Raw genomic sequence first — 144,179 nt, forward strand, 5'->3', positions numbered from 1 at the left:
AGAAATTAGAGTTTTGAACTCATAACTCAGAACTTAGAATTCAGAACTCAAAACTCATACTCACAATTCAGAACTCAGAACTCAGAACTCGCAATACAGAACTCAGATTTCTGAATTTAGATCTTACAATTCAGTCCTCCTCAGAACTCAGAATTCACAACTCAGCACAACACAGAATTCAGGGCTCAGAACTCAAAACCCAGAATTCAGACTTAGAACTCACAGCTCAGAATTCAGAACTCAGAATTCAGAACTCAGAACTCAGAATTCCACTCGGATTTCAGACCTCACTACAAATAACTCAGAATTCAGGACTCAGAATTCAGGATTCAGAGCTAGCAATTCAGAATTCAGATCTTTAAATTCAGAACTAATAATGCAGAATTCCAATTCTGAGCACAGAACTCAGAATTCTGAACATGAAATCATAATTCAGAACTCAGAATTCAGAACCCAGAACTCAGAATTCTGAAATCAGAAATTACAATTCCGCTCCACACTGAATTCAGAACTCAGAACTTAAAACAAAGAAATTAAAATTCAAACTCACACCACAGAATTCAGAATTTAGTACTCAGAATTCAGAATTCTGAACTCAGAATTCAGCATTCAGAACTCAGTATTCAGAGATAAAACTCACAGCTCAGAACTCCAAATTCAGAACTCAGAATTCTGAGTTCAGAAATCAGGATTCAATATTAGAACTCAAAATTCAGTGTTCAGATATCAAAACTCTGAATTCAGATCTCATAACTAGGAATTTAGAATTCAGAATTCAGAACTCAGAACTTAGAGTTTCGAACTCAGAACTCAGAACTTAAAAATTCAGAACTCAAAACTCATACTCAGAATTCAGAACTCAGAACTTGCAATACACAACTCAGAATTCTGAATTCAGATCTCAGAACACAGACCTCCTCAGAATTCAAAATTCACAACTCAGCACAACACAGAATTCAGGGCTCAGAACTCAAAACCCAGAATTCAGACTTAGAACTCACAGCTCAGAATTCAGAACTCAGAACTCAGAATTCCACTCGGATTTCAGACCTCACTACAAATAACTCAGAATTCAGGACTCAGAATTCAGGATTCAGAGCTAGCAATTCAGAATTCAGATCTTTAAATTCAGAACTAATAATGCAGAATTCCAATTCTGAGCACAGAACTCAGAATTCTGAACATGAAATCATAATTCAGAACTCAGAATTCAGAACCCAGAACTCAGAATTCTGAAATCAGAAATTACAATTCCGCTCCACACTGAATTCAGAACTCAGAACTTAAAACAAAGAAATTAAAATTCAAACTCACACCACAGAATTCAGAATTTAGTACTCAGAATTCAGAATTCTGAACTCAGAATTCAGCATTCAGAACTCAGTATTCAGAGATAAAACTCATAGCTCAGAACTCCAAATTCAGAACTCAGAATTCTGAGTTCAGAAATCAGGATTCAATATTAGAACTCAAAATTCAGTGTTCAGATATCAAAACTCTGAATTCAGATCTCATAACTAGGAATTCAGAATTCAGAATTCAGAACTCAGAACTTAGAGTTTCGAACTCAGAACTCAGAACTTAAAAATTCAGAACTCAAAACTCATACTCAGAATTCAGAACTCAGAACTTGCAATACACAACTCAGAATTCTGAATTCAGATCTCAGAACACAGACCTCCTCAGAATTCAAAATTCACAACTCAGCACAACACAGAATTCAGGACTCAGAACTCAAAACTCAGAATTCAGACTTAGCACTCACAGCTCAGAATTCAGAACTCAGAACTCAGAATTCAGAACTCAGAATTCAGAATTCCACTCGGAATTCAGAGCTCAGAACTAATAACTCAGAATTCATGACTCAGAATTCACGATTCAGAATTCGGTATTCAGCATTCTGAATGCAGAACTCAGAACTCAGAATTCACATTTCCGAGATAAAACTCACAGCTCAGAATTCAGAACCCAGAACTCAGAATTCTGATCTCAGAAATCAGAATTCAAAATTAGAACTCAGAATTCAGAGTTCAGAATTCAGAACTTCGAATTCAGAATTCGGAATTCAGACCTCAGCACTTAGAATTTTGAACTCAGAACTCAGAATTCAGAACTCAAAACTCATACTCAGAATTCGGAACTCAGAACTCGTAATTCAGAACTCAGAATTTTGAATTCAGGTTCGGGCCTTGGGATTCGTGGGCAAGTGCCGCTCCTCACAGTGTGGCAGCTGTGGTGGGTGACCCTGCGGGGTCGGACCCAATGCTGGGATTCACGCCAAAGACACTGCTGCAAGGCAGTGAACGAGTCCTCGGCCTCCCCCAGGACCCAAGAGAGCTCTTCCCTCAGGGTAAGTACACCATGAGGGAACTTGGGAACTGGGTTAAAATTCCTAACTTCGCCCAGCTGCTAATATCTTGTGGCAGGGTGAGTTTGGGAGGGGTTCGGGCCTTGGGATTCGGGGGCAAGTGCCGCTCCTTACAGTGTGGCAGCTGTGGGGGGTGCCCCTGCGGTGTCGGACCCAATGCTGGGGGCTCACACCAAAGACACTGCCGCAAGGCAGTGAACGAGTCCTCAGCCTCCCTCAGGACCCAAGAGAGCTCTTCCCTCAGGGGAAGTACACCATGAGGGAACTTGGGAACTGGGTTAAAATTCCTAACTTCGCCCAGCTGCTAATATCTTGTGACAGGATGAGTTTGGGAGGGGTTCGGGCCTTGGGATTTGGGGGCAAGTGCCGCTCCTTACAGTGTGGCAGCTGTGGGGGGTGCCCCTGCGGTGTCGGACCCAATGCTGGGGGCTCACACCAAAGACACTGCCGCAAGGGAGTGAACGAGTCCTCGGCCTCCCCCAGGACCCAAGAGAGCTCTTCCCTCAGGGGAAGTACACCATGAGGGAACTTGGGAACTGGGTTAAAATTCCTAACTCTGCCCAGCTGCTAGTATCTTGTGGCAGGGTGAGTTTGGGAGGGGTTTGGGTCTTTTGATTCGGGGACAAGTGCCGCTCCTCACTGTGTGGCAGCTGTGGGGGTGCCCCTGCGGTGTCGGACCCAATGCTGGGGGCTCACGCCAAAGACACTGCCGCAAGGCAGTGAACGAGTCCTCGGCCTCCCCCAGGGCGGCCAGGGCATTATGTGCTGCCAGGCTCTGCCTGCTGGCCACCCGGCCAGGGAGCTCTGGGGTATTGGTTGTCTGAATCGCCGCTTAGGTAGCTAGTTGAATCAAGGACGCTAAGTCACACTAAGGCAGAGGCCAGAACAAGTGAGGGACTGAGATAAGCTGAGTCAGAGCAACCACTGGCAGGCGCCTAATCTACGGCTAGGAACAGACCCAGTTGGGGAGACATGGGGACACCTTAACTGGGTTGAGGTTCCCACCCCAGGGGTGCGTGTGCTGGAATGGGGGCTGCATTCTATCTAGGAAACAGTTGTAGTCACCTGAGGCATTAGTGTGTGCTGGGATTGGATGCACCAGGCCAGTTCAGATCCCTACACCATCTGGTATCATGAAGAACCAGAGGGTAGATGTGGGACTGATTAGGCTGGGTCCCAATCCCCTCTTGAGCCATGCGTGAGCTGTATGTGGGTATGGACGAGCCATGGCCGGGCTGAAACATCCAACAACAAGAACCAGAATGGGGTGAAAGCCAGCCAGGAAAAGCCACTGTTCCTGTTAGGACAGGAGGTGAACTGGGTAGGGTTGGCTCAAGGACCCCCCCTGGCATGCGCAAAATCTGCCATTGTGAGAGGTTCTGATGGAGGATCCTGGGCAACTCCTCTGGCAGGACACAGTCCCTGCAGGTTAGCACAAGAAGCATGATAGGAAACAGCCCAGAATAGGCCATGGAAAGTTTCCCACTGGCACACATTCAGCATGGGTCAGGAGCAGACCAGGCTGAATCAGTTCATGTCATCCACTGGCAAATCCGATCACCAGAACAGAGTGTGGGATGAGCCGGGTTTGGTCGCGACAAAACCAGTACACATTATGGAATGCAAGGGCGTGGTTGCCTGTACTGGATGTGAATGCAGCATCCAACCAGCACACGTGAGATCCAGGAAGGGAGGGGCAGAATCGGCAGGGGGATTAAGGGGCTGGTCCCCTCGCTGGACAGCTACTCCCACTGGAGAGCGTGGGCTGGGATAGAGACAGACCAGACTAAGCAAGGCTACATCACCTGTGCGCTGCATGTGGATTAGACCAGGGAAAAGCCAGGCTGGGCTGATTATTCCTGCTGGTGCAAGCATAAACTAGAGTGGGTGAGGGATGTATGGGCATAGCCGCAAAAGCTGGCACTGAGGACTAATTCTGTCAAGTCAAATCACAGAACCACATAAAGAGTGCATAAACGGGGACAGAGAGATCTGAGAGGGAAAAAGTGGGTTCCCCCTTCTTGGGTCACTATTCCCGTGGGAGGGCATGAAAACTAGGATGAGAGCTGGGATGGCTAGATAGAGAGGCACTCAACAGCACCCATGAGGGCTGGATGGTTGAGTTGGTTAGATAGAACTAAGCTTTAATACCCATTGACAAGTACAAGAGCCAAATGGGATGTGGGACAGACTGGTCTTCTGCTACACATACTGGCAAACCAGGGTAGGGGGCGGGCCTGATGGGGGTTATTGTGGGTCGCCCCAACTAGGCTGCAGCTCCCACTGGTTGATGTAAGGGCCGAACCAGACTGGACTGCAACACCCATTGGTTCCAGTGCAACTCGGGACCGAAAACAGAACCAACCCAGCAATTGCAACCACCAGCTGATCAGGGTGATGGACTGTGCCGGGCCCTGTGCTTGCTAGAACATACAAGAAACTAGTCTGGGAATACCTCAAAGTTTCTTTGGAGATCTCCCCAATCGAACTGCTGGACTCAGAACTCTAATCAAGAAAAGACAGAAGACAGAGCAGATCAATCATTCATCTCAGCTATATGTTGGCAGCGAAATATGGGGCAAACGGAGACTTTATAATGGACTAAGTCAATCAGTGGACGACCTCATCGAGCGAAACTGGCAGCGATTCATAACCGGAGAACTATTAACACCACTCGAGCACATATCTCAGAGCATGCCACACATCCGGGACTCGGGGTGGGCGGGAAACCAGGTGGGGCTTCTCCCTCAATATCCCCCTTTACCTCAGATACATGATGGAAACAATATGGACATAATAGTATTACCTACTTCCCTATCCCCCTGAACCTTTTTTTTCTTCTTTCTTTCTTTTTCTTTCTTTAGCTGTAATTAACTATGTAGAGATTGTCAACAACAATACAATAAAATAGAAAATACTCAAAAAAAAAAAAAAAAAAAAGAATGAGTTTGGAAGAGTTGCCTCCCCTTCTATTGTTTTGAAGAATTTACCTCTAATACTGCCTTGGTGGTATCCGACATATTTTAATATGTTGTGTGTGAGTCTTCATTGGCTTCAAGCAATTTTTTGACTTCTTCTTTATTTTCTTCTCTGACTCATTGTTCATGTAAATCATGTTGCTCTTCCTCCAAGAGTTTACCAATTTCCTAGGGTATTTGCATTTATTGATTTCCAGCTTCACTCTGATAGTGTGAGAAGATACATGGTGTGATTTCTATTCTTTTTGAAATTGGTAAGTTTTGATTTGTGCCCTATCATGTGGTCAGTCCTAGAGGTGGTACCATGTGCTGGTGAAAAGAATGCATTACTCTGTGGCCATGGGATGGAATGTTTTATATAAATATAAATATATATATATATAAAATCACATATATATTTATATATTTTATATACGTGTTATATATAATATATGTGTTATATATATATATATGTACATATATATATATATAAAAAATCAATTAGGTCCATTTGTTCTATTGTGTGAGTTTTATTGTTTTTTGCTTCATTTCTGTTTCCTTGATCTATTGCTGTTAATGTCTCCGTATTTATTGTATTGAAATCAATCTCTCCTGTTAAGTCAGTCAACGATTGATTAATATAGCTAGGTGCTCTTGTGATTGGCATGAAAACTTTTATTATTGCTATTTCCTTTTGGTTGATGGCTCCCTTTATCATTATATAATGTCCATTCTTATCTGTTTCAGTGTCTTCCATGGTGAAGTCTATAGCGTCTGAAATTAAGAAAAGCTACATTTGCTCTGTTTCCTTTCCAGTGGTGTGAGATGTTCTTCACCATCCTCTCACTTTCAGCTTCTTTGCATCTTTGTTCATTAGGTATGTCTCTTGTAGGCAGCAGATGGTTGGGTCCTGTTCATTGATCCATTCTGTTAATCTATGTCTTTTGCTTATAATTCTGACATTTGACTTTTTGATGGTATTGTTCCTTTCTTGTATAGATTTCTTGGGTTTGTTCAAATTTTCTTCCAGATATTTTATTAATTATGTGTATTCATTTTGGTTATCTTCTATGTCTGATATTCTTTGTTATGGAGCAATCATTCTGTTGATCAGGCTTTCTACATTGTGTTTCAGTCATAACATTTCATTTTGGACCAGCTTATTTTCTGTGATAATGCTCTTCTTGAATTCCGTGATTTCTTCCCAGTGTTTCTCATTGTCTCTGAAGAGATTGATGATGATTTTTTTAATTCCTTATCTGCTAGTTCCCCAATGTCTTCATCTTGCAACTCTGAGCTTCTGGGTGGGACCTCCCCTCTTGCCTTCCCCTCTACTCCAGACATAGGGGAAAAAATGTGGAAATGATAGTCTTGCCCACCTTCCCACAGCCCCCAAACCCTTGTGCCCTAATTAATTGTGTAAAAATTGTCAAAAATAAAATTTAAACAAATGGAAAGAAATTCAGTTCAGTAATCTATAACATTTGATTAATGAGTTTAACCATTTACATTCAGGGTTAATATGAATGGGTAGTAATTTGTCCTGTCATTTTAGCAATGGGTTGTTAATCAATTTAGTCTTCTGTTGTTATTTACTGGGATATTCTTCACATTTGCCTTTGGTTTTAGTTGGTGCTATTCCTTTTCTCCGTCAAAAGAACATTTTGAAGTACCATTTGTAGGGCAGGTTTGGAAGAGGCATATTCTTTTAACTTTACTGTGGAAGAATTTTATTTCATTTTCATAGACAAAAGAAAGCTTTGCTGGGTATGTTATCCTGGGCCAACAAATTTTTTCTTTTAGAATCTGGAATGTCACTCCATTCTCTTCTTGCTTGTAGAGTTTCCTGTGAGAAGTCTCCTGTGAGTGTAATTGGCAATCCTTCATATGTGAGTTGATTTTTTCATGTGCATATCTAAGAATTTTTTCCTTATATTCAATTGAAAAGAGTTTGATGATCATGTGTTGTGGTGAAGATCACTTCTGGTCAAGCCTATTGGGAGTTCTGTGCCCCTCCTCAAAATTATTTTCCAATTCTTTCTCTAGAGTAGGGAAATTATTCCTTACTATTTAATTAAATACACCCTTAATCCCAGTTTCTCTTTCTGAACCTGCTGGGACTCTGATAACTCTTACATTTGGCTTCTTAATAGTGTCTTTCAATTCTTGAATACTTTTTTTGGTCTGATCCAGCTCTGCTTCCAGCTTTTTGTTTGCTTCCCCCTGGTGATAGGAAATATCTTCTAATTTTGAGAGATTCTTTCTTCTGCTTGCTTCATTCTATTTTGGAGGCTACCCACTGTACTTTTAGTTTATTCCACTGTATTCTTCATTTCTGATATATCAGCTTTCATTTGCTTCACTGCTGTTATTTGCTGTGTAACACATTCCTTGAATTCCTTGAATGCCTGCTTCATGTGCTTCTCATTATTGATAAGAAACTTTATAACAAGTATTTTCAATTCTGAGTCTCCCATTTTCTCGATGCCTTCCTCAGTAAACACTGAGGTTGGCAAAGGGTTTTGCTGCTTTGCAGAGTAGTCTTCAGTAATATTCATTGTGCCACTGTCTCTTTTGCCCTTGGTCATTGTGCTTCTGGTTATCAGATTATTCCTTTGGGGTAGGTTTCTAAGCTATGTTACCACAGATCTACTGTTTAATTTTACTTATTGCGTTTGATACCTGGTACTTAATTTGTAGTCACTTGTGCCACTCCCCCCAGCGAGTTCCAGGTCTGGGTTTTTCTTATTATAGACTTTCACCAACTCCCCCCCCTCCCGCCCCAACTCCTAACTCACCTCCTGTGATACTGAGCTGAGGCTGCACCGTTGTCTGTACAACTTTTCTCCTACTTCCAGCTGGAGCATGTCCCAGGATTAGGGAGACACCATGTGTCCTATACAGCTAAGTTGTTGTTGCTATTGATCTTGCCAAAACCTGTTGACTGCTACTTCTGAGGGTCACATGGAAGTATTTTGACCTGTACAATGCCAAAGTCAGTATTATTTTTCTGTAGGACCACTGCAATGCACTGAGCTCAGCAAGTCTGTTCCAAGCTCAGCACATGTGTAGCTCACTGTTGTCCCTGCAGTCAGTTTTTCACACCGTACAAAATGGCACCCAATTTGGCTGTAGGCGATGGACTGTGTTGTTAAATTGACCCTGCTCTCTGTACTGCCTGTCTGGCACCTGCTGCTCTGTCTCTGCTCTTGGTCAAATCAAACAGACCTGCAGGGTGGGCAGTTCTTTGAATTGAACTCCTGAGCTCCCAGTAAATGTCCCTTCCCACTTGCTGCTGGTGGAGTTCTGGCTGCTGGTGGAGTATGGATCGTGGCTCGCTGAATGCTGCTGGGGTATCACTCACTGCAACATCACACGGTTGTGTATGCTGCTTTCTTGTGTCTATCAGTTAGTGAATGTGTTCAAAGATACAGGATCATAAGGATGTGGTTATGGTCATCCCAGGATGCTGCTCAAAGTTAACCAGGAGCTTCTGTGTGCCGAAAACACCAGACGCAATGTGGTATCTTAGGAGGTTTATTCCAATGGCTCAGGAAAGGGATGGAGGTGGTGGGAGATCAGCTGGCAAAAAGGAAAGGATGAGGCGGTGGGGATGCCAGAAAGAGAGACAAAGAGCCGCGCCTGGGGGCTTTTTGTCACTCCAGGTATGACTTCTTACAAAAGATGCCAAAAGCACAAGTAGGTAAGTTCATAACATCCTCTAGCAGATCTGAGAACCAGCACAGGGAGCAGCATCAGTGCTGTATCAGGCCACAATAATAGGCAACTACTTCAGGGCTGAAAAGGGGGCATGCTATACCTGGATAGGCTGCAGCACACAGCAGCACAAAGTGGCATTGGAGGAAGGTTAGACTGAGCCAGTCTGCAGCATGTGCTGGTGGAAAATGAGTTGACTCAAACCATGGCAATCAGGGGGATGTTGGTGCTTGACCCATGAACCCTGGGGCAGGAGATCCAGTGTGGCCCTGGTAGCCTTGTTTGGGCCCTTGGGCACAGTTGCGTAATGAAGACCATCGGGTATACCTGTGGTGGGGCTTGTGTTGCCTGGCCTGGGTCCTTGACTGGCCAGGGAGATGGATTCTGGGTCTGCAATTCCTGGGAGTAGAGCATGTGGCAGGCCTTAGGTCTCCTGGCTTGGGTACTTCACATCCCTGCATGGTGGTGCTAGCTCAGTGAGTGTTGAGAGTTTGGGTACAATGCGGCCGGATTGACTGCCTCAGCTCTGGCCCACTTGCAAGAATAGGTACTCCTCAGTTGAAAAGGAGTATTGCACAACTGGCCCAGATCTACTTGGAGATGGAAGCCCACCGAGGCCTAGAGAGCACATCTGGACCATCCAAGAGATAGGAGGAAAGAAGGGATTGGATAACTACCCTAGCCAAATGATAACAGCAAATATCTGGGTGAATGGAAAATCTAAGGTCAACCATGACAGCCAAGAAACTTTGAAAGTGGTCTCTCATCCTTGAATTGGTTAGATGGACGTCATTTCAAAACAATTGGGACCAACTGGACAGAAACCTTGGAGTGTCTGGCATATTGACACCCTGGTTTGGTATTGGGAGTCCAGTACCCATTCTTAAAGTACTGGGATAGTTGAGAAGCCGGGTACAGATTTTCTGTATATCATTTACTCCTGACCTAAAACAGGAAGGAAAAATGGAATATTTGGAAGAAATCACACCATCTACTTTATGATCTTATACACACACATACACATTGAGTGCAATTAAGTCACGCGCACACACACACACACAAACACACACACACAACACAAAAACCCAAAACAGTAAAAAAAAAATGATTAGGTTGCCCCCACCCGGTCCCAACCACCTCACGATGTTGGCAGCTGGTGGAGCCTAGGCCTGCCTTTTTCTCAAGGTATCCACTCCCAGTATACTCAGCAGGAAGGTTGAAGCCTCTTGAGCCCAGACAGGCCAAGGCCAAGTTCACCACATGGTCACAGTGGCTGAACCTAGGATTCCAAGCATTGAGCCCAACTGGGCTTGGATCGTCCCAGAAACCGCAAGTGTACATGAGGGCACAGAAAATATGGACTTTGGACTAAGTGCGAGTTGATCACATTCAGGAGGTAGTACAGAAACTGCATCTCAAAGTCATTTTTAATTTTTTTTTCAGACAGAGCAGTTTTATTTGCAAAGTGGCCATGTGAGCAGGGGAAGAAGTGGGAAGGGGAAAGCACTTTCTGAGAGAAAACTAGGTGGTGGTGGTGTCTCTTGAAATTTGAGATACCCAGTTAGTAACTCTTGACTGTTGATACAAAGCTTGGTTACTAAAGCAGGATGCATAACTGCAATAGAGGACCCACTCCTGTTTTTTCCGAATCGCTTTGCATTCCATCCTTCCACCCGATCCCACACTCCTATAATGCAATTACAAATATCAAAAGATGTTAGGATGCTGTCAGAGACTGGGACTGTTTTAAAAGAGGAACTGCAAAATATTCAATAAATCTCATTGTTACAGGAAGCTCTCTGAGGAGTATTCCTAGGGAGAACCTGAGCCAGGATCTGATCAGAAACAACAGCAGAGAGTCCACAGTTGGGGGCTCAAATGAGAATTCTGGTGGGAAGCAGGGAAGGGTGTTCATACACTCTGTAGTTTAAGTAAGGCACTGATTATACAGCAGATTTGAAAAAAAAAAAGTTGCCTCTCTTGCTCTCAGTGCCCATCCTATGTAGAAGTGGTCCAGGTTGTCGCATATGAGATGCATGTCAATGGGCTTCACAAAAAAATTTTATTTACCTCAACAACAGTCATGGTACCCACTCACAATTTTTTTATCATAATGGCAGAATTACAGTGAGAAAGACAGAAGCAGGGAGATAACTTCTGTCCACTGGTTCATATACCCCAATGGCTGAATTCCATTAGCTGAATTGCTATGAAACCAAAAGCCAAGAGCAAAACCATGGTGGATCGGCTAGGATCTCGGACAGTTGACCTACTATGTAACGATCCTGGTCCTGGTGCTCACTGTTACAGTTGAAAGACTTCAGGCACAGGCTGGTATCTAGTGCTATGTGCTAGCTCATGAAATGGCAAGAAAGTTATTGTGGGAACCACTGATGCATGAAATCAGTGTAAATCTGAGCAGTAGTGGTGGCATCTGACACATAAGCTCCACCTGAAAGAGGAAGTACAAGAGTCTTATGTCAAACGATTTTTTGTCTCTGAGATATGCCTCTTATAGTCTTGGGTGTTATTTGACCAGCATTCACTGAGAATCCTGAGGGCTGTGATGATGGTGCTGCTTGGCTGCAGAACCACCGGAGACAAACTTCTGAGGGATGTTCCTTTATTGGGAAGATCATACAAGCATATATACAATAGAAGGGAGAAGGCAGAAGGGTGGTCTCTAAAGTATTCCCACCCTACACTATTATTATAACTGACCAGTAGGCATTCCTGTCTCTCTGGACACTCTAACCAAGTCACTGGTTACATTCTGTGAGCAGGGTTGGGAGCTTAATGTTTTAGGCCATGTGCAGGTGGACCAAGATATGCTAGCACCTGGGCTGAAAACTATGGCATTGGGCATGAACATTACATGTGACTGGTAAACAAGATGAGAGTTGCATTTAACTTTTTTTAAAACCTTATAAATTAGGCACATACTTTTTTTTTTCATTTTTTATTATATTTTTGGCAATCGTTACATAGTTAAATAGAGTGAAAAGTGTAAAGAGCTACAGTAAAGTGGGCAACACTATTATTTCCACATTGCTTCCTTCATGTATCTTTGGTTAGAGGGGGGATATTAAGGGAGAAGCCCCACCCAGTCTCCCACCCAACTCAGGTCCCTGATGTGGGGCATGCTCCGAGGGATATTCTCAAGTGGTTTTGATGGCTCAACAGTTACGAATTGCTGCCAATCTTGCTGTTCTGATCGCGTTGTTTATCAGGGAAATTCAAGCACAGCTACACAGGGACACATTGGCATACAGCCTACTACAGCCTGGATGCATGCCTAGTGAATAGACCAAGATGGAGTCTCTGTTAAGCTGAGACCACTGCCAGGGGTTTGCCTCGGAGACACAGTGTGCCTTGTGCAAATGGCCTACCGCATGGGCTAAGCAAGCAGAGATCTGGGGGTGATCTCATACTTTGATTATTCAAGGAGAGACAGCGGTCAAACATGATCAACATTTGGCCTGATATCACAAGAGAATCTCCATCTGGACAAGATTCAACCTTCAAATGTGGGTCGTTATCATTACAGTTGCTACATGCATCACTTGATATCTGTGATTCCATATAAATCTGTACTAGGATGTGAAATTTAGAGATTCCAAAAAGGTCTATTAAATAAGTGTGTAAATGACAAAGATGCTATTTCAAACAAGTGTTACACACTGAATATTTACTATGAACATTTAAAATCTGAAAGCATAAATCATTCATATTTCCCACCTCACAACAAAGGGAGATCATGAACAACCTCATCTTAATTATTTTAGAAAAAAATAACCTCTCATCTGAAATGACACTCCTCATGTCTATTATTTTACACTTGCTGAGATTTTCAAAGTATGTTTTCACATCCATTGCCCTTTTTTAACATTATTGCTATCATTTTATGATACGGCTCCATATTCCCTTATCCCCTTCCCAATTTCCTCCCCCCCACGTAGTTCATCTATATCATTACTACATATAGCTCTTCATACTCAGTTATATGCCCATCATTGCAGGCATTGATAATGGCAGAGAGTCCAGAATCCTATTGTCAAGACATAGTACACAATTTCATTGTAAGTCCAACTTTGTTTGGAAGCAAAAATGCATACCACACTGCATCCTCACATCTGGATGTTAGTCTCCACTTCACAGCTACTGCACTTCCTCTTAAATAAAAAGTCATGATACAAAATCAACAATAGAACGAAAAATAGAAATTTACAATGTCTTAAAGTTAAATGACATGTTACTAGATATTACAGTCTCCATTACACACTAGTGTACATACCCTTAAATAAAAAGTCATGATACAAAATCAACAATAGAAAGAAAAATAGACATTTACAATGCCATGAAGTTAAATGATATATTATTAGATATGACAGACTCCATTACACAGCTACTATACATCTTCTTAAATGAAGAGCCACAAAACAAAATCAACATCAAGGAGAAAAAGAAATTAACAACACCAAGAAGTTAAATAACATGCTATTAAATGACTAATGTATAGCTGAGGAAATGAAAATCAAGAACTTTCTTGAAGAAAATGATGACACTGCATGATCTAGGAGTCATTGAATGATTTAATCAGAAGAAAATGTTTTGAAGAGATGAAGCCAATAGAAAACAACAAAATCCATGCTATATAGCTTCCGTTGATCTTTGTTGAAGTGTGTTTCCTCCAGACAATAAACAGATGGGTTTTGTTTTTTAATCCAACCTACTAATCTATGACGTTTGATTGAGCTTACGCCATTTACATTCAGAGTTCAATATACATGGATGTTACTTTGGTCCTGTCATTTTAGGAATGGGTTGTTCATTGGTTTAGTCTTCTGTTATCATTTTACTGGGATGTTCTTCCCTTTTGCTCTTGGTTTTGGTAGGTGCTATTCCTGTTCTCTGTCAAGAGAACATCTTGAAGTATCAATTGTAGGGCAGGTTTGGAAGAGACAAATTCTTTTAGCTTTTCTTTACTGTGGAAGAATTTTATTTCATTTTCAAAGACAAAAGAAAGCTTTGCTGGGTATGTTATCCTGGGCCAACAAATTTTGTCTTTTAGAATCTGGAATATGTCACTCCATTCTCTTCTTGACTGTAGAGTTTCCTGTGAGAGATCTCCTGTGAGTGTAATTGGCATTAGTTTATATGTCAATTGATTTTTTTTTTCACGTGCACATTTAAGAATCTTTTCCTTATGTTCAATTGAAGAGAGCTGGATTATCTTATGTCGTGGTGAAGATCGCTTCTGGTCAAGCCTATTGGGTGTTCTGTGCCCCTCCTGGATCTTGTTTCTCAATTCTTTCTCTAGAGTAGGGAAATTATTCCTTATTATTTAATTTAATACACCCTTAATCCCAGTTTCTCTTTCTGAACCTGCTGGGACTCTGGTAACTCTTATATTTGGCCTCTTAATAGTGTCTTTCAATTCTCTGATGTTGACTGAAAAGTGACTCATAAGTAAAGGCTTTTTTGCACAAACTACATCTGTACAGTTTCTCCCCTGTATGCACTCTCTGGTGTATCATTAGGCTTCCATAATGAGGAAAAGCTTTTCCACACTCACTACATTGATAAGGCTTTTCCCTGGTATGGATTTTATGATGCTGAAGGAAACCTGACTGATTGGTAAATGCTTTCTGCACTCACTGCATTCATAAGGTTTTTCCCCAGTGTGGATTCTCTGATGTGTAATAAGGTGTGACTTCTGAGGAAAAGCATTTCCACACTCTCTACATTCATAAGGTTTTTCCCCCGAGTGGAATCTCTGATGCTGAAGGAAACCTGACTGGTTTGTAAAAGCTTTTCCACACTTACTACATTCATAAGGTTTTTCCCCGTGTGGATTCTCTGATATCGAATGAGAGTTGACTGTTGAGTAAAGGCTTTAGGACACACACTATATTCATAAGGTTTCTCCCTTGTGTGGATTCTGTGATGTATCATTAAGGTTGACTTCAGAATAAAAGCTTTTCCACACTCACTACATTCATGAGATTTTTTTCCCTGTGTGGATTCTCTGGTGGGCTCTACAGTTTGCATTGCGAGAAAAAGCTTTTCCACACTCACTGCATTCATAAGGTTTTTCCCCAGTGTGGATTCTCTGATGTACGATTAGGCTATATGTATGAGTAAAGGCTTTTCCACAATCCTTACATTCATAAGGTATTTTTCCTCATGGTTACTCTGATGCCTAATGTGAGATAACTGCTGGTGAAAGGCCTTTCCATGCTCATTGTATTCATATGGATTCTCTGCACTTTGAAGGATCTGATCTCTAATGAGTTCTGATTTCTGGTTCATGTTTTCTTTACATTCACTGGACACACACAAATGTTCTCCTGTGTCAGTTCTCAGGTTGGTGGTAAGGTAAGATGTATATTAGCCAACATGAATGGCTTCTCCCACACTGACAGGTTCCTTATACATGGATCTTTGGTATAAACTTGCTCACACATAAAGGACTATCTTCTTGCCACTGAAAGTTTTCTCTTTCTCATTGTGTTCAAAGGACTGCTGACAAATGTGGATCTTGTCAAGCTGATTGAGATTTTTCCCACTCTTGAGGTTGTTCTCAGGGATATTAGAAGCATGCTTTTTTCAAATGGCATTTCATCAGGCTTCCTGTGTGGAAAAAGGGAGTTAAAATAAACTATGGTGTCATTTCATCTCTCCTTTCAAAAGGAATCAAATCTCTGATCCCCTCCTGGGAGTTGCTTCCCCCCTTCCCTCTTCCCAGTTCCACTGGTCACTTAACAAGTAAAAATTTCATCTACAACTGGTTTCCATTTTTTGTTTCTATACTAAGCTCAGTAAACAACCACTGACCTTTCCTGGTAATGTTTCATTTGGTGCACAATATGGGGCTTGAAAAAGACTTGGCTCTTATACCAGAGCTGTGTGGCTGGACTTAAAAAAAGAGAAGACTACACAATGTTCATACTGAACCTGTGGAAATGATCCTTGGCAGGATATGCCTCCAAAGAAACATGAAAATGCTCACCCACCCACTCAACCACCAACTACCACCTATCTCCAGGTAAACCTCCAGACTGATTTTGCTTTTAGGAGGTGGGGGGAGGTGGAAATAGCAAGTACAACAGGTTAGGAATTAAGAGGCTATAGTGACCAACTACCTATTTTCACTTTTCCTATCACATCGATTTCCATTTTGGAAGTAATGCTATGGGTGCTTGTAGTTGGAAAACTCCTGTTGGAGGATTGACAGTCCCTGGAAGAGGCCAATTTTCTGCATGACTTGAAATTCCTGAAGTGTATTCTGAATCCCAACCACTTGACATGGGACTAAAGTTCTTGGCTCCTTTTTCATGCTTCAGGTTGATTTATCCTCATTGCAGGAATAATGAGATTTCTGGCACCACCAAATATTCACTTTGGATTTAATTTTAATTTTAAGATGGCTTTATATTTATCGGGAATTCAGATATAGGTAGAGGATGAGAAACAGATAAAAAGATGTACCATGTGCTGATTCACTTCCCAAAAATCCAAAACTATCACAGCTGAACTGATTCAAAGCCAGGAGCCCGGAGCTTCTTCTGGGTCTCCCACACTGGTGTAGCATTACAAGGGTGTGGCTTTTCCTCAAAAGCTTTCCCAGGCCACAGGCAGAAAGCTGGATGTTACATGGGGCTGCCAGGGCACAGACCAGTGTCCATATATGATCCCAAAGCATGCAAGGTGAGGGCCAGCCACTATCCTAACATGCCATGCCCTCGGGTTTGATATTTAGAAATGACTTTTGTGGGCCTTTGGATGACCTCCTCTACACTTCATAGATCAGTTGAGAAAAAGTAGTTTTCTTCAATTTTGTCACTCATGTGGCCTCCTACCTCTGACAGCTGAACAGCCATAGAATGGCAGGTGTTTGAAGCTGTGTAGTAGCAGCTATTTCCTTGCTGATTGAGAGAAAACCAATGGGAAGTATCTTACCCACAGGTTCTTGTCCAGACAAGGAAGCTCAGGGCACACTTAAAAATCTGAGACACTTCTGAAAAATTTTGCTGTCTCCATTCAAGAGGCACACCTTCTCCTGGCTCTCCCCCAAGAAATGATATTTGATTCCCTCTGCTTTCTACATTTACCTGGTCACTTTGCAAATAAAACTTCTCTCAGCAAATGGAAAAAAAGGAGAAATAATGAAATCCTATTTCTCAAGTCTCATTTTTGTACAATTTCCCTTTCATATTGTGCTTCAATTATGGCCAGAGTTAATGCTAAGCACCTTTGTAGCAATGCAGCACTCTTGTCGGTTATTATATAATTTTGTAATTACAACTGGCCTGAAGATTATTTCTTCACCTTTCTGATTAGCTCCAAGCAGCTCATTCTTTCCATGGGGATCTGAAATGAGGAAAAGAGTAACCATATGTATGAATAACATCTAAATATTTCTTTTTAAGTTCTCAAGTGAAGCCAATGAGATTTGTTGCCATTCTAGATACAGCACATTTTCATATTAGCAAAATGTGGACATTTATGAGCATCTATTATTGCCTTAACATAATACCCTTTTTTTAAATAAAAATTTCAATTACTGGAGATTGTGTATTTAAGTTAAACAGGATATGACAGAAAATATAGCATAAAATTCAAAATAAGTCTTGGGTATCTTACATCGCATCTCAGCACTAGTTTGTCTTTTCCTGGCTACACTACTACAAACACAACTTCCTAATAATGTATCTTTGGAGGTGGCAGATGTGATTCAAGTATTTGGGATCAAGAAAAGACACATATATAGTTCTAGATTTATGGTGACAGGCTGATTCTTGCTCCAACTTGAGGATCACATCAGGCTTTGTCATGGAGTACCCTGTTAATGGAGAATGATGCAGATTTTCTGAAATTACCACTAGTCTCACCAACTACTACACTTTATAATCTCTTCTTTCAGTAGCAAACTATACAGAAGTGTTTTCCTTAGGCATGACACAACTTCACTCACCCAAGGACAGCAGATTGTTATAGGTCTCAAGCATCACCTCCCTGTACAGGTTCCTCTGAGTCTTTTCCATTGTCTGCCGTTCTTCCTGGGTAAAGTCCACAGCCACATCTTCAAAGGACACAGACACCTGTAACAGCACATGTCTCCTCAGTTCTGGATCATTAAATTGAAACACTGACAGTGCATTCTCTGTGTATTTAACTTGCAACTTCTATGAATGCAGTTTAACCTACAATTTATATACCATCATAGAGTAACTGTTAAATGAAAATACCTTGTGCTGTACTACTTTTGCAATTCCAATACTACAACAGAATATTCCTTATTCTTTTAAAGGTTGTTTTCTCTAACGATTCTCATTCTGATGTACTGTTGAAGGCATTTCTAGACTATCTCTTTAAGTGGAAGATATCACTCTGTCCATTATTGCCACTCTGCTTTTCAAATAAATTAACATAAATAATCATATTGGCACTGAGTCAAAATATTAACTCAGGACCTGTAATACTAAGCCGAGTTTAATTCTTCTGTGTATGTTTAATTTCAATCTTCTATGAATGTAGCTTAATTTACAATCTATATGGCAACATAGGGTAAAAACAAAACATCTTGTCCTGTAATATGTTTTTGAATTCTGAAGCTACAATACTCTTATTATTCTGTATCAGATGAGTTCATTGTGCAATCTTTTTTTTTTTCCTTTTTTTATTGGAAAACCAGATATACGGAGAGGAGGAGATACAGAAAGGAAGATCTTCCATCTGATGATTCACTCCCCAAGTCACCACAATGACTGGAACTGAGCCAATCATAAGCCAGGAACCAGGAGGTTCTTCTTGGTCTCCAATGTGGGTGCAGGGTCCAAAGGCTTTGGGCCATCCTCGACTGCTTTCTCAGCCCACAAGCAGGGAGTGGGATGGAAAGCAGGGCTGCAGGAACTGAAACTGACACCCATATGGGATCTTGGTGCATGAAAGGGAAGCACATTAACCGCAAGGGTATCATGCCAGGCCCTCATTGTGCAATATTTAGATACACATAAGCTAAATAACATGCTAGATTAGATAAGACAAATGCTTAATATTGCACAAGATAATGAGAAAAATTTTTGGTAGCTTACTAATTATATTCTCAAAAAGTGCTGTGATACTTAAAAATATTTTAAAGCAATAATAAAATTAAATTTTCTTATTTCAAAGTGAAATAATGGAACGCTTAAATATTTTAAAACTCTACTTGCATGAGGAAATATTTTCTACAGCTTACACTGTTATTAAATATGTATAACATATGATCATATCAATAATACATATTATATGTGCACATACTCAAAAGTTTAAACATTATGGTAATTCCAGTGTATATATATATAACAATTTGTATGTGTATACATATATTCCTGTTTTTTTCACTTTTCAGTATGCCCATATTAAAATTCTTTCAACTTTGTTTTTGCTTTACTTTTTATGGAATAACATCATTAAACTGAAATTCTAATTTCTACATAGTAACATACAAATGTTACTACTTAGGAGACACACAAATGATAGTCTCATACAGAACTATCTTCTTCTGATAATTAGTTGGTATCAGCCAGTCAAAGCCTGCCAGTTGAAGAGAAAATATACATGTAAGATAAATGTCATGCTGTAACAAACCTAGTTCTTTTTAAAAAAAAAAATTTAGAAGCCCTTTAGCCCAGATAACCCAGTTATCTGGGTTTTTCTTTTGTTCCAGTTATTTATTTAGTAATTTTAACATAAAAATAGAGCTAATGTAGCTGATATACATAATTTTAACAGTATGATACTTCTTTCAAATCTTCCTTTTTCCCCTGTTGCTCTCTTAAACATGGGAAATAACAATAAATTCATGTTGTATTCAAGATCTTAATTTTTCAGGAAATGATTAAAAGGAAAGTAAAATGACCAATTAAATAGGTAAGCAGTATAAATATAATTAAATGAAAAGATATGTTTAAATCATATAATTTGCAAACATAGATCATTAACTGTACTAGGATATCATCATTCACTATTTGACAAAGATTGCACCAATACTGACATATACCATTGTTTCTTCCCCCTTTTGTTGTTGCTTGTGATTCCTTAAGGTATTCTACATAACAGAATAACCTATTTGTACATCTGTATTTAGGATATTTCACTTAACATCTTGCCCTCTAGATACACTCATTTTGATATAATACACAGAATTTTATTTTCACAGGTGTATAACAGCCCGTTGTACACATATACTATGTTTTCCTTACTCAATTATCTAATGATGCACACCTCAATTCATTCCACATCTTGTTTATTATGAATAGTGCTGCTGTAAAACCAGATGCTATCTCTTTCATAACTTTCAGGAAATACAACTATAAGTGAGACTGCTAAAACTTACAGCAATCTTATTTAAATGTAATCTTTTATATTTTATTTAATCTTTTGATAAAGATTTATTATTGCAAAGTCATACAGAGACAAACAGCAACAAAAAGGAAAGTCATCCATCCGAAAATTGACTGCCCAAGTAACCTCAATGGCTGCTGCCATGCCAATTTTAAGCCAGCAGCCAGGAGCTCTTCCAGGTCTCCATTACAGATGCAGGATCCTAAGGCTTTGGGCCATCTTTAACTGCTTCCCAGGCCACAAGCAGGGAGCTGGACGGCAAGCAGCACTTCTGGGATTAGAACCGGCACCCATATGGGATCCAGGTGTGCACTCAAGGTGAAGACTTAGGCTGTGAGGCCACCACACTGGACCCAGCAATCTTATTTCTAATCCTTTAAAATTTTCATACTATTTTTCACGTGATGACTTAATTTATAACTCAATCAACATTGTAAAAAAGTTGCCATTTTTTACTTCCTCACCAGTATTTGTTACCCTTTCTTCCAGATAATAATAGCCATTCTGACAGGGTTGAGATTTTTTTTGTGATTTTGATTTACATTTCCCAAATGGCTGTTTTGAGAACTACGTACTGAGGTTCTTTGATTATTTCTTTACCAAACAGAGGATGTTTATGTTGTTAAGGTCACATGGAACTTGAAAAATAAAAGTTGCCAATTTGAACAACACATGGGACTTCCTATGTCATGATATTTGGCAAATTATTAGGAGTGATATAAAGGCCCAGCATGGTGGCCTAGCCACCATGTCTTGAACATACGGGAATCCCATATGGGGCCAGTTTTAATCCTGGCAGTTCCACTTTCTGTCCGGCTCCTTGCTTGCAGCCTGGGAAAGCAGGAGGGATGACCCAAAGCTTTGGGAACCTGCACCCGCTTTGGAGACCTGGAGGAAGTTCCTGGCTCCTGGCTTTGGATCAGGCAGCACCAGCTGTTGTGACTTGGGGAGTGAATCATCAGACGAAGATTTTCCTCACTGTCTCTCCTCCTCTCTGTATATCTGACTTTGCAATAAAAACTAAACAAAACCTTTTAACAAAAAGTGACATAGAAATTCTAACAATGCAAAAAGCTTACACTACAAGTATAATCTCTCTAGAACAAAAAAACAAACAAAAAGCTTAATATTTACGAATGAAGCATGACTTCCATTTAGATTTGGAATTTTTTTGTTTTCCTGTTCTAACCGGAGATACAGAAATTGGAAAAGGGGCCTGAAACAAGAGCCTAGAGGTGAAAGCCCTCACCTTGCATGCAACGGGATGCCATATAGGTGCCAGTGCGTGTCCCTCTCATCCAGCACCCTTCTTGTGCTGTGGGAATGTAGTGAAGGACAGTCAAAAGACTTGGGACCCAAAACCTCGGTGTTGAGTTCAGAAGAAACTCCAGGCTTCTGATCAGCCCTGCTCTTTCCATTACAACTCTTTGGGAGTGAGAGCAGATGAAGAATCTTTGTATCCCCTTCTTTCTGTATATCTGCATTGGTATATATATATATATATACCAATGTTATTGTGGATGATGTATACATAGATGATCATCGTGGGAATGTCCAAGGGTTAGAGAAAAGTTAATGTGATCATTGTTTCCAAGTTTTCTATTTCTCCTTCCTATGCAAATGGTTCATATCCTGGTTGTTCATTTCCCATCTAGCTCCCTGCTTGTGGCCTCAGAAAGCAGTAGAAGGAGGCCCAAAGCCTTGGGACCCTGCCCCTGAGTGGGAATCCTGGAAGAAGTTCCTGACTTCCGATCGGTTCAGCTCTGGCAGCTCCAGCCATGGCAGCCATTTTGGGATTATACCAGTGGATGGAAGATCTGTCTCTCCTTCTCTCTGTAAATCTGACTTTCCAATCAAAATAAATTAGAAAACACATTTAACAAACTGTGCCTTAACAATGGTATTATAGGATCATTTGCGGACATCAAGATTTCACTCCTCTTCACACATTATAGCACATTCAGTGTCAGCTGGGTTTAAGAATTGTTACACCAACATTAAACATAGTTGGTACATTAAAAAAGTTATTAAGGTCAACACAAGGTAGAATTACAAGACAATGTTCATTCAATTTGTGTATCAGTTGCAAATTAAATAATCACATATTACAATATGATTGTCAACTCAAATGCAACTTGGTGGGCATGACTACTGCCTATGACCTGACAAATGATTTAGAGCTGTGTGTGCAGTACTTGACCCATGATATGACTGGAAGGTCTAAAGGGAGAGACATGCCTTCTAGTCAATTACAGTGTCATTGTTGTGTGAGAGGGCCATCAGGAACTGCCCTTCTGCTCTCTCTTCTAGTGCGTATTAGCTGTGCCCACTTTAGAATAAGTGGACATGCTCCCTCAGACTATCCCCGATGGCTTTTGCAGCCCAAGAACACTGACACCTCATCCTTTTGGTGGTCTCGGGCATGTTCTCAGGAAAATCCCAAGACTCAAAAGCAATAAAAACAAATACCAATATGGATAAAGAAATAAATATATTTCTACAAAGAAGATAATCAAAAGGTTAATTAATTAGCATAACAATTTTCAGCATGATTGAATATTAAGTGAATGAAAATGGCAACCACAATGATATACCACTTTCTATCCATTTCAATGTCCTTCGTTAAAACAATCCAGGCAAGGATGGCTCAAACTGCCTTCAAGTAGCCAGGCCCTGTTCTGTCCCTCCAACCAGCCAAATGCGGCCAGTGGGATGAGAGTTCCATTCTTTTGTGAACATTCCAAGGCTAGGATGTCTCAAGCTGCCTTTAAGCAACCAGACTGTGTTGTCCCCCCCCCCCCAGCCAAAGTTGGCCAGTGTAGTTCAGGATCCAGTATGGCACCTAGCCCAGGCAAAAATGGCTCAAGCTGCCTTTAAGCAACCAGGGCTGGTCTGTGCTCCTCCTGCCACCAGCCAAGAGCTGACACTGGGTCTAACGTCACACTTATACTCTCAGCCCAGGCCAAGATGTCTGAAGCTGCATTCAAGCAGCTAGGCTGGGCTGCTTGACTCCCAGGAACAGGAAATGTGGATTGCTCAGGAAAAGGGGTAAGGGAATATGTGGGAGTCGGGATCACTGAATGATTATTTTGCAGGTGAGGAATGACTTCTGGAACACTTCTAATGACAAAAGCCACTTTACTTGCAGGTAAATGAGGAGGGTAACACTTAATGGTTTGGAAACTAGCACTGAGGAAATTTCTGGGTCCAACGAGTGCATCTACCCACATGGGAGAACTGAGCGGGATGGTTAACATGGACTACCAGCACCCACCAATGCACACTTAAGGTAGGGCTGGGGGCCTGTCTAGCAGGGAAAGATTACACTACTGCCAATGAGTTTCTTAGAAGGGGCAGATAATGTGAGGCTGGGACATGATACCAACAGGCATGCTTAAGAACCAGGTCTGGGGGCAGATCCTGTGGGGAATATGAGGGCTCAGCCTGTGGAACTGCAATTTCTGCAGGTTGTCCCAACAGCTGAGAGTTGTAAAGAGCTGAGCTGCACATGACCATAGAACCCTCTGACACTCATGAATACTGGGAATGGGAACAAGACATACTGGTCTAGGATGCAGCACAGAGCAGTCTGCTGTGCAAAACATGCAAAGGATCTATGGCGGAGACGCTCAGATGCACAGAGGGGATATGGCAGTCTATTGGAGCCTGCAGGTGAAAGAGGACAGAAAAGATTGAAAACTACCCCAAGCAAGTATTAACCGTGAAGATCTGCCTGAATAGAAACTCTAGTTGGAATATCAACAAATGGACCTTAGAACAATTTCTTATGGAAACCACTTGAACAGAACCCTCAGAGCATCCTCTATAGCAGGGACCCTGGAAAATCAGATGACCATTCCATATCCCATGGTTCTATTGTGATTGGTATTCTGGGAGTGGCTTCTCTCCTACACTCCACCATCCCACAGACACAAGAAGAACATTTGGAAGCAATGGTCTCATCCACTTCCCCCTAATTCTCCATCTTTCCTAGCTTAATCAGTATCCACATGTGCATGCATGGTCCTCCTCAACCGTGTAAACATCACGAATATAAAATGTACAAAAAGAACCATAAGAAATGAATTACTGTGATTCAAGAAACATATTTTGCATTATATTTTTATGACAACCAAAGCACACTCTTATTTTCAACTATGCTGCCTTTTGCCAATGAAAAATAACTGACCATGATCAAGGAAATCAAAGGTTATGCCTTTAGATGGCCAACAATAAACAACAACACAATGTCAAAAAACCATCCTAAGTACTGATTTCTAAGTCTCTGAAAAATAAGAAGCGAAGTCTAGGAGTAGAAAAAGGAAATTCAAAGTACAGATTAGTGTAGAAATGAATAAAAATAGTATTCTGCAATACTGGAGATAAAGAATCAATAAACCTTTCAGTAGATTAATCAAAAAGTAGGCTCAAGTACCTAACACCAAAAAAAGAGGAACATATAAAATTTGATATCACAGAAGTACAGCGGATCAGGGATGTCTGGACAAAGTGGGTGCAGCCATTGCTTGTGATATGAACATCCCATGCATACGCCACCTTACGTCATGGCTGCTTTATTTTTTTCTCTCTCTTTTTTAATAAAATTTACTTTTTTAAGGTCAGATATAAAGAAAAATTAAAAAGAGGAGAGACAGAGAAGATGATCTTCAATCTTCCACAATGGCTGGAGTTGAGCAGATTTAAAGCCAGAGGCCTAGAGCCTATGTACCTCATAGGTACATAGTTCTGGATCTCCCACACCGGTGCAGGGTCCAAAGGCTTTGGGCCATCCACCACTGTTTTCGCATGTCACAAGCAGGGAGCTAAATGGGAAGTGGGAATGCCAGTATTAGAACTGGCACCCATATGGAATCGCAGCATTTGCAAAGCAAGGACTTACCCATTAGGTTATCGTGACAGGCCCAGCTGCTTTATTTCTGCTCCATCTTCCTTCTTGTGCATGTGGGAATACATAGGATGTCTCAAGTGATTGATTCCCTGTATTGATATGGTAGAACTAGGAAGAAGCTTCAACCTGGACCTGCTTTAACCATTGCGGTTATTGGAGAGTGATAAAGCAGAAGGAAGACCTCTCTTTCTGACTCTCCCCCATTCTCTAGAGTTCTGTCTTGCATATCAATAAACTAATTTTATTTTTTTATTAATTATTTTGCATTATGTGACAGTTTCATAGGCTCTGGGATTCCCCCATCCCCTCCCAACTCCCCTCCCCCCCTGATGGATTCCTCCACCTTGATGCAGTATTACAGTTCAAATTCAATCAAGATTCTTTCATTGCAAATGTATACCAAGCATAGAGTCCAGCTACTTGTGGTCCAGATGGGTTGAACAGTTTCTTGGGGAGACCATTTGTGGTCCGAAGTTAGAGCTGGCAGAATATCATCCCAGTCAATTAAGAGTCCTAATATAACATCAACAGCAATTTGCAATATTATGGAATTGACATGGTTTTGAGTAACCAGTATGTTAAAAAAAAAAAAAAAAAAAGAAGCAAGTCCTAACCACAACCTATGATTAGCTCATTGACATTTCAATTTTAGTTTATATACAGGACCAGACCGGCTGCTATATACCTTAAAATGGCCATAAGGCACCATTCAGCTGTTTCGTGTCCATTTCATCTTAGTATTTAGCCAGTTGCTGTGTTGAAGTAAAATTTTGCTGATCTTGGCAGATTTTAGGATAATCTAGACTGGCTTGTAACTCTAACAAGATATTTGTTGACATTTAAGGTGCAGAACATTTTTTTTGGGGGGGGGGTTGTGCAGGGAATCCCCAACACCATGGTGAGGAGTGACTAATCTTTGTGTCCCACCCAGCGAGACATGAGCCAATCCACGCCAGCTCTTTCCTGTCAGATTCCAGGCTCTACTTTCTGTTGTTTGTCTATTTATTTTAGGTTTTTTTAGTTTGTATGATTGATTGTTTGCTGTGAGGGTTTTCGAAGCAATCCCGATGGTCATTGCGAGGGAGGGTGGGGGTCCAGAGGTGGAGCCAGGCTCGGACCAGAGAAAGATCTCCTCCCTGGTCCCGAAGGACATTTATTGTTCTTCTGTTTCTGCGGACCGCTCAGGGCTTCTGGTTGTCTTTCCGATGACGTTGGTTTCTGCACGGTAGTGTTTGGACTTCTTCTATCCCCAGCGGAAGCTCCGGTTGGGGGTGGGTGACCTCAGAGTGCTCGGCCTCTGAGGGCATCCAATTCCCTGTGGCCTTCTTGGCAGTTGGGATATAGTCCTTGTTGCTCGTATTAATAGTTTGTGGTGAAGGTCTGGGAGACTTCATGGTTGGGATCCAAGCTTCCTCCTTACCACCTGCTCTACTCTGGAGTGCTCCCCTGCTCCACGCACATGACCTCCTGTTAAGAGGTTGTCAGGATCGCACCCGATTCCCCCCTCATGTATTGGTATAGTAGTTTTACTGTTGTTTAGTGCCACTTTGAGTCTGTTGTCTATGAATTACCAGATTTGATCTTGATAGGCTATATTGTACTTTTTTCTCACTCTCTTTATGGTCCTGAAAGATTTCCCTGCACTCCCCTCATTACAGGTTAACATAGCGTATTGAGGGTATAGTAGGTTTTACAGTTTTTTGATGTAGATCTTAAGTATTCTGACATTAATTGTTGGTTTATAGATTATATCGCAGTATCTTATTGCATTGGATACAGGTTGTTAGAGATTGCACTAATATTACAATATACAGGTACTATCTTTCAAGTTGTCATCTTTTCATCTCAGATTAAGGCAAACATGTGGTATTTAACCTTTTGGGATTGGTTCATTTCTCTTAGCATGATGGATTCCAGTCGGGCCCATTTGTCCACAAAGAACTGCATTTCATTTTTTTTAATAGCTGAGTAGTATTCCATAGAGTAGATGAACCATAGCTTTCTTATCCAGTCTTCTATTGATGGGCATTTTGGCTGCTTCCAGGTTTTTGCGATTGTAGATAGTGCTGCTATGAACATAGGCGTGCATGTTGGTTTCTTGTGTAGGAGATGTTTTGGATATATCCCTAGGAGTGCTATTGCTGGATCATATGGTATGTTGATTTTCAGTTGTTTGAGTATTCGCCAAACTGATTCCCATAGAGGCTGTACAAGTGTGCAGTCCCACCAGCAGTGGAGAAGGGTTCCCTTTTCCCCACATCCTCGCCAGCAATTGTTGGTGGTATTATGTATGTGTGCCATCCTTACTGGAGTTAGGTGGTTAAGCTGCTATGCCAGGCCCAGGGATGGAAGATCTTTTTCTCTCTCTCTCCCTCTCTCTTTCTCTTCTCTCTGTAAGTCTGACTTTCCAATGAAAATAATATTTTTAAAAGAAAAATACAATGAAGAATATAAAAACACTGTAGGTGGAGGCTGTTTAATTTCTTTTAAATGTTCATTGTTAGTGTGAAGGGATGACTCTGATTTTTTAAAATTCTAGTGAATTTTGATCAGTATGCACTTTAATGGTAGTCTATGGTAGCAGTGCATTATTTCAATATATGCAGCGCAAACTGAGTAGCCAGATACCCAGGCTTTCTGTGTATCTCTGTTTTTGCAGCACACTAGGCCCTCCATTCCAGTTTATTCCATAAGTTTATCACACTGTGAACTATAGCCGCCACAGGCTGTGATGGAATGCTGGCTCTTGTTCCTTCTGTCTTACTTTCTTTTGCTACCTGTGCTACCTCCTTCCTATCCCAGGAAACACTCCTCTCAACTAGTAATAATCACCATTCTGTTTGTAGCCATTGTTTTTGACTTTTAGGTATATGATAACATGTTAGATTGATTGCTGCATTAGCTTTATTTCATTGTATTATATCCAATTTCATGTATTTTGCAGCAAATAACACTCTTTTTAAAGATTTATTTGTTTTTATTGTCTTAGCATTCATTAGGTTTCATTTAATAAATTAATGAGAAAAATTTAAAAACAAGTAGGATTGAGTGTCTTCATTCCTATTTCTGTGCGTTTTATATCCTTCCCTTGCCTTCTTCCTTTGGGAAAATATTAATTTGCACCATGGTGAAAAGTTGGCACTTTTATTTCACCTTACAGGAAATGCTTTTGATTTTTTGGCATTCAGTTGTGTCATGGCAATAGGTGTGTCATCTGTAGATATTATTTTATTGAGATATTGAGGCATATTAAGGTTATATCTATAAATATTTGTAGGTTTGTCCAACTTAAATATATAAGTTACGACAAAATAAACATTGAATTGTATTGAAAATTCCCTATCAGATGACTTCATAGTATTTATTCTTTATCCTGTTTATGTGAAATATTTGGTTTGCTGATTTGCATTAACAGTCTGATTTTCTACATTCTCAGATTAGATACACCTAGATTATTATATGGAGTTCATTTTACATGTATTATAAGAATTTTACTTATTTTATCAGGTATACTGGTCTATGATTTTTTTTGTAAGAAATGTATATCTCCATTGGAGAGTCAGATATACAGAGAGGAGGGGAGACAGAGAGGAAGATCTGCCCGATGATTCACTTCCCCAAGTGACCTCAGTGGCCGGAGCTAAGCTGATCAAAGCTAGGAGCCAGGAGCTCTTCCAGGTGTCCCATGTGGGTGCAGGGTCCCAAGGCACTGGGTCATCCTGGATTACTTTCCCAGGCTGCAAGCTGGGGGCTGGACAGGAAGTGGGGCATTTGGGATTAGAACTGGTGCTACTACGGGATCCCAGCATGTTCAAAAAGAGGACTTCAGCCGCTAGGCCACCGCACCAGGCCCTGGTCTATGATTTTTTTAAACTAGATTTTGAGATATGAAACTAGATTTTGAGATATTTCAGAAAAAGCATTAAGAAATAAATATACAGAAAACCAATTGTGAAGCAATGGAGAATGCATTGTTATTGCCTGAATCTGTCGTGCTTTTCAATTTAAAACATTATGTAGGATAAGATCTCCCAACTGTTGATTCAGTCTAGATGTGGCATGAAAGTGTTATTGGTCTCAGGATAAGTTTGAAACTGTTTTCTCCCTGTTCCGGTCAGCAGAGCCAGTAACGTGGACACGGAGAGTGTCTGGGGATGAAGCACCAACAGGAGCCCAGTGATGGTAGAAGTCTCTGGAAGTCTCTGTTTATTGCTCCTTCACCTCTCCTTATATACTCTTCCCCCACATCCTCATTTAGCAGGATATTGGATACAGATGAGTCCAATTAGTCTAGGTGTTTTTAGCCACAAGCCCAGTTCCTGTTAGTTCCAAGCTAACAAGCACTGATAACTCCTTAGCCCACAAATCTCCCTTTCAAATTTGCCTGATAATTAGAAACTCTGGGGTTAATGTGGTAGAATTTAGCAATGAAGTCGTTTGTCATTGACCTTTTCTTTGCAGTTTTTATTCTTGATTCAGTGTTGTTACTTATTATTGGTTTTGTCAGTTCTTTTTTGTTTAAAGGTTTGTTTGCTTTAGTTGGAAAGTCAGACTCAGAGAGAGGAGAGACAGAAAGATCTTCCATTCACTGATTCATTTCTCAAAGTGGCAGCAGCTGCTAGCGCTGAGATGATCCATAGCTAGGAGCCTGGAGCTTCTACCAGGTCTCCAACACAGGTGCAGCTTCCTGAACTCGTGCACATATGGGATCTTGATCCATGCAAAACAAGGATTTAGCCACTGGGCTTCTATGTCAGGCACTTGTCACATTTTTCATGTCTTTCTGATTCAGTTTGGTAGGCTAGCAAATATATGGAAATTAATCATTTCTAAGAACTTGTTTGTTTATAATTCTTGTTACTAGTCCCTAGTAATCCATTGCATTTCTTTTGTTTTTCATTAAATATTTTATCTATGCAAGGCAGAGTTACAGAGAAAGAGGGAGAGTTAGAAAGAGAGATCTTGCATCTGCTTTATCACTCTCCAAGTGACCAAGGTGGGTAAAGCAAGACCAGTTGGAATCCAGGATTCAGTGGAGTCTTCCAGTTCTCCCACATTAGTACAGAGACTCAAGCATTTGGGACATCCTCTACATTCCCACATGCTTTAGCAGGGAGCTGGATCAGAAGTGAAGCAGCCAGGGCTTGAAGTGACATCCACATGGGATGGTCACATCACAAGTAGTGGCAGAACCCATTCTATCACAGGCAGCTCTGGTCCACTGTTCTTCTGTGATAGCAATGTTAGCATGTGCTTTTTCTTACTTTATGTACTTGAGCCTACTCTTTTGTTAATTTAGCTAAAGGTTGATTAATTGTGTCTTTTAAAAAATCCATGTTTCTGGGTCCTGCATGGTGGCCTAGCAGCTAAAGTCCTCACCTCCCACATAATGGGATCCCATATGGGCAGCAGTTCTAGTTTTGGCTGCTGCGCTTTCCCATCTAGCTCCCTGCTTGTTGCCTGAGAAAGTAGTTGAAGACAACCCAAAGTTCGGGGACCCTGCACTCATGTGGGGGACCCGGAAGAGGCTTCTGGCTTCGGATCAACTCAGCTCCGGGCGTTGCAGTTACTTGGGGAGTAAATCATTGGGCAGAAGATCTTCCTTTCTGTCTCTCCTCCTCTATGTATATCTGATTGTCCAATAAAAATAAATATATTTTTTAAAAAAAAATTTGCTTTATTTTCAGTATTTCTTAATATAGATTTTATTCATTCCTTCACCTATCTTTATTTTTAATTTCCTCTTATTACTCCTAGATTTTGTATTTTTCTGAGACTTGGAAGTCAGTACTTTCAGTACTTAGGTTGCTTATTTGATATGTTGTGGTTGTTGTTAAGCATTGGCCATCTGAGTCATAACCTTTGACTTCCATATTTCTGTGATGATGATGGATTCTTTATCATTGGCTGTAGGAAGTTTAGTTACAAATAAGAGTGTTTTCTTGGTTGCCATAACAGGTATTTTTTTAAGATTTTATTTTTATTACAAAGTCAGATATACAGAGAGGAAGAGAGACAGAGAGGAAGATCTTCCGTCTGATGACTCACTCCCCAAGTGACTGCAATGGCTAGTCCTGTGCCAATCCGAAGCCAGGAACCAGGAACCAGGAACCTCTTTCAGGTCTCCCACGTGGGCGCATGGTCCCAAAGTCTTGGGCTGTCCTCAACTGCTTTTCCCAGACCACAAGCAGGGTGCTGGATGGGAGGTGGAACTGACAGAATTAGAACTGGTGCCCATATGGGTTCCTGGGGCGTTCAAAGTGAGGACTTTAGCTACTAGGCCGTGCCGCTGGGCCCCTGCCATAACAATTCTATAGAATATGTCTTAGATCACAATAATTCATTTCTTATTGTTCTAATGATTGATATTGGGCGTGGTCTCCCTTGACGTCTCTCTCCCTGGCCAACTCACAGCCTCCGTTTTCCTGTACCTTCACGTTGTGTTCCCTGTGTCCATGGGCATCCTTTTATAAAGGAACATAAGGCAATTTGAAATGGCTTCACAGTTATCATATTATTTTCTGGTAATTACCTTCTTTTAAAAGATATTCATTTTTATTGGAAAGTTACATTTACTGAGAGAGGGAGAGACAAACAAAAAGATCTTCCACTCAGTGGTTCACTCCCCAAGTGGTTGCAGTGGTCAGAGCTAAACCAATTTGAAGCCAGGAGCAGCTGCGGACTCTTATGTGGGTACAAGATGCCATGGTGGGAGACGAAAAAGATGGCGAACCTGGGAGGACGAGCATAGAAAGGGAAGCACTGAAAGAGAGACAGGGAGCTGCTGGAGAGAGATCTGCGGACCAAAGAACCACAGGAAGGAGTGCCAGAAGCTCCCTGGACATCGAGCATCCAAGAAGAAACACATAACTCGGAAGAAATCCAGAGAAGGAACGCAGGAAATACAAAGACCCAGTTAAAATGTGGTAAGTCATCCCGGGAAAGGGGCACATCAGCGGGAAGCCCAGAGGACCCAGGGCAGCCAGAGACATCGGGATGGGTTGCCTTTTGTGAAGGCCCCTACCAGCAGCAGCGACACCTCCCCTCCTGGCAGAACTTCCAGCAACCAAAGCTGTGAGACTGCTTGGCGCTCTGAGCTACATGGGCCCCTGGAGGCACCTGGCTTGGCGGCTTTGTGGCGCTGGCACCGGTGGCGCCGGGACGCATAGGAACCTAGAGATGTGGAGTGCATCAGGGGTGAAAAAACCCCTCGATTTTCTGGGTTTTCGCTCCCTGAGAGAACCATACTGAGACTGACTCTGCTCAGTGCTCCCTCTCCCCCAGAATTCTCCGAGTCTGAGGCTGTGCGAGAACTGAACACTCCAACTTTTGTGGGAGCTGGGGCGTAGAGCTCCTACGGGGCCCTCAGTGGTGCAGCGCAGGAGACTTGCGCAGCTTAACTTTCTCTACCAGACATCGCTGGGCAGACCACACAGCACAACAACTTCTGGGGTGCGCCAGCACAACTTCTCACTGCTGAACGCCCATGGCCTCACAGAGGCGTGTGCCAGCGGCGGGGAGTGCTGCTCCAGTTCCTCTGAGGGATCTCCCTAGGCAAACCCCCTCAGCACAACAACGCCTGGGGTGCGCAGCAGCACAGCTTCTCACTACTGAACGCCCGTGGCCCCACAGAGGCGGGCACCAGCGGTGGGCACCAGCAGCGGGCACCAGCGGTGGGGAGTGCTGCTTCAGTTCCTCTGAAGGATCTCCCTCAGCAAAACACCTCAATACAACAATGACTGGGGTGCACGGCAGCACAGCTTCTCACTGCTGAATGCCTGTGACCCCACAGAGGCGGTCACCAGTGGCGGGAAGTGCAGCTTCATTTCCTCTGAGGAATCCCTCTGGGCAAACCCCTCAGCACACCAGCATCTGAGTTTCACATCAGGACAGGGTTGGGCAGCTCCACAACTGCAGGCCCTGAAACAGTGGCTCAGATACACATAGCTAGAGCCCCCGACGGCCTGACACATACTCCCCCACAGGCCTGAGGGGAGCTAGAGGTCTTCCAAATCTGCCCCAAAACTAGAGACAAGGAGCCCTGAAGCTACAAAGTGCTGCTACTAAGCTCTACCCCTGAAGACGCACACAGGACGAAAGGTCTAACCAACAGACCTTAGAGAAACCAAGCTACAGAGGGTTATAGACATTCAGAGGTTGATAAAGCTATCCCCCCTCACCAAACGTCTCCAATAGAACTCAAAGAAATTCTCCTTCGAAGGTAAACCAAAAGAAAGCAGCAAACTCACACCTACTCCAAACTACTGCACAGAGACCAGAAGCTGTAGATAAACAAATCAGAGAATACATCCCCGAAATCAACAAGTAACAATAACGCAATGAGAAGAAACTTCAGAAAAAGAAATGATCCGGACGAGAGAACCAGTACCCCACCAAAAAAAGACCAAAAGCCAATATCTATGTCGGAGATGCGAGATGAAGACATGGAAGCTCTACCAGACAAGGAATTTAAAAAAATAATGTTAAAAGCTGTCAGAGACAATGAGAACAGCTGGGAAGACTTTAAGGAATTCAAGAACCACAAAATTATAGAAATACAGCAAGTCAAAAACAAAATCCTTGACTTAGAGCACAAAGTTGAGAGCCTAACTAACAGAATAAGTACAGCAGAAGAGAGGATCTCTGAACCTGAAGACACACAAAATGAAAGTACCCAGCTCATTAAACAGCTAGAAACAAGCCTGAACAAAGCCAATAAGACCATACAGGAGATGAAAGACCACCTAAGAAAATCTAATATCAGAATTATTGGCCTTCCCGAAAGGAGCAGAAAGAGAATCAGGAATGCAAATGGTGCTCAACGAAATTATACAGGAAAACTTCCAACACACTTGGAACATGAACCCAGCCCAAATCCAGGATGGACAGAGAACTCCCAATAGATATGATCCAAACAGATCCTCACCCAGACACATGGTGCTCAAGTTCCACTCCAATGAGGACAAGGAAAGAGTCCTGAGACAAGTACGAAGCAGAGAAAAGATCATATACTGGGGAAAACCAATCAGGATCACTGATGACTTCTCTGAAGAGAACCTACAAGCAAGGAGAGAATGGACAAGGATCTTCCAAATCCTGAAACAGAACAACTGTCAACCAAGATTAATGTACACAGCAAAGATCTCATTTATATTCGAGAATGAAATCAGATACTTCCATACCAAACAGAAACTCAAAGAATATGCCAGCACAAAACCAACTCTTCAAAATCTCCTTAGAAACGTGCTAAATCCAGAAAAACCAGGGGAAAACCACAAGCAAACATGGCAAACAGGAAGATCTTCCCACTAAAGTCCACACAAGGAGGGATAATTACACAGACACCAACACCCACAAAGACACATATGTATGGCAGGGCAAAATCGCAGCCTCTCAATATTGACTTTTTTTTTTTTTAAAGATTTATTTTATTTTTATTACAAAGTCAGATATACTGAGAGGAGGAGAAACAGAGAGGAAGTGGAGCTGCCGGGATTAGAACCAGCAGCCATATGGGATCAAGGCGAGGACCTTAGCCACTAGGCCACGCTGCCGAGCCCTCAATATTGACTCTTAACACAAATGGTCTAAACTCACCAATCAAAAGGCACAGATTAACGGAATGGATCATCAAACAAGACCCAACTATCCGTTGCTTACAAGAGACACATCTAACCAGAAAAGCCTCTAAGAAATTTAAAGTGAGGGGATGGAAAAAGACATTTCATGCCAATGGACGAGAAAAAAAGGCTGGGGTAGCTGTCCTAATCTCAGATGATATAGACTTCAAGCTGACAGACATCAAAAAGTACAGAGAAGGACATTATATATTAGTGAAAGGATTGATCCATCAGGAAGTAATTACAATCGTGAACATATATGCACCAAATCCCAACGTGCCTAGATACGTGAAGCAATTACTTACAGACTTAAGGAGAGACATAGATATACACAATAATAGTGGGTGATCTTAACACTCCGCTAACAACAATAGACAGATCAACAAAACAAAAACTCAACAAAGAAACAACAGAGCTCATACAAACAATAAAACAACTGGACTTGGTTGACATTTATACAACTTTTTATCCTAAGGCCACAAATTATACATTTTTTTCAGCAGTGCATGGCACCTTCTCCAGGATCGACCACATGTTAGGACACAAAGCAAATCTAAGTAACTTCCAAAAGATAGGAATCATACCATGTACCCTCTCAGACCACCACTGAATGAAACTGGAAATCAGCAATTCAAAATGCCCAAGGAAATACAGAAACTCTTGGAGGTTGAACAATATGCTATTGAACGAACAATGGGTCAGGGAAGAAATTAAAGATGAGATCAAAAAATTTATGGAAACCAATGAAAACTCTGATACAACATTCCAAAACTTGTGGGACACTGCCAAAGCAGTGCTACGGGGTAAACTCATCGCAATTGGAGCTCATGTCAAGGCCCAAGAGAGGCGCCAAATACAGGAACTAACCACACACCTCCAGAATTGGAAAAGCAGCAGCAGATGAGCCCCACACACAACAGGAAACAAGAAATCATCAAAACAAGGGAGGAAATCAACCAGATAGAAATTAAAAAACCATACACAAAATCAATGAATCAAAAAGCTGGTTTTTTGAAAAGATAAACAAAGTAGACACCCCACTGGCCTGACTGACAAAGAACAAACAAGAGAAAGCAAGAATTAACAGCATCAAAGATGAAAAAGGCAACATAACAACAGACACCGCATCCATTAAGAACATAATTAGAAATTACTACAAAGCACTGTACTCCAACAAATCAGAAGACCACCAAGAAATGGAAAAGTTCTTAGACTCACACAACTTGCCAAAACTTAGCCCAGAGGCAACAAATGACCTGAACAAACCCATAACTGAAGCAGAGATTGAATCAGTGATTAAAGACCTCCCAACAAAGAAAAGCCCAGGCCCAGACGGCTTCACTACAGAATTCTACAAAACATTCCGAACAGAACTAACCCCAATCCTCTACAAACTCTTCAAAACAATAGAAAAGGAAGCAACCCTTCCAAACTCATTCTATGAAGCCAACATTACCTTAATCCCAAAACCGGACAGAGAACCAACAGAGAAAGAAAACTACAGACCTATCTCTCTGATGAACATTGATGGTAAGATTCTCAACAAAATCCTAGCCAATAGAATTCAAGAAAACCTCAGACATTTCATTCATCCGGATCAAGTAGGATTCATCCCTGGAATGCAGGGATGGTTCAACATTCGCAAATCCATAAATGGGATACACCACATCCAAAAACTGAAAAATAAGAATCACATGATAATATCAATAGACGCAGAAAAAGCCTTCGACAAAATCCAACACAACTTTCTGCTAAAAACCCTAACCAAGGTAGGCATAGATGGAAAAATCCACAACATAATCAAAGCAATATATGAAAAAACCCAATGCCAGCATCATACTGAATGGAGAAAAACTGGAACCCTTCCCACTGAAATCTGGAACAAGACAGGGATGTCCACTTTCTCCACAGTTATTCAACATAGTCCTAGAGGCACTTGCTGAGGCCATAAGACAAGAGAAAGAAATCAAAGGAATCCAAATGGGAAACGAAGAAGTCAAGCTTTCACTATATGCAGATGACATGATTTTTTATATAGAAGAGCCAAGAGGCTCAATACAGAGACTACTAGAACTTATACGAGAGTTTGGTAGAGTGGCAGGGTACAAAATTAATGAACAAAAATCAACAGCCATAGTGTATGAGAACAGCCCCAAGATGGAAAAAGATCTAACCAGCAAGATACCATTCAAAATAACAGAGAAAAGTATGAAGTATCTGGGAATAAATCTAACCAAAAATCTAGGAGACCTATTTGAGGAAAACTACAAACTACTTAAAAAAGAAATTGAACAAGACCTAGAAAGATGGAGCAACATCCCATGCTCCTGGATAGGTAAAATCAATATCATTAAAATGTCTATATTGCCACTAAAATGAAATAGACACAAGACAGCTGAATGGTACCCTATAGCCATTTTAAGGTATATAGCAGCCGGTCTGGTCCTGTATATAAACTAAAATTGAAATGTCAATGAGCTAATCATAGGTTGTGCTTAAGAACTTGCTTTTTTTTTTTTTTAACATACTGGTTACTCAAAACCATGTCAATTCCATAATGTTGCAAATTGCTGTTGATGTTATATTGGGACTCTTAATTGACTGGGATAATATTCTACCAGCTCTAACTTCGGACCACAAATGGTCTCCCCAAGAAACTGTTCAACCCATCTGGACAGCAAGTAGCTGGGCTCTATGCTTGGTATACATTTGCAAGGAAAGAATCTTGATTGAATTTGAACTGTAATACTGCATCAAGGTGGAGGAATCCATCAGGGGGGGAGGGGAGTTGGGAGGGGATGGGGGAATCCCAGAGCCTATGAAACTGTCACATAATACAAAATAATTAATAAAAAAATATATATATATATAAATCCATTATGATGGATGATTTCTGAAAGGGTGGAAGAAGCAACAATCAACCCAATAACCACAGTTATTCAGAACCAGAGAATCAGAAGAAGATAAAAATCATGCTCACCACAGTGACTGCTCTTAGCATATTATTTTTCATCGCACAAGTTCTATGATGGGGTAGCACAGGGTAGGGAGTGGGGAGGAAAATGCCTTTATTTTGGAAACATTCTTCATGAACCTGGAAACAATGATTCAAAGGTTCATCTGGAAACACAAAAAACCACGAATAGCTAGAACCATCCTGAAGAACAGGAAGTTAGCAGGAGGAATCACAATTCCTAGCTGGACTGGAAGCAGAGGAGCCTCGCCACACACAGGCCCTGTGACAGGTGCCGTGAGACGCTGACACCACAAGCCTGTCCCCTGAAGAAAGGTGTGTTTCACCCACTGCCGGAGGGCCTCATTGCTGTTTCTAATTAGCTTTTTTTTTTTTTAATTTAATCCAAAATATGGTTGAGTCATTATTGAGTAAGATCAAGTTACAGTTTGTGACTTTTATAAAAATGAACATGTTGAAAATGAACTGTTAGAATCAAGTTGTAACACGTTTAAAACTCTATTTTTTTAATAATTTCGTGTTGCATATTGATAAAGTACTTACACATACAGGAAAGATGGTTGGAATATTGAAATACCCTGTGCACAGGATCTATGGTATACAAAATTCTCAGAAAGTGTTAGATCTTGGATGGTCTAATGGAATAATAAGACCTAAACATGTTTTGAAATCATTTACAAAATATGTAGAAATATGTACAATATGTGACATAAATTAAGAATTTATATTATATGAACATATATGTAACTGATATAAAAAATCTATAGTAGGCTCACCGGGTTCCTTCTGCTAGGAAATGTCTTTAGTATATGATGGGCCTTCGAAAGTTGTTGGAAAATGAAATTAAAAGATGAGTTTATCTTGGTAGAAGAAATTATTGAAATAAATGCAAACGTTTTCATAATGCTACATTTCTGATGAGCTTTCTCAGGTTCTTGGTGCATTGTTCTTATCCTGAAATGTTTCCTCTTCCTTGTAACCTGTCAGCACGCTTTGTTTCTTTTACCCTCTGTAGAGTAAGTACTTCAGTGATTACGTATGTTGAAAGTGCTCTTTATTGGTATACCTTTCTCTTAGTTGATCTTAAATCTTAAAAAATCGATTTATGTGAAAGATAGAGTTAGAGAGAGAGAGAAAGATCCACCATCTACTGGTTCATTCTCCAGATGTGCAGAGTGGCTGCAGGTGGGCTGGTGGGAAGCTGGGAGCTTCTCCCGTGTGGCTGCAGGGCCCTGGTGCTGGGCCATCCTTGGCTGCTTGCCCAGGCACGTGGGCACTCAACACCAGCCCTGAGGTTGTCTTGGTCTTTTTTACTCCAAAATGGCCTCAACAGCTAGGCTGGGACATTCTGAAGCCTGGAGCCTAGAACTCCATCCGGGTCTCCCAGGACAGTATAGAGGCACAGGCATCTGGGTTGTCTTCTAGTGCTTTCCCAAACACATTGGTAGAAAACTGGTTTAAAAGCAGAGCAGTCAAGATTCAAACCAGTTCCTGCAAGGGATGCTGGTGCCCCAGGTAGTGGCTTAACTTGCTGTGCCAAAATAGTGGTGTAAATTTTTACTTGTATAAATAATTGTAAAATGAAAAAAAAATGTACAATGAAATTATTTTTTAAATTTTTTTTTTTATTGGAAAGGCATATTATACAGAGAGGAAGAGCTTCCATCTACTGATTCACTCAAGTGGCCACAATGGCCAGAGCTGAGCTGATCCGAGTCAGGAAGCAGGAACTTCCTCCAGGTCTCCCATGTGGGTGCGGGGGTCTCAAGGCTTTGGGTTGTCCTCAACTGCTTTCCCAGGTCACAGCAGGGAGCTGGATGGGAAGTGGGGCCGCCAGGATTAGAACCAACACCCGTATGGGATCCTGGCACGTGCAAGGCAAGGTCTTTAGCCACTAGGCTACTGCACTGGGCCCTACAATGAAATTCTTATACCTAATTGAAAACAGAAGGTATACTTATATATCTTTTGTTTTTCTAGGATAATATTCATCAAAGTGGAATTCCTAAGATCAAAGGTGTGCATATTAATTAGTTTTGCTTGTATTGTCAGGGTGTACCCTGGAAAAGCTGCTTCAGTTTTTGTGTCCATGCCCTTATGACTAAGCAGGCGTTTGGCAGCCCTGTTGTAGGAGCTTTTTTCCATCTGTGTAAAACAGATAAACAGGAATATTATTTTATGATTTGAATTGGCAGTTCTCTGGTGAAGTATGTGTTTGCTGGGGCCAATTGTGTCTGTTAATTGCCTGTTAATCTATGCTTTGTGCCTTTTGTGACTGAATTGTTCGTTACTGATGAATCCTTGGATTCCCATGTACTGCAGACTTTTTTCCTTGATGTTTTCAACCTTGTTTTATCCTTGTGAAAAAAACTAGTAGTGATTCTAAAAGGTGCATTAAGCCTTTATCAGATACATACATCTCTCTGAAATTTGTAGAGCTCTTAGCATAGATCTGTGTATGGTTGAGTCTTGGAGTGTTTGGCTGTTGAGAGTATGCTTGTGGTTATTTAGTTGATGAATATTCAGAAGGCTTTGGTGTGTCCCAGCCCTTGCTTAGCCTTGGCTTTGCAGGAATTTGGCCAAGTATAACACTGGGTGGACACTGATTCTATGTCCCCCTCTACTCCACTTCCCAACACTAAGATCCCAACTTCTGTTAAGTTTTTATTTTCTTTGAGACTTTGTTTCTTTTTTAAAATCCAATAGCCTAGTTTCTTCCATCTGTCAAACTTCTCCTATCTGTCAAGAGAATCATCTTGATCTGAAAGATCTTGACCTGGCTTCATCTGGATTTTGTCTGATGCTTGGTTTCCTATATATAATGCTCTTCCAGGTCATTGTGTCTCATCAAGGATGGCGACTTATTTCATCTCTTCCTGGTGACAGTTCAGTAGGTAATAAATGATTTGGGTTTGAGTATCTCTTTCTCATTACGTGGATCATTTTATTCACCAGCCTAACAGAACTGATTGATGGACTGAATGATTTTAATGTTCCACAGTTTTACCAGAAGAGTGTAAATGAAGTTACAGAAGAGCATTGATAAAAAGAGGACAGACAAAATGAATTGTTTCTACATGATAACGTTTGCTGGCCTGTTAACTTTTTCACTTGAATGTAAAGGCAAAGCTCTCATGTTTTACAGCTATTGGAACAATTAGAAATGCATTCTAAAATTTGACCTTGGTTATTGATTAAGCTTAAAATACACCCACTGTGTGTGCTGTAAGCACCAGCCTCATCACCTTGAACGTGTTTGAGGACAGCCGGCATGGACAGGGACTGCAGAGGTGCTTGGAGGCCGTAGAAGCAACTGCATACTAAACGTGACTAGTCAGGCTTTGTGAAGTATCATCCCGATGCTGGGTGCTTATCTGTTATGGAACAGCTTGCAAATCCTAATTGTTTTAAACTGACTCTGAGGAAAAGGGATTTGAGAATTAATAAATTACGGCTCTCATCCATACAAATGTGCATGATTATAATGAAGAAAATCTGGTGGTTCTTTAGGTCAAATAACAAAAGAGATGGACTTGAGTTTGTAAGGCTTATTGCCAATCCTCTTACGACAGGCTCTGAATGCAGCTTTGCTCTCTCTGGTCCCACTGTTCAGGTTTGCATAAGAGCATTTGTTTCTGCGGGGAGGTCCTCAGTGGGAGTGAATTGATCAGAGTTCATTACTTTCTCTATTGACTGTGTGTCTTCTTTATAGGGTTCATTAAGGCAGAAGCAACAATATTTATATCTTTAACTACTGGTGTGTTGGGAGCAGCTAAATAAACAAGTCGAAGAATCGTGCCTCCTGCTCTTCAGACGCAGAGCTGTTCTGAGATTCGGAGGGCTTTCAGTCGAGGTCATCCCCGCATCCCTGTCCTTCCTAGGGTGTGGGAAAGAGCCACTGCACCACAAGTGCCCTCTTACCAGGAAGCAGCCTGGGCAGTGGGAGGAGCGGTGAGCTGTACGGGAGGGGTGACTGCTTTTTCTCTAGTTGAGAGAAAGAACTTTCTGACCTTCAACTTGAATTAAAGTTTCTTTAAGTTATTTTTCAGCAGTGTAGTCATTATTCATATTTAGATATTCTTTCATTTCTTTAATCAAGTGTCAAGGTATTTTTTTTTTACAAAGAAGAGAATGGATTTCTCATTTAGTTCAATTTTTTTCTTTTTAATTGATAAAAATAATGATGGAACATTTCCAATAACGTACATAGTTGTTATTCTATTGGACTTCATTCTTCTTTGGCTTTGATTTCTTTATTTTTATTGGAAAGGCAGATATGTAGAGAGGAGGAGAGACAGAGAGGAAGATTCCATTCTCTGGTTTACTCCCCAGCTGGCTGTAACTGAGCTGATTCGAAGCCAGGAGCCAGGAGCTCTTCCAGCTCTCCCATGTGGGTTCAGGGTCCCAAGGCTTTTGGGTTGTCCTTGACTACTTTACCAGGCCACAAGCAGGGAGCTGAATGGGAAGCAGGGTGGCCGGGACCCGAACTGGTGACCATATGGGATTCTGGCACGTGCATATCAAGGATTTTATCCACTAGGCTACTGCGCTGGGCCCCTGGACTTTGAATTGTGATATAGATGATGTCATCCCTCATGAACCGTTTTGAATTTATTTTCATACTACAGTTTGGTTGCATATGCCATGTAAGCATACATAAATACATTTTTACATAATATTTTTTAAAGATTTATTTCTTTGAAAAACAAAGTGATAAGGTTGGAGAGAGGAACAGCGGGAAGGAGGGGGAGAGGGAGGGCTGGCGGGGGAGGGAGAATGAGTGAGAGCTTGATCTTTCCTGTGTGGGGTCACTCCTCACGTGGCTGCTAAAGGTCAACAATTGGAACTGGTCCAGGCAAATTTGTAAGGCAGGAACTCCATCCTGGTCTCTTTCATGGGTTTCAGGGGTCTGGCCACCTGCAGCATCCTGTGCTGCATTCTCAGGCACGTTAGCCGGGAGCTGGAGCGGGAGCAGAGCAGCTGGGAGCTGGAGCTGGTGCAGAGCAGCCAGGAGCTGGGGCGGGAGCAGAGCAGCCAGGAGCTGGAGCAGAGCAGCTGGGAGCTGGAGCAGGGCTGGAGCAGCCCGGAGCTGGAGTGGGAGCAGAGCAGCTGGGAGCTGAGGCTGGGAGCAGAGCAGCCAGGAGCTGGAGCGGGAGCAGAGCAGCTGGGAGCTGGAGCGGGAGCAGAGCAGCCGGGATGCGAAATTGTGCTTCGAAATGGAGTGCTGATGTTGCAAGCGTAGGCTTAATGGCTGTGCCACACGCTGCCGGATGGTCCTTACCTAGTATTTTAATGTTTCAGTACATTCCCACATTTCTAGTGTTCTAATATGGCCTTCAGCAAAATGCCAGAGCATAAATCACAACAAAAAATTCTCCTTTAGCTTCAGCTGACAAGGAGTCCTGCAGTTTTGCCAGCTGGTATTCTTGATCATGAGTGCAAGCTACTGACTTTATGAACCCGCATCTTCAGCTCATTGGCCACATGGTTTCTATCTGAACGGATGTCGAGGGGATAGTGAGGAGGGCAGGTAGTGGCCAGAAAACACATGCCAAGAAGAAGGAAACTGAGTACAGAGCCTTCATTTAAACCGTTCTTCAGCTTGTCAGCCTGTTCACGTGCATTCACTCTCTTACCTTCTCTGAGCAGGCTCTGCATTTGCTGACCTTCCTGCCACGTGTGTATTGTATTGTTCTTATGTGCATAAATACGAACCTGTCAAGTCACTGTGAGTCTGGGGTGTCTGCAGAACTGCATTGGTTGCAGGAGTTTGAACATCCTTTATTGCGAGAAATAAGAAAAATGAATGACTGAAGACTGTGAGCCTCACACACGAAAGGATGATTTTATTAAAAGTGTGTAATGCTAGTGGAGGTGTGTTAGAGGTCATTTTTCACGCTGAGAGATGTGGTGTTTGGAGATCATTTTAATGTTGCACATAATTTATGTAATACTTCTAAGATTTTCTGATTTAAACTCAGGTACCAAGTATCTTTAGTTAATAGCACTTGTCGCTTGATTATCCTCTGTGCTCCATGAAAAGGGTTTTGAGGTGTGTACCTGTTGCAAAAGCACAAATACATGAACCAGAGAGTTAGACATGAAATCATGGGAAGATGGGGCAGCAATAGTTTTGGGAAGAGGTAGAGTAGAAAGGTATTAGAACTGTATTTACAAAGTTCTAAGTATTTTATTATAAAATATTAGACATACTAATGTTGGAATGGTAATCTCATTGGTAGATACACATGTGTGCTTATTAAATTCATCTTTTTATTGTGTTTTAAATATTTTTTCTAACTTACTGGAAAGAATGAGGACTGGTGGTGTGCACTGTGGATTAAGCTGCTGCTCGTAGTGTATGCCTGCCGGCTCCATCTAGCTCCCTGCTAATGTGCCTGGAAAAGCAGCTGAGGATGGTCTAAGTGTATGGGTCCCTGCATGCACGTGGGAGACCCAGATGTAGTTCTAGACTCCTGGACATCATTTAGGGAGGAGCCAGCTGATAAAAGATTTGTCTATCTCTGTGTCTGTCTGTAACTTTGTTTTTCAATTAAATAACAATAAACAATCTTAAAGAATACATTCAGTTACAAAGTTTTGTGGAACTCAAATTATTGGTTGGAAAAGTCTGATGTGTCATTCGTATCCAATAAAATTATCCTGGATAACAAATTATTACATTTTTATTCTTAGAAAAATTAAGTTATGCCAGAGAGTGTGTTCCGTGTTCTCCCGACAGCCATTGTAAACATTGTCATTTTCAGTATCACCCTTTCTTCTGCTTGGTGATTTCTTAGTTTCAGTGTGCTTCCCAGAGATACTGATTGTTAAATTATGATTTGAAATGTGGAACTATTATTTTCTCTTATACAAGAGATAAAAAGACCAAAGAAACAAAACCTCTTATCTTTCTTGGCTTCAATTTACTTTCCACAATTGCTAACTGCTAAATTATGAGTTAAAATATGAAATTATTATTCTCTTTTACATAAAAGATAAGAGATTTTTATGTCTATTCCTTTTATCTGGTTTGTTTCATTTCAGAGGACTTTTTTACCTATAGCATTTATGTCATTTGTTTTTTTTTTCCACCCCCACCGGTGCCTGATTAAAAGTTCATATTATTACTTTATCTTTTATTTTTCTATATATTTTAATGCTGACATGAATGAGAAGGAGACTAGACATATGTAGACCATGGCCTGCTACTGGTTTTAGCAATTTGTATTCACCATGAAGACTATGTTACCAGTACGGAGCAGGTGGTAGGACACAGTGAAGAGTGAAGGTGGAGGAGGCTGAGGGGAGCCCAGGTTGGCCACTCAGAGTTGGTTGTATTCTCGTAAATTAGGGGTTGGTGGTGTCACTTCAATATGCTGTTTTGAGAATTATATATGTTGTCTCTAGAAACATAAACTGCCTCACGTACCAGGTTCTCAGAAAATGTTGCTTTTTTTCCCCACCTTCTTCTAGTAATTGGAAAGTGCTGAAAAATATTTTAGCATGTGAATAATTTCCTTTAGAGGATGAACAGTGCATTCGAGATTTCTTCTTAACTTTAGGGTTTAAGCAGTTGGGAGCTAGGAGAAGTCTTGTGCACGTCTTTACTCCAGCACAGGGTCAGGATCCAGAAGAACCAGAGATGGATAACAGGTGTAGAGGAAAATCCAGAGCCATGGCCAGAGAGGTGGATATTCTCTGTCTCAAGTAGTGGGAAGAAGTTGAATACCCTATTGATTGCTTTTCTGAAATGGCAAGGATGGGTTGTATTTTGCTTTGAAAAACTTGAACTCACAATAATGATCATTGCTTCTGTAATTGTTAATTTAAAATTTTTTTAAAAAATATGATTACATTCTCTAAATGCTCCAGGGATTACACAAATAACAAATCCCCCTGTTTCTCTTTAGTTGCGTAGTGTGAACCTTCTCAGATGTAACCAGAATAAAGGTGTACGGAGTCTAGAATAGTGTGTCATTAAAGAAAAACTTCATCACACTGAAATTAAGGAGCTAGAAAACAGAATGCTCATAGAGATTTTAGGAAGCTGGTAACAGTGTGAAAGTTACTGCTACAAAAAGCAGACAAGTTGCTGGAATACTCAGTAAATGTTTACTGGTGATTAGCAATGTTCTCTCTGATGTATCTTTGTTCTTAGATGTTTCTATTTTTATAAAATTTTTCTGATGCTTTTGAGATTTTCTTGCATTAAGCAGTTTTCCTAGGCATTAATGAACAACTGTGGGGAGCGGCCTGACCCCAGCGTATGAGGGGTTGCAAGATGGCGGCTGGCCGAGGAGGCAGGATTTGTCCTGCCAGTAGGCAGGCAGTAGGTCACAAGGATAGGCTAATGCTCCCCCGCTACGCTTGCTGGCCTACCAGATAATGCCCAGTGGACCCACGGGGAGAAGTGATTGGTGGAGAACAGTATATAAGGAGCCTGCTTTTTTTTCCATTCGTTTTTCATGCTGGCGCAGGCTGAAAGTTTCCCTGTATGGGCCACTAGAATGTCGCCGCCCTGCAGCGACACTAAAATGATGAGGAATCTCGAGGGCCTGGAAAAAACAGGAACCACCACCGCAGCCGGCACACACACACCAAACGAACACACACACAAACGAACGAAAAGGGCAGACGAACAAGAAGGTTTATTGCCAAAAATGGGCCGCTTCTATACTCTTTTCCACCAATCACTTCTCCCCGTGGGTCCACGGGCGCTATCTGATAGGCCAGCAATCGCAGCGGGGGAGCATTAGCCCATCCTTGTGACTTGCTGCCTGCCTACTGGTGGGACAAATCCCACCTCCTGGTCCTGGGCCAGCCGCCATCTTGCCGCCCCTCACACGCTGGGGTCAGCTGCTCCCCACAAACCACCAAGGTAAAGATGAGATAAAAGGGCTTAGAGAATTTTCTACTGCTGAAATTACACCCAGGTGATTTGCCTGTCTATTTTGGTAACAATCTTAAAGCTGCTGCCTTCTCCCATGACAGTTATGATAGGATCTGTGCCTGTCTTAGAACATTCATTTAATTCTCTGCTTATTTGAAATAAGAGTGCATGAGATTTTTCATTGAAGAGAGGGCTCTCATTGTAGGTACTGCGCTGTATTTTTAAAGATTCACGTTCTTGGAGCTTATTCGAGAGGACCTCAGCCTAAAAGCAAGAGACCTGGGAATGCTAGCTTTAGTGTGTAACTGTATTTTCCTTATCCACTTTCCAGTTTTGTAGGCTTCAGTGAAATGCTCTATTTGAAAGTACATTTAAAATGAGACATTGGACAAGTCTAAGGAATGATTATTTGAGGCTCTACATATGACTAAAATTATATCTGAAGATTTGTTCTCTAGAAACAAACAAAAAAAACAAAAGAGGGAGAAGTACACAGGAAAGTAACTTTCTGTATTTCTAATGTATTTATGTAGAAATTACAGTAAGCTGAAGAATGAGCATAATAAATACTTAAAGAGATTGGACAGTTAAGAATGTCTTGTTTTCATGCTTTGTAATGAATGGCTGAGTTTGATCTGAATTTATTGTTGAGGGTTGGTGTACACCGATGGCAGAATCATCCAGTGATTCAAACCGCTTCTTCTGTTGTGACCGACTGAGTAGATGGGCTGCCAGGTCAACTCACAAGGAAGTTCGAGGTCATCCTGCGGTAGACGTCACTGAGAAGGTCTACAGCATAACAAGCACGTTACAGGTTAGTGACCCAGTGATGGCCTTCCATAGGCTGTCAGTAGCTTGTGCTTGCTCAGAGTTTCAGTTGGTGTGCTAGTTTTCCTGTTGGTATAGTGAGTTGCCACGCAAAACTGGGGTATTAAATAATGATGATGGTTACCTTATAGGTCTATGAGTCCAAAGTCTGTTGAGGGTCTGCTTGAACTGAAATCACAGGATTGGGAGGGCTGCCTTACTGTCCAGAAGCTTGAGGAGGAAATCTGGCCCGAATCCTGTGTTGTTTCTAGGCCGTCCATCTAATCTGTGTCCCCTTCTTTCTTCAAAGCCAGCAGGGCTAGGGTGAATCCTCACAGCGCATCACTCCACCAACCCTGCGTGCCCTTTCCTCTTCACTGTACTTGGGCTTCTTTGGATCTTTCAGTTAATCCAGCCCAAAGCATTCCAGCTGTAGGTTTAATCACATCTGTGAACCCACCTTTGCTCTGTAAAGTATTTCTACAGGTTCTGGGAGTTGGGGCTTAGAAATATTTAAGGATCATTATTTTGCTTCTGAAGTCAAAGAACAAAGATATTTGAAATATCTGATAGTTTGTGTGAGAATAGTTAGGAACAAAGTAGTATTTGCAAATAAAGTATTGTGGGAATAAAGCCAAGAAATGACCACAGTTGAGCTGCTGGTGGACATGGGCCTTTGGGGGAATTGTTGGTGTGTTAATGGAGTAGATTATTTATGGATGAGTAACACATAAAGGGCTGCCATTTTTATTTGTGCCTAACCATTGACAGTAGCTGGCTGTTTGTGTGGAGACAGTTGGTGGCTTCGTCGGGAAAGGAGTAGCAGAGTCAGACCGGAAAAACAAAATCCACAAACAGGATGCTCGCCTCTCACTGTTGCCTCAGCCGGGAGAAGCGTGGGTTTTCATTTGCTTGGTTACTTTGAGACTATGTGCTAGATAAGAAGAGGAGGATTTCTGGCAGAAAAGGCATATTTTGTTTTTAAAAATTGGGATGGGGTGGGCATTTGGCGTGAGATGCATCCCTTATGAGGTCCCTGGTGTGCGCTTGAACACCGCCTCTGATACCACCTTCCACTAATGCATCCCATGGGATGGGGTCTCCACCACTCCCATGGGAGATCCAAATTGAATTCCTGGCTCCTGGCTTTGACCTAAGTCTTCCCCTAACTGTGGCAGAAATTTAGGGGAAAAAAAAATCAGCGAATGGTAGATATATCTCTGCCTTACTGAAGACATATTCTTTTTGAACTATTCAAATTAATATAGCATTGGATGTTTGGATGATGAATCTTTACAATTTTAAATTGATTAGGCATATTAGTAAGTAGATAGGTTTGAAAGAAATGTTTCCATTAATTTCTGTAGGAAAATCCATCAAATTTGGGTGAGAACATTTTCAGTGAGATCAGAGCTCAATTTGTTGTTTATAGTTAAAAATTAAAGGACACTTCCTTGTTTCTCCATGAAGTTCTGAGCTGAAGTTGTGCTTGACATGGCTTTGCTCCAGAGGGCTTGGTCCTTCGCACACAGTTCCCTGGACTTGCTCTTCCAGGATCCATTTTGTATCAAATGGGTATGATAGTAGAGTCACACAAATTAGATCATGATGATTCTTTCCAATTTATGGTTCAGCTGCCAACTTATTATGGATCCTTGGATAAAGATGCAAAGTATGTGAGTTGGATTTACACACATAAATTGCAGATAAATTGCTCTTTCACTTGTGTTAAGGTTGACCTAATATTTTGGAAGTATGTTGACATTTAGGATAATTATGATAGAATTTGGATCTGTTGTGAATGTTTGACTTGGCTGTTTGCCATAGTGCCAGTATTGATTGGGGGAAGCGGTGTTTGACATAAGTAATAATTAGTGAATTATCTTCCTCAAGGATACCAGTTGGAACCTGCGACAAGTAGACCAGATGCTTGGACGATACCGAGAATATAGTAACGGACAGGCGAGTGCTATAGAACAAATGAGGCCATTTCTATACATTTTTCTTGCCTATCTTTTTTGGATTATAGATTTTTGGGAGTGTGCATGTGAAATAATGAGATAATCATTGCTTTTAAACTGTTTTACTGCATTGTAATTTAAAATTAGAGTAGTTTATCAGATAGATTGCTCACTAGTTTGTGTAGATTAGATTCTGTTGAATTTAAAGCCTGGGACCAAAGAATTCAGGTCATGAATTAGAGACTAATTAAATTTGGCAATGGATACCCTCCTGGGGAGATAAGGATTTCAAGGATGATTTACTTTGAAGTGATGTGTGCTCATGGTTTTTAAAAATAAAGTTTTTCTCACTTCCAGTCTGGAGATAGCGATTTTGGCAATTTCTTCCCTCTTGTAGACATGTTCTGTGCATATACAAACATATTAGTTTGGCTGCTTTAAAGATAGGTTATTATATAGTATAAGTTTGGCTACTTTTTTCCTTTAATTCTGTCATTTTCCATAGGACTCTGTGTGGCTCTACTGCATTCTTTTGAACAGTATGCATATTCTTTTGCATCTTTATATAATATTTCATAGGATGGATATATCTATTTTTTTCTTAGTACAAACAATGTAGCATTGTGAATTTTTGTGCATATATATAATCCTGAAAGATTATTGGAAGTAGAATTGCTGGTTTAAAAGATACATACAGTTTGTTATGTTTTTTTTTTCTTTTTTTTTTTTTTTATTCATTGATTACATTGTATTATGTGATACAGTTTCGTTGGAACTGGGAATCACCCCACCCCTCCCCCCGTTAGGTTTTTCAAAGCTAACCTTTCAAGGATTTGGCAGTTTTGTTTACTTTTCTTAGGGATGTCTGAAACTACAGAATTTGGAAGACAGTGATTAATTTTTGTATTACTGTGTAGATAATTCTATTTTTCCTTCCTTTGGAATTTACTCATCTTCAGTAAACTCTTGGAAAACCAGTTAAGTGTGTTCTTTCATGAGGAAGGCAATTGGCATAGTGGCTTAGGTCACTGTGTTTCATATTGCAGTTCCTGGTTCAAGTCCCAGCCCTGCTTTCAATACCACTGTGCAGCTGGGAGGCACCAGGTGGTGGCTTAGGTGATTGGATCCCTGTCATCCCTGTCACTCCTGTGGCAGAGCTGGATTGCATTCCTTCCTTTTTAAGATTTTTATTTGAAAGGCAGATTTGCAAAGAGAAGCACAGAGAGAAAGAGAGAGGAGAGAAAGCGAGAAAGAGAAGAGAGAGATATCTTCCATCCAGAGAGAGAGAGTGTGAGAAAGAGACCTTCCCACTGATTGACTCTCCCCAAATAGCTGCAATGGCCAGGTCAGATCTGAGCACATCGGAAGCCAGGAGCCCGGAACCTCCTCTGAGGCTCCTGTGTGAGTCCGAAGACCTAGACAATCCTCTGACCCTCCACTGCTTTCCCAGGCCCAAAGCAGGGAGCTGGATCGGAAGTGGAGCAGCCGGGACATGAACTGGTGCCCATAGGGGACGCTGGTGCCACAGGTAGAAACTAGCATGCTATGCCAGCCCCAGATCCGAATCTTAGCTTCTGTTTTCAGCTTGCGCCAATTTGGCGGTTGCTGCTATTTGAGAAGTTAAGCAGTCAGTGTAAACTCTACTTATCTTGTCTCTTTGTTTTTAAAAATTTACTTCGCTTGAAAGAGAAATAGAGGGAGACAGGGTCGTGGAGGAGGGGAAAAGGGAGAAGAGAAGGCTTAAGAGTGAAGGATGGTGGGAGGGAGAGACGGAAGAAGACAAAGATGAAAAGGTCTTCTGTTGGCTGGTTTACTCCTCAAACACCCAAGTGGGTGGCCGAGACCCAAGTGCTTCAGGCATCACCAGCTTGTTCCCAGGATGTGTGCTAGCAGGAAATCAGGTTGAACTGGAGTCAGGCCTTTAGCCAAGCCGTCTGGGAGGGGGTGTGGCATCTAAGACCTGCTGCACGAAGGCCTGCTCCTTTCTGTCCTTCAAATAAAAATAAACAAACTAGTTCCTTCATGATTCCAATGATGAGTGTATTCTGTAATAAGGTTAATATTGCATTTGCATTATGGAGAATATATATATTTTTTCCTGTACTGAATTGTCATGTAACTCTCAAGTCGAAATCAAACACTTGATATTTATGAAATGGAAGTATGGCTTTGATTATCGTTTGTAATTGGGAGCTAGTTGCTTGAACACAGGGAAACATTTTCTGTTTAGAAAATAACTTTTTGTATTTACAGGATTTTTATCATTTGTGATGTATTTGATAGCTGGCGCTGCAGGCTGTATTTTGGATAACTCATGGAGTGGTTCAGGCTCTTTATTAATAATGAGAGGTTTTTTTTTTTTTTTTTTTTTTTTTTGCTTTTGAGTGTATTAGTGAACTGCTGAAAGCATTTGTAAGTGACCGCAGAGAACAAGCCTACTTTTCACCAAGTTTGATATTAGCTCCTACTTTATGGCAGCAAACTTCCTTTAAGTCAGACATCTGGGGAGTGAACTTCCACAGTAACTCCTGCAGAGAAGTGTTTTACAACACAAGACATGTCTCCTTGTGGCATTGTATTTCCGTGCAACAGGTGTTGATGCTGTGTGTTGGCGAAGGAAGTCTGCATATATAGTTATTGTCCATTTCTCATTTTGCCTTCATTGTAACCTAATTTTATTAGATGATTTAGTTTTTTAGTTGTTCTTGATACTTTTTGTTAAATTATACCCTAGTTTCATACCTATTTACTATTGCTTGGAAACCTTACCTTCCTGGGAGCTGGTTTCTAAGGAACCGGTTCAGAGCTGGCCATTATGGACACTGGGAAGTCATTTAAAAAACTTATAAAACTTGGTATCTGTCAATTATATTTCAATGAAGTTGGAGGAAAAAAGAGTACTATTCTTAGGTAAGAGCTACTTAGCACACTGTTTCACTTTAAGGAGTTATGACACCTCTAGGGGAAGCACAGTGTAGCTACTGAGGACTTGGTAAATACTCTGCTTTTGTAAGGCTTTGCTATGCCTGAATTTCATTACCTTCATTTAGTTGAATAACACCTGTCCTTAAGCAATGCAGTTCAAACTTCAGCTTTCACAGTGTAAATTACTATAAGTAACTGCGTGGACCACAAACTTTGCTGCTAGCTCTTTAGGCCTTGCATGACTGTGTAAACCCCATCTCTACCTGTTTGGTCACAGTGAAATGGGTAGTTTCTAACTTCTTCTCTCAGTAATAAATACATGTAATATTTACAAAACAATGCCTTAATTTCAGCGTAACAGTATTGTTCATCACAAAACATTAAGGTTAAGGGGTTGATGCTGTGGTATAGTGGGTAAAACTGCCTCCTGCTATGCCAGCATCCCATGTTAGTGCCAGTTCTAGACCCAGCTACTCCACTTCTGATCTAGCTTCCTGCTGATGGCCTGGGAAAAGCAGCAGATGGCGACTCCGTGGTCACTCACATGGGAGACTCGGATAGAGCTCCTGACTGCTAGCTTGAACCCTGCCCTGCAGCTTGAACATTTTGGCCATTTGGGGAGTGAGTGAACCAGAGGATAGGGCTTCTCTCTGTTTCTCCTTCTCTCTGTAACTCTTTCAGATTAAATTAAAAAAATGTATGTGGTAGTGTGTATATGTGTGTCTGTATGTATATGCAAAAATCCATTTTATTTACCAGCTTTTAATTACAGTTTAGGACTTAGTAGTTAATAAGTCCACACAAAAAAGGGTGTTTGCAAGTTCTTCCTTTGGCGTTGGTGGATGAGATTAATCTGTATCAACTGTCCTGCAGAGAGGAACTAGAAAGGTGGAGAAATAAAAAGTAATGTTATGAACACATCAGGGGACTACTAAGACAGTGAGGCATTTTGTAGACAGGAGCTGTAAAGAAAAGGAAATCCAGAGGGGTAGCCCTGCTTTGGGTACTTTTTCCTTTGAGATGTTGAGATCCCAAGGGATGGCCGAGAAGCAGAGAGGATAGAGTCAGAGCTTATGCTTGAAGTCAAGAGTCCAGGATCTCTACAACGGAACTCCGGCTTCAGCTTGGCTTAGCTCCTGCTATTGTGGGCATTTGGGGAGTGAACCAGTGATGGAAGATCTTCTCTCTGTAAATCTTTTCAAATAAAAGCAGATCATTAAAAATAATAATAAAAACAGCAAATCTAAACAGGTGATAACGTTAGAAGAAAAGCAATTGAAAGAAATGAAAACTGACTTTGGTTACTGAAATTAGACTTGGTTTGAAAGATGTCAAACAAGAAAGTTATACTCTTGTTCTGCCAGTAATTCCTGTAGTCTGCATTCCTCACACTGGTAGTCCTTTCCGCATGTGTACAACCTGATTGAAGCCCATTAGTTTTCATGTTATTTAATTTTATTTTATTCTTGCCATTTTGTTATAAATATGTGCTGTGCTATTTTGTGTTTACTAGATACAACCTCTGGTATGTGTATGTTATTTCATTCATATGTAAATTGCCCTCAAGGATTTCCCTGCCTGATTCTCAGCTCTGTTTCACAGATTCACAGACTAGGTTCTAAAGCTAGCAAATAATTTGCATGGTTTTGCATGTATCTTGACATGGGGAAGCAAAGGACAGAAGGATATAGAAATATTAGACTGAATTTATTTTTTAACAAATATGGAAAACAGGTAGATTGCTGAAATTCTAGTTCCAGCTCTTAAACCAGATTGGTTTGGTTTGGTTCTGTAGAAGAGCTGCATCCAAGCAGCCACAGTGAAAAGACGTGCTGCGTTTGGGACTTGCATTGTTTCAGCTGTCCCTGCTTGTTAACAGGCTGCTTTATTTCTGCACTTTTCCCCTCCAACACCGGGTGTCGTGTTTATAAGTGGTGTTCTTCCTTTTAACCCTTGGAAGAATTTGGTCAAGCCTTCTGCATAAGTTGTTTGGTGTTGACATTGTATTTTAAGAGCTCCAGACAACTTGCCATGTGCTTCACTGCTTTACTTTCTTAGTAATTTCTTTTTGATTATTCCTGCATAAAATTCAGACCTGAAGCTCCTAGCTATTCAGACTGTATGGATTTTCCTCATATTTTCTCAGATTTTAGTTGAATCCTGATCTCTGATCTCTAACTTTACAACTCTATCATTCTCTGTACTTAATGTGTTTTTATTGAAGGCATCTCTTTAGGTCTAAAAGGTATTTTCTTGTATTTCCTGCTGTCTGACTTCCTAAAGTCTGAGGGCATGGTTTGGACAACTATATTCATGCTATCTCAGGTTGTGCTGTATCAGTTAGATCATCTGGCTGTTGGTGCTTGACAACCGGGTTTTCTGGGATTTGAAGTCTTTAAATCATCAACGGGATATTCTGATAACAGAGGCAGTGGACTCTGGGTTTTTAGTAGTGGCAAGGACAGCTGTTCTGTTTCCTGTTGCTATCGCTGGGATTTCTGAAGGAGAAAGGCTTTGTCTTCCTTTCTGATGTATTGGCTTGGTACCTCTGCATGGGCGCTGCTTGTATGAGATGTTTTGGACTGATTTTGTAAGGCCATAAAAAGTGGTGATCTTTACCAAATTCTGGCAATAGAAATATGGAGTAGGTAGTGACAGATGCTGTTAAGACCTGCTGTTAGCGTCGCTTCTTAACATATTTATGTTTACTATTTTGAGATTCCCTAGCGTAGTTGAAAATAATCTCTTTTATGAATTTTCTTTAGAATGCCAGATATTTCAGAAATAGCTTATCATCTGTATTCTATTTGTATTTGGGAGTTGTTTAAAAAGAGTAACTCTCCCTTCATTATATTCTCAAATCTAGCTAAAAGAAAGCTTGGAACATTCAATAGGTCAACTACGAAGTCAACGTTTATTGAGAAACTCAGGAGGGAGAAGTTTCTCTGTTCCGAGTCTGAGTGCCAGTGAGTCCGATGACAACGCTCTGACAGGTACACCCTTCAAATGTGGTACATGTTGAATACATTTACTCCCTGGAGACATACAGCCCTCCATCATGTCCTTTGGATTGGGAGTTACAATATACTTCCTTTAAGGATTTTACAGTGCATAGTTGAGATATATGAAAGGATCTTTTGAGTCTTTAGTTCTGCTTTTCTCATACTTTGTAGACTACCTACAAATAATTAATTATCTTTTTTTTATTGCTGTAGGTCATGATGATCATGACTGGAAATTGGACACTGCCATCTCTTCTTTCTATGTAACTTGCTTTTATTTTGGCACACTGACAAGATTTTTAGGTTAATTTTTATTTGAAACTTTGTTTTTTATTAGTATTTTTAAATTAGATAGTCATGAAACTTTAATAATTTATTATTTTTATATATGAGAAAATATTATAGTGTTTTTTTAAAAAGCATAGCAGATTTGAACTTTTGAATGCTCTATTTCCAGACTATTCCCTATTTTAAAATCTGCTTAAAGAAAATTTTTGCCCATTTTGTGGAACTTTATGGATGCAGCGAGATCCTTAGGAAATAGTCTGGGTTAAGGGCATGTGTTATAGTGCTGAGTGATGAAGTGATGAGTGCTATGTGTTTGTTTTAGAACATTTTAGATTGTTTTGTTCTCATGCGATTTTTTAAAAGGAATTTTTCTAATGCATTAGATTCTTGATGTTCATGTAATGTTTTAATCCTCTTCCTTTTCTTTCAATTGTGAAGAGAGCCATCACGTTCCACCTACCTCACCTCTCAAGGACTATGGGGACTCCCAGGGCATTAGACGAATTAGATCTCAAACCGGCGTCCGGTGTGTTCAGGAGCCTGGAAACATGGCCCAGGTACCTCGTGCCATTCTGTGATTTGTGCGCAGCATTTCCTCATGTTTCTGTGTAAATCACCGACACTGGACCTTAATGGCTATAGTTAGAGTTTGATCATTTGTAACTGGATTCTGGTCTCTCTCTCCCTTTCTCTCTTTTATTAAAAAAGCAATACTATTATTTAAGTGTACGCATTTCCATCATACTTTGATTTTTCAAATTTTGTGTGGGGGGGATTACATGTTGCAGAACAATTAACTGTGAGTTTGATTGGACATGATTGGTTTCCTTCCCTGTTGAAGTGATTCCCTCTCTCTAAGCCCCGTGACGTCAGCTGCTTTCTAGTTGCCGAAGTTTGGTTTGGTATGAAGCAAGCAGTCCCTGTGTAGTTGACCTGTTGGTTTTCCATCATTGATAGTTTTATGACTATTGAAATCATTGGATGGAACCGTTTCGTGCTAATGTGTTGAGTGAACATGCACCTTTGGCTTCTTTGAAATTTGCCACAGAGCTAAAGGTTTCACTTTGTTATCTTAGATAGCTAGGTTAGTTAGAAGAGGGCCAGGGAAAGTTTCTGACTCCACATTTTTGTTTTGATAATTTTAAGATTGGATCCCAAAGTTTATCTAAAACCCAGTGCATTAGAAAATGCCTTGTACATTTTTGATTGCCTGTGTTTTGTTTTGGTAAATGGAACTTGCCAGCATGGGCTGTATTATTAAATCGAGAGCAGAGAAGTTTACCCTCATTTACTTCTTTCCTTTTTCACTTGGTGCCTGTATTGTTGGATCAGTGCTTATGCTTATCTTTGCCTTTTCAGTAAGTTTATAATCTTAATGGGAGCTAGGTGGTAATCAAATAAGCACATGAATATTCAGCGGTGAACTGAGGTACGTGCTCTGACGGAAGGAAGCACGGGCACATGGAGTGTGTAGTTGAGGCACCTGCCCCACTTGCGAACAGCCTTTGAGTGAGGACTCAGCTGAGGTCTGAAAGTGGAGTGAGAGCTCAGGGGGAGCTGCAGGTGTGTGAGGAGGTGAGCTCAGGTGCCCATATGGGATCCCGGTGCATGCAAGGAGAGGACTTTAGCCTCTAGGCCACGCCGCTGGGTCCCCATTTTGTTTATTTTTGTCCGGTTTAAGCTTTATGTAGCTGAAGTGGTACTGATGTAATTATTATGATCATTAGATCCATTTATTGAATTTGAAAGAGTACAGGGAGAGACAGACTGAGAGACATTCCATTCACTAGTTCACTCCTGACATGGCCACAATAGCCAGAGTTGACTTTTATCTGAAGCCAGGAAGCAGGAGCTTCCTCAGGGTCGCCCACATGGCTGCAGAGGCTCAAGGACTTGAGCTGTCCTCTGCTGCTTTCCCAAGCCATGAGCAGGGAGCTTCAGGGAAGTGGAGCGGCCAGCTTGAACCGGCTCCTGTGTGGAATGCTGGCACTGTGTGTGGAGGATTAGCAATCTGCTGCCACCACTTCAGCTGCAAATGCTACGTTTTCAACCCCTGTCTTGGTTACTGTAAAGGTAGATTTAATTGCTTTATTTCCAGGGAGAAATCTATCACAACTCATTTATCTCTGTTGCATTCTGCGTGGGCTTCTGGCTTGTTTTTAGTGTTCTCACCATGGATAATGCAGCTTCATGCTTTCTAGTATGTGGTTCCTGGTAGCGGTGGGGAGGAACTTCTCAGAAGCAGTTGGCAAATGAGGGTATGTGGGCTGATAAAAATATAGTTGTGTTAGAATGTAGCTGTGTTCATTTGTGTATGGCCACCTTTGCACTGTGGATGCCACACTGGAGTAGCTGTGACAAAGAGGGTATCTGTTACTGTGACTTTTACAAAAAGTGTTTGCTCACCCTTTCTTGAGGGTATGTGCTGGGGTCAAAGAAAGACTTTTCTTTGAAAAAAGCAGATTTCTTTCTGAACAGATATTTTATTATTATTATTTTTACTAACGTTATAGAACTTGCTTATGTTGCAAAGGACAAAATCTTATTCTGAACTTGTGTGCCTTCTGGAAGAGCCTAATAGAATCTCGCCTGAGCAGCTGTTTTGTCTCCCGGCAGCTTCACGCTTTCCATCAGTCCCTCCGAGATCTCAGCAGTGAACAGGCTCGCCTTGGAGAAGATTTCAACAGGGAACTCTCCAGAAGAAGCCGGTAAAAGCAGAATGTGGTTGTCGTGGGAGACATGAATTATTACAAGAATTAGCTGCTGTAATCGAGATATCCATATAGATTTGAGAAACAGTGCTGTGTTTTCATGCAAGTGTGTTAAAATGTATTACTAGGGCAGTTTAAAACACTTTCGGTTTTAACTGTGTCATAATTTAAAAGACAAATTTTATTCTTTAAATACTTTCGTTGATATAATAGAATGCTGATGTTAATATGCTGATACGGAGATAATTTTGTAACAAAGAGGCTCTTCTTTTTTGGCAAATATCTTGGAGAGAGGCAGAGGGAGTTAGAAATTGACTCTTGCCATTGTAGGTGGAAAATATATATATATGCATAATGTGATGTCAGTGGACATGAGCCACTTTGGAATCAGATATACCGTAACTCTTAGTTATAATTATTGGAAACTGGGTGTTGAACATTTGTCCTCTCTTTAAAATTTTGTTGAACTTGAATAGTCCCCAACAACTATCACTTAATCTAAAACTTAGCCATTCATTTCATTTTCATCAGAGGCAGGTGGCTTTCTTTTAAGGACTCAGCTTTTTAAGAAGCAAATATTTTTGTACCTTCTTAAAAGGTATTGTCTTTATGTAGCAAAGATTAGGGAGCAACCAAAGTTACCTCTTCATGCAGCAAAGATTAGGAAAGTTCACGTGCCAAATCCCACTAAGGAAATCGGACTGTTACACCAGTATTCTCTAGGCTGAAACAAAAAAATGTCAAACTATACAAGTTAAGTCTGTGAGTCTGAAACATAATGTGCATAATTTACCTTCTGTTGAGTTGGAAGGCAGGAAATTCTGTAATAAAAGTAAAAGTTTCTACTAATATTATTTCTAATTCTATTAACTCATATTATTGAGTACCTATTTCGTGCCAGGTGGTTTTATTGATTTCTAGCATAACCCTATTGGGTATTCATTTGGATTTCCTTTTGTCTTAGGAATCAGGAGTGGTTACACAGAAGCAAAGTAACTTGACTTATTAGAAATTAAATGAGAGAGATGTAATAGATACAGAATTCACTCTTGGACCGTGAAACCCCAGAGTCTGATCAAGATCATGTTCACACATAGCTGATAGGAATAAAAACATTTAAATTCCTAAATCGTGAACCACATTATTTAGCTATGTTATTTATCTTTTAGACTGGCAAGGCTTAATATTTTAAATTAAAGAGAAAAATAAAGAGAAACTCTAGAAAAAAAGAAAAGCAAAACTGTGATCTACTTGTGAGCTGATGAAAATGTAAGCATGATAAAATATGAGGGAAAAATCATCCACTTCTAACTATGTAAAATTACAGAGACAAACAATGAAAATGCTAAAAATAGTAGTACATTATCCAGAACTGTGAAGGAATGTGAATAAGTGAAATATTTCAAACATTTCAATGATATGATTGAAAACAATGAAGAGAAGCAGCAAATGAAGAGACTTAATGTTCGGCCGAGGTTGCCTGTAGGTGCTTATCAGAGATAAGGAAGTCTCAGTGAGAAAGGCTGTTTCTTTCCTCTACAAGTCTTTCTGTGCTGTTTATCATGTGTTAATTTCCCACTAATTTTATAAGAAAAATTTGGATGATAAGTTAATGAGGACTGAGTTTATATGTCACACTTCGATATAAGTTGGTCATGACTGTGAGATTGAGAGTGGAATTAAGAGTTTTGTCGTTCCTCCCTACTCTCATTTTTTTCCCGTCTTCCCAATGGGAAATAGTGTGGCAAGTTTGCGGGTGAGGGTGAGGGTGAGTTCCAGTACAGTAGAGACTCTTGTGTGGGGATTTGTAGAGAGAGAGATTTTTGGGCTTTTTGCAGGTTTGGTCTTTCGGAAATTTGGGCAGTGGTTTCCAGCATTCTTTTTTTAAACAAGCGGTCTAGGTGTTTATATATTTGCTAATGTTGAGAGCCACAGCAGTGGATTATTCGATGGGAGTGTCATGCTGCAAATTTCAACAGTTCTGTGTGTTTCCTCAAATATCCAAGTTAAAACCATTTTCTTTGTTTGCTTAGATCAGATGCTGAAACAAAAAGAGTTTTGGAAGAATTGGCTGAAAAACTTAATGAAGCCCAGAAACAAGAAGTGGTAAGAATTGTGTTTCTAAAACAGCATTATTTAATGTTTTTGGAGATGCTGTTAGTGTGACTGGGCTGGTTATAATTATGGACAAAGACTTGTGGAGTTTAGTCTCTGGATGATGTATGCCCATTTAAAATATGTTTTGCACCTTCATGGATTTTTGGATATTAGAGTCTGAAATACTATAATGGTGGCATGAATATATTTCAAGAAGTTACAGAAAAATGAATTTTTTTAGACTTTTTTTATGGGAAAGTCAGATATACATAGAGGAGAAGAGACAGAGAAGAAGATTTTCCATCTGTTGATTCACTCCCCAAGTGGCCACAATGGCTGGAGCTGCACCGATCTGAGGCCAGGAGCCTGGAGCCTCTTCTGGTTCTCCTACACAGGTACAGGGTCCCAACGCTTTTTGGGCCATCCTCTCTTGCTTTCCCAGGCCACAAGCAGAGAGCTGGATGGGAAATGGGACTGCCAGGATTAGAACCGGTGCACATATGGGATCCTGGCACATGCAAGGCAAGGACGTTAGCCACTAGGCTCCTGTGCTGGGCCTGCAAAGTGTATTTAAAAGATCATATTTTGGAGGAGGGGTTGGAACAATTCTGAAATTCCTACTTTTTCATAATGTGCATTTTGCAGACCCTTGTGTGCATGGAGTTCAGATTTTTTTGTTATATCTGCCGTAAAGTTTGTATATAGTTACCTTGATGCTTACCTAAAACATTTACACTGTTTTAGGCTAATAGAAACTCTGTTGCGCATAAATTTACACGGCAAATTTGTTTTTGGTGTTACAGTTGAAATCTTTTTATATTGTGCAGCCCTTAAATAACTTACTATAGCTTAGTTATTGCTGACTATTTTGACTTTTGGCTTCATATTAGAGATATGTATGACTTACACATGGTTTGTACAGTATTAGAGTATTGTTCGCTTGACTGTAAAGTTACTTTTCCCGGGGAGCTTTGTGCTCTCATATATTTCTGAGAGTAATTATTGTCCTTTTGTTTGTGTTGGATGAACTTTCTTAAAGCATTCCTTGTAAGGCACACTAGTGGGAATGAATTCCCTCACTCTGTGTGTGTGTGTGTGTGCGAGACTATTCTGAGTGTAGTATTTTTGTATGGAATATAATCTTTTCTTTCTCTGGTCATTGGCTCTTGATGATTTGATTATAGTGTGCCGTGGAGAGGGAGGACCATTTGGGTTTTTGACTTCCAGTAATCCAGATATCTGTTTCTCCAGAGACTTAGGATTTTAGCAACTGTTTCAATGAATAAGGTTTTTGCTTCTATTTTCTGTGCTTTTATTTCTGGAACTCACATAACGGTAAGCATTTGCTGGGGCCAGCCTTGATGTGTAGATGTTGAAGCCACCGCCTGGCCGACTGATGTCTGTTTTGTAGTGTCAGTTGGAAACCTGGCTGCTCCTCTTTCAGTCTGACTCCCTGCTGCTGCTCCTGGGAAGGCGGTAGAAGATGAGCAGGGTGCTTGCACTTGTGCCAGCCCCGGGGAAGTCCCAGGTGGAACTGCTGGCTCCCCTTGGCCTTACCTGTTCTCCCTCACTGCCCTGTCTCCTTCCTGAATCATTTCTGTTCATCTTTCAGCTCCATAGATCCCTTCTTCTGCTTGACGCAGTGCACTATTGAAGTTCTCAGTTGTATTTTTAACTTCATTCGTTGAGTTTTTCTAGTCCTGTATTTACCTCTGGTTCTTTGTTATGTATGTTTCATTACTTATTCAGTGCAGAAATTGTTTTCTCAATTTCAATGAATTGTGCATATGCATTTTTCTGCATCTTGCTGAATTTTTAATTGTTATTCTTCAATGCCTTCTACGAAATCCCCCGATTTCTCTCTCACTGGGGCCGACTGCTGGAGAGTTGCTGTGTTCCCTTGACAGTGGCTTGTCTCTTTGCATTTTTGTGTTTCATGTTCCTGTGTTCAGGTCTGTGCTTTTCCAAGGACACTTTGACCTGCAGATGAACCTGAGCGTGCTGGGGAGGCTGGGTGCAGCGATATGGTCTTTGTGAGGCTTTTCTTGTGGCCAGCGTTAGCCCCGACTGCGTCCGCCTCGGCAGTTCCGGCTGCAGGAATTTCTACACTGATGGTGGCTGGCTGGGTCTTTAGGGAGAAGCCTCGCTCGTGATCCCCTTGTTGTCATCTTCGTCACAGTGAGGAGTGTGTTACTGGGGGACATCTGTCTTGGTCGGGGGTCTGATGTGCATCACAGCCAGCCACGGAAGCCTGGCTTGTGGCACAGATCTTGGAGTGGTTGTTGAGTCACATTCCTCGGCTCAGGAGCTTGCTAAGCTCATGTAGCACCAGGGATTTGAGGCACAAGTTCTGTCCCCAAACCAGCGTTGGCTAAACTTACCCTAGTACACTGAGATCTTCTCTGAAGCACACGGTAGCAGCTCCGACCCAGGGGCTGGGATGTAGCTGTGGTTCTGAGTGTGGGGAAGGAACTTGGATTCACCCAGCCTTGGAGAGGAAAGGGTGCTTCAGAGGCTGTGAGGGGGGAAGGCCAGGCACAGCTGCATTATTTTAAATAACGATGTATTTGAAAGGCAGAGTTATGTACACACACACATGTGTGTGTGCATACACACACACATTCTCCATCCATGGGTTCATTCCCTCAATGGCCAAAACAGCTGAGGTTAGTCCAGAATGAAATCAGGAGCCTAGATCAACCAGATCTTCGTGTGGGTGGCAGGGACCCAAGGCCTTGTGCTATTTTCAACTGCTTTCCCAGGACATTGACAGGGAACTAGATCAGAAGTGAATCAGCTAAGACTTGAACCAGTGTCCATAAGGAATGCTGATCTTGCAAGTGACAGTTTTACCCACTGCACCACAACTATAGCCCCATGCAGCCGCATTTTTATGACAAAAAGCTTGACAGGTTCATTGATAACTTGGACCACAGGGGGTGAGATGCCATGCTGGACCCTGGGTTGGTGGTATGTGAATGTGGCCCAGATCCTATAAGATCAGACGCTACAGCATCAGGGACCCAAGGACCCAGGGGTGGCAAGATGCTGCTCTAACTTGGGCCCTTGTTGGGGTGGGTAACTGTACAAAGATGATTTTAATTCCATGGAGAGTTGGGGTGCCTCAACTCAGACTGAAGAAATTCTAAAGTTTGAATGCGTTTTATCCCCAAGAGTTCAGTATGTTCAAAGCTTCTTTCGCAGTCTGACTGTGCTGAGAGATGAGAAGCCCTTTCAGAGTTGGAGCCTAATGGAGGGTTGGTAGGTCATTGGGAACAATGTGCTGGGGAGTGTTTAGGGTAGTTCTCATGGGACCCGGATGAATGCCATGAGAGGTTGTTATAAGAGCAAGGCTGGCCCTGCCCCACCCTCTGGCCTCACTCAGACCTTGCTGTGTGATCTTCTCCTGCCTGGGCTCCTGCCATTGTGATGCCATCACCGTGGGACCCTCATTACAGCAGAGACGTTGGCACCATGCTCTTGAACCTCCCAAATCGTGAGCTAAATAAACCTCTTTTCTTCATGTATTACCCAGATTTAGATATTGTGTGAAAGCTATGGAGATCAGATGAACACAGGGAGTATTGTCTAGTTGCAGTCACATGTGGGCCCGTGGCTGTTTGGGTAGGCAGCGTGGTATAGTTGAACCAAGTCTCTGATTCCGTGGGATTTGAGGTGCTGTGAGTGCCGTGCTCACAAGGGCTCAGTGGAGGCCCTGGGCTCCTCTGCATTGAGCGCTGTATCAGCTGTGCTCCTGGAAGGGGTTATGGCTGCTCTGGTAGAAGCCTAGGGTGTTACTGTGTTTGACAATCCATAGGAAAGTATGTCAAGAAGTTTGTGGAAAATGAAATTGGAAGTTATTTGTTTTAGTTTAAAAAAAATCCACTCATACCAGTGATCCATGGGAAGAAATTAGAAAATATGTATTATAAAAAGAATAGTATACTTATATTTCAAATTTTTCCTTTATCCCAAAGTTAAACCTATTTTTTAGATTGTATTTTTCAGAAACACTTCAATGTACTGCTGTGTATTTACTTTTTGCCACACACCAGGGCCAATAGCAATCTTGGATTATTGTATTATTTGTTGGTGTGTTAATTTAAGAGAGAAACTTTTGGAAGTATTTCCAGTTTCCCCTTAAGTAGTAGCCCTTTAGGTTTCTAGTCCAAAGTAGCTGGTGGGGAGGAAGGTCCTGTTTCTTGAAAGGCTTCAAACTTCAGGTTTTTTGCTTTTAGCTCATAATCTCTATCAGTTTTTCTCGCATTTCAGCTACCGTTTTTGAAGTGGACTAATAATTGACCCTGAGAGACAGGCTGATCTCTCAGAGTTTTTTTGTTCTTCTATACATTAGTCTCTTAGGACCATACTGCTTTTATTTATTTTAATTTTTAATTATGCTTTTTTTTAGCTTTCTAGTGTTTTAAAATATATTTTTATTTAAAATATTTGCCGAACTATCAGTGAATAAGTTCATCTGAATTATCTAGTGTGCAATTTTTGGAAGTGAAACTTCCTGAAATTTTTTTGTATATGCTAGATTTTTTTTTTAGATTTATATTTTATTTATTTGAAAGGCGGAGAGGGAGAAGTAGAGGGAGGAAGGAGGAGAGAGAGAGAGATGGATCTTCCATACTCAGGTTTGTTCCTTAAATGGCCACAGCAGCCAAGGCTGGCCCGGCTGCACCCCAGAGCCAGGAATGCCTTGTTAGTCTCCCACATTTGGTGGCAAGGACCCAAGTACTTGCATCTTTTCAGGCACATTAGCAGTAAGCTGGATTGGAAGTAGAATAGCTGGGACTCAAACCAACACTGTGATATATCAGTTTTAAAAGCAGCTGCTTAGTCCACTGTGCCACTGTGCTGGCCAGGTAACTATACTTTTCACTGTAAAAGCTTGATTTGCTTATTACATTGATGTACAGCTTGTGAACATGCATGTAAAATGGCTTTGATCCAGACTTGCTTGTATTTAGTAGATCCTTCTAGACCCTAATGAGCTATGGTCATATGCAGCTATACTGTCACACTGTTTTTGGAAATTTTTAGGTAGTCTGGATGATAATTGGAATTTGTGACATGATAATGCTAATATACACAGTACATATTACATTTTGCCAAGTTTCACCTTTGAACATGTGACAGGAAAATCAATAATGAAGTTATTGTTTCATTTGACATTTTTACATAGCAAATAAAACGAAGTAGTCTGAAATATTTTCTATAGTTTACCATATGTTTAAAGTGTAACTACTGGGCAAAAAGTGTTTAGTGGAATTCAAAGGAAGCCAGACTTTTCCATAGGATTATTGCTATACATCATCACATTAAGGGTTACTCTGATCCAACTAAAGCTTGATTGCCCGACTAGATGTCAGTTCATTGCCTTTCAGTTGATTGGTACAATTGCTGAATATGGTTTGTCTCCTAACCCTGCTGTGCAGTGTGCCCAGTCTGTTAAGGCAATGCCTTCTGTATTGTTTAAACTTGGAAGGTTGTCCACACCAAGTTGTGCACTTAATTGAACTGTTTTGCTGCCGCACTCAGCAGGTTGTTCTGAGGCAGCTTGTCTTGCGCCTTTGATCATTTGTTCAGTTAACCTCCCAGGAGTGAATTCCTGTGTAGTTCTGATAGAAGCAGTAGTCTAACACAAAACTGAAAAATAGTGTTGTTGACTTTTCCAAGGTCTTGGGAAGGCTATTTAATGTCTGTTTTGTGTTTTTGTAAGGCTTAATACAGATTTGTGACGCACTTGTTACAACTGACTTCAACATTTGCATTTTATAACTGTTTGACAGGTTGTGTTGCATTTCGGAATTCATGCTAGCAGGTTGTCAGAGGAGATGTAGCTTTGTTACTCGAGTGTTAAGTTTTTCTGAGGCTGCAGCTGTTTTCTCCCCCTTCAGATTTAAGTTAAAATAAAGTCATCAAAATTCAACTTAAAATAAATTCACAGAAGCCATGGAAAACTTAAAATATTGAACAAATGCATGAAGTGAAAATAAATGCCTGCTACTGTCTCCCACCGGTTTACCTTGAGTCGGTGACCACTGCCCTGAGCCAATGAGCGGGCATTGTCCCCAGGCTGCGGCTGTTTGTCAGCACATCCATCTTGAAAGTTGATGGAATACATTTTTCTTTGAGAAAAAGTATTGGTTGCTGTCACTCTTGCCAAAATTTGATTTATTAATTCACTGTGAATCATGATTTTTTGTTTGTTTTAACTTGCTCTTTGGAAGACAAAATTATTATGGCATGGTGTCATGAAACATTTGTAACACTTGTAACAGTCAATATTGTATAGGTTTCATACCACATGGAAAATTTCAGTTCATGTTACTTCTTACTAAGTTAGATTCTTTGTGGAGAAAATATGCAATTTCATTATTTTTTTAAAAAGATTTTAAATGAATTGTGCTGTTTTTAAATGTATTTATTATTACTAAGATTCTGAGTTTTCTCCATATCACGTTTAGAAGTACAGATTAAAGTAATCAGTTATATCAAGATACATTTAAATACGTTTTAAACCTCAAACACTCATATTGTCAAATATCTTGAGATATTTAGGAAATTAAGTCATTCATGATATCCTGTACAGAATGTTTTTGCTTATTTGTTTCATTAACTGTTATAATTCTGAAAGCCGTTTAATTTTTATTGATGTATAGTTTGATTGTTTTCTAATTTAGTATGGAGCCTAATCTTTTCATGTCGCCCCCTAGTACTCTACTTAACATTCAAGGCAGTGGGATTTCTCAGTGAGTTCCCTGCATTGGCCGATGTGACAGGCTCTGCACTTTCCTACTTGCCCCAACTGTGTTCTTCCTGGTAGCCATGTTGCTGTTAAATATTATCATCATATTGAATTATTTTCTTGCTTTGAAAACATCCTACCTGAGTTTCTGCAAATTCCTTGCCACGGCCAATGGCCATTTGCTCCCTGGCATTTCCTCTTTCTCTTAAATGTGCTGAATTGGCTTCCGTGTTAGGACCATCACATGGTTTTCTGAGGTTTTTGCAGGCTGATTCATCTTGTCTTTAGATCTCCAGTGAAACTCACTGCTCAGTTAAGTGTTTCCCGATTCTTCTTCAGTCATGCATTCTCTCTATCTTGTTTTTTTGAGGATACATTTGAGACAGTACACATTGAGAAGGAAAGTCAGAAAAAGAATAAGGGAGAGAGGTTTTTCCATTGCTTGCGCACTGTCCAAATGGCCACAGTGGCCAGGCCTGGGTCAGACCGGCGCCAGGAGCTTCTTCCAGGACTCCCCGTGTGGGCGTGGGACCCCATCATTTGGGCCGTCTGCTGCTGCTTTCTCAGGCACATTATTAGGGAGCCAGATTGGAAGTGGAGTAGCTGGGTCTTGAACTGGCACCCGTATGGTCCCAAGCAGTGGATTTACCCTCTATGCCACAGGGCTTACCCTTCACTCATATAGTTTATTCCACATACCATGCCTTTTAACATTAATATGTTGTCGTAACTATGGATATCTATCTATGACTTACCAGTCTTAGTCAATTAAGCTAATTTTTGATAGGTACTTTTGCTTTACCTTTGTGGTCTAATTGAACATGCTTCCACATTTCTCAAATAATCTAAGCTATACATTCCTAGAAAAATTATGGCAAAGTTAATTTTGTTTAAGTGTATAATTCATTATTTTTTGGCAAACTTATGAGTAAACTTGGTAGTAAATTTGTGCAGCTAACAACATAATCCAGTTTAAAGTATTTCCCGAGAAGGTCTCTCCTGGCCCAGGCTTTTCCTTAATGTTGAGCACAGAGGTGGTAGCAGGATTTTTTATGCAATAGAGCTGTGATTTGTGGCTTTCTAAAGCAAAGTATCAAATATTTTCTTTTCTCTGTGTGTTTCTGCTGCAAATACATACATTGTGGCGTAAGTGTAAATTTTATGTAGGGGGTCATTATAATATAGACAATATGTGCTTCAATTTGCCTAATTTATAGTAAGGAAAATCTTGCCAGAGAGCCCATCAGATCCAAATTAAGTTTGACCTTAGTTTTTTTTTTTTTGTTTTGTTTTACAACTTATTTTTAGCAGATCAAGGAGGAAAGATTGAAAAATTAATGAACACACTTCTAATTATTTGCTCAACGTAAACATACACATCAGCACCTTCCTAGGCAGGTCATGTTCATGGCCAATAAAAATGAAGAAGAAACTCAGTAGATAGTACAGGTTTTAAAGACTGATTTATCTATTTGAAAGGTAGTGTAGCAGAGAGAGGGGGGATCTTGTGTCCACTTATTTCTTCCCAAATGGTGTCATCAGCCCTGTCTAGGCCAGGTGGAAGCCAGAATCCAGGAACTTCATCCTGGATTGCAAATGGCAATCAGGAAGGTCAGAAAATCGGGCAAGCGCTTGGGCCGTCATAGGCTTGGCTGCTTAGGCACGTTAGCAGAGATTTTTAACTGGAAGCAGAGTAGCTGGGACTCACTCTGGTACTTTTAAATGGGATGCTGACCTCACAAGTAGTGGTGTTTTGTGCTGCAATGCTGGCCCCTCTGTTTACTTTTTTTTAGGTAGTAAGTCAACTTGTTGACACAATGGTCATTTTCTGGCTGTATCACCAGAAAGAATTCTTTTCTGGTGTATTTTGTTTAACTTGGAACTCTGCAATTGTCATATTGTCGTTTGAAACACTGGAGGGTGTCTTTGGGACTGGGAATGGATCATTTGGAGACGATTGATTACTTTCTTTTTAAATTTTTAATTAATTTTGTGCCAGTTCCCTTAAGTTTCTTAAGAAAGAATTATACAAATAATTTAGTCTTAAATGGTTCAGGCAGTGGCATATTTGGCTTAAAATAATCTCCTCAGTTTACTTGGTCTTTTTTCTCATTGGACAATGTCCTTGTTTTTTCTTCATTCATATTTAAGGTTTCCGATCGGGTGGAGCGAAGGCTTCAGGAAATTGAAAGAGAGATGCGTACAGAAAGAGAGCTGGTGGAAAGACGTCAAGATCAGCTGGGTCTTATGTCCTTGCAGCTACAGGAGGTTTGTAAAAAAACGCTTCTTTTGGGACGTAGCTATTTCATTTGGATAGTTATTTAGTCTCTGCCAAAATGGAAATATTTCCTCTGTTGTTGCATGTGATAATAATTCAACCCAGGCGAGAAGTATAGAAGTTATATTTGTTACAGTTCAGTCTATAGAATCAGACCTTCCTGGTTTCATACTTGTGTTGTCCGTCTAACCTTTGGCCAATTCTCTCATTTCTCTTGGTACTCCAGAACATGGAGAGGATGCTAGTATCTACCTCTTCAGATTGGTGTACGTCGTTGCCGCTAAAGCTCTTGCCATAGTGCTTGGCATGTACTCAGAGAATGTTAACTGTAGGTATAATTGCTCCGATTAATTTTTCTGAGCATGGATTAGATCGGGGTCATTGAACTATAGCTCACTGTCTGCTTTTTGTGACTATCTATTGGAACACAACCACCCCTCTTAATTTGTATATTGCCTGGAGGAGCTTTCGGTGACTGGAAGGCATAGCTGAGCAGTTGTCAAAGGAAATGTCTGGGCCCAGAAGGCCTAAACAATTGACAGCCTGGCCCTTTATAGGAAATGCTTGCCTGCCCTTGAAATTGGCTACTGTCAAACCTTTCGAAAATGGAGAATGATTTCCCTTATATCCACTTTTCATTTTGATGTTTCAGACTTAAGGTCCAGTTAAAAATAAAAGAAAGAATTCCTGTATACCTTTACTTTGATTCCCTCAATGTTCATATTTTCACAAAACTTGCCCTGTTTTTAGTGTATATTTATAATATATATGTTTATTTATTTTGTTCTGAAACACTTTTGAGTAAGTTGCAGACATAGATTTTTTTATTTGTTTCAAAGGGATAGTTACTGAGGAATACAGAGATGGATAAAGACAGACATCTCGTGTCCACTGTTTGCTTTCCAAATGATCCCAGTGGCCAATGATAGGTTGGTCTGAATACTGGATCCAAGAGCCTGGAGCCAGGAGCCAGAAGCTTCTGAATTTCCCACAGGGATGCAGGGATCCAATAATTTGGGCCATTTTCCCCTGTTTTCCTAGGCCATTAGTAGGGAAGTATAAGTGAAGTGGAGCCAACAGGACTTGAACCGGTGCCTACATAGGATGCTGATGTTGTAGCTGTTGGTTTTAACCTGACACCAACCCAGACTCGCATGCCTAAATAAATACTTTTAACAAATTTAGTATATATGTTTCTTTTTTTATTAAATTTATTCATTAATTACATTGTGTTGTAATTACATAGAATCTGGGATTCTCCCCCCACCCTCCCCCCATGGTGGGTTCCTCCACCTTGTTGCACAACCATAGTTCAAGTTCAGTTGAAATTCCCTCTTTGCAAGTATATGCCAAGCATAGAGCCCAACATCTTATAGTCCAGTCAAGTCCAACTACTTATTGGGTAGACCCTCTCTGGTCTGAGGGCAGAGAAAGCAGAGTATCATCCCGGTCAAATAAAAGCACTAACATACCATCTGCAACAATTAACATCATTATGGAATTAATTGACATGGTATTGAGCAGTCAACATGTTAAAAATAAATGCGATTTCTTAACCACTTTCTGTGATCCCCCATTCACAGTTCAATTTTAGTTTATACACGACATATGACATAACATCCATAACATAACATGTTATGCTTAGCATCATATCATCTTAAATTAAGGCGAACATGTGGTATCTAACCTTTTGGGATTGGTTCATTTCCCTTAGCATTATGGTTTTTCAGTTTGGCCCATTTGGCCACAAAGAACTGCATTTTGTTTTTTTTTAATAGATGAGTAGTATTCCATGGAGTAGATGAAGTATATATGTTTCTATAGTCACAGTGCAGTAATCAAAATCAAGAAATTGTCTCCAATTCAGTACTCTGATTTAATCTGTAAGTTTTAGGCAAATTTTCCAATCCAGGATAAAATACAGGCTCAAGTGAAACTTTCATCATGTCTCCTTAGTCTCCTTTGATTTGGAAAACTTTTCAGTTATTTTGTAGATTATCTTTCACTTTGGTTTGATGATGTTGATTTATGCCTCGATTTAAGTTGTGAACTTATGGCAGGAAGCTCAGGTAATTATTATGTCCCTCCCGTAGTATGTCATGGTTTCAATGTTCTCCAAAGGCCAGTGTATTGGGAACGTGGTCACCAAAGTCTTGTCTTAGTGGAGTAACATTAATGGGTGAAAACAAATTTAGAAGGAAGACCCAGTGGGAGGTTTTGAGGTCACTGGGTATCTTGCCCCTAGTTCAGTGGAAGTAAATCTTTTACCTTCCTCAGTGGCACTTTTCAGATATTTCAGTATTAGTGTAAAAAAAAATTGACAAATACAGTATCGTATCAGAAGTTGCATTGGTTACCTTACTGCAGAACACTGAACATTTTTTGTTTTGTTGCTTACCAGGTTTCTCCAATGTGAAGTTATTGCTATTCCATTTTATTTATTTATTTGATGGGGAGACTTTTTGAGACTTGAAAATTCCCTTTTTTTTTTGGTCATTCTTTCATACTCTGAATTCAATATTTATCACTGTCTCCTGTCTGAAACAATTAATACTGTTGTTGATGCCAAATTGTGATTTTTTTTTAAATAACCTCCGTCATTCCTTCTTCATTTATAGGATCCTATTATATAGAACTTTGTTTCTCTTGGTGTGGATTTGTAGATTTCATTTAAGTGCATCTATAAATGGTAACTGTCATTTTAGAAAATTTGTTGAAATTTCCTTCAAATGTTTTTTGATCTGTGCATAAATTGCAGTAATTAAAAACCAGAAAAAAATTAAGAAATTGAAACTGTTTTTTTCTGCCACATGCTTTTTCTAAAAATGTGTTTATGCACACACAGATCATTAACCTTTATTGATCTGCAGACTTTTTGTTTTAGCATAAGGACACACTACCAATTGAAATTTCTAACAAAAATTATAACCGTGAAAATATAATGTGAGCTGATAGAAAACTCCTTTTTGTTAAAAATTTCACTTTTCTCTTTCATAAAAGGAGGCATACTCAGCAGGTAATTACTTTAAAGAGGATACATTGTTGAATAATTAGACACAGCATGGGGGTTTCTTTTTTCTCTTAACCTTGATTTTTATATATTTGTTCTCAAAGCAAATTGCATCTGGTAAGCATAAGAATAGTACTGAAGAGATGATTGTTCTTTTTGCAAAAAAAAATTAGAGAAATTTTCCGTACTTATTTTCTTTACTGCCTGTGGAATGCACAAAAAAGAGAAGAAAAAGGAAGTTTGCTTCCCACCCTGATTCTTGAGCAACCAGAGCCTGAATATTTGCATTGTGGTTTGAGCAACCAGAGCCTGAATATTTGCATTGTGGTTGTCAGTTTGGCTAAAAGCTCATGCTGCGATTTGAAATCCCCTCTCTGACTACAAAGAAGATAACCAGTGATAAGCAATGGTTAATTTCAAATTTTGTCACTTTCAACATTGACCTAAATATTTTTAGAAGACTTAATTTAGGCTGGTACCCTTTCCTGCGGCCAGGTGAAACAGCGTAGACTCCTCTGGAATGGTCATGATTTTTGAGAGAAACAGCTTGATTTTTTTTTTTAATTTGAAAAGTAGCTTGAAAATTCCTGTGCTGTATGATAATAGTGATTTTTTTCTCTTGCTGTAGTGAGATACTGAATCAGTAGGTGAGAAAGTGGATTTTGAGTTTTAATCACTAGGCTCTTTTGACTCTGCAAAGTGAAAATCATGACTCTTAAAGCTGTTGAGAGATTAGGAAATCCATTAAAAATGGCAGGATGTCACTTACCTGGGAGACGAAGTGTGTGGGTTCAAGTCAGCTGCTCTGTAGTGACCTACTGATGCTCTCAGCTTCTTACTCCCATTTATGGAGTAAATCACTGGCCATTAATTGAGGGAAGGCTATGCTGGATATGTTAAATATCAGTCTAAAATCTCCCTTTAAGAGATTTTAATTCAAGTGTTAATGTAATTAAGTTTTAATCTAAGTTTCTCTCTACAATTTTAATTTTGCCTTATCTACTTTGTATTAGTGGTTTCTTGGATATATAATCTAATTGCTTCGTTGTCAGTTATTTTGGGAGTTATTGATTGCATGGTATCTAAATTTTAATCTTCATTTGAATTCTCCCTTTTAGTTTTTTCTGTATTTCTTGTGAACATGGCTAACCGTAAGAAGACCTCACCTGTTAATATGTTTGAGTGCCTGGGTGAATCAGTTTCTATTCACTATGATAACTGATGGTCTACGGCCATACCACCCTGAACGCGCCCGATCTCGTCTGATAACTGATGAATTTGAGGGTGTTTTCATCATCTGGTTTCTCTTTTTCTAACCCCGCCTCTGCATTGTTTTCCTGTTTCTTCTTTCTGTTGGGTTGAAATGAGAGATTTACTCTTTTTTTTTTAACTCTGCTTTCAAGTTTTAGATTACGTTTGCAGTATTTAATTGGTTATTCTAAACTTTTAAACATAGTATTATGCTTCAAACATATAAGTGAGTTCTGATACAATGTTTTGGAATTTATGCATTTTTTTAGAATGCATGTTTTTTTTATGAAATGTTTAAAGACCCCTCTCATGTAAAGAATTTGCTTATTTTTACACCTAAATAAATTTAGTTTTTGGTTCTATTTCAATGAGTTTTTAGGCACATTCATGCTTACATATTTACAAATTGTCCCAAGAAATCTGTGTTCTAGTCACAGAGGGCTCTTCTCAGGGTCTAACTGGAACTCGTTTTTTCCTATTCAGCATAATTTATCCCAATATTTCAGTTTTAGTTGCTGCTTTCTTTAAAGAGAACTTTCCTGCCACCTTATTTCTTGTTCACTTTCATATCATAGTAATTATTAAAAAATAACACATAACGCAGTATGATTTTTTTTCTGATTTCATTGTCTTCCACAAGAATGTGAACTCCACTGGAAGGATTCTCCTGTTTGTCTGTGTTTCTGGAATAAGTACATCAGCGCCCTGGACGCTGTCGGCGCCTACTGCTCAGTGAACCCTTGCTGACAGCATGCGTATTGTTACAAATAAATGAATAGTATGCCACATATAGAATTTTAGCTTTCTACCTAAGATTTTTACATGTTTTTATCCTACTGCTCTCAGTGAAGGTTAACCAATCTTAACTTCCCTGACATTTAACATGTAGTTGTCTTGACGATGTAGCCAAAATACAAAAGAATTCATTAAAAATTAAACAGAAAAAAAGTTAAACAGAGATGTATTCTATTAAAATACTTTTAATAGTAGGCCACTGTTTTTCAAATTACACTAAAGAGTAAAAACTGTTGGATTTCAGATTTTTGGTGCGCAACAAAGGTCTAGAATAGGAGTTGCCCTGAAACCTTAATCTACAAATAAGTTTCCTTTGAAATACTGAGCTATGTGAATGACACTTGATGGAGTTGGTTCCTTACAGGTCAACAGTCAATGCTGATTTTTGTTTTCCTATATATTTTAATGAGCTGAAAAGACATTTAAAAGGATTTTGAAGGTATAGTTTTTTCCTTTGTGTTTTTCTAGATGTTTGAGGATAACATCTTTTCTTTTTTTTAAATTTTCTACTAAGTTTGCATTAAATATTTCAAATTTGGTTGAAGTACTTGATACTTAATTGTGTTATATATTTTGACCACTAGTCATCAGTATTGAACTATCAATGGCAAACTGGTAGGCCTTCTTTATTAAAGTTGTCAAAACTTTGAGAAATGATTCTTTACAAAATATATACTCTCAGCTCTGAGAGCTTCCTAAAAACATACTTGGTACAGGTGTTGCAGCTGAAAAATATCTAATTATTCTAGCTGTTTGTAAATTTAGGCTTTAAATTATATTGCTTCATACTACTGAAAAATATGACACACTGAGTATTATATATTAAAACATTTGCTGTATTTGAAATCAAAACACTCATTTCTGTGTTTATTTGGTAGCTTTATTTTTAATAGTCCCTTCTGTTTTTCTTTCCTTCCTTTCTCTCAATCTTCCTTTGTATTCCCTCCCTCACACTTTCAATGGAAGAAATGTCACACACACATACACACACACACACACACTATAAAATGGAAACTATAATTTAATATTAGAGTTCATTTTATTTTACTGGAATCATTTGTTCTCATACCTTTTCCTACTATTCATGTTTGTATGTAAGTGTGCCGAAGCTGCTTTTTCTCTAAATTTTGGTCTCAGTAACCTTCTCCTAATTATCACTTTCTTTATAATAACCACTACCCTTTTTATTACAATTTTTATTTTATTAATTTTATTATGTATTTTTGTGATTTTCCATGTCATAGTTTTGTGGGTATAAGGATTTCCCTCCTTCCTCCTCTCAACCCAATCTTGCCCCTGCCCTGCCAGTATTTCCTCTCATATCCTTTAGCAACAGTGACAAATCCAACACTCTGCTATGTAAGTGTGGGTATAGATAGAGGTAGGAAATCTAGTACCCTATTATCAAGGGATATTAGCAGTTTCATTGGGAGTCCTCCTGTTTTTCAGGAGCAGAGATACATACTGCAATGTGTCTTTATTTCCTGGTATACTAATCTCCATTATATTGTTCTGTAGATGAATATATATACTATTTTTATGTATTTTGCCTGAATGTTGCTGTGTATCAGAGTTTTTGTCCTTTGGAATCTGACTTATGTCACTGAGCATAATAGTCTCCAGTTGTGACCCGTTTGTTGCAAATGGTAGACTTTCACTCTTGTTAGTGGCTGTGTAGTATTCTATGAAGTAAATGTACCAAGATTACTTTATTCATGCCTGTCTTTATAGGATCTGAATTTCCATGTCTTTGCTGTTGCATAACCACTATCTTTTGCACACCATTGTCCCCTCACCCCGATTACAGTCAGTTTCTCTTTGTGTGCAATTGCTGTTTATTTTTCTTTTACTGATCTTGTATTTATTTTTCAATTTATTTGGTAGCAAATAATTTTTGTAGTTATTTTAGGATTCATTGCAATTCTGGTTAATTTATATTTCTATCTAGTACCCTGAACCTTGAGATTCAAGCCACAAAGCCTGAACTAACTTGGGGATTTTGGAGCTCCAGTTTCCTCTTCTTTCCCCTTTTGTACCTGTCAACTTGTTTGAAAGGTGCTTAATCTTACCCTTTTGTGTGGTTCTTCCAAACAAGTAGCTCACATTTATTCTTTTTTTTATTTTTATTATTATTGGAAAGCCAGATATACAGAGAAGAGGAGAGACAGAGAGGAAGATCTTCCATCCGATGATTCACTCCCCAAGTGAGCCGCACCAGGCCGGTGCGCGCCGATCCGATGCCGGGAACCTGGAACCTCTTCCGGGTCTCCCACGCGGGTGCAGGGTCCCAAAGCTTTGGGCCATCCTCAACTGTTTTCCCAGGCCACAAGCAGGGAGCTGGATGGGAAGTGGAGCTGCCGGGATTAGAACTGGCGCCCATATGGGATCCCGAGGTTTTCAAGGCAAGGACTTTAGCCGCTAGGCCACGCCGCCGGGCCAGCTCACATTTATTCTTAAGCAGATTATTTAGCTCCTACTTCTCTTCTTTAGCCTGTACTCTGGTTTCTTGCATTTTATTTTGGTTGATGCTAAAATGGCTTCTAGCAAAAAACAAAAATCCTGCAGAAGAGAAGTTGACAGGCATTTTGGAGCATCTCTCTCTCAGCTTGATATGAATTTCCATTCACATCGCTAATTTCTGGCTAGTTCGCTGATGCTACAGAAATAGTCTTTACAAGCCATATTATCTTTCTGATATTAAGAAGTGTCTCATTAGATTACAGAATATTTTATTTTAGTACTATGAAGGTATTTCAAAAAGATCTCAGAAAGATGGAGTTACATTTATTTTTGTACAAAAAGTTGAAATCATTCATTGTTTTTTCATAACATACATTTATTTTTTTATTTTTTTTTATTTTTTTTTAATTAATATTTAGCATTATATGACAGTTTCATAGGCTTTGGGAATCCCCCTCCCCTCCCTCTCCCCTCCCCCCTGGTGGATTCCTCCACCTTGATGCAGCATTACAGTTCAAATTCAATCAAGATTCTTTCCTTACAAACATATATTAAGCATGGAGTCCAGCTACTTGTTGTCCAGATGGGTTGAACAGTTTCTTGGGGAGACCATTTCTGGTCCGAGTCAGAGCTGGTATAATATCAACACAGTCAATTAAGAGTCCCAATATAACATCAACAGCAATTTGCAATATTATGGAATTGACATAGTTTTGAGTAACCAGTATGTTAAAGAAAAAAAAAAAAAAAAAAAAAACAAAGAACAAAATAACAAAAAAAAACAAGTCCTAACCACAACCTATGATTAGCTCATTGACATCTCAATTTTAGTTTATATACAGGACCGGACCGGCTGCTATATACCCCGAAAAGGCCACAGGGTACCATTCAGCTGTCTCATGTCTATTTCATTTTAGTATTTAGCCATTTGTTGTGTTGAAGTATAATTTTGTTGATCTTGGCAGATTTTGGGATAATCCAGACTGGCTTGTAACTCTAACAAGATATTTGTCAACATTTAAGGTGCAGAACATTTTTTTTGGGGGGGGGTGTGCAGGGAAATCCTCAACACCATGGTGAGGAGTGACCAATCTTTGTGTCCCACCCAGCAAGGCATGAGCCAATCCATGCCAGCTCTTTCCTGTCAGATTTCAAGCTCTACTATCTGTTGTTTGTCTATTTATTTTAGAGGTTTTTTTTGTTTTTGTTTTTGTTTTTTTTTTTAGTTTGTATGATTGTTTGTTTGCTGTGAGGGGTTTTTGAAGCGATCCCGATGGTCACTGCGAGGGAGGGCGGGGGTCCAGAGGTGGAGCCAGGCTCGGAGCAGAGAAAGCTCTCCTCCCTGGTCCTGAAGGACATTAATTGTTCTTCTGTTTCTGCTGACCACTCAGGGCTTCTGGCTGTCTTTCTGATGACGTTGGTTTCTGCACGGTAGTGTTTGGACTTCTTCCATCCCCTGCGGGAGCTCCAGTTGGGGGTGGGTGACCTCAGAGTACTCGGCCTCCGAGGGCATCCAATTCCCTGTGGCCTCCTTGGCAGTTGGGGTATAGTCCTTGTTGCTCGTATTAGTAGTTTGTGTTGAAGATCTGGGAGTCTTCATGGTTGGGATCCAAGCTTCCTCCTTACCACCTGCTCCACTCTGGAGTGCTCCCCTGCTCCACGCACATGACCTCCTGTTAAGAGGTTGTCAGGATCGCACCCGATTCCCCCCTCATGCATTGGTATAGTAGTTTTATTGTTGTTTAGTGCCGCATTGAGTCTGCTGTCTATGAAATACCAGATTTGACCTTGATAAGCTATATTGTACTTTTTTTTCTCTCACTCTTTTTATGGTCTTGAAAGATTTCCCTGCACTCCCTCCCCATTACCGGTTAACATAGCGTATTGAGGGTATAGTAGGTTTTACACTTTTTTGATGTAGATCTTAAGTATTCTGACATTAATTGTTGGTTTATAGATTATATCGCATTATCTTATTGCATTGGATACAGGTTGTTAGAGATTGCACTAATATTACAATATACAGGTACTATCTTTCAAGTTGTCATCTTTTCATCTCAGATTAAGGCGAACATGTGGTATTTAACCTTTTGGGATTGGTTCATTTCTCTTAGCATGATGGATTCCAGTCGGGCCCATTTGTCCACAAAGAACTGCATTTCGTTTTTTTTAATAGCTGAGTAGTATTCCATAGAGTAGATGAACCATAGCTTTCTTATCCAGTCTTCTATTGATGGGCATTTTGGCTGCTTCCAGGTTTTTGCGAATGTAGATAGTGCTGCTATGAACATAGGCGTGCATGTTGGTTTCTTGTGTAGGAGATCTTTTGGATATATTCCTAGGAGTGCTATTGCTGGATCATATGGTATGCTGATTTTCAGTTGTTTGAGTATTCGCCAAACTGATTCCCATAGAGGCTGTACAAGTCTGCAGTCCCACCAGCAGTGGAGAAGGGTTCCCTTTTCCCCACAGCCTCGCCAGCAAGTGTTGGTGGTATTATGTATGTGTGCCATCCTTACTGGAGTTAGGTGGTACCTCATTGTTGTCTTCATTTGGATTTCCCTTATTGCCAAGGAGCTTGAGCATTTTTTCATATGCTTGTTTGCCATTTGGGTTTGTTCTTTTGTGAAGTGTTTGCCCATTTCCCGTCCCATTTCTTGAGCAGTTTGTTTGTTCTGGTGTTTTGGTTTCTCTGGAGATCTTTGTATATTCTGGAGATCAGCCCTCTATCTCCTATGTAGTGTGCGAAGATCTTCTCCCATTCTGTAGGTTGCCTTTTTACTTTGTTGATTGTTTCTCTAGCTGTACAGAAGCTTCTTAGTTTGATGAGGTCCCAATTGTTTATTTTGGTCTCGATTTCTACTGCATTTGGAGTCTTTTTTAGGAAGTGAGGGCCTACCCCTAAGTGTTCCAGGGTGTTTCCAACATTTTCTTCCAAAAGTTTGAAGGTTTCTGGATGTAGGTTTAGGTCTTTTATCCATTTAGATTCGATCTTGGTGTATGGTGAGAGATGTGGGTCTATCTTTTTGTTTCTGCAGGCTATCAACCAGTTGTCCCAACAGCATTTATTGAACAGACCTTTCCATTTGCTTGGGTTGTTGTCTGTCTTTTTGTAGAAGATTAATTGACTGTATCTGTGTGGGTTTCCATCTGTTGTTTCTATTCTGCTCCACTGATCTTCCTCTCTATCTTTGTGCCAGTACCAGGCTGTTTTGATGACCACTGCCCTATAGTATGTCCATAGATCCGGTACTGTGATTCCCCCTGTTAAGTGCCTGTTCTTCAGAGTGGTTCTGGCTATCCGTGGTTTTTTGTGTTTCCAGATGAATCTGTGTATCATTTTTTCCAGTTCGATGAAGAATGCTGTGGGTAATTTGATTGGGATTGCATTGAATGTATATATTGCTTTTGGTAGTAAAGACATTTTGATGATATTAATTTTGCCTATCCAGGAGCATGGGATGTTGTTCCATCTTTCGAGGTCTTGTTCTATTTGATTTTTGAGTGTTTTGTAGTTTTCTTCATAAAGGTCATCTACGCTTTTGGTTAAATTTATTCCCAGATGCTTCATGCTTTTCTCTGTTATTTTGAATGGTAGCTTGTTGGTTAGATCTTCTTCCATCTTGCGGCCATTTGCATACACCATGGCTATTGATTTTTGTTCATTAATTTTGTATCCTGCCACTCTGCCAAATTCTCGTATGAGTTCTAGGAGTCTTTGTATTGAGTTTTTTGGTTCTTCTATGTAGAGAATCATGTCGTCTGAGAATAGTGAGAGCTTGACTTCTTCATTTCCAATTTGGATTCCTTTGATTTCTTTGTCTTGTCTTATGGCTTCTGCAAGTACCTCTAGGACTATATTGAATAGCAGTGGTGGTAGTGGGCAGCCTTGTCTTGTTCCAGATCTCAGTGGGAAGGGATCCAGTTTTTCTCCATTTAGTATGATGCTGGCATTGGGTTTTTCATATATTGCTTTGATTATGTTGTGGATTGTTCCTTCTATCCCCACCCTGGTTAGGGTTTTTAACATGAAGGGGTGTTGAATTTTGTCGAAGGCTTTTTCTGCATCTATTGATACTATTATATGGTTTTTGTTTTTCAGTTTTTGGATGTGATGTATCACATTTATGGATTTTCTTATGTTGAACCATCCCTGCATTCCCTGGATGAAACCTACTTGGTCTGGATGGATGATCTGTCTGATGTTTTTTTGTATTCTATTGGCTAGGATTTTGTTGAGAATCTTAGCGTCAACGTTCATCAGGGAGATCGGTCTGTAGTTTTCCTTCTCTGTTAATTCTCTGTTCGGTTTGGGGATTAAGGTGACATTGGCTTCATAGAATGAGTTTGGAAGAACTGCTTCCTTTTCTATTGTTTTGAAGAGCTTGTAAAGGATTGGGGTTAGCTCTGGTTGGAATGTTTTGTAGAATTCTGTGGTAAAACCATCTGGGCCTGGGCTTTTCTTTGTTGGGAGCTCTTTAATCACTGATTCTATTTCTGATTCGGTAATGGGTTTATTCAGGTCTTCTGTTGCTTCTGGGGTGAGTTTTGGTAAGTGGTGGGATTCTAAGAATCTTTCCATTTCCAAGTGGTTATCGGATTTGTTGGTGTATAGTTCTTTGTAATAATTTCTAATTATTTCCTTAATGGTAGTAGTGTCTGTTGTTATGTTGCCTTTTTCATCTTTGATGCTGCTAATTCTTGCTTTGTCTTGTTTTTTCTTTGTCAGTCAGACCAGTGGGGTATCTATTTTGTTTATCCTCTCAAAGAACCAGCTTTTTGATTCATTTATTTTCTGAATGGTTTTTTTAATTTCTTTCTGATTTAGTTCTTGCCTTGTTTTGATAATTTCTTGTTTCCTCTTGTTTGTGGGGTCCTTCTGCTGTTGCTTTTCCAGTTCCTGGAGGTGTGTCCTTAATTCCTGCATTTGTTGCCTTTCTTGAGCTTTGACGTGCGCGCTAATTGCAATAAACTTACCATGTAACACTGCTTTGGCAGTGTCCCATAAGTTTTGGACATTTGTATCTGGGTTTTCGTTGGTTTCCATAAATTTTTTGATCTCGTCTTTAATTTCTTCTCTAACCCATTGTTCGTTTAGTAGCATATTGTTCAGCCTCCAGGAGTTTACATGTTTCCTGGGACATTTTGAGTTGTTGATTTCCAGTTTCACTCCGTGATGGTCTGAGAAGGTACATGGTATGATTCTGATATTTTTGTAGTTAGTTAAACTTGCTTTGTGTCCTATTATGTGGTCTATCCTGGAGAAGGTGCCATGCACTGCTGAGAAGAAGGTGTAGTCTGTGGCCTTAGGATGAAATATTCTATAGACGTCTACTAGGTCCAGTTGTTCTATTGTTTGTGTGAGTTCTGTGGCTTCTCTGTTGAGCTTTTGCTGCGTTGATCTATCTATTGGTGTTAGTGGGGTGTTCAGATCTCCCAGAATTATCGTATGTTCATCTATGTCTCCCTTTAAGTCCAAAAGTAGTTGTTTCACATAGCTGGGTGCATCCGGGCTAGGAGCATATATGTTAAGAATTGCGATTGGTTCTTGTTGGATCCTCCCTTTCAAGAGGATGTAGCGCCCTTCCCTATCCTTTTTGACGTTTGTTACTTTGAAGTCCGTATCATCTGAGAATAGGACTGCCACGCCAGCCTTTTTTTCTCGTCCATTGGCATGGAATATTTGTTTCCATCCTTTCACTTTGAGTTTCCTGAAGTTTCTTCTGGTTAGATGCGTTTCTTGCAAGCAGCATATAGTTGGGTCCTGATTTTTAACCCAGTCTGCTAATCGGTGCCTTTTCAGTGATGAATTTAAGCCATTTGTGTTGAGGATTAATATTGAGAAATTATAATAATGCCGTGACATATACCTGTGTTTTTGAGGTTGTTGGTAATTGATTGTCGTTTCTGTGGATGGACTTTATTGGGATCTCCCTGATTGCCATCCTTGCTTATGGCTTGCTTCCTTTTTCTCTGGGAGTAGCGCATTTCTAAGGAGATTTTGTAGAGTTGGTTTTGTGTTGGCATATTCTTCTAATTTCTCTTTGCTGTGGAAGTATCTAGTTTCATTCTCGTATACAAATGAAATCTTTGCTGGGTAGAGTATTCTTGGTTGACAGTTGTTCTCTTTCAGTACTTGAAAGATTTTGTTCCACTCCCTTCTTGCCTGGAGCATCTGTTCTGAGAAGTCGGCAGTGATTCTGATGGTCCTGCCCCTAAATGTAAGCTTCTCTTTGGATCGTGCTAACCTTAGGATTCTTTCTTTGTATTCATTGGAGGGTAGCTTGATTATCACGTGTCTTGGGGAGGATCGTTTTGGGTCCACCCTGTGGGGAGTCCTCTGGCCTTCCTGAATTTGGATTGGACTCATGTTCCAGGTATTTTGGAAGTTCTCCTGCATAATTTCCTCAAGTACTGGTTGTATGCCTGTTTCTCTTTCCACTCCTTCTGGGAGCCCCATGATTCTGATATTTGACTTCTTGATGTTGTCATTCATCTCCTGGATCGTCTTGGTCGCCTTGTGTAGTTGTGACTCTAGTTGGTTAATAATCTGCCTGTTTTCATTCTGGGAATCTTCTAAGTCGGATATCCTGTCTTCTGCTGCTGTAATTCTGTTGGCTAAGCTCTCAACTTTATTCTTCATGTCCAGGATCTTGTTTTTGAGTGATTTTGTTTCTGTGATTATGTGGTTTTTAAAATCTTTGAGCTCGTCCCATCGTTTTTCATTGTCTCTGAAGAGTTTTATAACTATTTTTCTGAACTCCTTATCAGAGACGTCTTCAATTTCTTCATCTGTAATCTCTGCGATCGACCAGGCTTTATGGTGGCTTTTTGGGATGGCATTAGCTGCATCTACCTCACTGGCTCTCCTATTGTGCCTCATGCTTGTGGCCCCAGGTGTTGCTGAATTCTCACCCTTGACCTCTGTTGCCACCTAGTGGGTGGCCTGAGGTCTTGCTAGCCTAGGTTTTTGTTTTCCTTCGGCCCAGGGAGTTGTTTTTGTTTCCCTTCTGGGTTTCAGGTTTCAGCGCCTTAGGTTTCAGCCTTAGGTTTCAGCGCCTAGGATTTTTTTTGTTGTTGTTGTTTTACTTTGGTTTTTTGTCTGAGGCACGGCCGCTTTCCTTCGGCCTGGGTTGGCCCAGAATTTAGTTTAGCTGTGGTCCCAGGGTAGCTGCCGACTACTGCACTTCAGGATCCTAGCGCCCTTCCGGTACCGTAGCGTTCGTTATGTGGGAATGTGTGTTACTTAGCCGTCCCTGTCTTTGCCTGGGTCCCACCAAGGTCACTAATATCGCCACCAGTGCTAGAGGTTTCAGCACTCCTGCAGTTTCCAGCTGCCACTGGCGGGGCCTTGTGCAAGGATCTCCCAAAGTTGGCTGTTCAAAACTCCTGCCGGCCTTTCCCCCCCGCTGGGTTCCCAACTCACCCGTTTTCGAGCTGCGGTGTGACTGAGCCGGCCGCTGAGCGCTTCCTTGGTTTATTTGTTGTTATTTTTGGTTGATTCTCCAAATTGCGTGGATCTTGTTGATTCCGCAGTGTCCTGTGGGATTCGCACACCTGTGTATACTATTTTTAACTAGACTTGCTCCTTCTTCTGGCACTTTTTGGCCCTCTCTCTCTGCCTTCCCCTTTACATCAACCCTCCGTGGTCAGCCATTTTCTCGAGCTCCCGAACATACATTTATTTTTAACCTTTTGAGATGTTTCTGTATATTTCAGGGAGCTGGTATTTAATAATGATGAAACATAATTGAATGTTTAAAAATGTATTCTGCGTCATGTGGGAAGCAGCTCCCCGGCTTGTCAGTGTTTGCACTCCCCAGAAGGGTGCAGTCTTACGAGATGATGCATAGAAATAAATTGTCCTGAAATTCTTACTATCTTATTTCTATATAATTAACACTTATGTCATGTCTTCTGAGGCTTTTTATTTTATTAGGAATATATTACAGCTATTAATAAAATACTGGTAATACACTTTGTGGCCATTTATTTTGCTTCAGAATTCTTATCATTGAAGTATCTTTGGCAATATATATGTCTTTTGCAGTGTGTTTTCCTGCGTTAACCAGTTTGCTTTTCGTTTTTTGATCATAATTAGAGTTATCGTTGAAGTATCTTTGACAATATTTATGTCTTTTGCAGTGTGTTTTCCTAGGTTAACCAGTTTACTTTTCATTTTCTGATCATAATTAGAGTTAATCCCTATTCCTCCCACCCACTTTGTTACTCCTACTGCATTTGCTTTCTAGGTTCTTGAAGTGTCTTTACTTTCCCCGTTACATTCTCTCACTTCTTTATCTTGTCCATTTTTAAAGCATATGTAGAAGTATTATCAATAAAATTATGTTTGGAAATAGAGGAGGTTTGCATTGCAAACGAATTCTCTTTTCTAAAAAGGTGAGTTATTTATTAGCGAGAGAAAGAGGAAAGGGAGAGAAGTTAGCAATATCACCGTCGTCCCCTATCCATTCCTCAAGTGCATGCAACAGCCAGGGCTGGGCCAGGCCAGCTGCTAGTGGGACACGACACTGGTCTCCACTTGGGGAGCCAGAACTGAATAATTTATTAGGGTGTTAACAGGGAGCTGGAGTCAGGAGCTCCGAGGTGGGATGCACATGTCCTAACCAGCATCTGGCCTGCCACATAAAAAAAAATACTCTTAATGATACAGTAAATTGTGTTTAAGTTAGCTTCTTATTTTATGGTCATTTGATGTGTTATTTAACCTGAAATAATTGCTTGCTTGTATTCATTTTGCTATGTGTGCTTACTCTTGTCAGTATTGTCATTGTAAATTACAACAAGTAGGGCTAGCGTCAATCTGTGAGTCCATTTGCAACATATGCAAATGGGCATTTAATGTTGTTAATGCCATGATGATGATGGAAGATGCCCACTGTTCTTGTTGACTGAACAGCTGCCTCACAATAGCCTGAGGTTTTCTGTGTCCTAGAGCTGTTTAATTTCTGTGTTATGCTTTTCTTGAAGAGCAGAATGCTTCTGTCTACATTTTCAGTGAATTTATGCTAGGCTGTCTGTTTATAAAAGTCCTTTCCCATCATTATCAATTAATATTTATTGGGCTACTACTGAGTGCATAGTAATGTTGTGTAAACAAAGACCACTCAGCTACAGATAGATTTATTCATCGACTTAGTACTGTTTTATTTGTATTAGAAAATAGGGAAAAAAGCAAACTACCCAACTCAACGGCATGAAGTAACATCGTCTAACTCTCAACAATGGAAGATGTGTATATACAGGGCTTTTTGTTCAAAGACCTATAAAACTAGAGAACTTATAAACTAAAGTTTCATAATTGTCTGATGTTCCGTTTGTTAACAGTTCTAACTCAGTGGTCCTGCATTTAGGAAGTCAAAGTATCATATTCCTCTGGATTTCTAATAAAGCTTTGCAACTCATTTTTGAGAGGGAACTGCTTAGATAAAAACAGACCTTCCAGTAAGAGCATTTGCTTTGTGATATTGAGGAAATCCTGGAAAGTACATTTATCCGACTCATTTAACTTTGGTTGCAAGATTTTTTATTAAGTAAAAAAAAAAAAATTGCAAAGAAGCGTAATGTGATCCAGTAGCAACAGGGACTTTTGGGGAAATAATATTGTTGCTTTTGAATTAAAGAAGTTAAAAAAAAAAAACTTGTGTTTTTGGCATACCAATGTTTGGATGCAGTAATTAAGATTTTGTTCTGTGTATTGGGCAGACTTGTTAACATTAGAAAAATGAAATCCTGACACTAGCCTGTTGAGATTTACTTTTCAACTCTTTGTAGTCATGGTGGCAGTTTCTGCTGAGACATCTAGGGTGTCTGCTCTGGAAGGGCTCCCCTGTGGCTTCTGGTTGACATGTAGTGTGAACATTCTGGCCCTGGAACAGAGTAGAGGGAGCTGGATCTCAGCATGGTTGAACTCAATACCTTGTTGGCTCCATTGGCACCAGGTGCCCCAAATATTCACACACTCCATAAACACAGGCATAGTGGAACCAAAGATCTGCTCATTCATAGAGGAAAATGGCTCAGTAACAATTTTCTTCCATCATAGCCTCAATAATTCCTCTAGGAGCCGCTTTGGATTCCTGAAGTGATAAACATGTTATCATAAGGTGAGGCAAAAGAAAAAAAAGACATCTAGGCTATCTTTAAAGAACATTTTATTGAGGATTAGAATTGATGTAATGATACTGCTACTGCTATACCCTACTGAACTACACAAGTCTGAGACTGGATTTTGAAAAGTAGGAATAGATTTATTTTGGGTTTTTTTTTTTTTTTTTTTTTTTTTTTTACGTAGGTGCTTTCCACTTCTATCTGAAAAACACACTATCGAGGACTCGCAAGATGGCCGACATAGGAAGATGGATGTGAGGGAGCTCACAGACAGAGAGGGATAGAACGCGACAAAAGCGTAAGTGGAGCAGCATAGACCTGCAGGGAGAGGAGCGTGAAGTTACCAGGACAGTGTGGAGCCCAAAAAATCCACAAAATTCGGAAGAGCAACCAGGAAAACAAACGAGACAAGGCAGGGAAGACGGTGTTCCGCTCCAGACCTGTTGAGTCACAGCCGCTGGGAGCCGCGCCTGGAGCCGCGCCGGGAGCCGCGCTGGGAACTGCCCCTGCAGCCGCACGAGACACAGCAGCCACAGAAACCTCCAGCAGCCGCCATACCCGCCACAGACCCTGACCCGCCGCAGCCGCCAGGAGCAGCACCCACGGCGAAAGTTCTCACCAGAGGCAGAGGCAGACTGCAAGAACTTGAGGTTTGAGGGAGCTGGGTAGGGGCAGCAGTGGGTCGGAGGCTCCGGGAGTTAACTCTCCAGCGGCAGGCACAGACCCTGAACATCCTTGGTACTCATCTCCCCACCCCCCCCCCGGGCGACTCCAGCCTCTGGGGACACAAGGCAAGTGCTTAAAACTGCCAAAACTGTCTTGGAGTTGACGCACAGCGGTCCTGTGCACTGAGGAGAAAGGCAGAAGGCACACTGAATACTCCCCCATGCCTTGCAGACTGGCACACAGCTAGGCAGTACTGACCCACAGGAACCCACACCTCTGGACTGTGCGGACCCGGGTGTGCCTCTGGGCTGGGCGGTCCTGTGCAAGCGCTGGGGCGGGCGGTCCCCTGCACTTGGGTGGGCAGTCCCGTGCTGCTGGGGTGGGCGGACCTGCACAGGAGGCGCTTCTAGAGAGCATCTGGAACAACCCACGCCCTACAGTCCTGTGCTTGGAAAACACACCAGGAGGGCACTGCAGACCCGCGTGCAGGAGGTGTTCCCAGAGAGCGCCTGGAACCTCCACACCCTGCAGTCCCTGACACTGGGGACACACTGAGAAAGCACCTAGAATCCTCTGTGCCCTGTGTTCCTGCGCAAAGGGGGCGCACACAGAGTGCCTTCATTCCCCCACGTCCTGTGGTCTCATACGTGTAGGGGACAAGCTGAGAGTGCGCTTTGAATCTGCTGGGCCTTGGAAGTGGCGCCCTGTGTCCAGTGTACTGGAGACGCACCAAAAGTGCCTTGAAAATTCCCGCACCCTGCTACTCCACACCTGCACGCTCAGATCTCTACAGGATAGCGCTTGGAGACCCCTCAGCAAGCTGGTGCCTGGGTCTCTCAAAAACAAACACTAGACTAGGGTGAGAATCCAGCAACATCTTGGGCCACAAATATGGGAAGAAATAAGAGAGTTAGTAACGTAGACACAGCTTGCTCCGCCCCAAAAAGCCACCATAAAGCCTGGTCAATCGCAGAGATTACAGATGAAGAAATTGAAGACGTCTCTGATAAGGAGTTCAGAAAAATAATTATAAAACTCTTCAGAGACAATGAAAAACGATGGGACGAGCTCAAAGATTTTAAAAACCACATAAGCACAGAAACAAAATCACTCAAAAACGAGATCCTAGACTTGAAGAACAAAGTTGAGAGCTTAGCCAACAGAATTACAGCAGCAGAAGACAGGATATCCGACTTGGAAGATTCCCAGAATGAAAACAGGCAGATTATTAACCAACTAGAGTCACAACTACACAAGGCAACCAAGACGATCCAAGAGATGAATGACAACATCAAGAAGTCAAATATCAGAATAATGAGGCTCCCAGAAGGAGTGGAGAGACAGGCATACAACCAGTACTTGAGGAAATTATGCAGGAGAACTTCCAAAATACCTGGAACATGAACCCAATCCAAATTCAGGAAGGCCAGAGGACTCCCCACAGGGTGGACCCAAAACGATCCTCCCCAAGACACGTGGTAATCAAGCTACCCTCCAATGAATACAAAGAAAAAATCCTAAGGTTAGCACGATCCAAAGAGAAGCTTACATTTAGGGGCAGGACCAACAGAATCACTGCCGACTTCTCAGAACAGACGCTCCAGGCAAGAAGAGAGTGGAATAAAATCTTTCAAGTACTGAAAGAGAACAACTGTCAACCAAGAATACTCTACCCAGCAAAGATTTCATTTGTATACGAGAACGAAACTAGACACTTCCACAGCAAAGAGAAATTAGAAGAATATGCCAACACAAAACCAACTCTACAAAATCTCCTTAGAAATGCGCTACTCCCAGAGAAAAAGGAAGCAAGCCATAAGCAAGGATAGCAATCAGGGAGATCTCAATAAAGTCCATCCACAGAAATGACAATCAATTACCAACAACCTCAAAAACACAGGTGTATGTCACGGCATTATTATAATTTCTCAATATTAACCCTCAACACAAATGGCTTAAATTCATCACTGAAAAGGCACCGATTAGCAGACTGGGTTAAAAATCAGGACCCAACTATATGCTGCTTGCAAGAAACACATCTAACCAGAAGGAACTTCAGGAAACTTAAAGTGAAAGGGTGGAAACAAATATTCCATGCCAATGGACGAGAAAAAAAGGCTGGTGTGGCAGTCCTATTCTCAGATGATACGGACTTCAAAGTAACAAATGTCAAAAAGGATAGGGAAGGGCGCTACATCTTCTTGAAAGGGAGGATCCAACAAGAACCAATCGCCATTCTTAACATTTATGCTCCTAGCCCGGATGCACCCAGCTACGTGAAACAACTACTTTTGGACTTAAAGGGAGACATAGATGAACATACGATAATTCTGGGAGACCTGAACAACCCACTAACATCAATAGATAGATCAACGCAGCAAAAGCTCAACAGAGAAGCCACAGATCTCACACACACAATAGAACAACTGGACCTAGTAGACGTCTATAGAATATTTCATCCTAAGGCCACAGACTACACCTTCTTCTCAGCAGTGCATGGCACCTTCTCCAGGATAGACCACATAATAGGACACAAAGCAAGTTTAACTAATTACAAATATATCAGAATCATACCATGTACCTTCTCAGACCATCACGGAGTGAAACTGGAAATCAACAACTCAAAATGTCCCAGGAAACATGTAAACTCCTGGAGGCTGAACAATATGCTACTAAACGAACAATGGGTTAGAGAAGAAATTAAAGACGAGATCAAAAAATTTATGGAAATCAACGAAAACCCAGATACAAAAGTCCAAAACTTATGGGACACCGCCAAAGCAGTGTTGCGTGGTAAGTTTATTGCAATAAGCACGCACGTCAAAGCCCAAGAAAGGCAACAAATGCAAGAATTAAGCACACACCTCCAGGAACTGGAAAAGCAACAGCAGAAAGACCCCACAAACAAGAGGAAACAAGAAATTATCAAAACAAGACAAGAACTAAATCAGAAAGAAATTAAAAAAACCATTCAGAAAATAAATGAATCAAAAAGCAGGTTCTTTGAGAGGATAAACAAAATAGATACCCACCTGGCCCGATTGACAAAGAAAAAACAAGACAAAGCAATAATTAGCAGTATCAAAGATGAAAAAGGCAACATAACAACAGACGCTACTACCATTAAGGAAATAATTAGAAATTATTACAAAGAACTATATGCCAACAAATTCGATAACCACTTGGAAATGGAAAGATTCCTAGACTCCCACCACTTACCAAAACTCACCCCAGAAGCAACAGAAGACCTGAATAAACCCATTACCGAATCAGAAATAGAATCAGTGATTAAAGAGCTCCCAAAAAAGAAAAGCCCAGGCCCAGATGGTTTTACCACAGAATTCTACAAAACATTCCAACCAGAGCTAACCCCAATCCTTTACAAGCTCTTCAAAACAATAGAAAAGGAAGCAATTCTTCCAAACTCATTCTATGAAGCCAATATCACCTTAATCCCCAAACCGAATAGAGAATTAACAGAGAAGGAAAACTACAGACCGATCTCCCTGATGAACGTTGACGCTAAGATTCTCAACAAAATCCTAGCCAATAGAATACAAAAAAACATCAGACAGATCATCCACCCAGACCAAGTAGGTTTCATCCAGGGAATGCAGGGATGGTTCAACATAAGAAAATCCATAAATGTGATACATCACATCCAAAAACTGAAAAACAAAAACCATATAATAGTATCAATAGATGCAGAAAAAGCCTTCGACAAAATTCAACACCCCTTCATGTTAAAAACCCTAACCAGGGTGGGGATAGAAGGAACAATCCACAACATAATCAAAGCAATATATGAAAAACCCAATGCCAGCATCATACTAAATGGAGAAAAACTGGATCCCTTCCCACTGAGATCTGGAACAAGACAAGGCTGCCCACTATCACCACTGCTATTCAATATAGTCCTAGAGGTACTTGCAGAAGCCATAAGACAAGACAAAGAAATCAAAGGAATCCAAATTGGAAATGAAGAAGTCAAGCTCTCACTATTCGCAGACGACATGATTCTCTACATAGAAGAACCAAAAAACTCAATACAAAGACTCCTAGAACTCATACGAGAATTTGGCAGAGTGGCAGGATACAAGATAAATGAACAAAAATCAATAGCCATGGTGTATGCAAATGGCCGCAAGATGGAAGAAGATCTAACCAACAAGCTACCATTCAAAATAACAGAGAAAAGCATGAAGCATCTGGGAATAAATTTAACCAAAAGCGTAGATGACCTTTATGAAGAAAACTACAAAACACTCAAAAATCAAATAGAACAAGACCTCGAAAGATGGAACAACATCCCATGCTCCTGGATAGGCAAAATTAATATCATCAAAATGTCTATACTACCAAAAGCAATATATACATTCAATGCAATCCCAATCAAATTACCCACAGCATTCTTCATCGAACTGGAAAAAATGATACACAGATTCATCTGGAAACACAAAAAACCACGAATAGCCAGAACCACTCTGAAGAACAGGCACTTAACAGGGGGAATCACAGTACCGGATCTATGGACATACTATAGGGCAGTGGTCATCAAAACAGCCTGGTACTGGCACAAAGATAGAGAGGAAGATCAGTGGAGCAGAATAGAAACAACAGATGGAAACCCACACAGATACAGTCAATTAATCTTCGACAAAAAGACAGACAACAACCCAAGCAAATGGAAAGGTCTGTTCAATAAATGCTGTTGGGACAACTGGTTGATAGCCTGCAGAAACAAAAAGATAGACCCACATCTCTCACCATACACCAAGATCGAATCTAAATGGATAAAAGACCTAAACCTACATCCAGAAACCTTTAAACTTTTGGAAGAAAATGTTGGAAACACCCTGGAACACTTAGGGGTAGGCCCTCACTTCCTAAAAAAGACTCCAAATGCAGTAGAAATCGAGACCAAAATAAACAATTGGGACCTCATCAAACTAAAAAGCTTCTGTACAGCTAGAGAAACAATCAACAAAGTAAAAAGGCAACCTACAGAACGGGAGAAGATCTTCGCACACGACATAGGTGATAGAGGGCTAATCTCCAGAATATACAAAGATCTCCAGAGAAACCAAAACACCAGAACAAACAAACTGCTCAAGAAATGGGACAGGAAATGGGCAAACACTTCACAAAAGAACAAACCCAAATGGCAAACAAGCATATGAAAAAATGCTCAAGTTCCCTGGCAATAAGGGAAATCCAAATGAAGACAACAATGAGGTACCACCTAACTCCAGTAAGGATGGCACACACACATAATACCACCAACACTTGCTGGCGAGGCTGTGGGGAAAAGGGAACCCTTCTCCACTGCTGGTGGGAGTGCAGACTTGTACAGCCTCTATGGGAATCAGTTTGGCGAATACTCAAACAACTGAAAATCAACATACCATATGATCCAGCAATAGCACTCCTTGGGATATATGCAAAACATCTTCTACTCAAGAAACCAACATGCACACCTATGTTCATAGCAGCACAATCTACGATCGCAAAAACCTGGAAGCAGCCAAAATGCCCATCAGTGGAAGACTGGCTAAGAAAGCTATGGTTCATCTACTCTATGGAATACTACTCAGCTATTAAAAAAAACGAAATGCAGTTCTTTGTGGACAAATGGGCCCGACTGGAATCCATCATGCTAAGAGAAATGAACCAATCCCAAAAGGTTAAATACCACATGTTTGCCTTAATCTGAGATGAAAAGAGAACAACTTGGAAAATAGTACCTGTATATTGTAATATTAGTGCAATCTCTAACAACCTGTATCCAATGCAATAAGATAAGGCGATATAATCTATAAACCAACAATTAATGTCAGAATACTTAAGATCTACATCGAAAATCTGTAAAACCTACTATACCCTCAATACGCTATGTTAACCTGTAATGGGGGGGAGTGCAGGGAAATCTTTCAGGACCATAAAAAGAGTGGGAAAAAAGTACAATATAGCCTATCAAGATCAAATCTGGTAATTCATAGATAACAGACTCAAAGCGGCACTAAACAACAATAAAACTACTATACCAATGCATGAGGGGGGAATCGGGTGCGATCCTGACAACCTCTTAACAGGAGGTCATGTGCGTGGAGCAGGGGAGCACTCCAGAGTGGAGCAGGTGGTAAGGAGGAAGCTTGGATCCCAACCATGAAGACTCCCAGACCTTCACCACAAACTATTAATACGAGCAACAAGGACTATATCCCAACTGCCAAGGAGGCCACAGGGAATTGGATGCCCTCGGAGGCCGAGTACTCTGAGGTCACCCACCCCCAACTGGAGCTCCCACAGGGGATGGAAGAAGTCCAAACACTACCGTGCAGAAACCAACGTCATCGGAAAGACAACCAGAAGCCCTGAGTGGTCTGCAGAAACAGAAGAACAATAAACGTCCTTCGGGACCAGGGAGGAGAGCTTTCTCTGCTCCGAGCCTGGCTCCACCTCTGGACCCCCCCTCCCTCGCAATGACCATCGGGATCGCTTCAAAAACCCCTCACAGCAAACAAACAATCATACAAACTAAAAAAAAAAAAAAAAAAACCTAAAATAAATAAACAACAGAAAGTAGAACTTGAAATCTGACAGGAAAGAGCTGGCATGGATTGGCTCATGCCTCGCTGGGTGGGTCACAAAGATTAGTTTTACTCCTCACCATGGTGTTGAGGATTTTCCTGCACACCCCCCCGCCAAAAAAAATGTTCTGCACCTAAAATGTTGACATATATCTTGTTAGAGTTACAAGCCAGTCTGGATTATCCTAAAATCTGCCAAGATCAGCAAAATTTTACTTCAACACAACAACTGGCTAAATACTAAGATGAAATGGACACGAAACAGCTGAATGGTGCCTTATGGCCATTTTAAGGTATAGAGGAGCCGGTCCTGTATATGAACTAAATTGAAATGTCAATGAGCTAATCATAGGTTGTGGCTAGGACTTGTTTTCCTTTTTTTAATTTTTTTTTATATATTTTTTTTCTTTTTAATACACTGGTTACTCAAAACCATGTCAATTCCATAACATTGCAAATTGCTGTTGATGTTATATTGGGACTCTTAATTGACTGTGATGATATTCTGCCAGCTCAAACTTCAGACCAGAAAAGGTCTCCCCAAGAAACTGTTCAACCAATCTGGACAATAAGTAGCTGGACTCTATGCTTGGTATATGTTTGCAATGAAAGAATCTTGATTGAATTTGAACTGTAATACTGCATCAAGGTGGAGGAATCCACCGGGGGGAGGGGAGAGGAAGGGAGGAGGGGATTCCCAGAGCCTATGAAACTGTCACATAATGCAAAATAATTAACAATAAAAAAAAATTTATAGGATACAGCAAAAGCAATAAAAAATACATAAAAAAGAAAAACACACTATCCATGTATCTGAAAAAATGTATTGTGAACACTCAAAACAATATATAAATTAAAAAGAGACCAGTAAGTAAAATGACAAAATAAAACAATTTTTAAAAATTTCATTGCCTTGATATCCCAAAGTTTCATATGTATTAAAATGGTATCAACATTGGATTACATTTGGGCTTGCATCATAGAATTCTATGTGACTTACTAAAGTGGTTTTCTTTTTGTTTTAGTTGTGGCTGTTGGTATAAAATTTTCTTTCCTTGGTCATGGCTGAAAAATAAATTTCCTTGAACAATTTAAGTAAACTCTGCCTATCTGTTTTTGAATTGAATATTGGCTCAGGGATTTAGAATATGAATGCATTGTTTTTGTTTTTGTTTTTGTTGGCGCATATAATCCCTAACTGTATGAATTTAAAGGCTAACATTTTCCATGACTGTAGCTGGGTTTTATGGGGGAGGAATTTTTAACATTACTTAGGAAAAAGAATTTGCAAATTCACAGGACTGGATGAACATAAAGTCTGTTAATTTAAATGAGTATTACTAAATCTAACCGATAAAAGCCCACTATATTATGCATATATATATATAGTTATATATTCCTTTTCAAAATGTACTGATCTTCATGATTTTAGAGCTGTGATTAGTTTTCCAAAGAAGTTTAGAGATAATTCCATCAATAAAACTCCTGTTACATTGTTTATTCATACTAAAACAGCAGGATTTTTGCTTGATTTGAAATAGAACAAATGTTCTGGAAAGCACTTAATACCTTGTACAAAAATATAAGCAATTTATAATGTGATACCTTATGCATGTGATCTGATTTGAACTAGTCTCTTTCTGAGGCTTGAAATAGTTGTTCATTGAGTTTTATCCATAGAAAGATCTAATGAGAATATAATCAGAACTGCTACTTTTAAATGGTCAGTGTTATAAGTTCTTGATTATTATGGGGCAAAAATATCTAGCTTAATCATTTCTTTCTTGAAGTGTGATGCCATAGTCCCAGTGTTTGTTAGGAACATGGACTTGTTTTTCTGTGGTCTTGTAAATTTACCAGTGAATCACGTCCATATCCAAGTCCTTGTGACCAAAGGCATACAACTGTAGCACCGCTGGGTGATTAGGATCTGTCGGGATAGTTTATGGTCATAATTTTTTCCCTGGAAATTTCAGTGGCTTATTTGGGAGTTAACATGTGATTTTTCTTTGATTCCAGGGCCTTCATTATTAACCAAGTTTGCTGGTTCATTTAAAGCAAACAAAAGGCCTTTAATTCCCTATTTGTTCTACATCTCTGTGTGTATTATTTCTTAGAACCTCTTGGTAAACAAGCCTATCATCACAGTTGCAGGACATTTTTCGGGTTAGATGAGTGATCTATAAACATTTTTAAATTTTCCCTCCTTCCCTAATCCGAAAGGAAGGCTGCCTCTTCTGTATTATGTAGAACCATCTCCCTCTAAGGCTCCAGAGTAACAACACACTCAGTAAACTAGTCTTTTTAATGGAAATAGGCACATGTAAGTAAAATAGGAAAAACTGCTGTTATTAAGGATTTAAATGTGCTCTCAGGGACGCTCTGGTAAGGCTCAGTGTTGTTGCTGTGATCTTAAAAGTGTAAAGACAATCTGAATCCTGGAGCAGAGTGCATAACAGCTTTATATAGTTAAGCTGCTCCAAGAAAAAAAAAGCTTTAAAGGGCAAAATAACATAGAAATAGAAATTCGTTGGCATGCTTTTTTTCCTTTTTCTTTTTAGTGGGTCAGTTGTAATAGAATTCTGAGCTGCTTGATCTCAGTCATGTGGGAAAGAAACCCAGGGCAGCATATATCCTTAAAAATGTTAGTAAGTGGCTAGAAGTGTACAATAAAGGCATGGCTTGTAATTCTGATTTGGTTCAGGTATAAACTGTTTCTCTTTGAGTATTACCTGTGTTTCCAGAAGTTTCAAGTCTGTCAGTATATGTTTACCAGACCTTATGAGTTAGATTTTTTCCTTCTTTGTCTTTCATTCTAAACTAGATAATGTAGAAAAATTGGTGCAATATTCTCAACTAGAATATTACATCTCAGTTTCCTGTTTACTCACTTGTGCAAAGAAAGCAGAGCTGGTGTTCAAACATAATGATGTTTTTGGATGATATGATGGGAGTGAAGTAATTTGCTTGGCATACTCCTTGCAATTTTGCTCTTTTACTGAAATATAATAGAATTGAATTCTTCATTGACTGCATTTTCTGAGAACTGCATATCTTTGGAGTAAAAAACTGACATGAAAAAAGGAGTATTAAAGTTTTAAGCAGCAGGTAGAACTGAAATAGAAAATATTATTTGGAAAGGCAATAGTGTTTAAAACTGATCAGATATTTAAGGTAGAAAGTGAGGAAGAAATGGAGTGATATAAGAATATTTTTGTAAATTCCTAGTGTGTGAGAGAATGAAAGGTTCTGTTGTTCATTCAGCCTGTATGTAAATTTGAACTATTAAATGTAAGTCTACATTAAAAATGTAAACTTGACTTTCAGAAGAATTACATTTTTATCAACTGGAATTTCATGTACTAAACAGCACTATTTGGCTGAGTTCATCTGACTGATTTTCCTTTAACATCAAGCAAAATTATTAATACTTACAGTATGAGGATAATTATTTCCTGTGAGTGCATTTTTTAAATTTTATTTTAAATTCATTAATTACATTGCATTATGTGACACAGTTTCATAGATACTTGGATTCTCCCCAGCCCTCCCCAAACCCTCCCACCATGGTGGATTCCTCCACCTTGTTGCATAACCACAGTTCAAGTTCAGTTGAGATTCCCCCATTGCAAGCATATACTAAACATAGAGTCCAGCATCTTATTGTCTAGTCCAGTTCAACGGCTTCTTAGGTATACCCTGTCTGGTCTGAAGACAGAGCCAGCAGAGTATCATCCCGATCAATTGAAAGCTCCAACATACCATCACCAAAAATTTACATCATTATGGAATTAATTGACATAGTAATGAGTAACCAATATGGTAAAAGTAAATGCAAGTTCTTAACCACCTTCTGTGACCACCTCATTGACATTTCCATTTTAGTTTATACACAACATATAACATTCATAACATAACTTGTTATACATAACATCGTGTCCTCTTAAATTAAGGCAAACATGTGGTATTTAACCTTTTGGGATTGGCTCATTTCCCTTAGCATTATGGTTTCCAGTTTGGCCCATTTGGCCACAAAGAACTGCATTTTGTTTTTTTTTAATAGCTGAGTAGTATTCCATGGAGTAGATGAACCATAGCTTTTTTATCCAATCCTCTGTTGATGGGCATTTTGGCTGCTTCCATGTTTTTGCAATTACTGATTGTGCTGCTATGAACATAGGAGTGCATGTTGGTTTCTCATAGAACAAGTGTTCTGGATATATTCCTAGGAGTGCTATTGCTGGATCATATGGTATGTTGAATTTGAGTTGTTTGAATGTTCTCCATACTGATTTCCATAGAGGCTGTACCAGCCTGCAGCCCCACCAGCAGTGGAGTAGGGTTCCCTTTTCCCCGCAACCTCGCCAACAAGTGTTGTTGGTGCTTTTATTCATGTGGGCCAGTCTTACTGGCGTTAGGTGGTACCTCATTGATGTTTTAATTTGGATTTCCCTTATTGCCAGGGAACTTGAGCATTTTTTCATATGTTTATTTGCCATTTGGGTTTGTTCCTTTGTGAAGTGTTTGCCCATTTCCTGTGCCCATTTCTTGAGTGGCTTGTTTGTTTTGACATTTTGGTTGGTTTGTAGCTCTTTGTATATTCTGGAGATTAGCCCTCTATCACCTATGTCGTGTGCGAAGATCTTCTCCCATTCTGTGGGTTGCCTTTTTACTTTGTTGATTGTTTCTCTAGCTGTACAGAAGCTCCTTAGTTTGATGAGATCCCAATTGTTTATTTTGGTGTTTTATTTATTTTGGTGTTGCAGTGTGTTTCCAACATTTTCTTCCAAAAGTTTGAAGGATTCTGGATGTAGGTTTAAATCTTTTCCCATTTGGATTTGATCTTAGTATATGGTGAGAGATGTGGGTCTATCTTTTTGTTTCTGCAGGCTATCAACCAGTTGTTCCAACAGCATTTATTGAACAGACCTTCCCATTTGCCTGGGTTATCGTTTGTCTTTTTGTCAAAGATTATTTGGCTGTATTTGTGTGGGTTCCCATCTGGTGTTTCTATTCTGCTCCATTGATCTTCTTCTCTATTTTTTTTGCCAGTACCACGCTGTTTTGATAACCACTGCCCTATAGTATGTCCAGAGGTCTGGGACTGTGATTCCCCCTGTTAAGTGCCTGTTCTTCAGAATGGTTCTAGCTATTCGTGGTTTTTTGTGTTTCCAGATGAACCTTTGAATCATTGTTTCCAGATCTGTGAAGAATGTTTTGGGCAATTTGATTGGGATTGCGTTGAATGTATATATTGCTTTTGGCAATATAGACATTTTAATGATATTGATTTTACCTATCCAGGAGCATGGGATGTTACTCCATCTTTCTAGATCTTGTTCAATTTCTTTTTTAAGTAGTTTGTAGTTTTCTTCAAATAGGTCTCCTACATTTTTGGTTAGGTTAATTCCCAGATACTTCATGCTTCCCTTTGTTACTTTGAATGGTATCTTGCTGGTTAGATCTTTTTCCATCTTGGGGCTGTTCTCATACACTATGGCTGTTGATTTTTGTTCATTAATTTTGTACCCTGCCACTCTACCAAACTCTCGTATAAGTTCTAGTAGTCTCTGCATTGAGCCTCTTGGCTGTTCCATATAAAGAATCATGTCATCTGCATATAGTGAAAGCTTGACTTCTTCGTTTCCCATTTGGATTCCTTTGATTTCTTTCTCTTGTCTTATGGCCTCAGCAAGTACCTCTAGAACTATGTTGAATAGCAGTGGAGAAAGTGGACATCCCTGTCTTGTTCCAGATCTCAGTGGGAAGGGTTCCAGTTTTTCTCCATTCAGTATGATGCTGGCATTGGGTTTTTCATATATTGCTTTGATTATGTTGTGGATTTTTCCATCTATGCCTACCTTGGTTAGGGTCTTTAACAGGAAGTTGTGCTGGATTTTGTCGAAAGCTTTTTCTGCGTCTATTGATACTATCATGTGATTCTTGTTTTTCAGTTTTTGGATGTGGTGTATCACATTTATGGATTTCCGAATGTTGAACCACCCCTGCATTCCAGGGATGAATCCTACTTGATCTGGATGAATGATCTGTCGGATGATGTTTTGAATTCTATTGGCTAGGATTTTGTTGAGTATCTTAGCATCAATGTTCATCAGAGAGATAGGTCTGTAGTTTTCTTTCTCTGTAGGATCTCTGCCCGGTTTTGGGATTAAGGTAATGTTGGCTTCATAGAATGAGTTTGGAAGGGTTGCTTCATTTTCTATTGTTTTGAAGAGTTTGTAGAGGATTGGGGTTAGTTCTGTTCGGAATGTTTTGTAGAATTCTGTAGTGAAGCCGTCTGGGCCTGGGCTTTTCTTTGTTGGGAGGTCTTTAATCACTGATTCAATCTCTGCTTCAGTTATGGGTTTGTTCAGGTTGATTGTTGCCTCTGAGCTAAGTTTTGGCAGGTTGTATAAGTCTAAGAACTTTTCCATTTCCTGGTGGTCTTCTGATTTGTTGGAGTACAGTGCTTTGTAGTAGTTTCTGATTATGTTCTTAATGGATGCGGTGTCTGTTGTTATGTTGCCTTTTTCATCTTTGATGCTGTTAATTCTTGCTTTCTCTTGTTTGTTCTTTGTCAGATGGGCCAGCGGGGTGTCTCTTTTGTTTATCTTTTCTAAAAACCAGCTTTTTGATTCATTGATTTTGTGTATGGTTTTTTTTATTTCTATCTTGTTGATTTCCTCCCTTGTTTTGATGATTTCTTGTTTCCTGTTGTGTGTGGGGCTCATCTGCTTCTGCTTTTCCAATTCCTGGAGGTGTGTGGTTAGTTCCTGTATTTGGCGCCTCTCTTGGGCCTTGACATGAGCTCCAATTGCAATGAGTTTACCCCGTAGCACTGCTTTGGCCGTGTCCCACAAGTTTTGGAATGTTGTGTCAGAGTTTTCATTGGTTTCCATAAATTTTTTGATCTCATCTTTAATTTCTTCCCTGACCCATTGTTGGTTTAATAGCATATTGTTCAACCTCCAAGAGTTTTTGTATTTCCTTGGGCATTTTGAATTGCTGATTTCCAGTTTCATTCCGTGGTGGTCTGAGAGGGTACATGGTATGATTCCTATCTTTTTCAAGTTACTTAGATTTTCTTTGTGTCCTAACATGTGGTCGATCCTGGAGAAGGTGCCATGCACTGCTTAAAAAATATGTATAATTTGTCGTCTTAGGATAAAAAATTCTATAAACGTCTACCAAGTCCAGTTGTTCTAATGTTTGTATGAGCTCTGTTGTTTCTTTGTTGAGTTTTTGCTTTCTTGATCTGTCTATAGTTGTTAGCAGAGTGTTAAGATCGCCCACTATTATTGTGTGTACATCTATGTCTCCCCTTAAGTCTGTAAGTAGTTGCTTCACGAAGCTAGGCGCATTGGAATTAGGTGCATATATGTTCACGATTGTAATTACTTCTTGATGGATCAGTCCCTTCACCAATATATAATGTCCTTCTCTGTCCTTTTTGATGTCTGTCAGCTTGAAGTCTAGGTCATCTGAGATTAGAACAGCTACGCCAGCCTTTTTTTCTCGTCCATTGGCATGAAATGTCTTTTTCCATCCCTTCAGTTTAAATTTCTTAGAGGCTTTTCTGGTTAGATGTGTCTCTTGTAGGCAACATATAGTTGGGTGCTGTTTGATGATCCATTCCGTTAATCTATGCCTTTTGATTGGTGAGTTTAAGCCATTTGTGTTTAGAGATAATATTGAGAGAAATTGATTTTGGGCTGCCATGAGTGTAAGTGTGCAAGCGTGTATTTGCGACTATTAGAGTTTCTGATTGGTTGACTTTTCTTGTATGGATTTCAGTGGGGAGGTCTTCCCATTTGCCATCTTTGATTTTGGTTTGTAGTTTTTCTTTCTGGGTTTAGCACCTTCCTGAGGAGATTTTCCAGAGCTGGTTTTGTGTTGATGTATTCTTCGAGTTTCTGTTTACTGTTGAAGTATTTGATTTCATTCTCAAATACAAATGAGAGCTTTGCTGGGTACATTATTCTTGGTTGACAGTTGTTTTGTTTCAGGATTTGATAGGTTTTACCCCATTCTCTCCTTGCTTGGAGCGTTTCTTCTGATAGGTCGGCTGTGATCCTGATTTTCCTTCCCCTGAAAGTAATCTTATCCTTTTTTCTTACTTGTCTTAAAATGGTTTCCTTGTATTCACTTGAAGGTATCTTGAGGACCACATGTCTGGGTGACGATTTGTTTGGGTCATATCTACTGGGGGTTCTTTGTCCTTCCTGGATTTGTGCTGGATTTATATTTCCAGTGTTCTGGAAGTTCTCCTGTATTATCTCATTGAGCACCCATTGCAAGCCTGTCTCCTTTTCCACTCCTTCGGGAAGGCCTATTATTCTAATATTTGATTTTTTGAGGTTGTCTTTCATTTCCTGTATGGACCTATTGCCTTTCTCTAGATTTGTCTCCAACTGTTTGATGAGCTGCTGCCTTTCATTCTGATTGTCTTCCAATTCTGATATTCTGTCCTCTGCTGTGTTCATTCTGTTGGTTAGGCTTTCAATTTTGTGCTCTATATCGAGGATTCCCTTTTTGACTTGATTTATTTCTGCAGTGATATGGTTTTCGAATACCTTAGACTCTTCCCAGCGCTTTTCACTCTCTCTGATGAATTTCATCACTACTTTCTTAAAGTTCTTATCTGGTATTTCCCCTATGTCTTCATCTTGCAACTCAGATATTGGGATTAGTTTTTGGTTGTATTGGGAGGGAGTGCTTGATCTTTCCTCTGGGTCATTGCTTTTTCTGATACTTCTCATTGTGTTTTTGCTTCTTGTTGTTTTGTGATTTTAGCGTTGATTCAGCTGAGCCGGCTCTGGTTTGGGGTCTCCGGGTGAGCCCAGCAGGGCTTACTGCCTGAGTCACAAGCTACTTTCAGGGTCTGTAGATCACAGCCCCGAGCTGGGTCAGGAGGCCTTGAGGGCCAGCCCTAGTGCCAGGCCCCTTCCCCTGTGGCTCCCTCTCAAAGGCGGTGCCCTACAGATTCACTCTGCCAAGCTGCGCCTGGGCTTTGGGTCACAAGGCTAATACAGCGGGGGTCTCTGCCTCAGTGCTGAGCCGAGACTCTCCTTCAGGGCTTGAGGTTAGCACAGCAGAAGCCTGAAATCCCCAACCCCGGGCTGGGCTGGGCTGGAAATCTCCGCGGCCCCAGTGCCAACTTGGAAGCACTGCTCCACTGAGGGCTGCAACACCGCAGGCAGGTCTTTCCAAGCGGGCTCCTGCTGGGAAAACCTGTCTGGCCAATTCAGCTGAGCCCACTCTGGTCTGGCCTCTCTAGCTGAGCCCAGCTGGGGACTCTGCCCTAAAGAAGCCACTTCCTCAGCTGCACTCTCTCAAGGGTGGAAGCGGATCTCTGAGAGGCACTGAGCCCTTGAGGGGCACACAGACGTGCCCCCACTAGTCTGCTCCTCTGCCCAGGATGTGAGGCCCTGTCGAGCGTTGCCCAGCCTCTGGGGCTCAGGGCGAGTCCAGCAACAGGATCCACAGACTCTCCCACAGCCAGTCCACAGCTCGGAGCCGATAAGGGGTTCTCTGAGCCCCAGTCCCACAGCGCCGCTCCTGTTCCCTCTGCACTCTCCCAGAGCTGCTGAGCAGCAGGTAGGCAAGCCTCTGGGAAATCTCCCCTGCTTGTCCTCCACTTCTGCAGGGATGATGCCCCCAATGATCAGTCCAGTAGCCACTTCTCTGGGGGCTCCTGCCTTCCAGGGGGCTGGTGCCCCTGTCGGTGTGGGCCCCTATCCTTCCAGCTGCTTCTGTTTTCCCTGGGGCTGTTGAGCCTCTGCCTCCCTCTGCCTGGGATCGTGACTCACCAGGTTTCTCGCAGCGTGCTGTATTTTCTTTCCTACTTTTTGCGGCTGTTCCTTCACGCTGTGTAGATCTTCTTGCTTTAGTGATCTCCAGTGACCTTCTCGCTCTTCTCCCTACAATTTCGCGCCTCCTGGCCTGTTTCTCTGCTGGATCGGCTCCCCTCCTTCCCTACTCCACCCTACATCAGCTCTCTGCAGTCGGCCATCTTTAAGCACTCTCCCTGTGAGTGCCTTTTAAAGGGGTGGATCCTCATAGCTGATGAGTTCTTTACAGAGGTGGGGGAAGATGAAGTGTTAGTCTGGTTGGTTAGGAGTTGAGGTATTGAACATTGAAGACTGTCACAGAGGAAAACTGCTCTGCAGAACCCAAGGGAAATTTATAGGTTTGTGGAAATACCCCCAGAAGCTACAAAATATACCCACCCCACAGCCAGTATTTTGGGGAACAGAACGAGGGAGAATTTCGGGTTGGTGGAGTGGTGCAGGAGAATGAAGCGAGCACACTGGAGCTCGGCTGAGCGTATTCCACCTACCTGCGTCATGTCAATTCCAGGTTCCTCAGAAATGTGTCTGCTATGAGCAGAGCAGATTATTTGGGGATGAATAAAAACGTCAATATTCTACTTATTGGTAGAATAAGCACCATTCTGTGAATAAGCCTTTTTTCCCCCTCCTCCTATCTCCCTTCCCGCTTCCTCGAAAACACTTGCACACACTGGGGTCATTGACTGGCAGGGGATCCAGACAGCCTGGAAGATATCATGTGAGCAGTGATTTTCAGGTTTCTAGAATCATTTTGCTCAAAGTATTTTATAGACATACTGACCTGCCAAATTAGATTCTGCAAAGAGTTAAATGTATCAAACACTGAAGTCATTGACAGTTATCTGAATGGCATTATGATTTTTACTACTTTTATCAGTGTCAGTAGTAGTCCAAATAGTAGCTGTCTGTTACTGTACATTTGTTACTTTTCGGGTATTGCCCTTTAAACTTTACAAGCATCAAACTGTTTAGTCTTTCCCATTGCTCGTATCGTTACATTGGTTCAACATGGAGAACCTGTGCTCCCTAGTGCTTCAGAGGCAGGCAGTGTGAATTTATATGCTGTCTCTGTCACTAACTGACTCACCTGGACAAGTTACCCAGCTCTCGCATCCCTCCAGTATTCCCTGCAGGAGTAACTCCTAGAGTTACCATGAGGGTCAGATGGATGTAGTTAGTATATGAAAGAATGCCTGGACAGAGTAAACATTGTAGATTTTTTTTTTCTATTTTGATGATTATTCCTGGTCTTCTTACTCAATTGTTTTTCCTGGTGAGCCTGGAAGCCATGCCAGAGGCTGGCTGTATGCATGTCATCTCCTTAGTCGTCTCTCACGTCATGCCTGACACAAAGTAAACAGATTCAAGAGATTTTTGTGGAATACGTAAGCTAATGACTTGATTATGATTGAATATCCTGGCATCAGAGTAGGTTTTTAAATGTATTTTATTATTTGTCTAAAAATTATGTTCCTATTGATCTTGTTGAAAAAAAAAAAACTTGCAGCAGTTTGTCTTTCCTGCATTTGTTTGGCCTTTTCAGTTGCATTTTGGCAAATCTAATTGCTAAAATCATCAAACAATTTAAACACATGCGATGCCTTTTAGATGTTATGAAATATTGCTCCAAGTATAATTTTCCTCCCCTGAGTATAATTTTAACATAGATACAAACCCAAACAAACACTTTTGTGGTTAGGTTTTGAAATTTTTGTTTCCTTAAACTATTTTATTTTCCCTTATTAAACAGAGGAGTTTGTAGAAAAGAATGCTTTGCTTTGCTTGTATGTGCCATATTTTTTTGATGAACCGATATACTTGGTGATAAAATGTCTTATATGGAATAATGGTGCAGGAAGTACATTCCTGTCTTGCAAACAGTATTTTTTAGAATGGGTGAAGCGAACGGGCTAGTTTTTTGGTAAGTCGTCTGAACAGGTCACGTGACACAATTATTTAGCTGGAAGCAGACTTTTTTTCCCCCTAGAGGGTTGTTAGCCTTTGAGCTCACCAAGTGTGTAACAAGATTCCAAACATGTGGAAGACGATTTGTTAGACTCAGAAAGCTCCTCGTAGTTGCCCTCACTGACATGTTCTCAGGGCTAGAGTGAATCAGCAAATTGTAACTTACTCACTGATTTTGTGTAATTTTATTAATAAATTCTAGTGGTACTTTTCAGATTAATATATATTTTTGGATAATGTGTTATTTTTTTCTACCTATCTTAGGCACTGAAGAAGCAAGACGTTAAAGCAGATAAGAATGAAGACATAATCAAAAATAAGCTAAGACAAACTGAAAATGAGAAGAATCAAGTAAGATTTTGAAAGTTTTCTGCCAAAGGACAGTGTGGGGCAAGTGATATTTGTTGAGTGGCTTGAAAACTGTGAGACTTGTCCAACAAGGCAGATCTTTGGGTTTTGATTTGGAGGCACTCGCCAGGATGGCGGTGATACCTGCTTGCTGTTGGAAACATGCGTGCTAACACAGGTTCCTTGGTGCCTTGTCACCTGTGGCCACTTGGATTTTTCAAAAGACAAACTTCAGCTTTCTTTGCGGTGAACATTTCAACAACTTGACTTTGTTGCACGCTCCAGAAAGATCTGTTGCTAGGTTTATTGGATATATTAATTTTCATTATAGAAGAAAGGCAATCTTGTTATAAAAGCATTGTCTGTTCTCATCAAGTGTTGAAGACTTTTGAAGTGTCATTTTTCTGCACTGGGCTTAGTACATCATAGCTGGGAAAGAATTCAGAGACCACACAATTCGTCGCAATTTACAAATGAATTGATTTAGGGATAATCCCAAGTAATGTATGTTGGAATAAAAATTTGCCCCAGCTTTTACCTACATAGTGCTTTTTTTTTTTTCCTACCCACATGACCTCCTTTGGTTTCTTTTACCATCCTCTGTGAAATGAAGTAGTGTTTCCATCCTACCTTTATGGTAACAAGCTATTCAGCTTATCACATTTACTCTTTGCAAATTTCAACTGCTAAATATTACACAGCATTTATGAATACTTTGGGGCCTTACTGATTTTAAAATCATTTTGACCAAAATATGATTTTTGTCCCCCGTTATTTCTTTACAAAAATGGGACAACAGATTGGACAATATTTTGTGTGGATTCTCTGTAATGGGCCATTTATCTGGAAAACTTCATATGTAATTTTAAAAATAATTGTGACACTAACTTAAAAACGTGTTTTTAAGTAGTCACAGATCAGTTGGATGTTGTCCGCAAAGCATCCCGGGAGGTGTCCACGTGCCCTGCCTCCCCTCTGCGGTAGCAATGCACGCAATCGCTATACATGATCAGAGTGCTCATCCTGGGGCAATGCACGGAGTTTATGCTGATTCCAGGCGTCTGTGTGCACTCCTTCATATGTTGCTTTGTCTTTTTGGTTTTGAATTTTTGGGGGGCGGGGTGGATATAGATTCCCAACCAGCTTCAGAACGATTCCGTTCCCACAGAGCTTTGTCATGCTCCTCGACGGGCACACCTAACACATGCACGCAATTTAAAAAACTGCTATGTAGCAATTTATTTCTGTGAAATGGTAACCGGGATAGCTATAAATATAAGCATTTTAAATAGGATATATACATTTTTATTTTACAAAAATTGCTATAAAGTGAAAATAAGTAGCATAGGTAAGCTGTAAATTTTTAACTTAGGCCTCATTACATTTGTCAACTTGAAATAAACTACACATAGTCGCACTTTGTAGTCAGCCAGCTGTCCACATCATCCATGACTGTTTGTCCAATGAAGTATTGTTTTGCGAAAACTTAAACATCTTACTAGGAATTTGGACATTTAAAAATTTTAGAATTATGAATTAAGAATATTTGAATTACAAATTTTAGAATTATGAATATTTGAATATGACAAATTACCAGTTAGATGAAATATACTGTTTTAATTCTAATTTAGTTCATTTGACACTATACATTATAATTTTAAAGAACAAATTCCTTTATAATTGAGATTAATATGACTTAGAATGGAAGGGATTTGAGGCATAGATAAAATTCTTTATTTAGATGTGAGAGAATGCAGGCCTATGGGCAAAAAATACTCAAGCAGGATCACATTCGAGTGTAATTGACTAGATCTGAGCACTTGAGGGCTTGATCTGGCTCACTTTATATTATGGACTCAATATATAACATGTTGATACAGTTATTAACGTTTTTGTGATTAAAGTTTTGATATTTGAAACTTCAAAAATTCATAAAAAATCATTTTTTGCTACATTAGGGCTCTCCCTAGATGACCTTCATGTTGGTCACTGAGTATTCATGTAATATCATTACTATCAAATTGTTAACTTTATGTACCCCCCAAAAAAAACCCAAAAATCCTTGCCATTAAAGTTCTGTGTTCCATAACTCCTTGAAGTGCTCCCCTTCTCCGTTTATCCATTTATTCTTTCATACTCGCTGTCAGCATTTTCTGAAAACTTTTCTTTTTCTCCTCCTCGACTGTGTCCATAATAATTTTGTCTTTTTTCTGCCCCACCTGACGTACTTCTTTATCCTTTGTTGCAATTCCAGCTTGAACAGGACTTGGAGCTGACTCAGTCAGAAGGCAGCAGGGAGACTCTGCTGCAACAGGTAAGCCTGTGCAAGCTGCGAGAATGTGCTTCTGCCTCCAGCCAAGGCTGAGGCTCCGCTAGTAAATGCTTCTGTGAAAGGAAAAGAGAAAGTAGGTCTAGGCAAGTCTTTTCTTAGGATTGTATGTTAGCATACGTAAGCATAACTGAAATCCTTTCAGGAAGATCCTGAGAAAGCACGAAACACCAGCGGAAGTTCCCACTGTGCCAGTGCGTCTCGCTGATTGCGGCTCTGACCTAATACCTATCTCTGTTAGCATGAGCGCTGTGAAAGTAAGACTAGTTGCATACGATAACATTTTCCCAGCAGCTTCATTTTATTCGAAGAGGCACTGGAGGAGACAGGAGGAAGTGCAATGCATCAAACAGGCCTTTGCATCTACGACTTATTCCGAGTATGTTTTTATCTTTCATTCAAAATTTCGTGATAAAACCTGGCCCTTTTTAAGCAGATAAGGCTTAAATTTGAAGCATACCGGTTTTTGTCCTTCAGCCTATAATGAGAGTTGAGTGCTTTTGGTATTTAAAGGTCAGTGTCAGTGTGTGTGTGTGTGTGTTTTTGGGATGGAGCAGATGAATTTCTAAGTGCTTCACTAACTGTATTTGATAAAAGCCATTGATTGCACCATGCTGTGTTTTGAGGTATTACAGAATTTACCTTCCTAATATGCCAGGTAGACACAGCTGTCAGGCTTCATAGCAGTATTCCATTTTTACAGTTGGTGCTGAGCCTAGAGTGCAGCGTGTGTTTCATTAAACTTTTAAAAATGCTCCTGACTTTGTCCTGTAGCCAGCGATCATGTGGCAGTAATGCTGGCAACGTTCAGACTTCCTTTTATTGAAAGTTTGTATTTGTTTCCATTCTGGTTATTTTTTGGAGCTCTGATTTGTAATCTCTAATTTCAATTTTTGATGCAAGAAGAAATTTCTTTGTTCAGATTGTCATTGTGGCTTTAGCTGATGATTCTGCACTAATTGTGAGATGGTTAGCAAAGAAGCAGTACTTTGTGTTAGGAGGCAATTTGCTAGTCTTTACAAGCATCAAGAGAAAGAAAATAGTTCCTGACTTCAGGAGTTGATGGTTTATGCAAAAGCATTACTTCTTGTTTGTTTTGAGCACTATTTTGGTATAGAGTTGAGCTAAATCATGATCATTTTACGTGAGTTTAACAACCAGTGGTTCGGATTTCCATGAAAGAAAATAGAGAAAGTAGACAAAAAAACATAGTACTTAATTGGAGTGGTTTAGATTAGTAGAAGTAGAGTGACTTGAGTCAAAATAAAGAATTTCAAAAAATGTAGTCTAATGATTTGTCACAGGGGACAAGACATTTTTTGACAACTGAAACAATGAAGAATTGGTCCAGGAGACTGTTTTCCTGTGCTTGGTATATAGCAAGGAGATTAATTTAGCTTCAACTTGTATTTATAGTAACCCACTAGAAGTAAAATTCATCCCTAGGCAAGTATTGGTAACAATTTTTAAACTGAACTATTTTTTTCCAGTTCTATTTCTTTGATAACTGATCAAAGTTTGATTTTTTTTTTTTTGACTAATTGTCCCTAGGTCCAGGAGCTGCGCACACAGTTAACGAAGGCAGAAGGCGACCGGAAAGGCTTGCAGCATCCAGCGTCTCAGGTTGCCAGGCAGTCAAGCCATCAGGATGAGCAAGGAGATGACTGGAAGTTTAGGAGAGGTATAATTCTGATTCATAAGTGTGTGCTTTTCCCATTCTCTGAGTCGTGCTCCTTATTTTATGTTTATGTCATCTTGTTTGTTGATTTACTACTGAGTGTTCCCGGATGTTGATTTGAATTTAGCATCCAGGCTTAATGCCATGTCTGTCTGATTTTTAAAGTCATTTCAGTTATTAGACTTGCTCGTCTCTTGGGGCTTTCAGAGCCTGCAAAGCAGTGCTGGAGATTTTTTCAGTTTACTGTGCCTTCAGTGTGAATATACTTGTAGAAACTTGTCCTCATATTTAAATTGTAAGCATAGTTCCTTTTTTTCATTTTGTTTTGTCCTAGTTTTCAATATGTGAGCAATTGAATTAAGATCCTGTTTTTTTTAAAAGAGTTATTTATGTTTTATTTGGAAAATAGTTGCAGAAAAAGAAGCAGAGATACAATGGGAGGTCGTTCATCTGCTGGCCCACTCCCCAAATGGCCATAGGAACCTGGAGGTTTCCCAGTCACATTGACAGGGAGCTAATCAGAAATGGAACAGCCGGAAGTTGAATCAGTGCCCATATAGGATGCGCTTGCTACAGGCAGAAGTTTAATCTATGCCATGGCACTAGTCCCAGGATTCCTTTTTTGTTTGTTTGTTTGCTTTTAAATTGTTTATTTGAAAGGAATAGTTAAACTGGGGGGAAGGGAAGAGAAGAGAAAGTGTTACTTCCCTTCTGTTGGTTCACTCCTCAACTGGCCAAAGTAGCAAAGTAGCAGTGGCTGGGTTTGGGTCAAACTAAAGCCACCTACAACGAACACTATGCAGTTCTCTCACGTGGGTGGCATGAACCTGAGCACTGAATCCAATACTTGCCACCTCAAGAAACTTGGCTGGAAACGTGTAATGGACAGGGCTTCAATTGACAATCTGATCTGGGATGTGGCAGTTCCAAGAGTGACTTAGTGTGCTGTGCTGCAACACTTGTGTAATACAGCATTTGATTAATTTTAATTAACTATTATAGTTTAAATATCCCTTTTACAGCAAATATCAGTTATTTATACAGAAAACTTTGAGCTCTTAGATTGTTCATCAAATTTCCATAGGGCTACACATTGGAATTATCGTTTTGTTGGATAGTGCTAGCACATTTGTTATATGTATTGATACTTCATAAAATACAGTTACTTTGGATACGTAAGTTTCTCAGGACTAGAAAAATCTAGCCTTTCTTAATTGGTAAACTAATAAGGCTCTTGGAAAGCTCTGTGATTAATATAATAATGAACTCTTTTTTGCCCTCTTTTATCTGTTCTAGAATTTTTCAGTTTTAGCTGATACTTTCATTAATTAAAGACAATTGTGTATTTGATAACTATAAAGGGAGTTCTTTGCTGTAGTGGTAGTTTCCTGGTCAGATTCAAAGCAGCTTCTTTCCCCTTGCTCTGTGTCCCCTGTTCATTTTGCTCCTTGACTTCCATGTCTGTCCCTTTCTGCTTCTTCTGCCGTAGTTGTTTTCATTCCTTTTGTTTGAACCTCTTTTCTTTGTTGACAGTTTAAAATGTTGATTTTACCAAGTTCCTGTTCACAGATTTCTTGCTTAGCATTTCTCCTGAGTGTTTGGTTTTTGGATTGTGTGCTGTCATGATCACCTGCCAGTGACGATGTTTTACTGTGCCCGTGTTCGGCCTTTTGCTGCAACTGCTCATTGAGTGCCTCACAAAATACTCAGCACAGTTCATCCCCTCTTCAAAATGTTCTTCTTTTCCAATATCAATTGACAAAATCTTCCTCTGTCTATATATTCTGGGCTAAAATTTGTGAAACTTCTCAGTCGTTATTTTTCCTCTCCATCTCCTTAGCCCTTCCGTGCTATCTACTTGTGCCATCCTGTAACTATCTCTTGTTTTTCGCTTCTTACCTTACTGTCCCAATGTAGACATGCCTCGTTCCACCCATGTTATCCTTTGTCTTGCCATGTTTTTCCTCCTCTGCTTTGTATCCAGCGCTTCTAACATACAGACTGATTGTATTACTCTTGATTAAAATCCTTCACTACAAAACTTGTTTCCTGTGATACTCTACAGGTAGTTAGAAATGATTAGATGCACAGTTTTAACACAGATTACCTATAATCAAACCTTAGCTTTAATACCTCTTATTTGTGTGACCTGAAACCAGTTACATAATGTTTGTGTGTTCATTTTTGCCTCTTACAAATATGGACAGGGCCTGGCGTGATAGCGTAGTTGTTATGGTCATTGCCTTGAACGCACCAGGATCCCATATGGGCACTGGTTCTAATCCTGGCGGCCCTGCTTTCCCATCCAGCTCCCTGCTTGTGGCCTGGGAAAGCAGTCGAGGATGGCCCAAAGCCTTGGGACCCTGCACCCACGTGGGAGACCAGGAAGAGCTCCTGGCTCCTGGCTTTGGATGGGCTCAGTGTCAGCCGTTGTGGCCACTTGGGGAGTGAACAATCGGACAGAAGATCATCCTCTCTGTCTTTCCTCCTCTGTATATCTGCCTTTAAAAACAAAAGAAGAAATGAGAATTAATACGGACAATAGGAATAATCACCGCTGTGTTGTTTTGGGGAGAGAATAATATAATGTGGGAAGCACCAAGCCCAGTGCCTACCTCATAGTAAACACTCCTTGTATGTTGGCTGATAGATGCTGTCATATCCTGAAATATCAGTTTCATGAACACTGAAGCCTTGTTGTTTTGTGTGTAAGAATAGTTTCAACATGAACTTTGGAAGTCTGTTCAGACTGTGGACAGACACCAGTCTTTCCTACTCCAACCTTGAGCTTTCAGTTGCCGTACTGACTCAAGCATTCTGAGGTAGGAGACAATCCTTTGGATGTGGGAAGAGAGCATTTGCAATTTTATTTTATTTTATTTTGAAAGATACATATTTTTATTGCAAAGTCAGATATATATAGAGAGGAGGAGGGAGAGAGAGGGGAAGATTTTCCTTCCTATGATTCGCTCCCCAAGTGACTGCAATGGCCGGAGCTGAACCTATCCGAAGCCAGGAGCTTCTTCTGGGTCTCCTATGTGGGTGCAGGGTCCCAAGGCTTTGGGCCATCCTCGACTGCTTTCCCAGGCCACAAGGAGGGAGCTGGATGGGAAACAAGACGGCCAGGATTAGAATTGGCACCCATATGGGATCCCAGCGTATTCAAGGAGAGGACTTTTGCTGCTAGGCTGCCGCGCTAGGCCTTGCAATTTTATTTCCATTTTAATCTTTATATTGAAAAAGTTTCATTATATATGATATATGTTTATATAGATGTAAAATATATTTATACTAGTATTTCATCTGTGTGTATATTGTAAAACATACCAAAATATTTTGTTTCGTTGTGCCAAATATATATTAAGTGAACATATGTATGCGTGCACATTTGTGCTTCTATGGATCATGTAATATTTATATATATTTTGCTATTTTTTGAGATTTATTTATTGGAAAAACAGAGTTAGAGACATAAAGTGAAATACAGAGAGCGATATTCATCCCCTGCTTCACTCTCCAAGTATCCACAATGGCCAGTGCTCAACCAACCCAAAGCCAGGAGCCAGTAACTTCCTCTAGGCTTCACACATAGGTGTAAGCCACCCAAGCACTTGATCCGTCTTCTGCTGCTTTCCCAGGAATGTTATCATGGAGTTAGATTGGAAATGGAGCAGCTGGGATTAGAACCAGCACTCGCAATTGCCAGTAACCTGCACAATGATAATACTGGCCCTTATGTATATTGTATATAAATATCCACATATATTTATAAAATATATATTACATACAATATAGTGTATACAATATATATAAAAGTTTATGCATATATTGTGAGGCATTTGTATTTGCCATTGAGACATACATTATAAACATGCATATAAAATATATATATTTATAAATACTAATGTTTATTAAATTACTAAATACATATTTATAAACTGGATAGTTTTATGTGTGAACAACTAAATATATCTTTAATTGGGAGATCTAGTGTGAGTTGGTAAGTAGGACCCATAGACCAAATTACGACTTCTACCTGTTTTTGAAAAAAAGCTTTATTGAAAGACAGCTATTTCTTTTAATTTACACATTGCAAGGTCTTCTTTCACAATACAGTGGCAGAATTAATAGTTGCCACATAGATCTTAGAGCTGAAATATCTGTTTTCTAACCCTGTATGGAATATGCACTCTGTAGGATACATTTAGAGTTCCCTCCCAACACAGACTCCCTGTTCTCTTTCTACCCGCATGCTCTGTGTATTGGCTATCTAGAACTACTATGTGTATACTTACTTGACGTTGAATTCAACGTTGTACCCGCATACTTTATGCTTTTTCACATCCCTAAATTAACATTTGAACTCCATAGCCTTTGCTTGGGGAAATTTTGTGTTTATTCTTTAAGAATAATCGTTTCCTTGCTCTTAGTTTCTGACCGAGATTTCAGTTAATTATTCCGTTACGTTATTAGCATTTCTATAAATGCTCAGGCCGTTCAGTGTTTATAAAGCTGTTTAAATGCTTGTCTATTTTATGTCTTTGTTAGAGTGCATAAACTTGATCACTTTAACTATCTCTGACCTTAGGATATATTTTATGGATGATGTACACATGGTTTGGTTGTGTTTTCTTCTTCCTCTCCTTCAGTTTTCTGCAAAGGAAAGTTCTAGAGAAAATATGTTTATAAATTGATAATTTTATATTCCAATTGTTATTTTATTTTTGAGGAAGAACTTCTTTGCTGTGGCTTGGCTGTGTTTCTAGAATGCAAACTCTGCGGGTGGCTTCATTGTCCGCCCTTGTATTTGAAGAGCATGTGGAACACACAGCTAGTATTCCCTGGGGATTGAAATGCCTGGTCACCTAATTTCGTTCAGTGATCTGATTTTAGGTCATAGCCTTTCAGATTATTGGTGATCACACACACTCAGAAATCCATCAGTATCTCTTGTTGGTTATTTGACAAGAACATTTTGTTATGGAATTCTCTGAGACTTCACTCAGAGGGAGTGGTGTGGGTGAGCAAGTCTTCAGTGTTTTTGTTTTTCAGGTAATGTAAAAATGTGAGGAAAATTTAATATGTGTATGATTTTCCTGAAATACATCTACCAGGAGTCAGATAAATTATAATCTCTAAGTATAATTGGTAGCAATCAAAAACTTTGTGGCACTTGAAACGCTAGACTGTCAAAATCTGAAAAGATTGTAAAATGACAGCATCTATTGAATCATGTTGGCTAGACTATTAAAGCAACAGGGCTCAGTGTCATTTGGAAGTATAGCTTCCTTTAACTTAAGGACAACTATTGACCTTCATATTCTCTCTCTTAAGGAGTAGAGCGGGAAAAACAGGATATGCAGAAGCAGATGTCCGATTTCAGAGTGCAGCTGAACCTGAGTACCATGGCGTCTGAGGTAGAGGAGGTGAAGCGGTGCCTGGAGCGCAAGGACAAGGAGAAAGCGCACTTGTCAGCCAAATCCAGGTGAGCATGCTGTGCTCAGACCCTGCTGGGAAGAGCTCAGCTCTGTTCAAACTTCGTAAGGAACTGTAATATAAATATGTTGTTCTCTGAACTTTAAGTTTTGATAAGTAAGTATATGTTAAGGAATAATTTGCTAAGATATAGACATTTCTGTGAATTCAGTTTTCTTGTATTTGGGTCCCATGGCTAGGGGCTTGGATTATTGCAGAGTGCCAGACAGAGATCACAGATGCAAGTAAGTGTGTGCTAATGAATAGTTTACCAACACATAAACATTTCTGGGGATTCAGTTTTCTTGTTTTGGGGTCCCTCAAGTTAGGGGCTTAGATTTGTCTCCTGTCTCATAGTGAAATCCTTGTCTATTATTAAGCTACAGGATATTTTCCGTTGTAAGCCTTTCCTTCGCACAGAAACTTTTCTTCTGTAAGAGCGACAACAGTGAATTATCATTTATTTTGGGGGGTGGAACGGGCAGAAACCATAGTGAAAGGGAAACTTTGGATGCTTTTATTGGAACTGTAGAGGTTTTCAAATCCCGGCTTGTTCGGCATCAGTTAGTGTTGTCCCGAGTGGATACGGAGACCATAAACGGAACTGGGCAGCTAGTATTTCCGCTTGCCTTTTAGCCAGCCTAGATGAGGTCATTATCAGAATTTATTAAAAATCAAAGGACAAGATCTCATAAAAGGAAATGGCTTAATGCCAATATGATTATGCAAATTGGATCAAATACGGATGACACATTAGCAAAATATATATGTATCAATGTGCCCCTTATCTGTTTTTATTAGTGCAGTTGTGTTTTAACTGTAATAAATTTGAACATTTGAAAGTTTTTCAAAATTAAAATGAAAGGTTCAAAATCAAAATGAAAGGTATAAAATTAGCATAAAGCACCTAAGTTAACGTAACCCAGAGGAAATATGAATGTTACTGCAGCCTAAGTTTCTCTTTCATCTTATCAGCATGTCAATAGATAATATCTTTTAGATTTGCTTCAGGATTCATCTTATAAAGGTAGTGAAATACAGGCATACTCCTCATAAAATCCTTTAGGTGTTTAGTAAATACTTAGAATAGCCGCGGTGCAGAAGTAATTATATCCTTTTAAGTTCTGTTTCATGGGTATTATCTTAGTGCTTGATCCTGCTGATGCAAGTACTAAATATGACTACTTTGCTGAAGTTAAGTCTTTTTCTTTTAAAGTTATGCTAATGCGTATTAAAGAGAGAAAAACCTCTTTGCCAGCTGTTCATGTTATCTGTTGATTCTCTGTCTCTTCGTTTCTTATCTTTCCTTCCTTCCCATTGTTTGCTCTCACTTGACCACTTTTGGTATACAGTGGAAAGAAGAAAATTGTTTCAGATATGTGGGCAGTGAAACAGTTTGCGGGAGAAGCCTAGTATGGCTCACATTCAAGAAGTTTGCTTATCTCCCTGTTCTAACTTAATAGCCCTGTCACATTGTCCCTGAAGTTAGGGAAGAGTTTGTGTTGTCTTGAATCAATTTGGATTCATTGTACAGGATTTGAATATGAAACACAGTTGGAGAGAGAGGATTTTACTTACACATCCAATGTTAGGGTGAGTTCACCTATGTCCCAGGCACTGTTCTAGATGCTGAGCAAAAATCCTGTCACTTTGCTTTCTGTTGCAGTTGATATTGTGTAATTGATGCAGAAACTTTTGTCTCACTCCTAAGGGCAAATTTCTTTTGTACAAACACAATTTTTTTTCCCCACATGCTATTAAAAACAAAAAGGCAGCATTCGTCTCTGGTAGATATTACCTTTAACTAGGTGCGTTTGTTCATGTGGGAGAGCGTGAGCTTTAGTTCACAGATCAACTCTCCAGCTGCCCCCGGCAGCCAGGCTGAAGCTGGGAGCCAGAAACTGGAGGAGAAATGGAGCCAAAGCTCAACCCTCAGCCCTGTGAGGTGGACTGTGGGTGGGGAGCCGCTACACTGACTGCCTGTCGTGAGTCAATTTGACTGCTTCCTATTTTCTTATTGTTATAAGTAAAATAGCTAGGGCCTGATGGGATTGCTCAATTGGCTAACTCTTTCATTACAAGTGCTGGGATCCCGTATGGACACTGGATTGTGTCCAGCCTGCTCTACTTTTCATCCAGTTTCCTCCATATGTTCTGGCAAAACAGTGGAAGATGGCCCAAAGTCTTGGGACCCTGAACCACATGGGAGACGCGGAAGAAGCTTCTGGCCATTGTAGCCATGTGGGAAGTGAACCAGTAAAGGAAGAACTTTTATCCTATCTCTACTTCTCTGTAAATCTGCCTTTCCAATAAAATGTAAGAAAAGTTTTTTAAAAAAGATTAAAATTTTAAAAATATAAAGAAAAAATAATGGTGTGTATATCAGCATTGCCACAAATATAGTTTTGTGAAACTTTATCTTATACCTTTGACCAGTGGTAAGAGTGTTGTACTGGGGCCAGTACTGGGGCAAAGCGAGTAGGGCCACTGCCTGTAGTAGTGTCATCCCATATGAACACCTGTATCTCTGCTGTTATACTTCAAATTCAGTTTGTCCCTAGGAAAGTAGTGGAAGATGGCCCAAGAGGTAGGGCCTCTGCGCCCATGCAGGAGCCCTGGAGGAGGCTTCTGCCTTCCGGCTTCGGACTGGCCAGGCTCTGGCTGCTATGGCCATTTAGGGAATGGACCAGCAGTTGGAGAACCTCTTTCTGTCCTCCCACTCCTGCCCTGTAATTCTGCTTTCAACTAAATAGCAATAAATCTGTACAAAAAAAGATATTACTGTAGTTTTATGAACTGGTTACTTTAAACTTGTTGTGTATATGAGTGAAAAAAAGTTAAAATTTCAAAAAAATAGCAGCTTGATTAGATACGTATCGGTTTTAGATGTGGTGGCACTCCCGAGTATGCCTTGTTTTTTCCTGTGTTGTAGAGACCGTTTGAATACCTTTATTCCCCAAGTTTACTCAGAGTGTTTCCTAGTGCAGAGTTTGTAAAAGCAACAGATTGGGAATTGCTCAGAATTTTCTTGAAGTTGAACTGATTATGGTTAAATTTCTGGCTTCCTTTCAGAAAGTATCAGATTAAGTATGAGGCCATTGCCATATACATTCTGTGAAAAACGAAGAGTTGCTTTATAGACATTATTAATTTTTAAATTGCATGAAAATGAGATTATTGGTCATGTCCAAGAATGGTTGCTGTAGTAATTCTTATTATTTGTTTTGTCATCTTTATTTTTTTTCAAAAAGATCTATTTTATTTATCTATTTTTTCCTTAAGTATTTATTTAGTTATTTGAAAGGCAGAGTGACAGAGGAGAGAGAAATCTTTCATCTGCTGGTTCACTCCTCAAATGACTCCAGGCCAGTTGTAAGCCAGGAGCCAGGAACTTCAGCCATGTCTCCGACGCAGGTGCAGGGGCCCAAGTGTTTAGGCTATCTTCCACTTTGTTTCCCAGTTGCATTAGCAGAGAGGTGGATTACAAGTGGGGGAGCTGGGATTCCAGCTGGTACTGACATAGGAAACTGGAATTGCAGACAACTGTGGCAGACACTGGCTCCATATCTTTATTTTTAAACTAGATTCTGGCGACTCTTGTTTAGAACTTACTGTATAATCTTAACAGATAATTCATTTCCATCCCCCCCCCAAAAAAAAAAACCTTTCTGATTTCTGTCTTTTTATTTTTTTTTTTTGGCCTTTATTCCAATTGTTCTGTTTCTGTATTATCTTTCTGTAGAGTCCCAAACTGTGCTCCTTGAAACCTCTGAGTTATACTAGCCTTAAATGACTTCTTTTTGTCTTCATCATTAAAATTCTTGTGGCATCTTAATCATACTGTCTTAAAGTAATCTTGGTATGTCTTTTAGATTTAAATAGTTAACAATAAAATTGCAAAAGAGCAGCTGGAGAGAACCAGCTGCCCTGTTACCAAGACAGACTTGACTCTTATGTCATGTTTTACTATTATGTCCTCACATGTGAAAGCTTGTGCTCTCTGTGTCCTAGAGTTAATGTGACCCTGGAACATGGCTCATGATAGTAAAACCCCTAAGACAGCAGTATTGGAGCATCGCTTGTGGAATTAGCTACAGGCCTGCTGAATGGATACTGAAACACTATTTTCTTGTGCATATGGCTAGTCTCCCATTTTTAAAATACTTAGGTTTTAGAATTAGTAACCAAATCTTGGTGGAAGCAGAAACATAGAATCATTTCGTGTAAAGAGCTGCTTGTGCAGAGCTGAAGCAAGGCTCCCATCTGTCCACCTCTGTGTGATACTCTGCTTATTTACTCCCTGGTTGGTCCAACAGCCTTGCCCAGTGCTTACACTCTGAGCTGCAGTCTCACTTTTGCTTTTTCTTCTAATGTGTTGTTGTGCACAGACTTGGCTGTTGGCATTGAGATTATCATTCTAATTGGGGCCTTCTGGGAGCCACCAAGGTATGAATTAAAGGCATCTGTCCTGTTTTGGATACTAAGTGAACATGGGTTAAAAACCAGGCATTTTCTATCACCCGATGTTCCTGCACAATGTCTTCTCTGTAGTAGGTACTTATGTAATATGGTAATTATCTTTATTTAAAATTTTTATTTTTTGATGATTTTTACATAGTTGATTAGGGTGATAAGGGTCAAGGGCTACAGGAAAGTGGATGGGATCACCTTTTCCAAATTCTCTTTTTTTTCCTTCCTGTATCTGGGGGAAGGGGGGAAGATTAGGAGAGAAGCCATACCCAGCCTCCCAAATGCCTCTGTGCCCTGGGTCTAGCCACCCCACACCCCAGGGTCCCTAATGCACTGAGGTTCCTGCTCAAGAGGTTTTGTTAGTTCAACAGTTCTGAATTACTGCTGATCTCGCCTCTCCAAGCACGATGAAATCTCTCCAGAATTCACTGTTGGTATCATCCACCTTAGAGTCTCCATTTGCCCAGATTCACTGCCAACACTTGGCTGGGGTAGTTGATCGATTTGTTCTGTCCTTTGTCTTCTGTTGTAGTACCAGGTATCTTCTGCAGACTCCAGTGTACTTCCATGTCCTTCATGTGCATCTGGATATACTGTCCACTGCTCTGTCTAGATCACTGAGGAGGCCCAATTCTGAACGATGCACTCCTTGATCAGACCAGGCAACCTGCAATTTTCTCTCCATGGTTGGGGTTCTGAGTCCAGTGATTCAGTTGGGGGGATTCCCAAAGAAACTTCATCTGAGGTGATCCCAGACCTGATTCTTGTGTGTGCCTGACAATACAGGGTCTGACACAGTCTGTGAAACCCATTGCCACTTGACGCTGTGGCTGCCCACAAGCCATGAATTTGCCCAGCGCTTGGCAGCAGTGGCTGGGGCTACGGTCTCAAGCATTGAGTCCCATTGAGCTGCTGGCTCAGATGTTCCCAGCAGTTGCCACGCTGCCGGGTGGTCTGTCCATCCAAGCCCTGAAGACAAACTCACCTGGCCCCCTCACTAAGATAGCTGTGATGGGTGGAGCCAGGAAATCTGTGCTGTCGAGTTCCTCTCACAGTGTATTTGATGTGAAGGGAGAAAACTCGGGACCAGGAAAGTCCTGGTTTGTCCACTGCTTGCCAGCGGTGGATGGGGCTAGAGCCCCATGCATTGAATTTGACCTGGCTCTGATGCCGTTGGCAACCACCACGCTGCTGGGAGATCCATCCATCCAAGCCCGAGGACAAACTCACCTTGCCCCCCATATGCTAATTATTTAAAAATTTGTTTATTATTGCCATCTACCTGAGAGAGAGAACAGTGGAGAGAGAGAGATTTTCCATAGGCTGGTGCACTTTCCAAATGCCCATAATAGCCAGGACCAGGTCAGGGTAAAGCCAGGGTCAGGAACTCCTTCGGTGCCTCCCACATGGGTGGCAGGACTCCAAGTACATGGGCTGTCACCTGTTGTCAGGGGACCTTTACTTTGTCTCACTATTTGTATTGTTGATCCAGGATATATATTTTAAACTGTTGTTTTACACTGGGGGAAAAAGAGTACAAATTGCTCCTAGAAACCCAAATGGAAGGAAACAACATTTATTTTGCATAATTTACTTTTCAAATTGTATCTAAGACCTTAAATCTGTGTATGCATAGGAAGTCCTAAGTGCATTTTCTCCTTTTTCTAAACTCAATTTGAACCTCATTAACCTTGATAGGCTATTTGTATTCGTAAGATTTGCAAGCCTCCTTGATCACCAATTCCCCCTGATTTAGTCTCTGCCTCTGTGTTCCATCAATTTACTCTTCTTGTAAAAAATGTTTTTTGACTTTTAAATTCAACAAACTTCAAAGAGCGGAAAAAAGGCATCCAAAGTTCTGAACATAATTTAGAGTAAATGTGATAATTGAGTGACAGCTAACATGATTATTTATTAGTGGAAACTTAGGAGTATAGAGCTAGGATTTGCTTCTGAAAGAGAGAAGATAATAGAAATAACGATAAGAATAACTTTTAAAAATGTATTTATTGGAGAAGATATCTTGGAGTGGCAAAAGATCTTCCATCAATGGGCCAGGAGTTATATCTGGATCACACAGATATCTATCTCATAAAGATGTCAGATGCCCAAATACTTGCTTTTCTCAGACCATTAGCAGGGGGCTGGGTTGGAAATGAGCAGCCAGGGTTGCAGGTGGCAGCTTTACCTGATTTGCCACAGTGCTGGCCTCATCAGCTGCCTGTTTAAAAAGGATTTATTTATTTATTTGTTTATTGGTAATGCATATTTGCAGAGAGGAGGTGAGAGAGGAAGAAAGATCTTCCATCCACTGGTTCACTCCCCATGACCGCAATGGCCTGAACTGAGCCAATCAGGAGCCAGAGCTTACTCAGAGTCTCCCATGCAGGTGCAGGGTCCCAAGGCATTGTATCATCCTTTACTGCTCTTCCAGGCCACAAGCCATGGAGCTTGGTGGGAATGGAACAACTGGGACATCTGGCTGAGCTTGAGCCAGATCCAGGAGCTGAAAATTCAGTGCAGGTGTCCCAGTTATGTGGCAGAAACCCAATTAACTTGGAGCATCTTTGCTGCTGCCTGTGGGAGCATTAGCACCCAGCTGGGCCCGGGTGCTGGAGTGGAGTATCAAGCCCAGATACTCTGATAAGGAATGTTGGAGTTTTAGCACCTCTAGGCTAAATGCTTGTCTCTTAAGCAAATATCCAGATTAAATGATAAAGAAAATAAATATTGTCAGTACAGTTTTCTTTAAGAGCCTGAAATCATTGAGCTCTTACACTAGCAAAGTTTCCTCTGACATCCTAGCAGATGATGAGTGCATACATTCTCTCTATTCTGATTTTTTTAGTAAAAGCAATGATTAACATAGTTGCCGTGTAAGTAAACATCCTAAAACTGAATAAACTTTTAGACTTCCTGGAACATTTAGCTTAAATCTCAGGTCACTCATCCATATGAGAATATAGGAGTTCTAGCAGTTGAGAAGACATGTAGCTTTTCCAGTTTATGTAAATTATGAATATGTCCATAAAAGCAGAAAGTAGAAATAAATGGAATGTCTTTCATTAATATATTACTAGCATTTGTAGAAATTAATAATTTGAGTGTGACCAATAAAATAACAGCTTAGGAATAAAATTAATTTTAAGTTTCTTTTTTTGGGTGGGGGGAAACCATAGTATTTTTGCACATATTTTTATCTATGAGTTAAATAAGTTGGAATTCTCTGTGCCATGTATGTGTGTGTATTTGAGAGAGTGGATGACATAGAGAAGGAGAAGCAATGTAGATTTTGCATAAAATAAAAATTATCAAATTATACATATAATGTTTATAAGAAAATTATGAAGACAAACCTTTGAAAATACTGAAAGATTTTATTTTGAAAAATGGGTCTTATGAAACAAAAGGAGGTATTCTTACAATATCAGAGTAATTGATGCTTTTTTATTTCTTCACTATCACATACCATTAAAATGGCATTAGTATTGTATAATAAGAAAATTGTAATTATTCGTACATTATTCCTGTAATCCTCGTGGTTACCTTGTCTTTAGAGTGACTTTCATTTCACAGCACCTCATTTTTAATAGCAAATTAATTTTTTTTGTCTTGAAATTTTTTTAAATTTTATTTTAAATTCATTAATTACATTGTATTATGTGACACAGTTTCATAGGTACTGGCTTTGCGCAAATTAATTTTTTAATGATATTTGGTTTCTGGCAAATTTCTACATGTATATAAAAAGAAATGAGTTTATATTCTGTGTTAATAACAAATGACAGCAGATCCATTATGGTCTTCAAAATGCTTCAATAGTTGCCGGAGTCCAGCTCCAGCCGAGAGTTCGGAGCTCGGGAAGGGTGCGTGAGATAGGCGTAGAAAGAAGAAGAGAGAAAGAAAAGAGAGACGGACCACTAGGATTCCTTGATGATTGTGGACTTTGCAAGAAAGCTGTCCGCTTTATTTATACAGAAGCAGTACAAAGTTTTCTTTTAGGGGCATTTTGACATAGCTTCAGGGGGGTACAATTTACAACTTCTTGAGAAATGATTGAGGAAGGATCCCACATTCCTTGCTTATCTTGGTTTGCCAGTCTTCATCCACTCTCCTCAGGTCTGGGCTCTAACCTTGGCGCCACCTGTGACAACCAGGCCCCTACCTTGAATTATGTATGGGTTAGTAAGTCCGGGGTCTTGGTGTATGGGGATTACGGGCCATTGGCACTAAAGGCCATTAGGTCAGCAAGCTCACACAGTTTGTTATCTGAACAAGTAAAGCAAGAGTTATAACGGTGGAAAGAATTGTAATTAGCAATGAGCCAAGTTTACTCCATTTAAGTTTCAATTCTGCAATTGACAAGTGAGTGTTTCCAAAGACAATTCTACAAATTGTTTCACCTCAAGACAGGGCATTATCCATTCCAACGTTGCAGCCAAAAATTTATCAGTAGGCAACACATCGTATTCAGTAATACACTCTTACTACAATTCTTATTCTACAACTTATCCATTACTTAATGGGAGAAATACATCAAAAGAGAAAAAACAAAGATCTAAGACAAAAGGTTCCAAACATTAAGTTCCTCTACAACTGCAGGTTCTACAATCTCATAAGTGATTAAACAATAATCAAAAGTATATCTTTGTGATGTTAGTGAAATCAGCTTATATTTCCTCTAGTTAGAAATTATGAAAGCAGCTGAAGCAACTACAGTTTCTATGTTCTAAAGAGTTGCAAGGACAGGCTAACCCTTAAGGTCACAGTAACTATATTTTTTGCTTTAGCAGGATAGCCTTTAGGGTCCCAGTAACACGATAGCCCTTAGGGTCACAGTAACAAAATAACTTTTAGGGTCCCAGTAACAAGATAGCTTTTAGGGTCCCAGTAGCTATATTTTTTGTCATGGCAGTTTTAACCCATACTCCCATCATTTCCATTAGTTTGTAAAATTCTTATCAAGCCATTTCCCAGAAAGCATGCTAAATGTCCAGGGCAGATTTTATGGCAATGGGTAGGTACACAATAAGGTGTCTGGAAACAGCATGGGCTTGATTGTACTCCTGTGTGCAGTTAAAGGCCCACTCACCAGGACATTATCAGTAACATTAACTCTCAAGCTGATATTATTTGCCAAAGCCATCTCACAGGGGCAAACAATGCCTCAATAGATTACAGGATTCTTAGTGGGGTGCTTGAGTGTCCATGCAAAAGGGTGGTGAGACTGCATCAAGGTGGTCAGAGAGAAATCCGCCGGGCCCTGCCAAACAGCTGGAAGCTCCCCCGGGCCCTGCCAAGCAGGGGAGCTGTTCTCTTCACACCTTCGTGCCATCTACACCTACTGCACGGACCCTGGCAAATAGTACAGATTATCTTTGTGTAAAATAAAGCTAATTTATTTACATGAACTGAGAAAACATTCTTTTCCTTTTTTTAAAAAAAGTCTCACACCAGGAACATTAATGTGTTCTTCAAATGCACATGCATTTGACATCCTGGGGTTGAAAATAGGTTTGATTCTTACAGGGTATGGTTTGGGGGGAATTTACAATGAGATGTTAGACACTAGTTGGCTCTTCCTGGGAGAAGATGAACATTTAAAAGTTCAGAGTTGGAGCAACTTCTGTTTTATGAAGTGGTTGGTTTTAGGTAGAAAAGGGTGATACCGAGGACAGATTTAGAAAGATCTGAAGGATACATGATCAAAATGCTTGGGAGTGTCAGCTGTGTGTAGGCAGCAAGGGTTGAGGGTTCGAAGATTTTGCTGAGGAAGCAAATGGAGAGAGGTTGTTCTGACAGTTACCACTCCACCCCCCCCCACCATGAAATGCTTTCTGATTGGCAAACAGAGCAATGCTTATGATGATTTGATAGCCCTTAGGAGAGGAGGAGCCCTGGTAAATATCCCACACTTTTTCATCTTGTGTGCCTGAGGAACCAGGACTCACGAGTACTGGAGAACTGAAAGTGTACTTAGCACTCCGCAGTGAATGTCTCATTGTGACATCTCTCTCACTCTCTATTTTGTTGTTGGATGTCCCGATTTCCTTATCTTAGCTGTCCATCAAAGCATGTCTGTTTTTGAGGAATAGATATCATTCAGAGCTTCGTATTAGCTCTGTAATTTTTTATACTGTGTTTAGCAGGCGATTGAACCTTAAGCATCACAGGAACCAAAGTTCTCTTAAAAACAACGAGAAAAAACTGCGCAGTACAAGTAGACATATTGATACAGTTGAAGCTGTCAGAAATCAACTCTGAAACAATGTTTATTAATCAGAAATTAGTATAAGCAAAAGGGGGCAGGACAAGCAGGAGACAGGATATGAACTCAAAGCCAAAATGAATTAATTCAAAGAATTCATTTAGAGAGGGGAGCCAACTGCCAAGACACACACGGGATGAACACGTGGCAGAGAGCTCAGTCTCAGGGGGTTAGGAGTCTGCAAGTGAGGGCAGGCAGTAAATGGAGCTGACCTGGCGTGTTCAAGCTTTTTCTAGGTTTGTCAACCTCATGGGCATTCTTCTCTGTTCTTTGCAGGTCGGTGAGTTGGAAAAAACTGCAGAGGGTAGAGTGGGGGAAGAATACAGGATACGGGATTGAGCTTGGTTGAGTTGAGAAAGAATGCAGGGGCCAGGTGGGAGTTTGCATCTGCTTCAAGGGATGGAGCTGATCTAGTTCAGAAGCTGGTGTCCTTGCTCCTTTAATTAAATAATCAAATATTTAATTGTATCATCCAAGAGAGAATTATAACAAAAGAATCAACTGAAATCATACAACTAAGTTACATAATATCTGAAATTAAGAACTAAATAGATAGTTGGGGTTTAAATAAGGCATTTTTTTTTTCTGATCACCCGAAGGAATTTCATGAGAAGTTCTGTGTCTACTTAGGTTATATCATTTGGTGTGTAGTTTTTTTTTTTTTAAGTGAGATTTATTTATTTTTCTGGCAAGGCAGATTCTTGCAGAGTGAAGGGAGACACAGGAAGACTCTTCCGTCTGTTGGTTCACACCCCAAATGACTTCAATGGCCAGAGCCAAGCCCACCCGCAGCCAGCACTCAGGAGCCTTTTCCAGGTCTCCCATGCAGGGTCCCAAGGCTTTGGACCATCCACCACTGCCTTCCCAGGCCACAGACAGGGAGCTGGAAGGGAAGTAGAGCAATTGAGGCACTAATTGAAGCCCAATATGAGATGCCAGTGCTTATAGGTGAAGGATCTTCCAACTGAACCATCTCGCCACTCCTAGTGTGTAGTTTCATTTCTAATTTTTAAAAAAGATTTATTTATATTTATTGGAAAGTCAGATTTGCAGAGAGGGGCGATACAGAGAGAAAGATCATTTATCCTCTGGTTCACTCCCCAAGTGGCTACAATGGCCAGAGCAGAACCTATCCGAAGCCAGGAGCCAGGAACTTCCTCCAGGGTCTTCCACTTGGATGCAGGGCCGCAAAGCCTTGGGCCGTCCACCACTGCTTTCCCAGGCCACAGGCAGGGAACTGGATGAGAAATGGAACGGCCAGGATAAGAACCGGCACCCATATGGGATCTTGGTGCATACAGGTCAAGGTTTTTAGCCACTAGGCTATTGCACTGGGCCTCCTACTACAATTTTTATGAGCACACATATCCTGAGACATGCTGGAACATTTTACTGAAAGATGGGCCAAAGAGATATCTCCCATAGTCATCCCTTTATAATTTGTTTACTACGGTCAAAAAATGATCATTAGTTTTAGTGTTGTTTGGTATTTATTTTTGTTAAAGATTAATTTATTTGAAAGGTAGAGTCAGAGTTAGGGAAGAAAGAGAGCTAGAGAGAGAAATCAATCTTCCATTCATTGGTTCTTGCAGAAATAGGTGCAGCAGCTTCAGTTGGACCATTTTGAAGCCAGGAGCTGGGAAGTTACGCTGAGTCTCCCATTTGCGTACAGGAGTTCAAGTCCTTGGAACATTTCCCATTGCCTTCCCAGGTCTATTAGCAGGGAACTGGATTGGAAGTGGAACAGCTGGGACTCGAACCAGCATCCACATGGGATACCAGCATTGTAGATGATGACTCGTATTCCTTACTCCACAGTATTAGCCCTGGCTTCGGTACTTATTTTTAATAAAAAAAGAAGTAATTCCTTGTCTCTGGGATCCTGTCTTAATATCTGTTTTTTCCTTATTTCTGAAATTGATTTCTTCCAAACACACAAGCTTATTATGTGATAGATAATGTAATTGACCTTGAATAAAAGTAAATTTTTTTTAATTTTATAATGATATAAAGTAATAATATTAGGTCTTATGATGAATTTAGGTTTTCTTCCTTACTGCATGCATGTCATATAATTAGGAATAAGATAACTTTTCTTTCGTCGGGTTGTTTCTGCTGCTGCATCATGTTGGTAAACATATAGGATCTGTCTTGCACTAGTGCCTATTTGATCTGTTGCCTTTACCTAAGTCAGTCCACAATAGCAACCTGCTTAAAGCAGAACAGTTCTGTATATTTATTTTTTTTCCCCAAATAGCCTATTTTGGCTAAATATCAGAGTTGCAGTAACGAAGCACGGAAGTGCAATGAGATGTGCCTTTCAGGGTCAGAATTGCCCCGTTGTGCTGTGGGGGCCCAGCTGCTGCTCGTAGGCCTTCTTGGATTTTAAGGGAAGCATTCTGCAAAAATGTGCTTTTAAAATCATCCATGTATTGAACATTATGGCTAATGAAACAAGTTAATATTTTATTTCTTCCCTAGAAGATGAAGGCATTAATTGATTGAACATTATTTTTTATACTTTGCTGAAGCTTATTATCATGTTTCATTACAATGTACAAGTAGTTATGTGAAACGGTACGTTCTCATAGGATTTGTGGAGAAATAATTATTTTTTAACCACTAAGATTTAGAAACATATTATTTGAGATTAATGTCCCTTGTGAATCTGTACTTTAAAGAAAATGATAACAGTATATGTAGTCTAAGTTGCTTTGATAAGGTAGTGCTGAAATGGTAGCAGTGCCTGTGACAGGGTCCCTGCGATGACCTCTACTGTCCCATGTGTCTATGGGTCACTCGTTAAAATATGAATCTTTTTTAAACATTGTTGGTGATGTGTTTGCTTGGGTTTAAAAAAATGACAAACACTTTAAATATGTATTTTATTTTCAACAAATTGCTGCTTAAAAATATTTTAAATTCTGTGGCCTCAATGAGTAATGGCTTAATTTAGTTCCCTAGGTATAGTATGGGAAACCGTATTTGCTTGGATTGATCTGAGTTGCTTTATTCAGTGACTGGCCTTAGTTCTCCTGACTGTGAAAAAGTGATTGGTTATCCTCTCAGCATCAGTTCATAAAACATCTAAATTATACCGCAAGGAAGGAGTTCCACAGGACACGCAAGTATGTGCCAGGCTGATGTCCCAGAGGATCTGAGTAGATTTCATGTCTTAATTATGAAGCTAAGAATTTCAGGTGAAATTCTATTAAATCATTTAGTTCCTTTGTTTATTCAGTGAAGGTAAATTTTTAAAAATATATTTATTCTTATTGCAAAAGCAGATCAGATTTATGGAGAGGAAATACAGAATGATCTTGCATTACTGTCTAAATGGCTGCTACAGCCTCAGGTGAGCCAATTGGAGCCAGGAGCCTGTTTTGGGTCTGTCACACAGCTGCAGGGGCCCAAGGCTTTGGGCCATCCCCTACTCCTTTCCCAGGCTGTAACTAGGGAGCTGGATTGGGAAGTAGAGCAAGTGGGATATGAATTGGAGCCCATATGGAATCCTGGCTGTTGCAAGGTGAGCATTTAGCCATTGAGCCATCATCCTGGGCCCAAAGGTAAGATTTTATATTATCGAGCAGGATTTAATGCTTCCTAGCTTGCCATCTGCTCCTCCTCCTGCACATGTTTGGTCATCTACCTCTGTCTTCGGATACCAGGACAAGGAGCAGACTGTGAACCTCCAAAGCCAGGGGCAAATAGTGACCATTTTCTTCATAAGTTAGCTTCCTTTAGGTAATTTTCCTTGTAGTGATAAAAATCTCACTAGTACAGAGAATCTCTGCATTAACACAAAGGTAGAGAATGATACTAGGACAACATAACTTAGATGTGTCTGTGATCTTGCTGGAGAGTAGCAAAAAGCCAAAATTGGCAAAAATCTTCGCTGATTCACTTTCGTATTCTATCTGTCCGGGCTTGCACTTCCCAAGACCAAGCTCCGGGGAGTGCTGAATGGAGCTTTGCACTCTCCAGGGTGGCTCATGGGCTGTGGGTGGTCATCCAGGCTGGTTGCCATTGAATCCCATGCAGCAGTGCTGGTGGTGGTGAGCACTGTGCCACATTCCTGTCCACGGCTGTCACTCAGGGCATGTTGGTACCATTCATTTTATTCCTAATGTTACATATATAAATGCGTGTTTATACATCAATGAAGTTATTTTCAAGCACACTTTCTTTTTATTGAGAAATATACAATTTTATTGTTAAAAAAAACTCCCATCTATTTAGTAACCATATTGAAGTAGTTTACTTTGATGACTAAAAGGATTCTTTTTGGTTAAAAAAAATGAGTCATTAATTCATAATTCCATAAATTCGAATAGTTGGAAAAATGAGTTTGGATGTGAATATTCAAAGCTTTTAAAATTTATGATTTCTAATTTTTATTTGCAGACAGAATAGTTTGAAGTTTATCTTAGCTTGTTTCACATAATTTTTCTTTTCTGCTTTCAAAATGTATTTTTGTTTGAGAAAATATTTTTTAAAGCTTCCCATACCGTTTAGTTTAGTTAACATGAAATAGTATGTAAGTGCAATTTATTGATCATTTGGAATCTTTCCAATTTTTTAATGTACTGAAAGAGAATCTAGCTTCAGTAAATAAGATTTGTAAAGATAATTTTAATATGTTTTGTTATAGCTAGCCATTTTCCTTTAGAATTTGGGGTTTTTCTTCCCATTTTGTATAATCTTTCTTGTGCTCATCAGTATTTTGATTTTGTCTCTTCTTTTGGGAGGTCACTTTTGGGCAGGTGTTTGTATCTAATCTATTCTCAGAGTCAGTATTAGAGGTAATGAATTTGGGTGTATTGTCTCTGACAGTGTATCATGAAATACAGTTACCAGAAGAAATGAACAGAGATGTAGTCAGTGAGATACTTGTGTGCAGTGGATTGGTTACAAAGCATTATTACTGTGGAACCCTTGAAAAGAGCTGTTTTATTCATGCCTATGTTTGCAACATCATTTATGTTTCAGTGTGTCATTTTTAGCCTTTCAGATAATTGCTGCTTTTCATTGTATTGGCCTTCTAGAAACTGTATTATGAAACAGATCACTCTGATTTGTGTGATTTTATATGATAATTACTATAATTAATAAATGTGCTCTTACCAAGAATCCGTAACTACAATATTTAGATGAACTTGTCATTGATACAAAAATGTAAAAGCTCTCTCTAAAAATAAAAAAATTATTCTTTATGTTCTATAAAATGAGTTATAATATAAACTTCCACATTTGTAAATGTAAATATCAAGTTGTGTTCATGGTATCATTCACTTGATGTATCTGTAACTGGCAGGCTAGCTATTATAAACAGTAAAATAGAAACCTGTTAATTATATTGCATTAGAATTTAGAATGGGCTTTCTTAGATATAATGAAATTCAGTGGAAAACAGATCAAATTGAACAGTTACTTTTTGGTTTCTTTTTTTCAGTGATCAAAGCTTTTTAAGTGATTGTGTTTCCATTACAAAGATCTCTACTGTCGATATGGTCCTTTTCAGGTGTTGTTGAATCAAATTGGTTTGAATACTTTGAACAGTTACTTTTTAAATATAAATATTTGGGAGTGGTATCATGTCAGTCACATTTAGTTACTAATATTTGATGTTTTTCTTGTTCTCATCTCAAGCCCTTTCCCCACCGGCACCAGTGATAAGGCCAGTTTTATTATGAAAGAGGACACTCAAGGAAAAAGAGATCACACAAGAGCTAGGTGCACTCCCTGCTTTAGTTGGGAGTAGAATTCTCAGATTTTGGGTTTGAGCATTCATTTTGTTTTCTAGATTTCTTTTCCCTACCACCTCCACTGTTGCTGTCTTTTTGTAGCAACTGCTTAGGTGTTGAAATGTCATTTTAATTTTTTTCTTCTTATATTCAGCTGATGTTAGCTCACACTGAAAGTGGATTCGGGAACCCAACCCAGGTCTCCCATGTGCATGATGGAGACCCAGCTCTGTGATGGGAGATCACCCTTGGATCTCTACCTGGCTAGCCCATATGGGAGGCCATAGGCATATGGCACACTGTGCCCTTGGCTAACAGAGCCCAACATGGCCTGTTCACAGGAGCCATGGGCCCCACCCCAAGTCTCTTCCCTACTCTGCTAGGACTTCTTTTGTAAATAACTCTAGGAAGTCAAACGTTACATTCATCCTGCTTTAAGGAGCCTGTCCCGAGATACGATTTCCTGTGCTGCTTATGCTTCCTGAGCTTTAACTTCATTGGAGGGTCTAGAAGAGATAGACGATCTGTCAGCCAATCACAATGTTATACTGTTGGGACCGCCCTTCTGCTGGCCCTCTTCTCCTATATAAGCTTGTGACTTCTCTCAAATAAACGCACATTCTTCATCACCAGTTTGTCTCCAGTGTTTCTGCTGCAGAAGAGCATTGTCTGCTCATCCTTTGGTGGTCTTGGGACCTGAGACTGTGAGCCACCTCTGCTAGTCTCCCAGGCTGCACAGCAGCAGTGAGCAGTGATCAGGAACTGAGACATGATTTGGAAAATAGACCTTGTAAGGACTGTGGATTCCTTAACCTATATCCCAATTATTAGGTGGCATGCCTGCTCTGGAAAATGCTTTATGTGTAGGCTTACCAATTCTTCCTCATGGGTGTGAGAAATGCAATAAAAATATTATAGACTTTTATATGCTGGGCAGAACTGATTGATGTGTTTTATCAATTTGCTTCATTGTTCTCTTACTTTGAGCAGTCTTTCCATTTTGCAATTTCAAGTTGATAAATGCCATTTTTGTGATGAATGTGCCTGATTATGACCTTCAGTATGTGATGGGAGTTGAATTTTTATGGGTAGTTTAATTCATGCGATTGCTTTTGCTATTGCCTTTTACAAGACCTCTCTTTTCATTTTCTCTCGTGTCTTATTCATCTGAGTGGCAAGTGTAGTTTTCTGGGAATGTGAATTAGAACAGGAGCTAGTGATCAGAGCCGATGATTTTTAAAGGGAGTTAGTTCTTTTTGAACATCTTCAAAATGCATTGTTTTACAGGAATTACATAGTTTTTTGCTTTTTGAATTCTTTATGCCTCATTGGCTTGTATTTCCTTCTCCCTGTTCTTCAGCCACTTGCTGCACAGAAACAAGCTGGCAGAGTAGTCCAGCCTGTTTGCAAGGCAGGCTTTGCCTGGAATTCACAAACTGGAAGGATAAATAGTTTTCTGCATTGGTATACAACTTTCTGTAAATGATGGTAAGGATAACCCGCTGTGTTTAGACCATGCAAATGATCCAGTTTGTGTTGAACACCTGTTTGCCATCTGGGAGAATGGAATTTTGGTACATACTAGGCAGACAGTATCTAAACGACCAGTCTCTAATTAAAACCTTGAGCATCAAGTCTCTAATGAGCTTTTCTGATAGACAATATTTTATACAGGGGCAACTGCGTAAATTCCCTAGGAGAAATCTTTTGGTGCTTGTTCCAGTCTCCAATGGGTGTAATTACTTGCTTTTCCTTTAAAATTGCTATAGGCTTATTTTTAATTTTTTCAAATTTGATTTTAAGAAATTTATTAATATATTTGAATTTCAAGGTCATAGCAAACGTATGATTACTACAATATAGTTTACATAAATTATATTAATGTGATATTAATGTAGAGAATAAATATAGTCCATAGATATAATTCTAAGATTTTATTTCTTTTCTCTCCCCTTCATTTAGTAATTTTTGAGATAACATTCGTAGATAGAGTTCAAGAAATAAAAAGTAGAATGTTACACTTCAGCTGGAATGTAAGCAAAGTCATTCAGCAATAAAAATGAAGATTTCAGTCTCAGACATATAAAATTTAAAATAATCACAAATCATGTGAACTATGGTAGTATATCATTTTGAGTCATTAGTTCAACAACGATAAAGAACCAATTTAACAAAAGTATGTAGAAATTCTGATGCACAGAAGCATTTCTTTTTAAAGTTTTTTTTTTTCTTTTAAAATTTTTGGTCCCACCTATAAGGGAGCATGTGTAGTGGGTTTTTTGTTTGTTTTTTAGTGTCAGGTTACTTTGAATCAATATAATGTCTTCCAGTTGCATCCATTTTTCTGCATATAGTAGATTTTCATTCTGGTTTTTTAATAGCTGAGTAATATTCCGTGTGTATGTTTGTTTATCCTTTCCTCTGATGATGGACACCTTTGGTGAGACCATATTTTTGGCTGTTGCAAACAGTGCTAATTTAAACATGGTGGTGCAGGTATGTGTTCTGATGTGTTTGTGATTTGGGTCTCCTGATGTTTTGGTGATGTTGAGAATTTTTCATATATTTGTTGGTTCCTTGTGTTTCTTGTTTTAAGAACTGTCTGTTGAGGTCCTTTGCCTTTTTTCTTAACTCGACTGATTGCTTTTTTTTTGTTATGATTTATTCATTTTTATTACAACCAGATATACACAGAGGAGGAGAGACAGAGGAAGATCTTCCGTCCGATGATGCACTCCCCAGGTGCGCCGCAACGGGCCGATGCACGCTGATCCGATGCCGGGAACCTGGAACCTCTTCCGGGTCTCCCACGCGGGTGCAGTGTCCTAAAGCATTGGGCTGTCCTCAACTGCTTTCCCAGTCCACAAGCAGGGAGCTGGATGGGAAGTGGAGCTGCTGGGATTAGAACCGGCGCCCATATGGGATCCTGGTGTGTTCAAGGTGAGGACTTTCGCCGCTAGGTCACGCTGCCGGGCCCTCGACTGATTGCTTTTTGTGGTTCAGTTTTTGTGTTGCTGATTATTAATCCTGTGACTCATACGTAGCTTGCAAATATATATATATATATATATATATATATGTGTGTGTGTGTGTGTGTGTGTGTGTATATATATATATATTTGCAATTGATTGTGGAGTTTGCTGTACAGAAACTCCCAAGTTTGATATAATCCCTTGGTCTAGCTTTTCTCTTGTTGGCACTGCTGGGGGGGGGGGGTCTTACCCAACATATCATTCCCTATACCCAAGTCCTGAAGTATTTCCTATGCATTGTTCCCAATCACTGTATATATTCAGGTCTTAACTTTTGGTCTTTGATCCATCTTGAGTTGATTTTTGTGTGCAGTAAGACATGGGGAGTTGATTTCATTCTTCTATGTATTGATACCTAGTTTTGCCAAGACTAGTTGTGGCCTCTCTGCTGTGTTCCATTGGTGTGTGTCAGCTTTTGTGTTAGCAGCATATGATTGCTTTATTTACTATAATTTTTTAGTAAGCTTTGAATTCACGTATAATGATGCCTGCAGCTTAATTTTTTTTAGAGAATCACTGGTTATTTTGGGTCTTTTGTGATTCCTCGTCAAATTTAGGACTTTCTTTTTTCCTATAGAAGTTGTATTGAATCTATAGGTTGCTTCAGGTGGTGTAAACATTTATTGATATTAATTCTTCTCGTGCATGAGCAAAGAATCTGTTTTTCATGTTCTTGATACTTTTGTTCATCAGTGTTTTATAATTTTCACTGTAGAGACCTTTCACTTAGTTAAATGTATCTTTTTTCTTTATTTGAAAGGCAGAGCTAGAGAGAGTGAGTTGTGCACACAGTATTTTTTTAAAAACAGCCTTTACATTTGTTTTTTAAAGATTTATTTATTTTTGTTGCAAAATCAGACATACACAGAGGAAGAGAGAGGAAAATCTTCCGTCCTATGATTCACTCCCCAAGTGACTGCTATGGCCAGTGCTGCGCCAATCCAAAGCCAGGAGCCAGGAGCCAGGAACTTCTTCCAGGTCTCCCACGTGGGTTCCAATACCTTGTGCCATCCTCGACTGCTTTCCCAGGCTACGAGCAGGGAGCTGGATGGGAAGTGGAGCTGCCAGGCCCACATAATATTTTTCATGTGCTTGTTTCCCTTCTGTAATGGCCACGATAGTCATGACTGGAACAGGCTAAAACCAGGAGCTGGAGAGCTGCTTCCAAGTTTCCTGTATAAGTGCTGGGACTCAACCACCTGGGCAATATCTTGATGGTTTCCCAGACTATTACCAGGGCGTTGGATCAGTAGTAAAGTTGCCAGGACATGAACTGGCACCAATATGGGATGCTAACTTTGCAGGCAGGGAAGCATGAACATTTTCCTTTTGTGCATCTGTTGTGCATCTATTTTCTTTTGAAAAAAATGCCTGTTCATTTCCTTCACCCATTTCTTCACAGGGTTTGTTTGTTTTGTTGTCAATGAGTTTCTGAAACTCTTTGTAGATTTTGGATATGAGTCCCTTTATCAGCTGTGTTGTGTGCAAAGATTTTCTGCCATTCTGTTGGTCGCTTCTTCACTTTGTTGATTGTCTCCTTGACTGTATAGAAGCTGTGTAGTCTGATGTGGTCCCATTTGTTTATCTGGCTTTGACTATCTGTGCTTTTGGTGACTTTTTTTTTACAAAGTCTTTCTCAATTCCTGTGTCTTGATCTTGGAAAGTTGTTCTTATGTTTTCCTATAATAGTTTGATGGTTTCTGAGTGTAGATTTGGTCTTCGATCCATTGATAGCTGGTTTTTGTATAAGGTGACAGGTGGGGACTCGTAGTTTCTTACCTCTGAAGGCTGCTATCCAACTGTCTATTTGTTGAATAGACCAAACTTTTCCCTTGGCTTATTTTCAGTTCTGGTGTTGAAGATTAATTGGCTATACATGGGTGGGCTCCCCAATCCAGATGCCCTTCAAAAGAAAAGTAGATAAAGAAACTGTAGTACGTCTACTCCTTGGAATACTGTTCAGCATTAAACAAATGAAATCCTACCATTTGCAAGCAAATGGTCACAACCTTTATGTTCAGTGAAACAGGTCAATCCCAAAAGGACAAATATCATATGGTCTGTCTGATATAAGACAACCTTTATGCACAATACAAGATCAATAGCCCTTTAAATACTGTTTTTTGCTACATCTCAGGCCATTTGCTAGTTTTGCTTTTACATCATTGATTCATAAATAATATATATATTTTTAATTTCCTCACTGACTAATAGGTCACATAGTAGCATCATTTGCTTCAGGAAGGCCTTTGATTTTCATTTATTCTGTGACACTGGTCATGCAGTAGCATCTATTTAACTTCATGTTGTAAATTTTCTACTTTTCTCTCTGTTGCTGAGTTTGTTTTATGGCTTTTGATTTAAGGGGGTGTATAGTAGCTGTAATAGAGACTATCACATATAGATGTGAGGATACAATGCTATCACATACACATACAATGCGGTGTGGTTCTCTGTTTCCAAATCGAAGATGGACTCCCAGGGAAACTTTGAATGTATTGACAATAGGATGCTGGACTCTGCCATTGTCCATGCCTACAATATCAGGATATACTTAAACAGCAGAATGATGGACTTGTGACTGATTGTGTAGGACTATAGTATTGTAATGACATGGCAGAAATCGGTGGTGCGGGGGTGAGGGCTTGGGGCGGCTGGAAGGGAAACCCCAGAGCCTATGGAACTGTATCATATAATAATAATAAAAAAAAAAACCTCCCAATATCATGCCATCTCAAACAGCTGCATTTTAGCTTACTTCTTTCTGATTTTGATGTCTGTTATTCCTCTACCCCCCAACTGGGTTTGCTATTTCTTTTAGTGTTATATTGAATAAGAGTAGTGAAAATGAATATCCTATTCTTGATCCAGATCTGAGTGAAAATGCTTAAACTTTTTCTTGTTCATGGTATTAGCAGTTGGGTTGTCATATGTAATTTTATAGTTTTGAGATACGTTTTTTTTTCTGTATACCTAATTTTTGGAGGTTTTTTTTATCATGAATAGATACTGAGTTTTATCACGTTTTTGCTGTTCGTTGAGATGACCATTCTTCCTCCTGTTGATGCGATTTATGATGTTTATTGATTTTGAGTTGTTGAGCCAGCTTTATATCTGAGTTAAATTTCACTTCATCATGAAGTTTGCTCCATTTAATGAGGTTTGAATTTTTTTCCCTTGTTCTTCCATGAGAATTTTTGCTTCTTTAGCAAAAGATTCAAAGTTCTAACAAGGATTAGGTCGTAAGTTTTTTTGGTAGTTTGATTCAGTTTTGTTACGAGAGAGTGATGCTGGCATCATAAGGAATTTGACTCAGTTCCATCCGTTTCAATAATTTTTAAATGCTTTCAAAAGATTTGGCGATGGTTCCTCTTAGAATAGTCTGTGGAATTTGATAATAAAGTGATTATATTCTGGAGTTTTTAAATGGAAGACTTTTAATTGCTGCTCCAGTCTTTTTTTTTTTAAGATTTGTTTTTATTGGACAGTCAGATATACAGAGAGGATAGGCAGAGATCTTCCGTACGTTGGTTTACTTCCCAAGTGGCTGTAACAGCTGGAGCTGAGCTGATCCAAAGCCAGGAGCCAGGAGCTTCTTCCAGGTCTCCCACGTGGGTGCAGAGTCCCAAATCTCTGGGCCATCCTTGACTGCTTTTCCAGGCCACAAGTGGGGAGCTGGATGGAAAACAGGGCTGCTAGGATTAGAACTGGCGCCCATGTGGGATCCTGGCATGTTCAAGGGCAGGAGTTTAGCTGCTATGCTACTGCACTGGGCTCTGTTTCTTCAGTCTTCTTGCTGGTTCAGGGTCTGTTTAGATTTCCTATTTTTAAAAATTGCATCTTATCAATTTTAATTTGTAATCAATTTGTAATTAAATTATTTATTGATTACTACTTATCAGTTTATTTGAGTTTTTCTTGTTTGTCAGCATATAATTTCTCATAATACTTTCTTAAGATCCCTTATTTTTCAGGCGCATTGGTTGTAATCTTCTTTTTCATTTCTTTGTTTATATGATATCTTTCTCTTTTTTGTTAATCTGGCTTCTGATAGCAGCAGAGCAGACATCAGCTGCATGATTCTGTGTAACCTAGTCGGGTGAGTCTAGTGCTCTGCAGGTGTGGCGGGGGCAGGTCGGGGAGTGCAGGAGAGGAAGGAGGCCAAGTAGCTGTTCAGTCCTCAGCGGCTCCCCAGCGTACGGTTCCTCTCTCAGTTACAGCTGCCAGTGGTGCTGGGATGTGCAGCAGCCTCTCCCTGCTCCGTCTTGGGGAGATGGTGACTCCCGCCTGCAGTTATAAGTGCCGTGCAGCTGACCCGGATGGCATTGGTCCTCTTGATCACTGTCCCCCTGGGATCTCTTTTCTGTTCTGTGGTTTCTGTCCTGAAATTTTCTGTCCCAGCCAGTCCCCTGAAAACAGGAACCTTTCTTTGTTTTTCAAGTATTTTCTGACACTGAGGTCTGTGCAGCTTCTCATTCTTCAGGCTTCCTGGATCCCCAGCTTGACTAATTCTGAATGCTTCTTCTCACTGCAGTTTTTACTTTCTAGCTTCTCTCTTTAATAAACTGTGCTGTAAAAATAGGTATAAAATTTGAAGTCTGGTGACTACTTTTAGCTGTCAACAAATCTGAGAGCCTGAACACAACTCCCATCAACATTTTTCCCTGCTCGAAAAGAGAAAGATAAAAGAAAGGGAATTTAGATTTGAAAAGTTTGATGCTTGATTTGGGCTTTTATAAACCTTTTGGTAATATGTGGGAAGGGACTTTCCTGAACCATGCTGATATAGTAAGAAATAACAATGGGCTTAACTGGTATGAACTTTAACGATCCTACTTTTTAGCAGCTAGGATTCTTTCACATAGTGTAAATATAAAATGCTCTTGTGGTAGGGTACAAGATGTCTCCCGAAAATATATGTTGATAATAATAGAACTAAAAACATTAATAAATATGGAATAAAGAAGAAAAATGCTTTTTTGCTTAGCATTTTTTTAGTGCATGAGGAAGATACCATTTACAACTTATTCCTACAGTAAAACTTATTTACTGTAAATACCCTGAGAGGCCTTATCCCTGGATAGTGAAGATTGTACAGTTGCATTCTCTATCTGGCTCGCTCTCTCTCTCTCTCTCTCTCTCTCTCTCTCTCGCCCTCTCTCTCTGCTTGTGTACCTGTGTGTGTGACACATTATTATGAAGGTTCAATGTGTAATTTTTTGCTGAGAATCACTATAGTTGGATGATTCTGCCTAGTTATTTGAGAAGGTGGATTGAAGAATGTACTGGAACAATGGTTGGATAAGATCCATAGCAGAGAAATATAGGAAAGAATTCTTGACACATTTCATTTGAGGCATAATGCTGACTGATAGTAGCAAAATAATGACTACGTGTTTTCCATTCTCAGGGCAATTAGAGAACTGTGCTCATCAGTTCAGATTGAAAGCTGCTTTTCCATCAGTAGTGAAGCCACAGTTATTTCCAATAAGACCCACACCCTTGTCTGTTGATTTGCACTCATACAGCCAACCAATGACATGATATTTTCAAATACATTCACAGGGAGCTGTGTGCAGTTTTTAAATGTGGAAGCAAAGGTGTATATATGCTGAAGCTTTGGGCTTGTGAATGTTAACCACTTCTCACTGTAATTACTGAATAATTTATAATGAACTTGTTTCTCTGGGTTCATAGAGTTTGCTACAGAAATTTAAACAACTTTATACATTTTTGGGTCCATGTCTGTTGGAACCTTGTAACTGTTGATCCAAGCTTTAAAAATCCATCTTGTCCTTATTTGTTCCTTTCCCACAAAATAATTTCAGATCTTCTCATGGTATAAATATCTAATTTCACCTCCCACTTCTGTCTTCTTTCATTACAGAAAGGCTTCACTGACTTTAGTAGCACCATCTTTTGTTAGGAGTTTGACATTAATTAAATTCACTTTTTTGATATGCTATAGGGAACCTATGGAATATTGAAATATACAAAGTCATTATGTAATTCAACTCTGAAGCTTAGCGTCAGTTCGGTGATTGGCACTCACATCTCTGTCCCGTTGTTTACTCACCTACTAAGGATATTATATAGATGGGGTTATACTTAACACTGAAATCTTTTAAAGTTATACATTCAAGGATAAATAGGAGAAGAAACCCAGAGAGCAAATTCTGAAGGAACAGGAAATAGCAGAGAATTAGTGGAAAATGGTATCATGAAGGAGATACAAGAATGAACAAGACAGAATGGAACATTTCACATGCTACAGTCGGCGAGGAAAATTTTTAAAAATCTTTTGTATTTGGATATAGGTGATTTTTGGGGACCTTGTTGAGAACTTTTTACACTATATAATAGAAGTCTGAGGCCATTTACAGTAATCTAAGTGAATGAGAAGTAAAATTCTAAAACATGAAATATAGGCTACTCTTCAGTGATTTGAGCTTAAAAGTAGTATAGGGTGTTTGCACTGGGAATTGGAGTGCCTTTGGAGGCTGAGAACTCTGAGGTCACCCACCCCTGTTGGGATCTACCACATGGGATGGAAGAAGCCCAAATCCTTCCTCACAGGATCCAAGGTCATCAGAACAACATCCAGGAGCTCTGAGCGGTCTGTAGACACAGAGGAACAGTAAACTTCCTTCAGGACTAGCGAGAGGAGCTTTCTCTGGTCCTTACTTAGTTCCAACTTTGGATCCCCCATCCTCTCTTGCAATGACCATCAGGGTCGCTCTGGAGCCCCCCAAAACAAACAAACAAACAAAATTAGAACAGATAGACAAAGAACAACAAGGAAAGCTTAGAACGAGACAGGAAACAGCGTGGATTCACATATACCTTACTAGGTAGGACGCAGAGATTAGATACTCCTCACTGGGGAATGGAAGGTTTCTCTGCACACCCCTCCTAAAACAGTTCTACAGCTCAACTGTTGACATATGCCTTGCTAGAGTTATAAGCCAGTTTAGACTATCCTAAAATCTGCCAAGTTCCGTAGAATTATGCTTCAATGCTATAGACTGCTAAATATTAAAATGAGGATAGACATGAGACAGCTGAATAGTACCCTATAGCCATTTTAAGGTGTATAGCAGCCGGTTCTGTGTATGAATTAAAATTGAAATGTCAATGAAGTAGTCACAGGATGTGGTTAAGAACTTGCATCTTGTAACATATTGGTTACTCAATACCATAACAATTCTACATTGTTGTAAATTGTTGTTGATGTTACGTTGGGGCTTTTAATTGATCAGGATGATATTTTGCCAACTCTACCTTCAGACCAGAGATGATCTCCCCAAGAAACCGTTGAATGTAACTGGACAATAAGATGCTGGACTCTTTGCTGGTATATACTTGCAATGAAGGAATCTCAACTGAATTTGATCTGTAATACTGCAACAAGGTGGAGGAATCCACCATGGGGGAAGGGCATGGGGAGGGGTTGGCGGAATCCCAGAGCCTATGAGACAGTGTCACATAATGCAATGTAATTAATAAAAAAAAAGACAATTTACAGATGAATTAAGTTTTGTTTTGGTACAGTTTTATTTTCTAATCAATACTGTCACTTTTTTTAAGTTGAAAAGTAGAGCAGAATGATTCAGTTGGGAAGGAGAGATTCAAGACTTGGAAGAGGGAACTTCATTGCTGTAGATAGTAAGCTGTTAGTAGCTGTGGATGGAGACAGTTAAGTCAGGCTCATTTGTCAGAGTAGGAGGACCCTCCTTTTGCTCAGAGGGTGGGGAGAAAAGGAGAAGACACTACTGATAAATTTCAGGATGGGGCAAGTAAGACGTTTTGGGGAATCCTACACTGCCTCCATTTGCTCCTGCAGGAAGAATGATGGTAAGTGAGGGACAGAAGAGTCATTTTGTTAATAATGACCATTGTATGAGCTGGCTAGAGGCATAGGAATCTGTCAGTGTAAATTCTATCAGCTGATACTCCTGTGTGACTCTTGCAGGGAAACTAAGACTAATGCTTGTAGAAATTAGGGAATTTTTTAATCCCACCAGAGTTGGGAGTTGATGTAGAGGAGGCAGAGATGGAGGCAATGAGGAATAGGTCTAGCAGAAGGAAGGAAGTGTAAAGATAGATAGATGAATACTTAAAAGTCAGAAGTACAGGAAAGAAGAGGAGAGGAACTTTTTGCATCAAGAATGGCATTCTGATGCAAAAAAATTAGACAAACAATGGAAGTGGGTGACAAAAGTGATATGGAATTAGGGTTTTTTGGGAATCTGAAAATTTAGCCAAGGGTTGAAAAATGAGCTCTGGGATTAGACTTCGAATCTCTTCATTTATTCGGTATGTGATCTTGGCCAGATTCTTAACTGCAGTAATGTTGATTACTTATCACTGAAGTGGGGGTTGGTAAGAATAATAGTGCTTTACTTTTGTGGTGGGATTGAATGAAATGAGCTCTATTAAGTGTTTGTTCAATCTCTGCCA

At 40.1% G+C, this 144,179-nt stretch overlaps 2 protein-coding genes across 2 annotated transcripts; both read left to right on the forward strand.

Moving 5' to 3' along the window:
- Positions 1 to 47,496: 47,496 nt before the first annotated feature.
- LOC131479419 (centrosomal protein of 128 kDa-like) lies at positions 47,497 to 106,828 on the forward strand. The gene is made up of 8 exons (XM_058659929.1): positions 47,497 to 47,643; positions 49,530 to 49,598; positions 55,389 to 55,515; positions 56,251 to 56,369; positions 58,429 to 58,520; positions 60,557 to 60,629; positions 69,529 to 69,645; positions 106,639 to 106,828. The coding sequence occupies exons 1-8, from the start codon at positions 47,497 to 47,499 to the stop codon at positions 106,735 to 106,737; spliced, it is 843 nt and encodes a 280-aa protein (XP_058515912.1). The 3' UTR covers positions 106,738 to 106,828.
- Positions 106,829 to 106,853: 25 nt separating this feature from the next.
- Positions 106,854 to 116,214, forward strand: LOC131479420 (centrosomal protein of 128 kDa-like; the record flags this gene model as incomplete). The annotated part of the gene is made up of 4 exons (XM_058659930.1): positions 106,854 to 106,859; positions 108,977 to 109,036; positions 110,603 to 110,732; positions 116,064 to 116,214. Coding segments are annotated over exons 1-4 (347 nt in total), but the record flags the coding sequence as incomplete, so codon positions are not given.
- Between the last annotated feature and the right edge of the window lie 27,965 nt (positions 116,215 to 144,179).

The sequence above is a fragment of the Ochotona princeps genome, unplaced genomic scaffold, assembly GCF_030435755.1.
Source record: "Ochotona princeps isolate mOchPri1 unplaced genomic scaffold, mOchPri1.hap1 HAP1_SCAFFOLD_140, whole genome shotgun sequence".
In the NCBI taxonomy this organism is placed as follows: domain Eukaryota; kingdom Metazoa; phylum Chordata; class Mammalia; order Lagomorpha; family Ochotonidae; genus Ochotona; species Ochotona princeps.

Coding starts and splice junctions, on each gene's coding strand:
- LOC131479419 (XM_058659929.1), top strand. CDS start 47,497: ATGGCAGAATCATCCAGTGATTCAAACCGCTTCTTCTGTTGTGACCGA. Junction 56,370..58,428: donor AGCCTGGAAACATGGCCCAG/GTACCTCGTGCC, acceptor GTCTCCCGGCAG/CTTCACGCTTTCCATCAGTC. Junction 69,646..106,638: donor TGTCCTTGCAGCTACAGGAG/GTTTGTAAAAAA, acceptor TACCTATCTTAG/GCACTGAAGAAGCAAGACGT.